At 35.5% G+C, this 144179-nt stretch overlaps 2 protein-coding genes and 1 pseudogene across 22 annotated transcripts; 1 reads left to right on the top strand and 2 right to left on the bottom strand.

Moving 5' to 3' along the window:
- The first annotated feature begins 8450 nt into the window (after positions 1-8450).
- Tmem165 (transmembrane protein 165) lies at positions 8451-33165 on the top strand. The gene is made up of 6 exons (XM_047567549.1): positions 8451-8901; positions 21276-21501; positions 27210-27385; positions 27904-28086; positions 31577-31682; positions 32376-33165. Exons 1-6 carry the CDS (start codon positions 8701-8703, stop codon positions 32450-32452), a joined length of 969 nt encoding a protein of 322 aa, XP_047423505.1. The 5' UTR covers positions 8451-8700; the 3' UTR covers positions 32453-33165.
- Positions 30533-32040, bottom strand: LOC124995091 (60S ribosomal protein L21-like; annotated as a pseudogene).
- A 3543-nt stretch (positions 33166-36708) lies between the features above and the next one.
- Clock (clock circadian regulator) lies at positions 36709-142152 on the bottom strand. Of its 21 annotated transcripts, none has more exons than XM_047565737.1 (25): positions 141903-142152; positions 140597-140675; positions 123808-124101; positions 115212-115298; positions 107798-107891; positions 94914-95003; positions 92221-92280; positions 91100-91248; positions 88174-88265; positions 82460-82549; positions 76640-76760; positions 73621-73734; positions 73365-73483; positions 71139-71221; positions 67889-67995; positions 66996-67143; positions 66337-66412; positions 59901-60042; positions 58687-58787; positions 58068-58157; positions 51388-51552; positions 50268-50477; positions 49345-49547; positions 44256-44547; positions 36709-41780 (listed from the first exon to the last, which is right to left on the bottom strand). In XM_047565737.1, exons 6-25 carry the CDS (start codon positions 94958-94960, stop codon positions 41601-41603), a joined length of 2589 nt encoding a protein of 862 aa, XP_047421693.1. In that variant the 5' UTR covers positions 94961-95003; positions 107798-107891; positions 115212-115298; positions 123808-124101; positions 140597-140675; positions 141903-142152; the 3' UTR covers positions 36709-41600. The 21 variants fall into 21 exon arrangements, with proteins under 21 accessions (XP_047421693.1, XP_047421679.1, XP_047421676.1 ...); XM_047565723.1 differs by having other exon boundaries at positions 49345-49550; positions 115167-115298; positions 141903-142151; XM_047565720.1 differs by having other exon boundaries at positions 49345-49550; positions 141903-142151.
- Between the last annotated feature and the right edge of the window lie 2027 nt (positions 142153-144179).

Here is a 144179-nt window from a genome sequence, read left to right as displayed (position 1 = left end):
GAAAGCAAGAGTTTGACAGAAACATTTATTCAAATAAGGATCAAATTCAAGATTGTCTATCAGCATTCTATGATTTTCCGGTACAAAGAGTTATTTTTTCAAAGATCAGATAAATGAGCACAAGGACATGGGCCCACTTTTTATTTTTGGTTTCTTCAAGAAATGAACTTTACAGTAGAAACAAAATCACAATAAAGTTGTCTTCCTTTTAAAAATGAGAAAGCAGGGAAAAGAAGTTAAACCAGGTAAACCAAATTTGCTTCCTATGGAAAGCTAACCAAGATCCACTGAATTATAATTGTTTTTATTTTTGTGTGATGGTAGTTGCATAAAACAAATTTATTGCAGAAATTTTTATAGAGCTAGGGCCTTCCAAGAAAGAGACAAAGATCCCATCCCTTCAAACCCCAATTCTTGTGATCAAGTTAGGAAGATTTCAGACAAGTTGCTCAGAGTTAACAGGCATGAGTTTATTAAAGAGAAAGGGAGATGAGAGAGTGGGTCCTCTCAAACAGGAGAGGGACAGGGTGCCTCTTTTGCACTCTAGTTCTATTGGGGATCCCAAAGAAGTTCCCAGAGAGTCCTACCCAGGTTTACCTCTTGACTTTTGACTGACAGCAGGGTGGCATAAGACTTGCAAGTCCCCACTGCCTTGACAACTCTAGGTCACCTTGGCCCATGCTGACCAGTTCTAACTGAATTCTTAACCATAAATTCTTATAGACTTTGTGGTTAGAAGGAATTATCCTTATCTGTGAGTTTGTGAGTTTTGGGATCTGGTCTGTGAAAAGGGTCACAAATGTCTCCCTCTTCAGGGTAACTTGGGTTCCTCTTGAAGGGTTATGGCAAATAATATTCCTGTAAGATAGCCCCCGAAGAAAAATGGAGAGAGGTGTGGCTTGGGAAGAGGGAGAGAAATTAGCCAAGGAACAATGGGCCCTGAGAAAAAGGGGCGAATACTGAATGCCGGGTCCTAAACCAGGACCTTCCCCCATGCTAATTGGTCCTAAACGGAAGCACAACAAATACCAATGGGCAAGATTTGAGTACTCATCCCTGGGATCTGGACTCTTATCTCCCCAGACAACACACAAAGGGTTTCAACCTTTTCACAACTACCTTCCTAAATTAAAGTTTTAACCTGTTGAACTAAGCCCTGACTGTCAAAACTGCATGTACGCAGCTCCCAATGATTACATCATTGTACCCTATAAAACCTAAATCCCTTCTGTAACTGGTGGCCATTTTCCCATCCGGAAAATGGACCCCAATGGCACCCAAGTCCGGGAAGGAATAAAGGCTTCTCTGAATCTGTGGAGGTCTGCCTTCCATCCTCTTGCATTTACACCTCTTATCAACATTATTTCAGGTCTATGTTTGTCCTGCAGATAATATTAGTAGTTGGCTGAGGAATGTGACATAGCCTGTCCACTTAGGCCAGGCAGAGATGCAAGTAAATTGCTTCTTGGAGAAGAAGGCATGTGGGTGTCAGCACAGTGGGCCCATTTTATAGAATTATTCCCTTAACCTTGTGTTCCCACCATTTGCACCTTTATGTTAAGAAACATAAAAAGATGCATAGTTACCCCAAACAATTTTAGTCCTATTTTCTCAACTTTTAATAAAAATTAAAATTAAGGATTCCTAAGTTATGCAGTTTATGTGCCAATGCTTACGTGGAACATTTCAGTCACATGTGTAGTACTTAAATTGCTCAAATAGACTCAGAAAATCTATGTAAACATGCAGTATTACAATGAGAGACAGCGTAAATAACGGTTTTAAAAATTAGGAAAAACAATTACAAACCATATAAGAAAAAATATTCACGATATGTAAAATTTGCTTAGGAATTAGTGACAACACAGCTTTCACAGCATGCCTCCATTTTCTAGGCTGACTGACTGTTTCAAGGTCAACTTTGAAAGAGAAACACAAGTTGAAAAGAACTGTGTGAGGAGAGCGTGGAAGAGTCTCATTCCTTTGTGGAGTGGGACAGGGTGAATGGAATGGCTGGTGATTACAGGCGGAAAAGCCAGGGGCTTTTTTCTTTGCTACAATTCATTACCCCCACCCCACCCCCATGCCCGCCTCCAGTCACTCTCTAAATCACTACCTAGCAACAGAAGTTTGGGTTTTACAGTGAAAATAATTTAATGAGTTAGAAAGTCGCCTGGGAGAAAAACGTTTTGTTTATCAAATAGCATTCCATTGGCCAAGTGGTTTAAAAAACAAAAACAAACAAACAAAACCCCCAGGGCTATCTCTTTATGAACGGTCTCCTGGGAAAGTGGGACTTTGAAACTTACTGCAGGTCTCGTCAGTGTGTATTTGTGATTCCAGTTAAATGGTGCATTAGGGTATTTTTACACTGTGGGCATATAAAGGGTTAACATCCTTGCTCCACCATGTAGAGAAAAGATTGCAAACCGGCAGGTTCTAAGTCAAACCTGGCTCAGAGTTAAGTACTATTCTACCATAGTTTTTAAAATTTTTGAATTACTATAATGGTAAACTTAACATGTCAACTTGGCTAAGCCTTTTGTTAAAATATCAATTTAGATGTTGCTGTGAAGAAATTTTGTAGATGTGACTAACATTTACAATCAGTTGACTTTAAATAAAGGAGATTACCCTCCATAATGTTTGAGCCTCATAGACTCAGTTGAATGCCTCAAGAATAAAATTTGAGGGTTTTTGTTGTTGTTGTTGTTGTTGCTGTTGTTGTTGTTGTTTGGAAAAGAAGGAATTCTGTCTCAAGAACATAACAAAAAACATTGCCTGTGTTTCCAGGCTGCTGGCCATCCTAAAGAGTTCAGATTTGTTTTCTATCTCCTATTGGTTCTGTTTCTCTGGAAGATTCTGAATGATACAGTTACTATGACATAGACTATTAATTGCTTATCCCAACACCCTTTCTCCCCTTATTCTCTATAGTAAAATCCCTGACATAAAGACTACTTTTCCCAACTTCCCTTGTAGTTTGCTGTCGCCATGTGGCTAAGATTCAGCCAATAAGATGTAAACACTGTGGCCTTATGGCAGCTCCCTTAAATCATGCCTGATGGGTACCCCATGTTCCCTTTTTTTACCCCAGTTTTCCACCCTGCTGCCTGGAACTTAGATTGCAGAACTCTTGCAGTCATACTAGGTCATGAAGATAAGCACCACACCCTTAGAATGACAGAGCACAAAACTAGCAGGAACCTAGATCCCTGACCTCTGTGGGGCTGCTGGGTTAATTCTGAACCACATTCAATGAAGGCAACATTTCTAATTGAGGCTAATTTGGTTTGGGATTTTATGTTATATTTAGTGGATATAATTCTAGTTTGATACAATTGCCAACTTCTAAAAATTAGGAAATAATTGCATAAAAATTCAGGACTCTGGTTTCCCTCTTGAAAATTTGGAATATCTGATAAATTTGGGGTCATGTTCCCTATTATAACAATTAACCAATAAAGGATAATGGATGCTTACCTCAAACAGGGCTGGAGACCTCTATTTTTTAAAAAAGACCTTTATTTAAAAAAAAAAAAAAAAAGCATGTTTCAAAAAAAAAAAGAAAGAAAGAAAGAAAGAAAAGAAAACAGTAAGAGCAAAAGTCCTGAGGTCGAAACAAGCTTGGTTGGGCATGGCAAATGGGGTGGAGAAAGCCAAGAGATGAGGTCACCCAGAGAAGCAGGGGTTGAGACAGAACTTTCATTCAGAGATAGGAACTTAGGACTCCTTTAGAAGTCATTAGAGAATTTTAAGTAGGTGAATGAAATTATTTTATTTTGAAACCTCTTTCTGAAGCTGGATAGATTGTAAATTGGCAAGAACAGAAGGAGAACAATTAGAAGGCTATTTAACAGTCCAGGTGAGAAATGACACCTGGTCTGGACAATGTGGTAATAGGGGAGACAGAAATGAACAGATTCAGGATCTATTTTAGAGGCAGAGATAACAAAACTTGCCAGAGGATTGAATGTGAGGTTTGAGGAGATGATAGGAATCCAGTAGGATGGATGCTGTTCTGTTTTCTGAGGTGAGGAACAGGTTTTTGAAGGGAAATCAAGAGACCTGTTTTTCTCTTGCTTTGAAATACCTGTGAAACATCCAGATAGAGATGACAAGCAAATAGATAGGTAAATGAAAATGGAGCATTATTTCACATTCACTTTGGAATTTTTAACCTGCTTTCCTAGGTAGGAACCTGGGAAATTCTATGAATTAGTTCTGAACTACCTTTAAGGAAGGAAACATTTTAAATTTCTGTTCTATGTTGTTTGGGACTTGCCCTGAGCCAACTGAGCTTCCCAACAAAGGTCCTCATCACTTCAAGGAGCTTAGCATGCCTATGGATATTGTTATGTTCTAGTTCATGTCTTAGATGTGCTTTAAAAAAGTCAAGAAGTTGAAGTTGCAAATCGCTATTTGTCATTAACTTATATTTCAGTTGGTCAATGCCTTTGTTTTAATTTTGAGTGGTCTTCAGCTGTCTCAGTGTGAAGTTTCTGGTTTACATTTCCTCTTCTCTCTTTTTATTTCTCCCTGCCTTGGATCTTTTCCAACCAGCCTTTTCTCCATGGACTATTGAAAGAGGAAAAAAAAAAAAGAAAAAAACCTTTTAATTCATCCTTTAATGGTTCTAGGGTGCTGAGGGTCATCTTTCAGAGAGTTCAGGAAATGGGTCACTTCTTCCCTACATCTGGAAAGTTGAGGATAAAACTGAAGAGGCCAGGTTGGAAGGAGTGGTTTTAGGTCTGGTAGTCAGGTGGGCTGGTCTCGTATTGACTTTCAGATTCAGGAGTTGTTCCACTCTGCTCCAAACAGTGTTGGGCTTGGGGCAATCACTGGAGAAAGAGAGAGAGAGTAGATAATTTTTTCCTTGTGGGCTGTCTCTTCCAAAACAAGAATGCACAGAAGTAAGCCCAAGATGCTATTATCCTCTCCACATTTATTCTGTGTCATCAGAGGTAGAATGGGTAAGGCATAGAGAGAAGCCAGGAAATAGTGTTTTATAGAAACCTGGACTGGAGAAAGGACATTCTCTAAAAACTGATGGAAATGTTCATCATGAATTAATTGACTTGTCCTATATGTCTGAATTTTCATAAATTGGATTTTCAATTCATAGGGAACCATTAAATTCAACAAACAGAAATCATGCCCAATTCTGCCACTTGCTAGTTGCATAAATTGAGGAAAATTCCTTGACCCAAATCTTGAATTTCTCATTTGTAAAAATGACAGTAATCGGGCTGGGGATGTAGCTCAGTAGGTAGAGTGCTTGCCACGCAAGCACAGGGCCCTGGGTTCAATCCCCAGTACTGCAACAACAACAACAAAAAAATGACAGTAATAATACCTACTTTATGAAATAACTGATGCAACATTCTGCTCTACCTGGGTCAGATAAGCACTTGATAAAAGTTTACTACTACTCTAATGATACTAATTACCATTACCATGTTGGATAATATGCAAGGCATAATCTTACCATCTAGAAACCTTAAGACCCAGTAAGGAGGTACTCCAGAGTTCAGTCCCTAGAAATCTATGTATTAAAGACTGGGTCCCCAGTTCAGTGCTATTGAGCTATTGGAAGGTGACAGAAACTAAGAGCTGGGGCTTAATTGGAGTCTTCCAGTCATTGGGGGTGGTCCGCAAAGGAGATAAGGGAACCCCAGTCCCTTCCTTTTTCTCATTTTCCCTTTCCAGTCATGAGGTGAAGGGCTTTGCTACACCACACTTTTCGCAACATGATGTGTTGCCTTGACCCATGGACCCAAAAGCAACAGGGCCAATTGATCATAGATTGAACCTCCAAAACTGTGAACCAAAATAACCTTTTTCTCTTTATAAGTTTATTATTTTAGGTGTTTGTTACAGTAACAGAAAGCTGACTGATACAAGGCAGGAATTAAGGAAGTTAAAATAAGCTGGGGCTGAGTGTGGTGACACACACCTATAATCCCAGCAACTTGGGAGGCTGAGGCAGGAGGATTGCAAGTTTGAGGATAGCCTTGGCAATTTAGCAAGGCCCTAGGCAACTTAGTGAAACACTGCCTCAAAATAAAAAAATAAAAGGACTGGGGAAATATCTCAGTGGTAAAGTACTCTTGGGTTCAATCCCCAGTACCAAAAAGAAAGAAAAAAAAAAAAGCTAGGGGTATAGTTCAGTGGTAGAGTATGTGCTTAGCATGCACAAGGTCCTAGGTTTGGTCCCCAGAATCAAAATCAATAAATAAAATACAATACAATACAGTGTAATGCACATATAGGAGGTTTTCTTGCCACAAGGGTACCTGCTAGTGATTACATTTTAGTGAGACTGTATTTATGTAGGATAGCCCTTAAAAACTCATCTGGAGTTGATTTTCCCACACCCTTATTGGGTAGGAGTCAAATAAGTAACTTCAATTTTTCTTCAATAAAAACATCAAAAGTTCTCCTATGTTTTAGTTTTTATTTTTATTTTTAAATTTTTTTTCTTTTATGAGAGTTAGTCCAGCAAATAATAGAAGGATAATGACTAAATTCAGGTAAAACCTGAATCCAGTCCTGATATAGCACTACTGAGCCAGGATTCAGAAGGTAGTTATGGGGGAATAGAAACAGTTAAATCACATTGGAATCTGACATTTGGAGCCTAGCTTGGCAGAGCTACAGGGCCCTGGGATCAGGGTGACACTGGAAGAGGCTGGACAAATCCCACTCTGGTTCAGACTCTGACAACTGTTCTGTTGTGTGAGTTACCCCTTTGGGACATTTGTTTATCTCTATAACTGCTTTATCTCCATCTCCTGCTAAACAGCTTTGCTGCCTTTCCTCTGAGCTACTTCGTGCTCAGCAGCCAGTGCCTCAGCATCCTGCTCTATATCCCATGAGTCCTCACTATCTTTCTGCTAAAGTGACCAGAATTTGGCCAGGAGCCCTTCCTGTAAGAGAGCCACTGGCAACTAATCCCAGAAAATAAGTCAAGCAACTTCCAGAAATCAGGGACATGACCAGTTCACATTCACAACAGGGTCTCCCTAAGTCACAGAGGCTGATTTTGAACTTGTGATCCTCCTGCCTCAGCTTCCCGAGTAGCTGGTATTATAGGTGTGCGCCATCATGCCGGGCTCATGGCCCTCTTAAGCAAGGCAAATGTTGTATGCAGTAAGGGGAGGTGGCTGAAGGAATCTGGACTTCCAACATTTTTGTTATTTCTGCATTGTAAGGGCTCAAATATTTGCACTCCAGGGATGAAACAGGAGTTGCACACCAAATGGTGTAGGAGACATCCTGTTTCTTACACAATAACAGAGGCATAAATTAAGTGATGAATTCTGTAAGGGGAAGTTCCAGGAAAGATGCAGAGTCTTTTTTTTAAACAGGTTTTGACAGTAGCAGTAGGACTTTACAAGGAAAGAATGGAGGAAGGGAATTAGGAAGAACAACATGGACAACAGTTTTACTAACACACATGACATAAAATGGTTTCTTCAATTAACTCAAAGTAAAGGTACACTCTTTGCCACAGACTGGTTTTTTTTTTTTTTTTTTGGATTAATTTTTTGTTCCATTAGTCATAAACTTTCTTACCTCTACCCTGTACAGGTTTAATATATGCAAATATATGTAAAGTACTTAGAATAGTGCCTGGTACATGGTTAAAACTATTCGTTCATTTTTTAAATCAGGGGCTGGATCTCTTATACTTTTGGTAACTAAGTAGCTGAACTCTTCTTATCATAAGATGTAAATAAATTCTCGAGCCTAACCAACTGTCCTTTCATGTCTTTTAGCCTTGCCCACCTCGACCTCCATCGTGCAAAAGTGCTCAATATTCAATTTCAAAAGCCAGACGTTTTAAAAGGACAGTCCCAAGGTGCAGCACAAAACCAGAGCATCCAAAACGGAAAGGTATTCCAGGACCAGTTAGAAGTTTTTGGTTTGGGGCTATTTATGGGCAATAATATCTTAAGACAAGGCTTGATTTTTTTTTTTAAATCTCTTTCTGAATCCCATTACAAAGCTCAAAACAATAGCATTCTGAATCCTTAAGAACATTCTCTGCAGCAGGTTGTCACGCCCAACCCGGCTAGGTGTGACAGTTCTTGCGGGAAAGTGCCACGTAACTAGCGGCGCTGGAACTAATCCGACATCTAAAAAAGGCTGAGAGTAGGAAGGACAGGTCTGGATATTAAGGCCAAAGGGGCGTGGGAAGCATAAGCGATAGCTGAGCAGTCCTGGGGCCGTGAGGCACAGAGAGGGGAACCGGGTTCCAGGTGGGGCGCGGGAAAGATGCCCACAGCGAACTACCAACCCGGACCTGGGTACCTGCCGGAGTGCCGGGTCCAATGGGAGGAGCGTGCGAACCGCACCTCAACCTGCCCGAGGACGTCACGACGCCGAGGCGGACGCCAGGCCAATGGGAGCCCGTCATGGATGGGGGGCGGGGCCTGGAGTTGGGGCAGGGCCGCACGGAGGCAGTTAGAGGAGTCGTGTGGCCGCCGCGGGTGAGGGTGCCCGCCGGTTGTGCAGCAGCGGACGCGGCCTGCGCTAACCTCTCGCCGGCCTCTCCCACCACCCGCATGGTGCGCGCTGCTCACTGAGCAGCGGCGAGGCGTGACGGACGCGCCGCCCAGGCGGCTCCGGGTCGCGGCTTCCCGTCACCGGCACTTCCTCCTGCGGCGCCCGTGCGCGGGCGGCTGGGCGGGCGGGATGGCGGCCCGGGGGAGCGGCCGCGCATCGGCGCCCCGGCTGCTTCTGCTCCTGCTGGTTCCTTTGCTGTGGTCGGTGGTCGGGGTCCGGGCGGGTCCGGACGAAGACCTGAGCCACCGGAACAAGGAACCGCCGGCAGCTGCCCAGCAGCTGCAGCCGCAGCCCGCTGGCGTGCAGGGGCCCGAGCCGGCCCGGGCCGAGGTGAGCGGGCCGGGCTGGGCAGGCGGGGGATGGGGCGCACGAGGCTGCGGAGCCGGCTGCTCAGGGTACCAGGCTCCGGGCCGGCGAGAGCGCCGCCCTCCGCCCCGGCGCCGACTGGGGGAGGGGAGCCCGCCCCGGCTCGCCAGGAGGAAGGCGATCGACTGCGTCCTTTCCCGGGTGAGGCCAGGCCTCGCCTAGCTCCTTATGGGGGAAGGGAGAGGGAGAGCCAGCCGAGTACCTTTAGTTCGGCGGACCAAGATGCAGCTCGGGAAGCAGCGTCTTGGCGATCAGATGTGTCATACTGGAAATACTGGAAATGCGGATTCCAAGTAGAAAGTTTTTAGCAGAGGGCAACTGGGAGAATTTTTTAATTCCCTAAGGATAATCGCATCGGCCATTTCATTATTAAACAGAATATTCAAACTGCTAATCAGGCCAGTGGTTTTCTGCCAAATTCAGTGTGTGTGGATTATGTATCCCGACTCAAACTTTTTGAAAACGTGCTATGGTTTGCAGAAAGTAGCCCTCAGGAACGCAGAGGAATAGTCAGTTTTGGGTGGCACTGAGTGATACAGCAGTGTGGGATGCCAAAACTAAATTTATTAGTAAACCAGAATCCTATATTTTGTTTGGCCTTCACTAAATAGATAGAAACTAACTTTTTAATCGGCTTTAAGAGAATCACTCCTTTCTCATTCACTTGGCAACATTTAAAATTTTTCGTCTTTCAGTCTTGGGCGCTCTGTCCATTGCCAATTTGAACTCTCAAGTTCTGGACCCCTTATTATCTCACCTAGTAGGGCTACTTTGGGGTCCAACTGCCCAACTTTGTCTATCCCAGGCCCCACTCAACCCATCTCCATCTAATTTTTCTCAACATTGAATTCTACCATCATATCAGCAATCTTCAGTGAATTGCCCTTCATAATAATTTCAGTTGGGCATTGTTTGTGGAATGGATATTCAGTTTTCTAAATGATCTGGCTCCAGCTAACCACCACTCCCTTGCTCATATGGTGTACTCTAAAAAACAACACATGCTTCAAGAGTACTTTCAGACATGCCAGGTGATGTTTTTCTGGTTTCTCCCAAACAAAAGACCTCTCTAAAAGAAAAACTCAGAAGTTTGAAGCCTGTGGGTCAGGATGTTTCCCACCTTCTAGAACCAGCAGATACCTACTCTCCTTAGTACCTTCCCTAAAACTTCCTGGTTAAAAGTGATTTCTCTCTTCTCTGATTAACATGAGTTTTTATTTATTCACATCATTGGGTGTTACCTTGTTTGACTTTTCCAGTTTTATGTTTTGTTTTTCTGTGTATTACCTGAGAATGGAAATTTCTGAGAGTCTGATTTTGGTTTCATACATCAAGAACTTTCTGAGAATTAGAGCAGTCCAAAATGTAGTAATCGATTTTGAGAAATAATGAAATTCTCTTCAATGGAAGTATTCAGGAAGAAGTTGAATAACTGGCCACCTCTGAGAAGATTTAAAGTTACGGGGAACTTAAGATTCTGGGAGCTGATTTCATCTTCAAAATTGCTTGTTAAGCAGGTGGAGCAGGTGCCATTTCCTGTTCATGGATGGGGAAACCTAGGTTTGGAAAGAGTGATGGTTTAATGTCCCAGAGCTAAGAAGTTCATTCTCAGCAGAACCACAATTAAAATTCAAATTGCAAAGTCTTATCAGGTACCCTTAGCATCCATTGTATCAAACCAAAGCTCTTTTAACCTATTTATTTATTAATGGATTTTAATGGTTGCTTGGATATTGTGCCAGTACAGGTCTTTGGTCCTGATGCCTGGCTTTCCTTTTCCCCTTTATGCTTTAGCCTTTTGTTTCTCTCTTTCTGTATTTACACTTAGATCCTGCTACTTGGATTCTCATAATTTGTGTACATATTTCATCTGCCCCTGCTGGCTTTTTAGAATGTCTGAGACCGTGGTTATACCTTACTCATCTTTGTCTCTTCTCTTGCCTATTCTTTGTGTTTATTAAATAATTATCTGTGAGTGAATTGAAGTATTTACCTGTCAGGTTTCTATCAGTTATTGAATGCTTTTATGGAAAAACTCTAAAATGAATTCGACCAGAAAAAAACTATTTTTAATACTATGTGTAGTCTCTCAGTTGATGAAGGATTTGCTAGATGAAATTAAGAAAAACTAAGTAATAATCATCTGCTGCCTGAAATGAGACCATATCCATTCATAGATTGGTATTGGTTTAAAATTTTTAGTTTTAGCTGGTTATATAGTTGTTAATTCTAGGATTTTTGTAAAATAAAAAAAAGTATAAGAAAAAATTAGAAGCATTGAAACTTAATAGTAATAAACATACATATCATGATAACTGATGTATTGTGTAAGTCACGTCAGAGGTATACAAGAAGTATGAATCATTTACCATCATGAGAGACCAGGGTCTCCACTGGTACAGGGGAAGTGAAGAGTGGGCTTCTCTGCCGTCTTCCTCTGCCCACCCTGCCTCCGTCTCCATGGGTCAGGAGTGGGCTGCGGGTCACACAGCTGTGCCTGTCACTCCCTGGCTCAGCTCTCCTGCCTCTCCACATCTACTTCTGACATTGAGCTGAAATGCTTATTAATGAACTTTGTCTTAGTTTTCATCATTTAGCCCACTGTCATTTAACTCAATATCAGAAGTTTATTTTATAATAATAACTATTTTGGGTTAAGTAACGGTGCATGAGAGTGAGATTTTTGAATGTGTAACTTTTAGGCATTTTGTTGAAGTTGGAATCGTGATTTTTAAGACAATTAATGGTAGATAGTAATAGTAGTTAGAGCTATTAATAACCCTTTTTAGGAATCTGGGGAAAATGTAGTCATGTAAAATACAAGTCACAGTGATAGAAACAGTGTATAGTGACCACATTTGAGTGGTCAGAAGGATCTTTGTCTTTAAAACTAGGGGTGGGGAGGTAAACGGAGGTTCAATATAATGTTATTTTTCCCTCTAATATTTTCATGTATTCTTGGTCCTTTGGAGTTAGGAATTTATTTTAAATTCCTACAGCAGAATATAATTGCCTTGTTTTAATTATATTTTCACTTAATTTTAATTTTTTATTTTCACTTTAATTTTTTGATAACTGATGCTCCACTTTTATTTACGGTACTACAGCATATTGAAAAACTTTTCTTTCACATATTTTCTAAACTCTGCAATATAAGTTTCATTTGCTTTTTTTGGTCCACCTAATGGAGATAAAAAATGATCAAAGTACAGTTTAATAGCCACATATACAAGGGTTCAGCATTGCTAAATACCAAGTTTCAGCTGAAGTGCTTTGTAACTATACATAGTATGTCTTTTAAAGGGATAGGAATTTAAGTTTAACCTCTTTTTAAATTTTTTAAATTAATTAATTAATTAATTTTTTTTGTGGTGCTGAGCATTGAACCCAGTTCCTCACACATGCTAAACAAGTGCTCTACCACTGAGCCACAAGCACCACTAAGTTTAGCCTTTTTATGCAGCTTTGTGCGTGGACTTCTAAAAATGGAGGGGAAAAAAGTCCCTTAGTGGATTTATGCATTCAGGTGGAAGATGAATTGTAAACATTAGTTGCATCTTAACAGGGTGCTTTAAAGTGAGGTGACTGAACTTCTAAACTGGACTTTCTGCATTGGATTCCTCCCCTCCCCGAGTAAGCAGTTTAAAAAGAAGTTGGAGGAGTTTACTCTGAACTTAAGTCATGAATAAACCCCAATGGACAAACCACGGGGAAAAAAGTACTCTTGGATCCTTTGTTCTATGCAGTTTATGTTTTTAGTGACCTACTTAGGTTTTTTTCCCCCTTCTTTACTTCCCTAGATAGAGTACATATATACAAAGCATAAGTCCTTTATGTTGGGAGAGATCAGCTAGATATAATAAAGGTAGTTTATCATTTGCTGAATATTCTGGATGTTCAGAGAAGTATTATTCTGGTTGTAGCCAGATCCCTGTTGATAAACCTGAAAAAATCTTATTACCTGACCCAGTATAGTTTCTCATTTTCTTGACTTTTTTTTTTTTAATTGTCTTTTAACCATGGGAACAACTTCTACAGGATCTTTTAAGCACCTCCTGCCCCATTTTTATTAAGTTGCAGTTCTACCTCATCCAGTTCAGCCTTGATTGAACTAAGAACGAGGCTAAGATCGACGCTGTCCCCTATGAGAACTCTAACGTACTCATAATTACTTTCTCTGTTATGTTACTGAATTTATTTGGTGGTATTCTATCATCAAAGCAGTTCATTAAGAAAAATTGAGCCAGCTGTGTTAGTGCACCCCTGCAATCTCAGCTACTTGGAGGCTGAGGAAGGAGGATGGCAAGTTTGTTTGAGGTCAGCTTGGGTAACCTAGCAAGCTCCTGTCTCAAAAGGAAAAGGGCTGGGGATGTAGCTCAATGATAAAACACTTGTGTAGTGTGCACCAGACCCTGATTTCAATCTTGGATACTCCAGGAAAAAAAAAAAAGAAGAAGAAGAAGATGGAGGAGGAAAATTCAGTGAAAACTACATATATTTACTAAATTTCTAATTCTTAGTTTTATGAAACATTATATAGAATAGTACCATAAAGTTACCAAGCATTAAGTATATTTTTAAAAAGTAATTTTTAAACATACTAATATCAAGTAACAGTAATAAAATAAAGTGTATTTTAAAAACAATGAGCCAAATCATCTACAAATACAAAAACAACAGAGAAAATTTAAAATGTCTTATCTTGGGCGGCCAGTTTTTAGCTCAGTGCTAGTAGTTGCCTAGCACACAAGAGGCCCTGGGTTTGAATCCCAGCACCACAAATACAGAGGTATGTCTTTAATTTGAATGCAGTCTTGAAATCAGACTTATTCATGGTGTCAGTTTAAATTAATGTGTATTTTTGTGCACATTTTTACAATTTCTGAAAAAACTTTTCAGATTCATATCAGTAAAATAGTGTTGAGGAAAGAGTTCTGAGCTAATGCTAAGCATTTTCTTCTGACTGCTCAAAATAATTCCACCTCTTTGATAACTTTTGTTGAGCAATTTTTTGTTTTTTGTTTTTTTTGCAGGGACATGAGTCTTTTTTTCTTGGTAGCAAGCTCTAGATTTTGTTTCGAAGCAAGCATCTTCTCTAGTTTCATTTTGTATAGTTGGAGATTCCAGTGCAGATGTCTGTATCCATTTCAACATTTGTGTTAATTTGAACTCTAGAGCCAGAATAGGAATTATTTTTTCTTTATTGATTGTCGCTTTCTTTCTTCTCTTGAGGATCAAGAAAGTATAAAAGAATACTTTTTAAATGAGGACTACACATACACAGTTTTCTAATTTTAAATTAAAATTTCAACTTGCTGTAGAAGAGTTTTAAGCAGCAAGTTTTTTGTAATTACAAGTGGTTCCTGTTCTTAAGGTGTTATTTTTGTTTCAGACATTAAAGTAGTGGTATTTATACCAAGAAAAACACTAGCATTTCATTACTTCCTATGGTAGAACACTGGGTAACTGAATCATGGAGTATCTAAATGGAAATTGTACTTTCTGCGTCTGACTCTCCAGTATGCATCCAAATATTTGCTTCTGTGCTCATACTTTTGCTCTTTTTTTGTGTTTTGGACAAAACTATCATCCTTGCCATACTTCCTGTGACCATGTTCCTATTCTCCTTTAATACCTTCATTAATGTGACAATGTTCCTCTTCTGTGACAATGTTCCTCTTCTTCCTTCTTCAATACCTTTATTCTCTCCATTGTTTCCTTCCTGTCTGCTTATATATAGTCACAGGTTTGGTAAATTAAAAAAGAAAAAAAAAAAAAAAAAAGCCATCCATTTAGCCCTACTTGACAGCATTAGTTTGTTTCTTCAACTTTATAAACCAAACTTCTAACTAGGGGATTAGCTGCTTTTGCACTTTGCTTTTTAATCTTTCTGTCTGGCTTCACTCCTGCCTTTTTGTTGAGATTCCATTTTTGAAGGGTACCATAACAGCAAATTGCCAAGTCTTTTTCAGTTCCCATTTTTTTTTTTTTTTTTTTTGCGGTACTGGGGATTGAACTCAGGGCCTTGTGCTTGTGAGGCAAGCACTCTACCAGCTGAGCTGTCTCCCCAGTCCTTCAGTTCCCATTTGACACTGTGAACTCATTTAAATTTTTAAGAGTCCTACACATTTAAGCCTCTTTGACATCTGTTTCTCCTCCTGTGTTAAATTGGACTAATAGCTCTTTAACTTTTTGAATAGCAAATGAAATAATACGGATGAAAATATCTGGTGTTATCTAGTTAGTGGCTCAGTAAATAATAGCTACCCCTACTGTTAGGTACAATAAATGATGTACTTGGTGGCTGGCTTTCTAAGACAATTTTTGTTTGTTTTTCTTTGTTTGTTCCTTTTCTACCCTGGCCCCTTCCCTAAATAATAAATTTTCTAAGATTGTAGAACTTTTTTTTTTTTTTTTTAAAGATTTATTGCAAGAATTTGGCAAGTTGTGAGGGATGATCAGGCAAATTAGTTATCTATAGGATAGGCCAGTCCAGCAGACAAGGTGTTACTCTCCAGCATGGCCTGAGATGATTTTAACAGTTGTTCTTTGTGCTCTGCAGAGGACCCTCAGCTTTGCTCATATGGCCTTTCAGACGATTGAATGTAGTTTACTCAGATGATCTCAAGTAATCTCCCTTACTGAAAACCAACTGATTGTGGACTATAATTTCTGCAAGAGACCTGTGTTGCCATAGCACACTTAATTGTATGATTGCATAACTGGGGGCAGTAGCCTACCATGATGGTACATAAAACTGACCATCATATGGATCACTGGCTGGAAACTGGTTCAATAAAAAATGATACATCAGAATACTTTGCAGACGTTAACACTAAGACTCTTAGGCCAGTTATACTGGAGCAGAAAGTGTCTTATATGCAAAACCAACTATAAGGGACTAGGATGTGTAGTATATATGTATTTTGTTAAATTCTACAGAATATCATTCTATATATATATAAGTACCCTGAAGTGTGCTCATCAAAATACTCGAGTGATAAGTTTCTGTTAACATCCCCTTTCCTCTTCAGGCTTTGTAGTTCTAATGTGCTTTTTAAGATGTTCAGGCATTATTTGTCTAATAGGTTCATGAATAGTTGGAATGGCAAGGTAAAGCCACAGGAATTATTTAAATATTTCTCATAGATTTGGCATGTATAGTAGAGCATTAAGTTTGCATATGATTAAGAGAAGAGACAGAAATTCAGGAAATGATTTGTTTAGATTAGAATTTCCATATTTGAAATGGGAGATATTGTGGTTTTAGATTCAGATCCCTAAATGAATATCATACGAGTATGTTGAGACAAATAATGTGGAAAGCTTCCCTCCTTTTTTGAAACACAGAAAAATGTTATAAAATTACCTCCAAGTGTTAAAATGTAACCAAGCTCAAAGTAATAGAGAAGTACCCAGGATAAGAAATGATAAGGCAACTCCAGGCCATGGTGACAGGTGGGAGCTGGGAAACAGGCTGGAAATTAATCTTAGAGTGTAGGTGGGAGTCGAATTTAAAGGCATTGTGAACTCTGAAAGACAGGACTACATAATGCTACAAATGAGACAGCTCTCTTCCTTGAGTTGACCAGTCTGAAGATGAAGGTAACTCGGGAGGGACACTGGTGAACAACAGAACTCTTGTAGGCTTAATCTGTAAGGCTCATTTTCTGAGTTATCTCTGCTTTCTGCTGTGGAAATAGCATCTACTTAAAAAGCTCCTGCTAATTGAGGTTGCAGCAACCAGATACATATTGTAAGGCTGTCCTATCCTAATAAGACCTACTTCTGAGACCTTTTAGAAAACTTCATTTGAAATGCTTCTTGTCACTTCAAATTGAACATATCTGAAACCAATCTTATTCCTCTTTCCCACCTATCTTTTAGGAGTACTAATTTTTTTCTCAGCCAACCAGACCAAAACACCTCACAGCTATTTCTGATCCTTTTAAAGGCCCATTGATTTTTTTTTTTTCCTTTCCATCATATGCATACTTTTTTTTCCTTCTCTAATTTGTCCTCAGCACTGGTGTTACACAGCTGACCTAATTAATTGGTCCAGTAGCTGGTATCTCTACTCTCTGCCCTGATTATTAGTCACAGTATCTGAATCGTGTCTGTGTCTTGTACTCAAAAACTTTTAGGGGCTTCCCTCTTGTTCTAAGTTACACCATAAACAGCATTTTCACTCTAGTCTCAATATCTTTCTCATCTTATCCAGTCACTCATCTGATGGCTTACTGCCTGGTCTCAGAACATGCCTGCATTCTTTCCCATTGCCAGTACAGGAAAGGAGGTGAATACTTATACTCTAAATGCATGTTCAAGTTAGCTGCACCAAGAGTGAGTAGTACTGTATCCCACTTGAGACCTTCAGGGAGCCTATGAAATGAATGTCACAACCGACTTCCCTAATTGACCAAAGGTTGACCCACCGTTATTAACTTCCCCATATTCCCAGCTAGCAAAACAAGTAAGTACAAAACAGTGTGCTTTCTGGTTGGACCTGCCTAAAGCCAACCATAGTCTGCAAGGCATTGCTCTCTAAGAGTTGGAGTCAGAGGTTGGGTTAAGAGGTTTTTGAAGTGATGCACTATATGTCTATAGTTGTGTGTGTGATAAAACACAATCCAGAAGGTAGTGAAGAACCTAGAGTGAGAAGTATGCCTCTTTTTCCCCTTGAATTTTGGTTCGGGCATCAGCAAACTATAGTTTATCACTAGCTGCTTATTTATGTAAATAAAGTTTTATTTCAACAGAACCACACTGCTTTCAAGTTTTAGCAGCAGTAGTTGAGTAATTACCATGGAAACTAAAAAAGTAGTCCATGAAGCTATTAAATATTTGATTAAGAAAATTTTCTAACTCCTATTCTGGTCATTCTGTTTCCTCCTTGGAAACATGCATTATTGTTTCTTGAGATTTGTTCTGTATTTACAATAGTATACATATTGTATTATATGTATCCCCCTCCCCCGTGATGACTGCAGACATAGATATTTCAAGTTAAAGTATCTTAATGATTTTTCTATATTAGTATATTTAAACATTCTTTTAGCTCCATACTGTTGTTAATGGATTTACCACTTAATAGTTTCTATTGACGGAAATTTATTTTTTTTCTTTTTATTTACAAATGATAGCATTACATTTATACATGTTTCTAATGCAAAAAGATGAGCTCCTGAGTGTTTCTGTCTTAAACTCAGTTTTGTTACTGTTCCTACCTTGACTTACTGCTTACATTATGTGTTGAGTTTTATTTTAGAGGGGCAGGATCATTAATTACTGAAGTTACTGGGGTAGGCTTTGCTCAAGAGGTTCTGTTTGAGTTGGCTCTTGAGGAATCTTGAATAGGAGGGTAATGAAAAGGAGGTCGGAGCAGATAGGACTGTGTGACTCAAGCTGTGGTTAGCAGAAGCTTGGCAGGCTCTCAGGCTGTACCACCAAATACTGTAGCCATGAGCCATGTGTGTGGTATACACTGGAGTTTAAAGACAGTTTGAAAAAAGAGAATGTTAATGTATTTCATCAGTAATTTTAAAAATATTGCTTATAATTTAAATAGTGTTTTAGTGGTATTGAGTTAAAATGCTGTTCCAAATAGTTTTAACTTCTTTTTATGTTTTAAAGTGTGGCAACATGATATCATTAGTTTTAGAAAGATAAATAAGCTGGTCATGTTGTGTGATTCTACAAAAACTGAGTGCTAGGCATCATCCTAAGGACTTCATTCATTTAGCTCACAGCAGTCCTGGGGCATAGTTACCTCATATTTTAGAGATGAACTTGAGTCACAGGAAAGTTTACTTACTGGTGCAAGGTCACAGTGAATGGTAAAGCTTTGGATGTGAACCCAGACAGTTTATTTCCAGAGCCTACAGATTTTACCACTGTGAAGGTGGATCAGACAAAGGAAATGATCCTTACACATAGTGAGCAATAAATGAATGATGAATGATCATTTTCTAACCCTTCCAATGTTTTTATATGTTTTTTATTTTTAAAAATCTATCTTCACAGTGCCGATACTTTTTGTCTTAGATGTTTTTGGTCCCCCGCCCCCTTTATTTTCTTTCTTCATTTGTCAGCACTGAGGATTGAACCCAGGGCACTCTACCACTGAACTATGTCTCAGATCTTTTTTATTTTTATGTATAGGTAGGGTCTTGCTTGGTTGTCCAGGCTGGCTTCAAACTTAGTGATCCTCCTGCCCCAGTCTCCAGTTGTCTTATGTTATTATCACCAGAATAACAGTATGATTTTGACCATCTAGGGCTTACTATGCAACAAAAGCTATAAATTGACTTTTCTTATGTCCCTCTATATATGAAGGTTTTTAAGAATATGTAGTTTTTTTGTAGTCTTAAGTTTTATTTTATCCTCCACATCTCACAGAAGAACAGAAACTAAATAATATAGTCAAGTTTTTGTGGCTAGGAATTATAAAACCTTGGAAATACATAGTTTTGATCACTATTGTGGTTTGATTTTTAAAATAAACATTTTCTTTTTGAGCTTGGTGTTAATTGATCACAGGTTGTATATATTTATCTCTTAAATTTTCCTTTGATTTCAGATTTTTATATTTTACAATGAAATTTTTTCATATATAAAGCTTATCTATCCAGCAGGAAAACATTATGTGAAGGAGAGACTAGGTGAAGTACATGTGTGTTTGGGACACTTAATTCTCCTAGGGTATTAGAGGAGACAGGAGGCTCATTTTTATTTTTGTTTTATTTATTTTTTATTTTATTTATTTATTTATTTACTTTTTTTGTGGTGCTGGGGATCAAACCCAGGGCCTTGTGCTTGCAAGGCAAGCACTCTACGAACTGAGCTATCTCCCCAGCCCCTTTTTTTTAGTTTTTGATGGACCTTTATTTTTATTTATTTATATGCGGTTCTGAGACTCAAACCCAGTGCCTCACACATGCTAGGCGAGTGTTGTACCACTGAGCCCCAACGCCAGCCCCAGGAGGTGTGGAATTCAAATGGTGATGTAGAGAACCTAGAAGCCCTTAAGATGGTACTTGCACAATCAAGAGCTGACTCAGTTTCCTTTAAGCATTGGTTCCCTTCCCTAGCACTCAAGACATTGAGAAGGGAAGGTCTTATCTTACCAGCCCATTCCAGCTTTGGGTGGCTCTTTTGAGATAGGAACCTTTTCTCTGAATTAATCTGAAACCTGCACCTATAACTTTTTAGTTCTTCCTCTTGGGACCATATAGTGGACGAACTGATACACAGACTTTCCCAATTACTGTTTTTCCTGGTCTCTTGTGATTGTCTTAAGAGTCCAAGCCAGTAAATGTTTTTGGTAATGAGCCAGATAGTAAATATTTTAGGTTTTGCTGTCTATGCTATACAATATTCTTTCTTTCCTTCCCTCTTTTCCTCATTTTCCCATCTCTCAAACTCCCTCCCTCCCTCCCTGTTTCTTACTTTTTATAACCTCTTTAACAGGTAAAAAACATCCCTTGCTCAAACAGGCTGGGTTGGCCTCCACATAGCTTGTCAAACCCTGGTTTTAGATTCTCTCTCCATCTTGGGTGATCTTCAGAGAATGGTGCCTTCAAGAGTGGGACCATCTTCATGCCAACCAAGACCATGGTTTGCCTTTTTATTAGGCCACATTACCTTCTAGAATATTTTTAGACTTAATTGTGGGACCATCCACACATCTGCCTATATTAAACCTTGTCCTAGCTAGAGCCAATTTTATTTTTTTTTGCACTGTGGATTGAACCCAAGGCATTCTAGCACTGAGCTACATCCCAGCCCTTTTAATTTTTTTAATTTTGAGACAGGGTCTTCCTAAGTCACTGGATTTGAGCTTACAGTCTTCCTGCTTCAGTCTCCCAAGTCCAAGTTGCTGGAATTATAGGCATGTGCCATGGCACCCAGCTGAGCCAACTCTTCCTGCTTTGTTAATTTTATAGTCTCAAATAAGTTTTTCTCAGCTTCATGTCACTTGAATGCTTGATAAACATACCTGGGTCTTCCACCCAAGTTACTAATAAAAATTAATAAAAAATTGACATAGCTAAGAACTAAATCTCAGATAAAAAAATACTTAGAAAAAAAAGTAATTTTAATGTTTGGATATAGTTGGTCTATATTTTCTTTAAATGATTTTGGAGACTTTTTACATAGCTCTGCAATAAAGCAGCTACAATCAAATGATTACTGTCATTACCATTGACTTTCAAAGTGATAAATAAATATGAGGACCATGACAAAAAAAAAAACCTGAATTTTATTCATATGTAAAAATAAAAGAATTTTAAACTATTTGTTTCAAAAAGTAAATGATAATATTTTTTTCCTTCCAGAAAGGATTTACACCAGCAGCCCCAGTTCACACAAATAAAGAAGAGCCAGCTATCCAAACCAATTTGGGATTTATTCATGCATTTGTCGCTGCCATATCAGTCATCATTGTGTCTGAATTAGGTGATAAGACATTTTTCATAGCAGCCATCATGGCGATGCGCTACAACCGCCTGACGGTGTTGGCTGGAGCTATGCTTGCCTTGGCCCTGATGACCTGCTTATCAGGTGAGTGTTTTCCCCCAGTGAGTGCTGAATGAAGGGGAGCATGCTGCGTGGCATTGCTGCTCAATCACTGGACCAGTTATATTGCAATTTGGTACATTCTAGGAATTAGTAAACAGTAAATGGTGTCAGCACATAAATTCTTGAAAGCCAGATCTCACTTTTAAAATGAAATGTTTTGCTGTTTATAGCCGAGATGCATAGTCCTTCATCACTTATTCAGTGATGTTTTAGCCTTACTTTTATTGTTTCAGTTTTTTTGTTCTTTTCAGTCTGGATAAGCTTGATTATATATGATATTTTAGAAAAAGGATTTAAGAAACAACAAAGAATTCCATATTTTTCTATTGAAGGACATTTGGGAGGTAATCAGTAAGTGAGAAATAGCTTCAGTTTATTGTGTTATTAAGCTGTTCTTATCCATTATGATCAGGTGCTCCCTGCATGTGTTACTGTTTGATATACTATTTTATAGGCATTCTGTAGAATATTAGATCATCAGAAGTCAGTTTAATGCCAAAATTTAGTCTCGTTATTCAAACGCTACCTCAAGCCACATTGTTTGCTGGAAAATATTAAGCTTTTCCCTTTAATATATTAGCTTCAGGAAAAGTTATTTAACCTCTTTGAGCTTTAGTTTCCCCATCTATAAAATGGAAATAATATCCATCTACCCTGTGGGCTCTGGTCTATCTTAGTGAGATATTTTATTTAGAGTCTTTACCACTCACCTCTCTTTCCTCAGAATGCTTCAGATTTATCATAATGAAACTCATTTTTTAAAGTGCAGAATAAGTTCTTTTCTGGCTATGGGATGCCTGAATACTTGTTAAAGTTTATGTCTTTATAAGCATATGAGTTTTTTAACAATTAAAACAATTTTAATACTTATCATTTTTTGGAAATTAATAAGGAAATTATTAATATTTCACAGTAAAAACAATTTTCTCCTCAGCAAATAGTGTTGATAGGAAATACAATAGGAGAGAGTTGCAAATGATGACATTACTTATTTAGGATGAGTTTAAACAGTATCAGAAAAATCTTTTGTTGAAGTTTCCTTCAAAGAGGCTAGAAGGCTGTCATCTCTGTGCCCCTTCCAATCCTGGGATGTGGCTGTGGTCCCCACGTCTTCTGTGTGTTCGGCTCTTCAGCTGTGGTGTCTGTCTTCTGTCCCATCCTTTCTCATCATCCTCTAGCTACTGGTGCTGACGGCTCTTTTCACCTTTATTTCTTGAAATAGTCTCTATCAGAAGCTGGCACACCTTTTTCCTGTGTATTCTTGCAAATAATTTTGAAAAATTATGCCCCCTCTCTCCCCACTGAATTTTCATTGCATATTTAAGGAGTAGCAAAGATCTAATTTCTGATACATTTTATAAAATACAACCGTTATGGTGTTTTAAAATATACTCAATGAAATTTAAATACCATTACAGTTTGATAGCTACCACTACCATCATTCCTTTGGAAAACAAAAAAACAAAAACAAAAAAAAAACAGAACTCTTTTCATCAGTTGGAAATTTATTTTATTTATTTAAATTTTCTTCCTATAATTTTAACTTTTTTCAGTTTTACCCTAATGATGAAGTTTTGCTTGAAAATCTTAAATGAATCCTTCTATTACATATATCTATAATAAAAATATGCCTTTAATACTGAATTTTGAAAGAAATTGAAAATTTCTTTTGTTAAGTCTCTAAATGTTTATGGTTTGAGTTATAGTTATTATTAGTTGATCAAAGCAAATATCTGTTAGATTTAAACATTCTTTTCAAAATTGAAATTATGTCTCTAAGATACATTAGGGCTTTTATTTTTATAATTGTTTATATTCTATAAGTGAATATTATTCCTAGAATGAAGTAAGGTTTAACATCAGTACTGGTCCTCTTAAAAAAATAGATGTAAGAGCTGGGCCCGGTGGCACTTATCTGTAATCCCAGCAGCTCAGGAGGCTGAGGCAGGAGGATGGCATCTTCAAAGCCAGCCTCAACAACTTAGTGAGGCACTAAGCAACTAAGTAAGACCCTGTCTCTAGATAAAATAAAAAAGATGGCTGAGGATGTGGCTCAGTGGTTAATTGCCTCTGGGTTCAATCCACGGTAAACCACCCCCCCCCAAAAAAAAAAATAGATGGAAAAGCTGAGAAATTTTATTTCACAGAAAAGTAGATAGATTGTCAGGAGTTTTGTTATAACCAGGCCACTCAGTTCAGAACTCCTGAGCTAAATGCTAAAATCAAACACATGGTCTGTCATCAGAAATTATTTTTAATGACTTATCAGCTAACAACCCACTAAGGTCTTCTGTTAGTTTTGTCGAAAGCAGAGAATTTGAAACTACTAAGTACACCAAAAAAGTTTTTCTAAAATTTATCAAATTACTATTCTTTTACATGTTCATCTTTTACTGAGAAATAGAAGTACCTTAGTTAACTGGATATAGTTAGAAATGATTGAGGAAATTGAAATATTGTGAATTTTAGTTCACTATTGCCAGAAAAGTGCTTGAGTGCCAGAGGGAAGGTTTCCAAAGAAAGGAGAGAGATGGGAGCCAGGGGAAGAAACAACAAAGTCATAATACCATCTGGTTTTTTGCTTCCAATAGAGATCATATGCCTCAGTAAGTAACAGTTTTTCTTCTTTTAAAGATTACAGTAGTTCCCATTACCTGAGGTTTCACTTTCTGTGGTTTCAGTTATCTGTGGTCAACTGTGGTCCAAGAATATTAAACAGAAAATCCCAGTATTCTGAGTAGCATAGTGGAAACATGAAGGGCAGATTAACTCTGGTACTCTGGCCATGCTGCAGGGTGTGTGGGAAAAGCAGTGTACATACGTTTGCTACTATCCAGGAAGTTTTGGAGCTTATTTTTTGTGTGGTTAAGGAGGGACTACTGTATGCAAAGATAAAGGGATAAGTAAGTTGAGATTCTTAAAGTTTACTGTTTCATTTTTAAATTTTTGAAACTTTTTTTCTGGAAATTAAATTTGCAAAGGTGTACAAATATGATAGTATAAAGAACACCTCTATATCTTTTATCAGATTCACTTATTATTAACATCTTACCCAATTTGCTTTAGCACTTGTTTGATGTATATAAATTAAATTTTGTATGTATATACACACACGTATATATCTGTAGGTATATAAATTATAGATAAATATATAATACTTGAATTACCACATACATTTTTTTTGTCAGTTGGCTTAGCATTATTCTATTGTGTGTGTGTTCTGTGGGGAGTGTTGGAGATTGAACCCAGGGCCTTGTGCATGTGAGGCAAGTGCCCTACCAGTTGAGCTACTTCCCCAGTACTTTTCACTCTGAGATAGGGTCTTACTGAGTTGCCCAGGCTGGTCTCGCTCAGCCTCTGGAGTAGCCAGGATTACAGGTGTGTACCACAAAATTCTTTACAGCAGTATTCATATTCTTCAGGACTATTCTTTGTAGCAGCGTTTCCCATCTTTTACCCAGATTCAGTCTAGGTTAGCTAGTAGATTTAGTTATTTATTATCTTTATTTAGTCTTTTCATCTGAAATGTTTCCATAGCCCTTTCTTATGTTTTATGACATCAGATTTTGAAGAGTAGTGTCCTGCTTCCTGCTTGAGAGACTTCTCTTCATTTTCTGTTTGTCTGATGTTTCCTCATGATTGAATTGAAGTTATGCATTCTTTTTGTCCTGGTGGGGGCTCAGTTCAGGGGTTACCAGGGATTGAACCCAGGGATGCTTAACCACTGAGTCACATCCCCATCCCTTTTAAATTTTTGAGGCAGGGTCTTGCTGAGTTGCTGAGGCTTGTCTTGAACTTTTAATCTTCCTGCCTTAGCCTCCCAGGTTGCTGGGATTATCCAGCTGAAGTTATGCATTCTTGACTGGAAAACTGCATAGGTGATACTGTGTCCCTCAAACAGTAGCCTAACTGGAAACACACAATGTCCATTTTCCTCTTATGCGGATGTTAATTTTGATCACCTAGTTCAAATTTCTCTGGTGTTGTCTTTGCAACCAGTACATAGTCTGTAGGGAGACACTTGAAGACAATACAAACACCCTATTGCTTGTCACAGTTTCCCCATAGATTTAGGATGACTGGGATGATCTAAACCTTCTTTCCTTCAGTGCTTGTAAATTGATGACTTTGTAATTCCAGTGTTTGATCCACATTTAACAGTGAGCTCTGGAATTCTGTAAGCAAGTGCTCTTCTCCCATTTGTTTGCCTATTCACTCAGTATAGGCTCTTTAATTCCTTTTCCTAGTGATTTAAATTAATTATTAAATTGGTTTGTTGACTACCCTGTCCCAGATTTGGCCAGTGGGAGCCACTTCAAGCTGTCCCTGGGGCCTTGTGACATCCTCCTTTGTTTTTGCTCATCCTTTCTAGTATAACAAGATGTTGCAGGTTTATCTTGTAGCTTCTCTGCTCAGTCTTGGAATAGGCCATTTTTCTGACTGAGGAACCTTGAGAAGTCATTCAGTGGCTAGATCTGAGCATAAGGTGAATTCTTTGTTTCTTGGCTTTAGTGGACAGATGTAGAAAATATGTGTCTGTATTGTGTTTGTATATGTATACACACATATCTATAAGGAATTTCTAGTTTTCTTTTAAGACATACTTATTACACCAGATAAGGGGGGTGGGGAGAGAAAGGGAAAAAAAAGGGGATTTCATCAAAATAGAGGAAAGATCAGTAGAGTAGATGAAGGGGATTGAGTGGGGAGGAAAGCAGGTCAGGAAAATGGAAGAACAATGGAATGAATCTGACTGAACTTTCTTATGTACATATATGAATACAGAATAGTGAATCTCAACATCAAGTATATCCACAAGATACTAATTAAAAAAAACTATAAATAAATTGCATAAAGAACTTTAGAGTAGGAGGAAGGAGAAGGGGGAGCACTGGGGACTGAATTAGAGCAAATTATATTCCATGCTTTTGTGATCATGTCAAAATGTATCCTAATATTTTATATAACTAAAACGAATCAGTAGAAAACTTACTTTAAAGAGTTAAAAAGGAGCAGAGTTTGAATCATGCTGTGTAAGAATCTTATTCTTCATTATCAGTTTGTAATTTGAAGATTTGTAATGAATAACACCTACATATAAAAGGGCATGGCATCCAGGTTATAAAACCTTGGAATCTTTTTTTTTCATATATATATATGATATATATATATATATGAAAAATATATATTTATATATATATATGAAAAATATATATATATTTATATATATATATATATATATATTTTTTTTTTTAGTTGTAGTTGGGCACATATTTATTTTGATGTGCTGAGGATCGAATCCAGTGCCTTCCATGTGCTAGGCTAGTGCTCTAGTGGCTGAGCCACAACCCTTGCCCCCTTGGAATCTTTATAGGGCATCTGAGTTAGCCTACTTCAAAGTCATATGCTCTACACAACATACGTGACAAGCCAGACCCTGACTGAACAGGTCTGGAGGGGAGGTCAGTATGCCATCTTCAACTGGGCCATTGCTGTGTGAGGGCCATGGTTAGACTTAAAGGTTCAGTATTGGTGGAGGGGGAAAGATGAGTTATTTAAGGTTATTACAGCAGTTTCTAATGTGAACATCTTTCCTCTAACAATGGTTGTGATTTCTTGAAGTTAACCCTGTCTGGTTGTTGTGATAGGCCAGTTAATTAACCAGATACACTGCTGGCGTTTTCTTTCAGTCTTGTTTGGCTATGCCACCACCGTCATCCCCAGGGTGTACACATACTATGTCTCAACTGCGCTATTTGCCATTTTTGGCATTAGAATGCTTCGGGAAGGCTTAAAGATGAGCCCAGATGAGGGTCAAGAGGAACTGGAAGAAGTTCAAGCAGAATTAAAGAAGAAGGATGAAGAAGTAAGTCATAGCACTGTTAAATGTTTAGGCCAAAAAGGCACTCAGGGAGAAATAAGCATGATCCAGAGGTTTTTTCAGTGGCCACATGTTATGTACGAGGCACACAAAAATATCTTGTTTCGTTCAGCTTCCCTTCTTAGAGCCTACAGGGATAGGATTCTGGGTTAGTGTGAATGTGGTAAGAAAGGAAGCAGAGATGAATACTGAACCTGGCAATCAGGTTCCTTCATTGGATTATTATAGCTCCTGAAAAGCAGGAACTGGACTTTATGATTTTTACATGTTCCTTCCATAGCATCTAGGATAGGAAGTGGTCAGTAAATGCCATTTGATTTATTTTGTTGAGGAACAAAATTGAGAATATAGTGTATTGATACATGAAATCAGTGGTTCAAAGGGGAAGTTTAGGGTCACAGAAATTTAGTTTCTTTGGAACATATTCCATAGAACTTAGCACAAAATCATTTATTATTCTTATTTTGATTCCTTCCTAGTATTGATGACATTTTTTGTTTTAGTTTCAACGAACCAAACTCTTGAATGGACCAGGAGATGTTGAAATGGGTACAAGCACAACAATACCTCAGAAAAAGTGGCTGCATTTTATCTCACCCATTTTTGTCCAAGCTCTCACACTAACATTCTTAGCAGAATGGGGAGATCGCTCTCAACTCACTACGATTGTTCTGGCAGCTAGAGAGGTGAGTGAGATTTAAGACTATGATTATATTGAAAGTAAATACAATCAGTGTGACTTTGCTCAGTGTCCATGGTCCAGGAGTTTTTCACTGTGTTGGACTCTTTGATAGCTAATCATCTTAACCACTCTCATATTAGCCTTCTAGTTCTGCTCCCAATCTAATGAAGTTCTTGTATCCAAGTTTAATTGTTCTCTCTTTTCTCTTTACTTGGTCCTTTTCCTCTGATTTATCCGAAAGTTGTGGCCAACTTGGATTGGCTTGCTTGCTTTTCTCAGAAATTTCTTCTATATGCTTGTTCAGAATATAAATTGTTATAATATTTTTGAAGGCCAGTTTGGCAATAAATATTTAAGGCTCTTTAAAGTGTGTAACTTTTGGTTTTTCTATTCCTTATCTGAAGAAATAACTGAATATTGCATAGGTTACTTGTGTTTTTATTGCAATTGAGTGATCTTAGAAACAGCCTAACTGAGCTTTCCAGTGGAGGAGAATTGATTCATTTGTTCACAAATTTATTACATAGCTCTTGGATTATGCACTGGTCAACATCATTTTAATGACAGAGAAATTTTAAAAAGTATTCAAAGAACAAAGAACACTTAAGGAAATCAGAATATTGACAGTGTTTATCTTTGGGCACTACTGTAGGCGAGTTGTTTCTGTATAGAAAATTTTTGTTGTGTCTTAGCTCTAGATTACCAAGTGCTAGGATGGTGAACTAGAAGAGACCTCAGTTCATCTCTTTCCAGCCTTTACTCAACAGATAAATATCCTGAGGCCCAGAGAGATGGGGTGACTTGGGTGAGAACTGGGGCTGGTGGGTAGCAGGACAAGGATCAGACCAAGGCCATCTGCCTTTGTAGCCCTTTCTTCTGTTTTGTTCAGTTTCTGAATGCCTCTTATTTTAAAGACACCTATTGGTTTCTTACTTAACCTTTTTCCTTTAACCTTTATTCCTTTTGAGGGGAACAGACAGAAGCGTCTTATTGTTCACACGGATTTATCAAGATTTACTGGCAAGAGGGTTATGGAATGGGAGTTGCAACTACTTTCAAGTTCTTCTTAGATCTTAACTAATATTCTTGTGTATATTTACATCCAACTGTACAATTTCAAATTAAAATAGTTTTTAAATCCTTGGAATGTCTACCATAAAAGAACTAGTTTCTTAACATAGCCTGCAGTTTAAAATATAAAGCATTTTGAGGGCCAGGACTAAGATAGCTGGGGAAAGACTATTTTTTCAGAGAAGTCTCAAAAATGCTGTATTTTGGGAAAAGGGGTTGGTAAAAAAAGAGGATCCCTATTTTTCATTTAATTCCCATAAAACAAACTATGTTTTAAAATGTCGCTTTAATGGCCGTAGCCTGTATTCTTCTTGATTTCTAGCTTTTTGTTGACTTTCGGATTGCCAGAATTGGGACTTGAAAGTAAGTGAGCCCGTGGTGGGTGTGGAAGGTTCTGCAGGGTGAGCTGCGATGGCAGAATCCCTGCATTTCTCCTATACACTCCTGGGTGGCAGTTTGGGAAGACTGGACTCCCTCTCTGTACTGGACACCTTGGTCCATGCCTCCCAGAGCATGGCACATGCTGCTGGTTTGTTGTGTGACCCTATCGCTGTATCACCTACTTCACTGGTTGATGCTGCATGTAGGCAGCAGTCCCCAGCATAGCACGCCCTTCCACACCCAGCACTGCAGTGGTGTTTAGTGAGCTGTTAAGGGGCAGATATGTTGTGTCTGTTTTGTTCCCTTAATATTCCTTTTTTTGGTATGAACCACACAGAGGTTCAAACCATTTTATTCTGCAACTGTATCTCTGCTTCTAACATTAGTGTTCCCAAATTGTGTTTCACAGAACCCTAGTATCTTTGAGATGTTAATGGGTACTAGGCAAAAAAGGGGGATGGGGAGTAAAGAAGTTTGAGTCATACTTATAAAGTAGTATATCTCAGCTTTTTCAGGGGGAGGATTCAGTGTATAAATTAACAGACTGAAAAAAATGGGTTTTATTTAGTGACTTTTCAGGTATCATTTTCAAATAGAATAATGCTATCTTTCTTCTGGGGTAGCAGTTATAGAGGTTATAATACACAAATAGAATTTTGGGGAAATGTAGTCCTACTTTCCCACCCATGCTTCAGACCATTTCACTTCCTATCTCTGCACGCATGCCGCCCACCCGAAGGCACTGGGCCTCCTCCTGCTTCCGAGAGCATAAGCCCGCCTTGCTTCATTTCCTGCCCCTCACACTGCCCTTGCTTCCTCCTATTACCTGGCTCTCAGCTCCTCACACATCTCACCTGCCCCAGCTTAAATCTTTACCTTTCTCCCAGCCCAATTTTGTGGGCCTTTTTAGCATGCACTCCTTTCTTATCTTTGTGAGGGGAAAAACCCCCTTTCTTCAAGTCTACTTCTCTGCCAAATGGCACTTTCTTGTCCTTCCCAGTCTCAATAGGCTTGGCATCATACTTTGGCTGCTTTTGAAACCACAGATCTCACCTCACCAGGAGTGGTGACTGGGTGCCTTTAAGAGCTCACTGCAGCCCCTGCAGGACCTGCTGGGCTTCTCTGGAGGCGAACTGCCTGGCTACCTTTTCAGTCTCTTTGATTCCTCTTCTCCGTCATCCTTTGATAGTTGATTTCCTCATGACTGTGTTATTACCGTCCTTCTTTTACATTCTCTCCCAGGGTTATTATATTTAGTTCCTTAGCTTATCCACCATTAGATTCATCTGATTTTTTTTAAATTTTAAAGTTCACAGGCTTTCATTTTTTTATATTTATTATGCCATGAATTCATAGGGAATAGTTTCCAGCAGCTCAGTCTCCTTTCCATTTGTTCTCACAAAATGTGCTTCTCTGGGTGGAGCAGGCTGGCGTTTCAGCTGAACCCAGGTACCTTTCTCTTTGGTTTCCTTCTTTTTCTGATCATTTTCCTTCACACGTTTCAGGAAGCTGTCTCGGCTCTTAAGAGTGCTTAATATGCTCAATACGCACATTAGTTCTCTTGGCAAGAATCTTGCCCTTCACTTGCTTATTCACAACAATGCCACAGCATGCTGGGTAACATTGTAGACTCTCCCAGTTTTGCCATGATAACATTTATGGGCATTCCTTTTTGAACGGTACCCATTCCCTTAATGTCTACAATGTCACCTTTCTTGTAGGTTCGCATATATGTGGCCAAAGGAACAACTCCATGTTTTCTAAAAGGCCTAGAGAACATACATCGGGTTCCTCTCCTCTTTCCCTTTGTGTTCGTCATTTTGGCGAATTACTGGAAGATGGCGGTTCCAGCTGAAAGGCTTCTTCTGATTCTTAACTTCATTTTAACTCCTGTCAGCAACTTTAAGCCTTTCTCTGTTCTAATCATGTTGGAGTTCATCACAATTGGAGTTTAATCATGTTGGGATTTATGTAATTCATCCAGAGAACGAAAGGAGACAAACTTGGGTGTCATGCCTGATTTTCTGGTTGTTTCCTTCCAGGATCCCTATGGTGTAGCAGTGGGTGGAACAGTGGGACACTGCGTATGCACTGGATTGGCAGTAATTGGAGGAAGAATGATAGCACAAAAAATCTCTGTCAGAACAGGTAAGTTAATTGCTTTTTAAAATTAAAGCAAACCTCATTCTTTTTTTTTTTCATTCTGAGATTAGAAATAGGGTTTTAGTTCTGTATTTAAGTTCTTCTAAAATTTACCTACTCTTTGTAATTATCTTCTTTGAAGTTCTAGGTATCACCCACTGCTGTGGACTGCTTTCCCCATGGGTGGAAGTTAGTAAAATAAAAATACATCTAAAGACACCAGTGATATCATAGTAACTATCATGTGGAAGTATGGGAAATTTTGGACCTTAAAAATATGTTAAGATTGGGAAGCATAGGTATAGACCAGGCGTACTGATTCTGTTGAAAATTTCCTATGCAGCTATAATCAGGAGACCTGATGATGAATTAGCTACTCTTTTTTAGCCAGAGGTTGTTGAACATTCTCCTTATAATTGGGTTTTATGATGAATTGTAGTTCTATTGTTGCTTATCAGCAGTGTCTTAATTTAATGATATCATTTCTCAGAATAGTGCTGGAGAAGAAACTGATTCTTACTGTTCAGAGCAGGAATGTTAATGGTTGTTCTTTGTTGTATAAATGAAATTAATGTGTTTTCAAGATTAGCTTACTAGACTGGGAAAATAGGCAACTTCATTAGCTCATAATTTTGTTTGTAGAATATCAGGGTAAAGGAAAAATTTTGCTTCATTTAACTTTTTTCTCTTCTCTTCCAGTGACGATCATAGGAGGTGTTGTGTTTTTGGCGTTTGCATTTTCTGCACTATTTATAAGTCCTGATGCTGGTTTTTAAAAAGCGATTTGTTCATCTGTATTTAGTATAAGATAGGTAACTATTGTCGTTCTGTACATAGTGTACATTACAACTAAAAGTGATGGAAAATACTGTATTTTGTAGCATTGATTTGTGAGTTTGACCCATTTAATGAAAGCATTATGTCCAAGAGAGATAATCACTGATTCTACTTGTAAAATGGATTTTTAAAGGAAATCTGACTTCTCAGTGTGGACTTTTTTTTGCAGCATTATGTCGATATAGTCCCCATTTTGGTTTGGTATGTATACAACCATTGTGCAGTGGGGTCCACCACTTGATTTTCTTTCAACATGACCCCTTTATAAGGAATATATGCTCCTTGGTCACTGAGGCGTTTCAGATGTTTACCTTAAAAATTTCCTTGTGGAAAGAATGAATTAATTTCTTTTTAAAAAAACATTTCCCTAAGCCAGTAAGCAGTAGTTTTAATCATGTCTTTTCAAAGTTAGATTGTTTTTAAAAAAGAGACAAGGTAATACTATTATATCAATAACATGATGCAACTAGAATTGTTTGCAAAGTCCATTCTTTTTTTAATTGGGTAGGACACCCAATATGAAAATAGTCAATATTTGACAATGTGGAATTACCAAATTAAAAGAGAATACTATGAATGTATTCATATTTTTTCTATGTTGAATAAACAATGTAACATAGATACAATGTAAATAAAAATGGTATGACCAGTGCTTGTTTTTCCTTGTGTGTTATACAAGTCATTAATTTTCCTAACTATTCAAGTAGTATTACTATTATCTAGGCCATTTCTAAAGTAGATATAGAAGCAAACACTGATACATAGCTAACAGGAACCAGGTATTATTCTGAAGCACTGTCTTACTTGGCCTTCACCATTTTATGAGGTAGTGGGCACCAATACAAGATTTAAAAAAAAAAGGGCAACTCACCCAAGGTGACTTTGTAGAGCAGGGAGGCAACCCAGGCAGTTCAGTGTCAGAGCCTGCAATTATTCCTTATGCTAAGGATGCCTCATTTTATCATAGCAACTTCAGTAAACCGTGTCATTTAAGTCTGTTCCAACTTATACCACTCAGGCAGTACAACAGCTGTTCTCCCAGCCTCTGTAAGGTCCACAATGTAATCTAACTTGTGAAAGAACCCAGCTAATCACATTAGCTGTGGGAAGGGCAGCTAACCCCTGAAGAAACCTACAAGTGAGCCTCTGCTAAAAAGCAGCTTTCAGATGTCTAGTTAGGCAGTAGCATAATACTGGGGAAGGAAAAGGTCATTTCTGGAAGTTCTCTGCCATAAAGTGTATACTATAAGGTAGAAAAACACAATATTCATGAATTAACACAAAGCACTTCAAAGAAATTTCAAGCTGGGGCCCCATACCATCCATACCTTTACTCTCTGTAGTTAGAGAGCCTTAATACTGCTTTAACTTATAAACAAAGAGAGTGAAGAATTATCACTAATATTTATTTCCTAAGAACAGAAAGGAAAAACTTCTGGTAGAAAGTAGCTGCTACCATCACAGACTGATGGAAGATTAGGTAGCCTGACCCCAGTAACTAGCTTGAAAGGTGAATAAAAGCATAGGGTTTTTTTTTTTGTTTTGTTTATTGTACCAGGACATAACTAATTCACATCTAAGCTACAAGGTAAAAAATGCTAGTACAGTTACCTTCTGTTGAAAAAAAGAAAGGAAAATGTCATAGATAGTGATTTTAAAATATTTAATAGTCTTTCTTTAAACTCCAAAATGTGATTTTTACAAGTTATGTGCCACATAAAGCAGATGTGACTTTTGGAGAAATGCAGATGATACTGAAAAACACAGCACTGAGGTATTTTTATTTTTAAAATTGAAGAAGGAAACAAAGTCTGGATCTAATTATTTTTACATTTCCAAAAAAGAAAAAAAAAAAAAAAAAAACCCACAATGCTACTGCTTGGCTCTTGCTATTATTTTAGGTTCTGAATACAAGTACAAGAATCTATGGGAAAGAGCACTATTTAAGAGTACATGTAGATTTGAAAAGCATATCATAACTTGGAAAAATGATCACAAAGCAAGAGGCCTGAGTGGAGGTAGGCTAGTAACACATTTTGACTTTCTTCTCAATGGATAGCTTTGAAAAACAACTGTAGCCAATTGTAACATCAAATTAAAATGGCAATATCAAATTGGTAACAAATGATCCACATAATTTTATACAATACTGTATTTCCAAACATAGCTCATAGAAATCAAAGACCCTAATATAGCACCACTGAAACCATTCATTATCCCTCATGCTTCTATGTAATTTAGGATTTTGGCAGAAGATAATACCTGAAAAATGCCAAGTCTCATTTTTGTAAATTAATTTGGATTTCATTTAAATTTTTGCTTTATGCGATAAAAGGTATTCTTATATCAAGATCAGTAGCCATTTGATAACAGCTCCACCCTTTTGGAATAAGAACGACAGGCTACATCTACTTTTTTATTTTAAAACCAAGAACCAAGCAGTAAAGACAGCAATGTCAAGAATAAAGAATAGCACACTAAGAACCACACAGAACATTAGAAAAAATTTGGTGTGTGTTTTTACAACTACCAACTTGATGTTAAACAATTAAAAATTTACAAAGATAAAACCTTTTTTTTTTTTTTTTTTTTTTTTTTTGCACTAACTGGTTTCAATACAGCACTGATTTAACTCATCTTTGGGTTTCGAACTTCACACAGAGTGAATATGTAAGTGTCAGACTGAGGCCCTTCCCCAACTTAAACTAGAGTAATAGATTTCAGAATAATTCTAGAAAGGTTTATAGTCTTTCTGTTCTGGCTGACTTCTTTTCTTTAAAAAAGGTATTTCCTACATAACTTTTTTGCTTGAAGATGATTGTCTAGGTATATAGCAATTTGAAGAAAACATCTTTTCCTACATTTTAGCTTCTTAGTACTGGTACAACCATTGCCAGCAGTGAATTTGCACCAGTACAGGTCATCTCTCTCTCTCAGTCACTCACACACATACACATACACACACACACACACACACACACACACACACACACACACACCATTTGAATGTTACTTCTTAAAGCGATGTCACAGTTTGTTTCCTCAGATTTAAAAGCATACATTGAAAACAGCATATCTGATTTAACCTTCAGAGTTAAGCATTTTTTAATATTGTTAAATCCAAAGTGTGGTTGCCATGTTTTAATTACCATTCTCTAAGGGATCCCTATGTATGCTATTCCTAGCCGAAGTAAGAAGGATCCTCAAATATCTAAGCTTTAAAATGTTCAAACACTGCTTTATTGGACAATGCTGTGTATGGAGGTTTGGTTTTGTTTTTAAAACACCAAGCAATACTACATACACTATATAACGACAGCAAACTTTTGTAGTACACGTTTTCAGGGTGTATACATTATTTCACTTTTATTTAAGGACTTTAATATGGATATGATAATGACAGCCATTAGAAGACGCTAGTTGTTTTACTAACATGTCTTGAAATGGGCAAAACAGAGGCAACGCATGCCATTAGTTGTGTCATACTGGCCTTTGGCTGTATTGGGGAAGTAATCATACAAAAAGTGCCCATAAAATAGAGAAGGCAGCAAGTGAAACTAGAAAAAGATCCAAGTTAAGTAAAGCAGAGTTGAAATGTTACTTTAAAAAATTTTTTTTGTAAATGAGTTGACAGCAGGAGGGAAGTGCAGGGGCATCTGCATCTGGGCTCTCCACTGCCATCCTGCAGTGAAACAGATCTGGATTGTTCATGGAGTCATCAAGAGGGCTAGCAACAGCCCCAAATAAGAGCCAGTTCTCCAAATACAAGATGATGCAAAACAAAACCAACCACAAATTAAATACATGACACTGAAATCACTGGTGAGAAAACAGAATGCAAAGATATCTAAAAATATAAATAAATACATTTAGCTATTTTTTTATTCAAGAAACCCAGAGAACTGCTTTCAAAGCAATTGCTTCTTTCAACCACTTTCTAAATACTTTCATAAATACTTACTATTTTGATTGTCTAATGCAGCACCTCAGTGTTTGCTGGTGGTGGTGATGGAATTTCACTTAATAGTCTCTTCAGAAACAATGTAAGTATATCCTATTACACTAAAGAACATTTCCCTAGGAAAAACCCAGTCAGTTTACAAAACATTGTTAAATACTCAAAACCTGCAAAGTATTAAGAAAAACAAGGAATGTAGTGTTATGAAAGTGGGGGAAAAAAAACTATGCAAAACAGTCACATGGAAAGAAAGTATTTTAATTTTTAAATATCCAAGTTTGCTTAATTTCTTGTGAGCTGTTCAACACTGTTTTAAATATCCTGAATTAATAACTATACCAACAAAATTTATCCCCAGTGTTTCCACAGGAGACATTAAAATAAGACCAAATTATACTTTTCTTTTTCTCAGTTCTTTTTGTGCAAAAATATTACAAGAGAATTCAAATGGAAACGCTGAAATGACATGCCAACATTTCAGGGCACATTTAAAACACTCAGAATAATTCTTGAAATTACTGTATTCTAAAATATCACTACCAATCACTTTTAGATTAGTTCTGTACATCTACTCACATGGATGCAATTTTCCTAGACCTCTGAAAATAAACAGGCTCATTGGTCTCTTTTGGTGTCCACACAATAGGCAAGATAGGTTTACAATAGTGTTTAAATGGAACTAGGCATCTACAGTCTCTTGATTCCACCACATTCAAAACAAAAGTCAGAGTTCATTTGGCTATCTTAAGATCACTCCCATAAACCTACGACGGTTCACTGGATCTAAACATTTCTCAGAAATGTGTCATTTTATAATTTCACCTAAGTGATGATTTGGGGATCCTTTAGAAATGGTTAATGCCTAAGATAAACTTTATCAAAATGAATAATTGCAATAAAGTGCTTGTTACATTTCAAAATGATGCTTTTAGACTGTGGTATGTTAAGTGTGTGCTATTCCTCCCATAAAGGATCCCCAGGCATGAGAGTCTGGTCTTCTCACCTGTCTCAAAAAGCAGCAGCACTATCTTTTGGTAGGCTGACAATAGGCACATTACCCATGCGGAAGAGGCTATACTAGGGCTATGGCAAAAAGGGGAGGAAATTAGAAAAGTGGGAAGCATGTGGAGGGTTCCTACTATACTCATAGTTATATACAAATATATTAAATATGCTATAAAAATAGTCGACTCTTTTCCTTTGCAATGACTTCAGAAGCTCCTTTTAGAAGAATGCTCATCCAATCAAGACAAACTTAAAAGATCTCTTTGTCCAAATCACTATTAAAATGGCAAGTGCCTTTGTGCTGTTTCTTCTCTACCACTGAAAAGTTCCAATTAGCTTTCTCCTGGCTAGATGCACTCAGCAACATTAATATCCAGTGTTTATACCTTCCAACAGGGACTTCCATGGGACTAAGAACAGGGCCACAGATATAGGAAAGGTTGTAGACTTGAATGAGCTTTACATAAATGTTCACCTACAAATCTTCGATCACCAAAGAAATAGAAAAAAGTAGAAAAACAAAAGTTAAATGCTATCTGTATTCCACTTGAAAGTTTGCCTCAATGTAGTGGAAACATTTTCAAACATAATATTATCCAGTTGAAAAGCATTTCTACCTACTATTTTCAGGGTCCCTTTCTAAGGCTTCTTGAACAAGGGTTCATCTCCCTTCATTCAACACAATGCCCTTTACAGAGCTGGACTGCTTCAGTGCTCCTAACTTCAAGAGACTGCTTTAAGGCAACAACCAACAACTACAGCACATCTGAAGAATTCAAACACACTCACTTCTGCACTGAGTATTCTATAACAAACTAGTCAAGACCACTGGCATCCTTTTATTACTAGTACATTCCTAAGCCACATCTAAGTGACAAAGCAGAGCACAGCACTCTAAAATTACCCCCTGAATTTAGGATATAGTTCAGAAAACTGAACTGTAGTATTTACTTTCACACTATGCCACCCCTTCCACCCCATTCACCACATTTGCTTTTCCGCCCATATTTCCCACTCAAAAACAAGTACTTTTCAAGTGTCTAGGTTCTGGTGTGACATCACTCTCAGCAGCAACTTTATTGATCCCTGCGGTTCTCATCTGTATTCGTTAGGCAATACTGGCTCACACTGTGCCACAGCAGTCCACAGAATAACTGCACGGTGGCTGGCATCTTTCCTTTACCTCCACAGTTTCTTACGTAAAAAGTGCCACCCAGAATAAAATGTTTTTAAGAGAAATTGAATCCCTGTGAGAGTAAAGCAGAGGGAAGCTGAAAAGTGTTCCCGTTTGATATAGTTTCATGATTTAGGTTTGGGATTTGAATTAACAACTTTGGTTATGGAAGTGGAATAAAAAACAAACAAGTGCTGAATCTTCATCTGAATGCTCAAGTCTCACAGGGAAGGGGACAGGACTAGCTTTGCAACCCAAATTGAAGAGAAGCACAAGGAAACCAAAGTAAAGAAAGAAGAGGCAGCTGGTGCTGACTAGTTTTTTCAACATAACTTTCCTTCCTGATGGCAAAGGAAAAGCATGGCTGCTCTTTAAATTTAGCAACTGTGAATTTCAAGCAGGAAAAAGATGAATCATGAACAACAGGAATTATGACAAATTTTTTTTTCTTTCCCAAATATTAGTTAAGATGGAAAATATTTAAAGGAGTTAAGAGTTGAATGTGAGTTAAATAAACAATCTGCAGATTTACCTTGTGGCCTTTTTTTTCTGTTAAGTACATATTACAGTTCATGATCTTTCTTTTAAGTATGGTACTCAGAGGGCAAGCCTTAACATAATAGTTCATATCTTTTGTTAGCTAAGTCCATATCACTAGGTATTGCCAATAAATAAATGAGGCACAACTCAGAGTTATATGGAATGGCATAAGGTCAAGAAAGGCAATTTGGAAGGGGAGAAAAGCAATGCTGTTGCCATCTTTTACAACACTGATTAGCCTTGTGCATGTATGCTCAGGTATACACGTTCTGACAACCATTCTTGACATCCATGGGAATGCCAGGAATCTCTTCTGGATGATCATTTAGTTAAAACTCCATGATATGTTAATCATTAACTGGTATCTAGTTGCACTTCTTTTGTAGAAGGGTAGGTACCATTTTCTTTGGTTGTTTTCTTCTACAGCATTAATTTTCTAATTTAATTATGGACAGGTATGGTTTTGTTTTGTTTTGTCACAGAAAAACATTATGTCCCTCAAGGATGATAGCAAAGCTAAGGACAGAGAACTGACCTACCATTCCCCTGAGTCTTTTATCTAGTAATTCTGCAGTAGGTTATTTTCATTGCTTAAAACCATTTCTGTTTAACAACTTCAATTCTGTTATACATTTCTTTTAAGGTCAATTTTGATTTATTATATTTGTTCTCCCCTTTCTCAGCAATAATTTTTTATACTGTAATAAGAAATTTCCACTAATCTTTAGTTGTAAATTTCAGTATTAGTACCATAAAATCTAAAAAAAATTGCTATTTTTAATATATGTAATTTGTATTGAAATTTATTACCTTTAGAACATGATATTGCCAGATGAAATCTTAGTTCATATTTAGAAAGCATGTGGGTTACAATATTCTGATGTTATAGGGAAGGTAAAGCCAATTCCTGCCCTTTTATGGTTAAAAATATCAACACATTGAGCAAATATTTATTGGCAATTCTTAAATGGCTATTTAGTTTTAATGGAAGGTGCTAATTTAGGAAACAAATTTGGGATCACATTAAACTGTTATAGTGTTAGGTTGTTATCTTTTACTTCTAAGTTATTTGTACCCTAGTCCAAGAGACTTGCAGCAGTCTTCATAGGAACATAGGAGAATTATGACACTGACACCCACATGCTGTTAAAAATGTACTAAGGTTTCAAAACTGCTACTGAAATCAGACAATAAGTTCAAGATGGTGAATTATCACCTGAATTAAAATCAAGGCACTATGGGTTTCCCCCCCCTCAAATAACCCTGAATCATTTCTGACTAAAAGAAGCATTGAAATTGTGAAGGATAATAAAAAGATTCCAACAAATCCTAAAAGTTAAAATTCCCAACACTGGGAATGTTAAAAAGTGCCTAAAATGTTTGTGTGCAAATTTTATTCCTATAACTGAAACATTCTTGAAATTACTTTCAGGCTTGTTGAAAACCATTTACATAAATATTTGCAACAATGAAATATATCAAAATATGTGATCAAACTCCCAACCATCTAAAATAAAGCAGTGCAAATCCTATTTTCAAACACCAATAATGAAGTGAGGGATATTTCTGAATAACTTGAAAATCCTGTTGTATCAATAATTTAACCTGAAAAAAAATTCATTCCCAGCAGCACATCATACCTCACTGAACAAACTGTGACATCACAGCCAAAGTATGAACAAAAAGACTTGTGCCCTGGAAAAGTGAATAGAACACTATTATGCTGTAAACAAAAGGAAAAAGAGGCTGATGTATCAGTTTGTACATGGTGTCAGAATCTAATGAAATGTACTCATACGGAAGAGAGAATGCCTTCATGCAGCTTACACAATGTTTTGCTTTCTCTCCTTCATCCAGACATATACACATTTTTACAGTATCTGTATACAGAAAATTTAAATGACAAAACATTCTGAAATTACTGTTCCATCATTATCTGAAAAAGGAAAAGGGTTTAAGGTGGGGGCTATTGACTACTGGATTATCTTCATGGCATCACTGTAAGCAAACCCCTGACATGGCAGTGGTGTGTCCTCTGTAACACTTGATAACAGGCACAGACCACTAAAAGTGACTAACAATGTTAGTGCCTTTCTGATTCACTGGAGGTCATCTCATAGCTGAGCTTCTTAACATTTGGCAATATACTCTTTTTCCATCAAAAAATATCTGGGCAACTGAAACACTGTCAGAATTGGCTATGTCCCTATGATCATCTTCTGCTGGCTGGTATTTAATGTACATCTGTAGCACTAGGCAGCATTTTCCCTACCAACTAATTCCAGGAACTAGAACATTCAATACTGTATCTCATGAAACTGCTGGAACTTTTCTTCCTATCCTCAGGTCATCTGAGCAACTGTTTATAGACCATCACCTTCCTCCTTTGGTGTTGGAGGAAGCACGTGTGCTACTGTGGTTGAACCTTAGAAGGATCAGTCAAACTGTCAGTCCTGTGCCGACTAAGTTGCTGCTGTTGCTGAGACTGGTGTTGCTGGTGATGTGACTGAGAGAAGGTGCTCTGTTGTAGTGGAAACGCAGCAGAGAGGATGAGTTGAGTTGAAGGATTCCCATGGAGCAACCTAGAAGTCTAAAAAAACCAATGTATTATCCAACATTACTTTTTCCCTATCCATCATACTGTTCACATAAAATCTGCTGAAGTTGTCCACTATCCAAGGGGCAGGATCTTTATAATTCTCATTTTTGCTCTCTAAGGTTAAAATCATATTTTTGCAAAATGCCTTAGAGGCTTTTCCTCATTTTGAAAATATAACAAAATTTCATTTTTCTTTTTTTTTTTTTAATATTTTCAGTTGTAGATGGACACGATACCTTTTTTTAAAATTTTTTAACATGGTGCTGAGAATCAAACCCTGTGCCCAACACATGCTAGCAAGTGCTCTACCACTGAGCCACAACCCCAGCCCCAAAATTTCATTTTTCGAAGGAATCTGGGCTGGAGATTTCGTGGTATAGAAAGCAACTAATGTCTTGAGAAAAGCCACACACACTCTTTTACTTTATTTCCTAAAGATCCAAATTTTATACAAAGTAATATTGGAGCACTGCTATTACCGAATGAAGCATAGTCAATCAGACAATGACTTCCAAATGTGGGTCCTTGTATGTAGAAGTAGGAAGTCACAACAAAAACAATCAAAGCCAAAAAAGGCCCAGGATGTATAGTCAGAAGCCCTGCAATTTGGGTTTTGCCTTGTCATTTATAAGCTGCCTCAACTGGGGCAAATCTCAATTCTATATGCCTCAGTTTCTTTCACCAAGTTTTTACTTCTAGCATACTATGCGTAAATGTGTAACTCCAGGATATATGTGAAACTAGCTAAGAGAAAGTTAAGTTTTTAAAGTCCTTCCCAAAGACAATACACTTGTCAGGTTCTTAATTTTAAAATGGAGCTGTTGTGGGTAAAATTTGTGAATGTGTATGAAGGAAACAAAACACACATAACAAGGACAGATCCTTAAACCTGGAAGACCATTAAGCTTTTGGCAAGTACCATGAGAGTTTTCTTCTCTCTCCGTTGGGAAAACTCTGTCAGATGAATTCAGGATATGTAGGAGACTTACAGGATTACAACGTTAAGTACATTTTGGAACAGAGGTACAATTAGAAAAACCAAATTGTACAATTATTATATTCAAATAAGTATATTTGTGAAGAACATCACTCATCTGTGTCTTTGGGATGCCTCTTTTGAGAGAAACAGGGAAAAGAAGGTTCCTTCTTTTGAGGGTCTTTCTTCCTTGATAAACTCAGAAGACTGAGATACTAAAGCAAGTCCTCTCTTTTTATTAAGCTTCTTCTTAATTATCATTGGATCTATTTCCCTTAGATAATAGTTTAGAACTTATTTTAAATTCCTATTATTTTATTTATATTCATACCAAAGCCAGTTATTATTGGCTACAGTACAGACTTAAGTCTAAGAGACTGTATGACTACCAGAGATATTTTGGCAACTAATCTGTTTTTGTCTTCTGCATCATCAAAATAAGGATTATATCTGGACCAGTATACAAAGAGTGGTAAATTAAGACTGTATTTACTTTTTAATATACAGTGTACTTTTGAATATCCTAAGTTGTATAACTGCAAAATTGATGACATGTGCCTGTTTCAGATGAGGTGGTCTCCAGAACAAATCAAGACATCCAAATTGCTCAGTCTAATCCAGAAGGGAAAGAGCTGGACTTCCAAGTGAGGATACTGAGGTCCAGAGAGTGGTTCTATTGATTTCTTTGCCGACAACCCTGCCATAGGTGACTTTCTGCTGCATCCTTTGGATAAGGAATTCCTATAAAATTTACCCACTTATCTGTCTGTTTTTTGGTTAATCTATTATATTTGTCAATATAGTGGTCATATATAACAGCCAGGTAGGTACATTATACTATAAGCAGTGACTTATATACTTTTTAAATATCTGAACTATCATCTCCAGGTAATAAGTGAGGTTTGGTCAGTTTAACTTGCCAAAGGTTACACAGTATGTGGTATAGCAGTGACTCAATCTCAGGACACTCTGACTTTAGAGCCCAAGTTCTAACTATAACATATACTGCACCTCCACTATTTCTCCTCTGACATTATTTATAAGAGAAAAATTCCAATAAAATTTAATCTAACAAAATAATTTAATATAATACCTAGGTCGATACAGAAATCCCTTTTATAATCCTGCTTACAGAGGGTAGAATTTGTTGAGTAGCAAGAAAGGAAAAAAAGAAAGGAGTCTTTGCTCGAATTCCATAAACTCTAGTTCCAGAGAGAAAATGGGCTCTACAAAAGTGCCCTCATGTAGGCTGAAAGTACTTATTCTACCCAGCAGCCATAATTGGGCATACCAATGGCAGGGCTAAAAGTCTTTCAATGACTAAAGGGAAGAAAAAAAAATGGCTACCTAGGTCAAGCTTTCTATCTTTGTAGCAATTTAAACTGTACAGAAGCTTTTAATAGGTTTTTGAAATCATTTACAAACCTTTTCATTTAACACCTAATTCCATTACTAATAGATTTAAGGTGGCTTCCCATAGGCAGAGTTACCTGTAAAAACTGCTGTGACGGTTGGGTCAGTTGAGCCTGAGATGGTTGCTGAACTGGAGGAAGCTGCTGCTCCTGGGAACTCTGCTGCTGCTGCTGTTGCTGCTGCTGCTGCTGCTGCTGCTGCTGCTGCTGCTGTGTTACTGACAGTGTCTGCGCCTGCTGCTGTTGTGCAGCAAAAGTAGGATAGGCAGTCACCACCTGACCCATGAGCATAGTACTAGGTACCATGACTGCCCCACAAGCTACAGGAGCAGTCACTAATTTGGTCACAAGTTGCTGACCTTGAGAAAATCTGTAAAGAAAGAAGTCAAAAGTACAAGGGATACATCACAAAAAGGCAGTGAGCTAAACACTTACCTAAGATTATGATACTGCCAAATTATTTTTATAAAAACTGAATGCTCCTATTTTGCTTTTGTTTTCAAAAGTTCTCTTTAGGATTTCAGAGAGAAAAAAATGTACACAGCAAAATCAACATATGACAACAAAAACAAATATGACAAACAAAACCACAACTTTTTAAAATATCCATATCCAAAAGAATTAAGCTGGACTCCTTAATTAGTTCTGATTTACAACATATGCAAAAAAATCAATTCAAAATGAAGCAAACACCCAAACATAAAAGCTAAAACTCTAAAACTCTTATTAGAAAACAGGAAAAGTTTTGTGCAAAAGCACAGGTGACAAAAAAATAAATATCTAAATAACCTGTCTAGGCATGGTGGTGCACACCTATAATCCCAGCTACTTGGCAGGTTGAGGCAGAAGGATCTCAAGTTTAAAGGCCAGCCTGGGCAATTTAGTGAGATCCTGTCTCAAAATTAGAAGGGCTGGAGATATAGTTCAGTAGGAGAGTGACTGCTTAGCAAGAACAAGGTCTGGGTTCAATCTTCAGTACCTCCTACCCCCGCCCCACACATAGACTGGACTACATCAAATTAAAAATTTTATGTATCCAAGAGCAAGATCAACAGAATGAGGCAATCCAATAATGGGACAAAATGTTTGCAAATCATATATTTGATATATCTGGTTATCTGGTTATTACAATAACCAGAATATATGAAAAATGCTAACAACTAAACAACAATCAACCCATTTAAAAAATGGACACAAGTCAAACTTGAACATGTATTTCTCCAGAAAAGATATATAAATGGCTAATAAACCCATGAAAAGTTGTTCAACATCACTAATCATTAAGGAAATGCAAAACAAAACCACAAGGAGAAGATACCTCATACCCATCAGGATAGCTATTATAGAAAACACAACAAAGATAACCACTGTTGGCAAAGATGTAGAGAAACTGGAACCTTTGTGTACTGCTGGTAGTAATGTAAAATGGTGCAGCCACTATGAAAAGCCATATGGCAGTTCCTAAAAAAATTGAATAGAATTACCATATGAAGCAATTCCACTCCTGGGTATATAATCCAAAAGAAATAAAAGTAGGGACTCAGACACTTTTACACCCATGTTCATAGCAGCATTATTCACAATAAAAAAAAGGTGGAAGCCACTCAAGTACCCACTGACAGATGGAATCAATAAAGAAAATATGGCATATAATACAATGGATATCATTTCACCTAAGAAAGGAAGGAAATTCTGACATATGCTACAATATGAATGAATCCTGAGAACATTATGCTAAATGAAATAAGCCAATAACAAAAGTTAAATGCTGTAATTTATTTGACTTACATGAAGTACTCAAAGTATTCAAATTCATACAGACAGAAAGTAGAATGGTAGTTGCCATGGATGGGAGGCAAGGTTGGGCAAGCTGGGAAGTTGTTTAATTGTTATGAAGATGAAGTTTCAGTTTGGAAAGATGAAAACAGTTCTGGAGACAGACGGTTGGGGATAGAGTAATGACTGTGTGAATATACTTAATGGCCATTCAACTATATACTTTAAAATGGTTAGTATGGTAAATTTTTATGTATATTTTACCACAATTAAAAAAAATTTAAAACTAAAAAAAATGAACTTTTTTCTTTTTACAAAGTGACTAAGTATCTGGGAGTCAGATAAAGTGGTACATAGTTCATGAACAAACTTAAAGCTACCATAAGGTAATTTTAAAAAACTCTATATTTATGGAAGAAATGTACATTTAAAAGTGCTATCTTAATAAACATAAATCAAAACAAATGACATTCTAACAATGAATGGAAGTACTTGTAATTTATAAATTTATCAACAAAGAATGATGCCCACTGTGTTAAAGTTTATTAATAGTCTTTCCTTTCTTTTTTCTTTTTTGCGGTACTAGGCATTGAACCTAGTGGAACTCTACCACTAAGCTACATTTCCAGTTCTTTTTTGGTTTTTGCTTTATTTTATTTTATTTTTTTGGTACTAGGGCATTTTACTACTGAGCTATATTATTATTTTTTTTTTTTTTGGGGGGGGTACCAGGGATTGAACTGTCACTGAGCCACATCCCCAGACACCCACCACCCCTGGCTTTCTGTATTTTATTTAGAGACAAGGTCTCACTGAGTTGCTTAGCGCCTCACTATTGCTGAGGCTGGTTTTGAACTTGTGATCCTCCTGCCTTGGTCTCCTGAGCTTTGGTGATTACAGGCATGCGCCACATGCCCAGCATCCCCAGACTATTTTTATTTTGAGACAGGGTCTTGCTAAGTTGCTTATTAGAGCCTCACTAAATTGTGAAGCTGGCCTTGAACTTGCAATTCTCCTGCCTCAAAAAATAATGCCTCTGTGGAGAACAAAACTTTTTCCATTTCTCTTTATGAGATGAAGTTTGTTTCTAACACTGGTTACCAGAGCAAGGAAACAGATAAAACCCTACTGTAGATGTAGCATGACATAACTGCATTATAAACTATTTAAAGTAGGTAAAATATTAAGCCTAGTACACATGTACTTTATTGATACATTCACAGACAAAATAAATGTACTTTTATTTATTTACTTATTTGTTTTATGGTGCTGAAAATCAAACCCAGGGCATTGTGCATGCTAGGCAAGCATTTTACCTCTGAGCTAAAATCCTATCCTATAAAATAAACTTAGTTTGTATCCATGCCAAATCTTGAAAATGAAATACTGTATTTTATATACATCAGAACCAAACAATTGAATGCAACAAAAAACAAAAAAGAAACAAAGCAAAATTAAAAAAAAAATTCTATGTAAAGAAAGCTCAAAGAAACAATATGTATGAAGTATGTTTAATCACTGAAGAGTTAAGAGCCAATTTCTCTGTATAAAAGATTAAACAAAATTAATACCTAAATTGACCAATGGCTCACTTAAAAAGGCGATAACACTTTGTCCATCTTGGCACAAGTCATTCTTTCATCTACACTCAACTCACACTTCTGTGGCTTTGTATATACCATTTCCTCCACCTAGAATTTCTCCTGGATTCCTTGTCACAGGCAAAACTCAAGGCCAAGCTCTTTTAGACTCAGGCCAACCATCTCCTCTGTGGTGAAGCTCTCCCTGACCACACTCCTCCCTTCACCTGCTTGCCTTAATTCATAAAACTGCTCATTTCTTCCCTTCTAAAAACCCACTAAGTATTATTACACCAAATAATACTGACTTCTTTACCTTTCCATTGCTTTTACTAGTCTGGTCTTTCTCAAGGGAAAGAACTGTGCCATACTTGCATATGGCAGGCTTCATATGTTTGCTGATATGTTTTTCTTTCCTCAAAAAACAGATATGTACAGAGATGCTAAACTGCACCCTCCAAAATGTATGTCAGCATTCATATTTAATGTCTTTCATCTCAGACTTTAAAATTGGTCCTCTGACTACAGGTGTAGCTCATAGTAAAGCACATGCTTAGATGTGCAATGTGCAAGGATCTGGGCTGAATCCCCAGCAATCAAAGCCAAAATCGGTTGTCTGCATTTCATTGGAGCACATTTATAAGACTTCCTTTCAGGCTGTGAGAGCTAAAAGTTGAAACTATTTTTTTAAATTAAGGGAAATAAGCTTCAAAGAGAAGTGATAAGTTCTATGTTTTCACTGTCTAATAATCCTGCAGCTTCTTTACTATGGAGATTATTAACATGATTTTAATAAAATTATGCTTAATACTAGAGAAAAACTGCATATAAAAGGAGTATATTTGAAATAAAAATAAAAGCATTTAAAATTGCAGAGATCTTATAGTTTTTAATAAGACAGCTTCCCAATATACAAAGGATATTTCTTTTAAAAATTTGTTTCTAAGCTATTTGAACTTCTCATTAAAATAAGTCACAGATGGCCGTTTGTCTAGAACGGTACACAAAAACTTACTGTAGTATATATTTATGCACTGGAACTTTGAAACCAGACACCCAGGTCCAAAGTCTTCTCACTGATTTAACCAGGCACAGGCCATGGCCAAATTATTAAAAATCCACTTTTCTGGGAAAGAAGATCCTAACACACATTTAAAAAAAAATGAAATAATATATTTTGAGTACTTAACAAATTTAAGAAGGTATGCTACTCTAACCACTATTCCTACATGAAAAAGCTCTAACATCTGTATTTTAAAAAGATTAGTGTCACAGTGACAAAAAGACTGTCATATGAGCTGTAGAATTTGGATTCTGTAATATAGGGTAACTCTTTTTTTTTTTTTTTAATTCTTTTGGTATTGGGAATTGAACCCAGGGGCACTTAATCACTGAGCCACATCCCCAGACCTTTTTTGTATTTTATTTTGAGACAGGGTCTTACTGAATTACTTAAGGCCTCACTAAGCTGCTGAGGCTAGCTCACAATTCTCCTGCCTCAGCCTCCTGAGCTGCTGAGAGTATAAGTGTGTGCCACTTAATAAATAAAATTTATTACTCTTATTATAAAATCTTTAAACAATGAATGTATTTTTTAAATTTCAAACTTAAGAGCCATGGTTGCAGTGAGCAACAAATTAGAATCATGTTTTCAAAAAGCAAATTATTAGGTATTTCTGGGACTGAACTCTGGGCCTTGGGTATGTTAGGCAAAAGTGCTCTACCACTGAGCTATGTCCTTAGTTCCAAATTACTGCTTTTAATCAACCAATTTACAACTTTGAAAATGACAAATGAGGTATGACAACTACCTTATCTGTCTGTCCTGAGTAAATGTAGTTACTGCAGCACTCTGGGTACTGTTCTGTGGCATACTGGATGGAATCTGGACCATGCTTCCAGCTGCAGGCTGAGAAATCACCATAGTGTTATACAGTGGGGTTGTAAGAGTGCTCTGCGTCTGACTGGGAAGAGACGTTTGCTGACTGTGCCCACTCAGTACACTTTGTTGACTCTGCTAGAAAAGAGAAGGTTTTACAGAGAGATTAACCGAGCAAAGTTATTTGGGAAGTATACTTTTACTAGTAATTGCTTTAACAACTAACCTAACAGAGTGTGGCAGGATATATTACTCTGAAAGAAATCTAATCACAAAGAAGTGACTAGTGGTAATGAGAATGAATTAGTCTTCAATTTCCTGCTGGAAGGTAAGCTATGACTTTAAAAGGAGTGTGATCCTAACATTGATGACAGAAAACATACATGAAGGATTTCTGTTAAATTTCCAGAATGAGTGACTGATGATATTTTATTCAATTTTCATTTTATAGTTTTCATCTATGATCACAAATATATACTCTAGTTACTAGAATTTTATGGAATGTTAAACCATCACTGACCCCCAATAGTCTATTCTGTACATGTGGTAACATGTTTCCTGATCAGTTTCCTTTGTAAATTTTTAAAATACAGAAGTAATCTGTAAGTTACAAGAAAATGGTATAATTAGGCTAGATCCTTAAATAGATCATAAACTTTTTAAAATGTCAAAATAGTGAAAATATTTAATATGAACATAATTTTGTACAAAATATTTTGATGATCATTCTCAGTATTTTGTGTTTAATTACTATTACATTTTAAAAGATGACATAAGATAGGGCTTTTTGCTTTAGCATTAGTACATACTTCAGTCCCTGAACACTTCATGGCCCATTGTACTTGATGATATTACCTGGGTCGATGTACTCTGTAAAGTCTGTTGTTGTATCATGTGTGAACTTGTGCCAATATGTCCAGTATTCATTCCACTTTGAATCTGGTTAGCAGAAACAACTTGGCCTTGCATATTTACAGGTGTGAGTTGCTGGATATTAGATGAATTTCCAGAAGTAAGTTGAACAGAACCAAAATTCAACCCAGGGTTTGACTGTTGCAAAAACATCTGTGAAAATAAAAGATTACATTTAAATGAGCTTTTTTTTCTTTTTCTTTTTTTTTTGCGGGGGCAAGGCAGTGGTGATGCTAGAGATCAAAGACAAATGATACCATTAAAAGACAGCAAACAAAACGAAGTTTCAAACTAAGTTTAAAAGACAATAACAACACCATAAGTCATTCTGACTGATCAGAAACAAGTAATTACTGAATAAAATATGAAACTTCACATTCATTATTCCAGTCATCCTAACCTATCATGTTTCCAGTTGTTAGAAAATGTGTAACTCAGTGCCACTCAAACATCTGCAGACTAGTGGCTTTATATCACCCATCATTTATAATTTATGAAATTAGACAGAAGTAATTCATTTAAAGTTTTTCTTTACCAAAGTTCTAGTCACCTAGAGTGGTCCTGTTGGTTGGCTGAGTAAGACAAATACAAATCATACCTATTGGTATTTTATTAAAACTATTACTTATAAATTCTGCATCTTAAAGCTTTTTTAAAATACAACTTTTTAAAAAAAATTTTTTAGATGTTGATGAACCTTTATTTTATTTACTTATTTATATGTGGTGCTGAGAATTGAACTCAGGGCCTCACACATGCCAGGCAAGTGCTCTGCCATTGAGCCACAACCCCAGTTCCATAGCTTTTCTATTAAGCATTTGAACTTATGAAAATTTGGATTTCAGTTATCTGGAAAGACAAGGATGCTGGTGGAAATACTCTTAGGAATGAGTATCTTTGGAAACTGTAAATATAATCATATTGAGCATGTAACGAATGGTTTATGAAATGGAACCTGGGAAATGCATCACTTGTATCTTGCTTTTCATTAAGAAAGGCCAAATTCCTATCAAACCAAAATATGAACAGCATACTTCCTTTGCCCTCAAATACATGAACTTGCCTGCAGTCCTTGACCATGGACCATTTGAAGTTGTTCTTGAATTTTCCTTAGTTCTTCTTGTTGCCGATGAATATTTGCCTCTATCATCCGTGTTCGTTGCTCCAACTGGTCTTTCAGATGCTGCATGGCTCCTAGCTGTGCTGAAAACTGAAACTGAAGTACCACATGTGGGAAAAAAGCATAAAATATTTTAGAAGTGCTTGCTCCTTTTAATTGTGCAATGTGAAAAGTAAGTAGTATATCATGAGTTAAGAATGTTATGCCAGTTATCATATATTGCCTCTCAACTCCTAATCTGTCATCTTTACTTTGTGACACTGGCGATGGGACTTTAAAAATACTTCTCCTTTGCTGGCAGGCACAAATTAGCCACGTCAGCAGATGGTCCTGGACGGCACTGCAAAGAAAGGTGCTTATTTTCCTGCTTCCGGTGCTTTTCCTTCTTGTTCTTATGTCAGTGAGTCTCATAAGCACCTCAGCAGGCAGCTATCCAGTAGTTTCAAGGATATCTTAGTGGGCTGCAAAGTTTCCACAGCAGGTGACTTCCTGCTCTCCAGACCTTCTTTGTGGAAGCTACTTGAACTTTTCTGTCATCCAATGGCTATAGCCATGCTTCCCCACAAAGAGAGAGGACTCCCAGTATGGCATAGGGGAAGAGATGTTTACTAGGTTGCGGGGAATCTTTCAAGTCTGTCTTCCTTGGGTGCTCTCCCTGACTTCTAGTTAGTGGCTGCTGTCTACATTTCCAATTTCTGTATTCTTTAGATTCTCTTTTCTTAGTTACTACTTTTTTAATATTATCCTTGTTCAAATTTCTGGTTTGCTTCTGAATTCTGAGTAGATCTTGAATGTTTATAAGTATGCCTGGAGTTAGAAGACCTGAGTTCATTATTGTGGCTCAGTCACTTACTAGAACAAGTTTCTTCTTATGTCTATTCTTCACCATGTGGAAATGGAGCCTATACCTAGAATTCATTCATATGAAATTCTGTCATATCTACAATGTCCTTTTACTTGCATTCAGTAGAAGTACCCAGAGCTACAAAAATCTGACAGAAAACTAACATTACTGTTTCACTCATATTTTAAACTAACATCATCACCAGACAAGTTTAAAACAAGCTTTTAAAGACTAAGAAATTATGAATGAATGCATGCATTATGCAGGAAAACAAAGTTACTCTACTTCCAGGGTTTTCAATTTACTTATTTCTCTATGTTTTCAACCCAAGTAATAAATAGCTCCTATCTTCTACTGCTTATAATTTAGCCACATTTGGTAATTCACCCCTTAAGTCACAACAAGCTCATTTGATTGTTTCCATGAATATTCAGTACATGATATAGTGTAAGGGCAGAAAAATTCAACTTATTGAAAATCTATTTTAAAATATTCTCCTATAGTGAACTGCATCTAAAAGGGAGAAATGGTGCATCCCATGCCTTTTTACCCTATCTTCAAAAGTTTGCTATTAAGGATACTGAATACTAATTTCCAAAGTATACAAACTTGACTTCCATAGGTGACAAACACCAGACCATAATATATAATAGATTTTACTAGGTTTGAGAAAATATTACAAATTTAGTACCTTAACTGCAACTGCCTCATGTCTTTTTCATATTAGTTGGAATATGTTATGTTATACAATATATTTTAACTAAAGTTATTTGAACCTGTAGGTAACATTATGTTTTCACCATTTTATGGACTTCTATTAAGTACACAGAAACAAACACAAAACTTAGGATAATGGGAAATAAAACTGCAAAATGAAAAGACCAAGTATATTAGTGAATGAAAGTGAAATTTGAATGTTTGCTAGTATGTTTGACATAATGTATTATTTATTTCATGAAAATATTCCTGTGTTAAGGAATGCTGGGCTGGTTGCTCAGTGGTAGAGCACTTGCCTAGCACATGAGAGGCACTGGGTTTGATCCTCAGCACCACATAAAAATAAATAAATATATAAATAAAATAAATAAAATAAAGATATTATGCCCATCTACAACTAAAAATATTTTTAAAAAAGAAATGCTTAATCAGAATCTTGAGATTAAAGAATTTATAATATTGAAAGTATAGCTAAATATTTGCACAAAAAATCTGTTAGTACTTGAAGACAAATAGCATTTAAAAAAATTTTTTTGTTCTTTTTAGTTATACATGACAGTGCAATCTATTTTGATACATTTATATAAACATGGACTATACCTTATTCTAACTAGGATCAAAGTCTTGTGAATGTATACAATGTTAAGATTCACTGTGATATATTTATATGTAGATAGGAAACTTATGTCAGATTATTCCTATTCCTATCCTCCCTCCCCTTCTCTTCATTTCTCCTTGTCTAATCTACTGAACTTCTATTCTTCCCACACCACCCCTCTTGTAGGTTAGCATCCACATATCAAAAAGAACATTTGACCTTTGGTTTTTTTGGTGTTGGCTAATTTCACTTAGCTGATAGCCTGCAGTTCCATCCACTGGTGGGCAAATGTCATAAAGTTATTCTTTATGGCTGGGTAACTTCCATTGTGTATAGACACCACATTTTCTTTATCCATTCATCTACCAAAGGGCACCTAGGCTGGTTCCATAGTGTAGCTACTGGGAATTGAGCTGCTATAAACATTGATGTAGTTGTGTCACTGTAGTATGCAGATCTTAAATCCTTTGGATATATACTAAGAAGGGGGGTAACTGAGTCAAATGGTGGTTCCATTCCTAGTTTTTTGAGGAATCTCTATATTGCTTTCCAGAGTGGCTGCACCAATTTGCAGTCCCACCAGCAATGTATGAGTGTACCCTTTTTCCCCACATTTATTGTTGTTTGTATTCTTGATAATTGCCATTCTGTTTTGAATGAGGTGAAACATCAGTGTAGTTTTAATTTACATTTCTCTGTTAGAGATGTCGAACATTTATTTTTTCATGTATTTGTTGACTATTCATATTTATTGACTATTCATATTTGTTCTTTGAGAAGTGTCTGTTTAGTTCCTTTTCCCATTTATTGACTGGACTATTTGCTTCTTTTTTGGTGTAAGTTTTTTGAGTTCTTTGTATATTCTGGAAATTAACATCTTATCTGAGGTGCTCGTGGCAAAGATGTTCTCCTGTTCTGTATGCTGTCTCTTCATGCTCTTGACAGTACCTTTGCTGTGAAGAAGCTCTTTAGTTTGATACCATCCTATTTACTGATTTTTTATTTTACTTCTTGCATTTTAGTAGTCTTGTTGAGGAAGCTGGTTCCTAAGCTGACAAGTTGGAGTGTTAGGCCTACATTTTCTTCTAGCAGATGGGAGGGTTTCTGGTCTAATATATAGTCTTTAATCCACTTGGAGTTGAGTTTTATGCAGGGTGAGAAGGGTTGAATTTCCTTCTACTATATAAAAATTTCCAGTTTTCCCAGCACCACTTGTTAAAGAGCTTATCTTTTCTCCAATGTATTTTTTCTGGCGCCTTTGTCTAGTATTACTATATTTATGTGGGTTTCTCTGTGTCTTCTATTCTATTCCACTGGTCTTCATGCCTGTTTTGGTGCCATGTTATTTTGGTTACTCTAACTCTGCAGTATAATTTAAGGTCTGGTATTGTATGCCTCCTGCTTCACTTTTCTTGCTAAGGATTGCTATGGCTATTCTGGGCCTCTTATTTTTCCAAATGAATTTCCTGACTGCTTTTTCTATTTCTATGAAAAATGTCATTGAGATTTTAATAGGAATTGCACTAAATCTTTACAGTGCTTTGGGTCATATGGCCATTTTGACAATATTAATTCTATCAAGAATATGGGAGGTCTTTTCACCTTCTAACGTCTTCTTTAATTTCTTTCGTTAGTGCTCTATAGTTTTCATTGTAGAGGTCTTTCACCTCTTTTGTTAAGACTGATTCCAGATATTTTATTTTTTTGGAGGATTATGAATGGGATAGCTTTCCTAATTTCTCTTTTAGTTGATTCATCATTGGTATATAGGAATGTGACTTATGGGTGTTAATTTTGTATAGTGCTACTTTGCTGAATCCATTTATGAGTTCTAGAAGTTTTTTGGGTCTTCTAAATATAGGATCATGTTGTCAGCAAATAGGGATAGTTTGAGTTCTTCTTTTCCTATCTATAGCTCTTTAATTTCTTTTGCCTGTTTAGCTAGAGTTTCCAGGATTATGTTGAATACAAGTGGTGAAACGGCATCCCTGCCTTGTTCCAGTTTTTAGAGGGAATGTTCTTTTCCTTTAAATGGAGTTTTCTCCATTTAAAATGACACTAGCCTTGAGTTTGTTGTACATAGCTTTTACAATGTTGAGGTATGTTCCTACTATTCCTAGTTTTTCTAGTATTTTGGACATGAATGGATGCTGTATTGTTTCAAATGTTTTTTTCTGCATCTATTGAGATAACCATGCGGTTCTTGTCTTTAAGTCTATTTATGTGGTGAATTACATTTATTCATTTCTGTATGTTGAACCAACCTTGTATTCCTGGGATGACACCCAGTTTGATCCTGGTGCAGTATCTTTTTAATGTTTTGTATGAGATTTGCCAATATTTTATTAAGAATTTTTGCATCTATGTTCATCAGTGATATAGGCCTAAAGTTTTCTTTCCTTGATGAGTCTTTTTGTCTGGTTTTGGCATCAGTGTGATACTAGCTTCACAGAATGATTTTGGAAGTGTTCCCTCCTTTTCTATTTCATGGAACAATTTGAGGAAGATTGATGTTGGCTCTTCTTTCAAGGTCTGGTAGAACTTGGCTGAGAATACATCCAGTACTGGGCTTCTCTTTGTTGGTAGGCTTTTGGTGCAATCTTCAATTCCATTACTTGAAGTTTAAATTTTCGATGTCTTCCTGGTTCTACATGGGTAGGTCATATGTCTCTAAAAATCTGTTGATATATTCAAGATTTTCTAATTGACTGGAGTATAAATTTTCAAAATAGTATCTGATTATCCTCTGTATTTCAGTAGTGTCTGTGGTGATATTTCCTTTTTCATCACATACTTTTAAAAAAATTTTTTTAGATGTTGATAGACCTTTATTTTATTTATTTCTTTATATGTGGTGCTGCGAATTGAACCCAGTGCCTCAAACATGCTAGGCAAGTGCTCTACCACTGAGCCACAACCCCAGTCCCACAGATTTTTTTTTTTTTTTTTTTTTTTTTTGTGGTGCTAGTATCCCAGGGTCTTGGGCATGTGAGGCAAGCACTCTACTAACTGAGCTATATCTCCAGTCCTGGTCCTACAAATTTTAATACTGAGTTTTTCCCTCTTTCTTTTGGTTAGCTTGGCTAAAGGGTTTATCAATTTTATTATTTCAAAGAACCAACTTTTTACTTTGTTGATTTTTTGATTTGTTTTTATTTCAATTTCATTGATTTCAGCTCTAATTTCCTGTTTTCTACCGATTTTGGTGTTGATTTGATTTTCTTTTTCCAGGGTCTTAGACATAATATTAGGTTATTTATTTTGTGTCTTTCTATTCTTTTAATGAATGAACTCAATGCTATGAACTTTCCTCTTAGAACCATCTTCATAGTATCCCAGAGATTTGATATGTTATATCACAACTCTCATTTACCTCTTAAGTACTTTTTCATTTCACCCTTGATTTCTTCTGCTATCCATTCATCATTCAGTAGTGTGTTATTTAATCTCAGGTGCTAAAATAGCTTCTGACAAATAGAATTTAAGGACTAAATATTTGCTGATTAAAAACTGTTGTGACTAAAGGTAATACCTATCAATAGATGTTATAATGTCCTTATATGATAATGTAGAGCTAGGAATCAGAATTATAAAAAATATTTAATGCCAAAACAGTCATATATTTTATATTTATTACTACAGTAATATTCTTAATGTATCTGAGGCACTGAACAAATGATAAATCACAAGTTAAAACGTTATGATCAAGATAACAGCATCACTTTTGGAATCACCTTTGTTTTGCTTATTTATATACGTAGTTAGACTTTCTTTGGGTTGTGGGCCAGACAACAATTCTAGAAAGTTTTTTTTTTCACTTCCTTAGGCTGCATTAGGGTCTACATGATGTACACAGACTATACAATAGTATCATAGTTAACATTTTTTCCCTTTAGATGTAATAGCCTTTTAGTATAGACAATATAAATGTTATAAACACCTTGCTACACCCAGGAAAACAATAAATATCCTATATATGAATGAATAAATTAATATATAACTAAAGTTACTCAATTCTTCCAACATCCAAAGGAAGAACAAAATAAACTGTTACATTTCACCATTATGTCTTCATATCTATAGTTTTTCAATAGAGGGAGAGGTGTTATGGTATATTAAACAGTATACTTCTTTGTTATACAAAACTGTCCTAATCCCAAAAGACATTTAGCACCTCTGGTCCATGTCCACTAAGGGCCAGCAGTACTCCATAATCATTATATCAAACAAAAATGTCCTCAGATATTCTAAATGCCCCTAGTTAAGATTCATTGCATCTGTAAGTGTAAATAAATATGCACGTGTACTTACATATATATGTATATATATACACACTTATAATAGTTATATTTATTTTAAATATATAGGTAAAACTTTACAAATTTAATCATATTCACTTAAAACCAATTTATCATTGTAAATACTCAATTAAAACAAACAAACAAACAAAAGAACAAAAAATACCTGGGACATGCCTTGTGGAATTGGTAAATTTGCAGTTTGAGACATCACTGGCTGTGTTAATGATGGACCAACAGACTGGGAATTTATGGACTAGAAGAAAATAAAAAATATCACTGAAGTGATACTCATTCCCAAACATGAGTACTTCCACCAGCAATATACAGACAATATATTGATCACTGAACTTACAATGTGCCTCATACTTTGTAACTGAGTACAGGTATGTCTCCCTCTCTACACTGGAAAGGTCTTTTCCCTATTTATCCTTTATCTTCCAAGGCACCTGCCACAGTACCTTGTGTGAGGTCTCAGAAGCTGGCTGGAGTTAACAAAAGGTGATTAATATCTGAATGTAGATATAAATGGTTCTCTCAATTATCAGTTGTTCACAATTGAAAACAAACAACAAAAAAACCCCTAATACTTCATCTGAAAAATAACAAAAATGATTTAGATGTATAACCACTTTGAAAATAAGAGAAAAATCTTGAGTGTCATATACCAACAACTATTTTGATCTTGACAGAAAGACATAATGAATTGATGAATTTATGAACACTTAGGTAATTTTTCCTTTTAATCAATCTTTATTCGAAAGAATATTAACTATGGAGCTTACCTGGCTACTAAATGATGATCTCCTTTGTGCCATCTTTTCATGAGCTGGTAAATGCTGTCTGGGAGGAGTGCTAGTATCTGTCGGGATCTTTGTTGGTGTTGCTGAAGTTAGTCAATAAAAATATAATAGCATTAATATTTAAAAATACAGTTTTCAAAGATCAATCTCAAAATGTACTTCAGTGAATAAAAATGGTTTGTAGTTGGTTTTCTAAATCAATCAATAAAAGAAAAGCCCATGACTATGAGATTCATTTCAACTACTTCTATCTTCTTTAAAGATAAAGAAAATACATAAAAACAGGAAAAATTTCAACCTAAAAATAGTTACTAGTCATTCCCTGAGTATTCACAAAGGATTGGTTCCAGAACTCCCTGTGGATACCAAAATCTGTGATGCTGAAAAACCCCATATATAAAATGATGTCGTATTTGCACATAACCTATGTACATCCTTGTAAGTTCTTTAAATCACCTCTAATTACTTATAGTACCTAAAACAATGGAAAACTATGTAAATATTTGATGTATTCTATTATTTAGGAATAATGACAATAAAAAGAAGTCTGTTCATGTTCAATACAGATATAATTTTTTAAAAATATTTTTAGTGTAGATGGACACAATACCTTTATTTTATTTTTTTATTTTTTTTATGTGGTGCTGAGGATCAAACCCAGTGCCTCACACATGTAAGGCAAGCTACTCTACCACTGAGTCACAACCCAGCCCAGATACAATTTTTTTTTTTTTTTTTTTTACCATTTTCTATGTTCAGTTGGTTGACTCTACAGACAGAACCACTGATGTAGAGGGCCAACCCTCTTAATGTAATGTCCTTAATGTCCTTAATGTAAGGACAATTAAGCATGTCTTCATAAAGGTAAAACACTACAAAATTTTTTTTAAAAAACAAACTTAAAGAATACTTGCTAGCTTTACAGTAAAAAAAAAATAGTTTTGTTTTCTTTTTGAGGGATGATTTTAACAATAACAACATTATAACCTACATTATTTTACAGGTCACTTAATGATCTTAGTTCTTTGCTACAGTGAGCACTGCACCTCTTAACTCACTGGAAAGGTTAATATACTCCAAAATTATGAAAATAAATTATAATTTTAAAGAAGCATTTGACAAATAAAGCTGATAACTATTAACACAAACAATTTAGTAGTACTCCCTTTAATGTCAGTTTAAGCTAAGGTACTCACAGGAAGGGTCTGAGACGGCTGTGTGAGATGATTTTCTTGAACTCCGAGAGGAGGCAGAAGGGGTTGGACTGTGATCAAATCTTTCCAATGCTTCCTTGAGACTGACCGTGTTTATGCGATTATCAGACCCAGAATCTTGGCTCTAAGGAGACAAATGTTTTCTTGAGGTTCAGTATAGAAATCTCAAATTAGAAATATTACTTGCTAACAAAAAAATTAAAATAAGGCAAAACTATCTATGTATATAGTACGTAAAGAAGTAAGAAATTTTCAACTCAGGAGACTAAGGTAGGAGAATCACAAGTTCAAGGCCAGCCAGTCTCAGCAAATTAGGAGACCCTAAGTGACCTTTGTGAGACCCTGTCTCAAAATAAAAAATAAAAAGGACTGGGGATGTAGCTCAGTGGTAGAGGGTCCCTGAGTTCAATCGCCAGTACCAAAAACAATCTTTTTTTTTTTTATTGTAAACAAATGGGATACATGTTGTTTCTCTGTTTGTACATGGCGTAAAGGCATACCATTTGTGTAATCATAAATTTACATAGGGTAATATTGTTTGATTCATTCTGTTATTTTTTCTCCTTCCCCCCACTCCTCCCACCCCTCTTTTCCCTCTATACAGTCCTTCCTTCCTCCATTCTTGCCCCCCTCCCTAACCCTAACTCTAACCCTAACTAACCCCTCCCACCCCCCATTATGTGTCATCATCCACTTATTAGCGATATCATTCGTCCTTTGGTTTTTTGAGATTGGCTTATCTCACTTAGCATGATATTCTCCAGTTTCATCCATTTGCCTGCAAATGCCATAATTTTATCATTCTTTATGGCTGAGTAATATTCCATTGTATATATATACCACAGTTTCTTTATTCATTCATCAATTGAAGGACATCTAGGTTGGTTCCACAATCTGGCTATTGTGAACTGAGCAGCTATGAACACTGATGTGGCTGTATCTCTGTAATATGCTGATTTTAAGTCCTTTGGGTATAGGCCAAGGAGTGGGATAGCTGGGTCAAATGGTGGTTCCATTCCAAGTTTTCTAAGGAGTCTCCACACTGCTTTCCAGAGTGGCTGCACTAATTTGCAGCCCCACCAGCAATGTATGAGTGTACCTTTCTCCCCACATCCTCGCCAACACCTGTTGTTGCTTGTATTCTTGATAATCGCCATTCTAATTGGGGTGAGATGGAATTTTAGGGTGGTTTTGATTTGCATTTCTCTTATTACTAGAGATGTTGAACATTTTTCCATATGTTTGTTGATTGCTTATAGATCTTCTTCTGTGAAGTGTCTATTCATTTCCTTAGCCCATTTGTCAATTGGATTATTTGCATTCTTGGTGTAGAGTTTTTTGAGTTCTTTATAGATTCTGGAGATTAGTGCTCTATCTGAAGTATGATTGGCAAAGATTTTCTCCTACTCTGTAGGCTCTTTCTTCGCATTGCTGATAGTTTCCTTTGCTGAGAGAAAGCTTTTTAGTTTGAATCTATCCCAGTTATTAATTCTTGCTTTTATTTCTTGTGCTATGGGAGTCCTGTTGAGGAAGTCTGGTCCTAAGCCGACATGTTGAAGCTCTGGACCTACTTTTTCTTCTATAAGATGCAAGGTCTCTGGTCTGATTCCGAGATCCTTAATCCATTTTGAGTTTAGTTTCGTGCATGGTGAGAGATATGGGTTTAGTTTCATTCTGTTGCATATGGATTTCCAATTCTCCCAGCACCATTTGTTGAAGAGGCTATCTTTTCTCCATTGCATATTTTTGGCCCCTTTGTCTAGTATGAGAAAATCGTATTTATTTGGGTTTGTATCCGTGTCCTCTATTCTGTACCATTGATCCACCTTTCTATTTTGGTACCAATACCATGCCGTTTTTGTTACTATTGCTTTGTAGTAGAGTTGAAGATCCAAAAACAATTTTTTTAAAAAAATTTTTAGTGGGGACAAATGGAATTAAACCCAGGGGCCTTTTACCACTGAGTTATATACCTAACCCTTTTAATTTTTCTATTTTAAGGTCTAGTTTGCTCAAGGGGCCTAGAATTTGTATTCCTCTGCCTCCTCTTCCCCAGTGGCTGGGATTATAGGTATGTGTCATCACACGTGGCTTGAGAACTTATTTTGTAAAGAATGAGTTTGGGTTTCATTCTCTATTCAAAGAAACAGCAAAATGATTGAAGTTGGACTCCACCTTATCTTACATCATACACAAAAATTAAATTCAAAATGGATCAAAGACCTAAGCATTGAGAGCTAAAATGATAAAACTCTTGAAGAAAACATTGGGAAAAGATTTCATGATATAGGATTTGCCAATAAACTGACTTTAACCACGATGAAATACATCACTATGACACTATGAACAGAGTAAAAAAATAATCCAGAGTAGGAGGAGATACTTTCAAATTATAATCTGATAAGGAGTTGATACACAGAATGTATAAAGAACTCCTGTAACTAAACAATGAAAAATAAATGACTCAATTAAAAAATGGGCAAAGCACAAAATAAATACTTCTCCAAAGAAGATGTACAAATAAATGGTTAATAAGCACAGGAGAAGGTATTTAGCCTCACTAATCAGGGAAATGCAAATTAAAACCACAGTGAGATAATACCTCATACCCATTAGAATGGCCACTATCAAAAAATAAAATAATCAGTGTGAGCAAGAATGTGAAAAAATTAAATTCCTGTGCCTTGATGGCAGAAACGTAAAACTGGCACAGTCACTATGGAAAACAGCATGGCACTTCCTCCAAAATTTAAATGTAGAATTATCATATGATCCAGCAATTCTACTTCTGGGCACATATCCAAAAGAGATGAAAGCACGAACTCAAATAGCTATTTGCACATCTATGCTCACGGCAACATTAATCACGACGACTAAAAGGTAATAGCAACCTTTAGCAAAACATGCTATGTGCATACCATGAAACATTACCCAGCTTTAAAAAGGAAGGGGATTCTGACACATGCTACAACATAATCAACTCAGAGAACAGTATGCCAAATGAAAAAGGTCAGCACGAAAGGACAAACATTGTATGATTCTACTCATATGAAGTACTTAGAGTAGGCAAATTAAAAAACACAAAGTAAAATGGTGGCTGCCAAGAGCTGGGTGTAGAGGAAAATGAGAAGTTGTTTAATGGGTATGGAGTTTCAGTTTGAGAAGATAAAGAAATTGTGGGCATGGATGGCAGTGATAACTGTACAACAGTGGGAATATACTTAATTACACCAAACCGTACCCTTTCAATGTTGTTTCTTACCACATTAAGAAAGAAAATGTACCAAAAGATAACATATACTTTATATACATAGTACAGTAAAGATCTTTGGAACTTAGCATTTAATGGCTCAAAATCTTTACTCCAATTCTGACTTTTCTCTAAAATTTCAATATCCATAAGGAGAATCATCCAATATCCTCTCTTATACTGTCTCTAGTAACCTTTTTCCCTACCCCTACACTTTCATCACTCAATCTCTGCCTTGGCATCAACAAACATTGTAGCACCTCTAAGAAAACAAATTAAAATACCACTTTAAGTCATACTCTTTTATTCTTCTAATTCAACTGCTCAAAGGTTCCTCTAGGAACAACTGCAGTCTGACCAAAACTATCATGAACTTCAAACAGACACACAATACTAGATAACAGCATTATTTATGGTGGGCTCACTTTCCTACCCTTCGCAATTATCCCATGCGTTTTCAATGTTCTTAAATCTCTGTCTCCCTATCTCAGCCCTGACTTATATAAGTGAGAACACTTATCTTGCCACCATCAAAAATATAACCTTAAAAATATATAACCTTATCTACTAATATAGTATGCATACTAGTATACTCATCTTCTATTCCTCCTGAATATAATAGAGCAAATTGTCCTATCAAAAATGCTCATATGCAGCAATAAAAAAGGATAAGTACCTATTCTTACTGTAGGAGAGCTACTTAAAAGGGGCACAATATATGTATGTATACATATATGTAAATCTGTATATACTCAGACACACACAGAAATAATATGATCTTAAAGTTACTTGTGCTTAGGAGAACAAACGAGGAGTGATATCACCCAAAGCTTTGTTTTCTCTACCCTAACTACTATTCATTCAGTTCTTCATATCCTCTATTTTGTCTCCCACTTCCACTGTTTCCTAGCCTTTGAAACCTCCTGCCTGCATTCAGTGTCTACAATTTAAAAAATGCTCTGTATTCTCAACCTCAGCTCTGAACACTCCTTCCCAGGCTTGCTCTAACTAAAATCCAAATTGTGCCAGTGGCTATTTTCTCTTACAACTCTCAGATCACAGCTCCTCTATTGATGGTTCCAGACCACTTCCCGTTTCTCCTTTCCCCAAATTCACTCCTCTGAAACTAACATTATATCACATGCTCCATCTCTCACAGTTATATACTAACCTTGTGGTCACTTTCCAGCAATTAAATTTTACATTCTGGCTCAGTTATTTCCCTCATTAACTATTAATCCCAAGGTTATTTATAGGAACATATTCAATATTACCACCTTTCTCTTCCTTATTGTATTCTCCTCCAAAGATCTCCGCTTCCTCCAGGCCTCGGCTACTGATTCTTAGTCATATACTAGAGTCGTTACCAATAAGAATAAACCTTCCATAATCTCAGTTGCAATCACCTTATTCTCTGACCACAATTGTCATATTTCCTACTTATTCCCTTTAGTATCTCAATTCCAATAATCCTTTGTCTTAAATGAACCTATAATACCTGTATTCTACCATATTTCCACAATCACATTCTCCCTTTGTGTCTTCCCTCCTCTCTTTATCCAGCTTAAATTAATGGCTAATTTTTATAACTATGTATGCATCTTGAATTCCCTAGCTCCTATGTCCCTTTATCACACTTCCTTGGCAAAAATTCTCAGTGTTGGTTAAACCCAATTTTTTTTACTTCTCCCATAACTGCTCCTATAAAGCAGAACATGGCAGAAAAAACACAATCTGGCATTGTTTTCATTTCAATGTGATACTTACATATCTATCCTTCTTCATGTTGCTATAAATCAGGGATCAGTCAATCCTTTCTGTAACATTTATTGGTTCTTTCAGAGAGTCAAACTCTTAGGTTCTGTGGGCCATACAGTCTCTGTCACAACTATTCAATGCTGCTATTGCAGTACAAACACAGCCACAGACAATATATAAGTGGATGTGTGTGGTTATATCATTTATGAACAATAGAATTTGAATTTGATATACTTTTCATATGTCATAAAGCATTATTCTTTTGATTTTGTTTTCAACCACTTAAATATAAAAACATTTGTAGTTTGTGGGCATTAGAAAACCAATCAGAGGGTCAGATTTGGCCTACAGGCCATAGGTTACCAACTCCTGCCAGGGGCAAATAATCTGTCCCCCTAGCTAAACCTGATTTTTCCACTTGTGTTCTAGATCCCATCTTCTCCCACCAACTCGAAACACCGCTCTAGCATTTCTATATCTCTTTCTCTCTCATCAACTTTTCTTACTCTATCAGATCATTGTTAGTATACAAACATGCTATTATTTCTCTCATCTTAAAGAGCAAAAACTTTTAAGTTCATCTTCCTGGTATTTCTCTCCCTGTATTTTCTTGCATGCTTGCTCAGATGGAAAGGGTCACCTGTAAAGAAAATGAGAGTGGAGTGTGGCCAGCAACTAACCAAGGCCGTCAGTCCAACTGCCCATAAGGAACAATCATGAAAATAATCACTGAATGAAGTGGAAATAAATGGTGCCTTAGTGGAACTTGAGAGGACTGTAGCCTTCTGATGGATCCTCAAGTGGAAGACCCAGCTAAACTGTGACTGGATTCCTGACTCCTATGAACTAAGAGATAGTAAATGTGTGTTATTTTATATCACTAAGTTCTGCAGAAATCTGTTATATAGAAATAAAAAATTAATACACTATACTTCAACATGATCAAAAGTAAGAAACCAGAGTTCAAATTCTGACTAAAATTTCTGTCATGAATCATGAAGGGCAGGTTCACCCCTCCCCTTGAAATCTGAGTTTCAGAAGTTTCATAATGGGGATATTACTTATGAGATTAAGGATGTCTAAAGAGTGACGTATATTTCATAATTCATATGAAGAATCAAACCAGAGTCTAGCACATCGAAGGTAACAAATAACAGTAGTTTAATCTGAGATATTAGATGTCTCTCGCCTTATTATTGCTAAATGGTAAGCCCTTCAATTCTTATTTAGAAGAAAATGAAATTTTAAAATGTTAAATGAAAAATGAAAGTAAACAGTAAAGTATAAACATATTGTCATAATTGAGAAAAGGAAGTACTTGAGAAACAATTTCTTACTAATTATTGAGTTAGGTGTTTCACTGACAAGAAATTAAGTAATTACATTTTTAAAAGACTATAAGAAACATACTTTGTCAGCAGCTGTCTCAGGAAGAGACTCTTCAATGCCAAGTTCTCGTCGTCTTTCAGCCCTAACTTCTGCATAACTACAAACGGAAAAAAAAAATCAAATTTTAGTGTTTGTTCATTCACTAAGATACTGAAGAGTTGCAACCATTCAGTGTTTGTTATGTTTCACTTACTCTTCACTAATTCTAGACCATTTTCTAAGTACTACACAAACCTGAAACATGCCTACAATGTACTCTTAACTCAATTTGCATTTTTCTAGGTATATCAAAATTTTATATGCTACTATGAATGACTGTAACAACACAGTATGTAAATAAATTAAGAGGAACTAAAAAATGGAAGAGTATGCTCTTCCCAGTTTTCCCTTTGCATAACTGACTTTGGTACATACATGGCAGTATGAATTCTGCTGTAAAGCACAGAACTTATGTCAAGCATTATATATCTACTACCCATCTGACATTTCTATATAATGCCTAAGGAAATTTAATAATATACTGAAAGAAAAAGATTACTTTGTAGTTCACTGACACATTAAAAAAATGAACGTTAACTGTGATTTAGAAACTTTAATACTATGCCATGCATAAAAATTATATTGCCACAATCATTAAAGAATATTACTATAATTCAGAATTTCTCTGAAAGAATTATTACCTTACTACAGTGTGAGTACAAACAATAAACTCTGGCCTTGAATTCCACTGATGATAAGTGATATAATAATGAGTTTGAAGCCAAATCCACTGTTGCCCTTTGGTCAGGAACCTATAATAACATGATTTGCCTTTTCCATATTGCATTACTGAAAAGAAAAAAAAATTTTTTCCTTGATTCATAATTAGTTATAAAGAATTTGTTTTTTTTAAATCAAAAACTTTCATTTACATTTAAATTTCTACATGTAGTTATTTTCTTGATTTTTCAAAAAATACATACACCAATGGTAAGAAAATGCAATTTGTTAGAGCTGGTTTAAGGTCTCAAGTAATTAATCACATCTTCCACAGTGTCAAACTCTGAAGCCAGTTATTGCTAATCTTATATACTTTTCACATACAATAAAGTTCCAAATATTCAAGCATTCCATTCAACTGCTGATTTATTCCTGTATTTTACTCAGGGTAGCAACAGGAAATAATCACATCAGAGGTATTTTTCCCCATATACACTGTCAGGTACAGTATCTTTGAGGCATTTGATTTTTAACCCTTAACTAACCAAAAGCAAAATAACTTCACTGTTTGAAATAACTCTTATTCCCAGCACATGCTCCGCAGGTTTTGAGTTCTGAAGTCTTTTAACAGATAGTAAGCAACTTACAGTTAACTGGAAAAATGTTTTGTATTTTTTAAATATGGAAGATTTTGCTTTATGTGTATAATCAATCTAGTGGGAATCAGATCAAGTTAAAATTAAACCTTTTCCTATTTTATATTTTTACAAAAATTGTAATAAATCTACATTTTACTACCTTTCAGTAATGGGACAGGATTTGTTTATATGATTTTAAAAATTTAATCTTACCAGAAATATTAAAATTTACTTACAGTGTTCATGACATTTTGCCAGATTTTCTAGGTCATCCACATGATAGTAATCATAGCCTGATGTTCCCAGAACTTCAAATGGCAGATATCCAATTATTGGTGGTGCCCTAAGTTGAAAAACAATCAACATTGTAAGTATCCCACAAGAAACATTTTAACTAGAAATTAATTTGGGGAGCTTTATTTTTTTTAAATGGATAATGGACTTGAAAATCTTGATTAGAAAAAACGTTTGTCCTTAAAATCCAATAGTGAAGAATAATGTACTAGTACTTCTATATACTCTTTTCTTATCCCATTAACATTTACATTCTACCCCCCTCCCCATCCTCTTTGTCCACCACTAGAAATTGTAGACTTCATTGCAAATCTATCTGTTAAACTGTAGATAATAATTCAACTCATCCTCTCTGCTTATTATGACAATATTGTTAATGTCTTCACAGGGGCTATGTGGTCGGGCTGCATATTGTCTTTACTGGGTGCTGCTAATATTGATCTCCCCCTTAAAGGAGAGATTTTGGAAACCTGTAGGGTCACTATAAGCCTATAAGGGGGGAAACTGCAATACCCCAGATCTGCACGGCTAGAGGAGAAGATACATAAACAACATGAAAAAACAAGGGAAAAAAGTGTTCCAAACAAACCAAGATTCCATATTAATAGAATCCAATGACAGCATGGTAGAAGAAATGTCAAAAAGGAGTTCAGAACATACTTAATTAAAATGATTCGTGAAGCAAAGGATGAGATAAGAGAACAAATGCAGGCAGTGAATGATCACTCCAATAAACAGTTAAAAGAGCAACTGCAGGAAGCAAAAGATCATTTTAACAAAGAGACAGAGATTCTAAAAAAAAAAAAAAAAAACCAGAAATCCTTGAAATGAAGGAAACAATAAACCAAATAGAAAACACAATGGAAAACATCACCAGCAGACTAGGATCAACTGGAAAACAGAACCTCATACAATGAAGACAAAATATTTAATCTTGAAAATAAAGTTGATCAAACAGAGAAGATGGTAAGAAATCATGAATGGAATCTCCAAGAACTATGGGACATCATGAAAAGACCAAATTTAAGAATTATTGGGATTGAGGAAGGCACAGAGATACAAACCAAAGGAATGAACAACCTATTCAATGAAATAATATCAGGAAATTTCCCAAACATGAAAAATGAAATGGAAAATCAACTACAAGAGGCTTACAGAACACCAAATGCACAAAATTACAACAGATCCACACCAAGATACATTATAATGAAAATGCCTAACATCCAAAATAAAGATAGGATTTTAAAGGCTTTGAGAGAAAAGCACAAGATTACATATAGAGGGAAACCAATACGGATATCAGCAGATTTCTCAGTCCCAACCCTAAAAGCTAGAAGGGCCTGCAACAACACATTTCAAGATCTGAAAGAACATGGTTGCCAACCAAGAATCCTATACCCAGCAAAACTAACCTTCAGATTTGAGGATGAAATAAAATCCTTCCATTATAAACAAAAGTTAAAAGAATTTACAACAGAAGGCCTATGCTACAGAACATTCTCAGCAAAATATTCCATGAGGAGGAAATGAAAAACAACAATGTAGGTCAGCAAAGGGAGGAACTACCCTAAAGGAAAAGCTAATCAAAGGAGAAACCAAATCAAGTTAAAAACCAAAAAAAAAAAAAAAAAAAAAGCCCAAATGACCAGGAATACAAATCATATCTCAATAATAATCTTGAATGTTAATGGTCTAAACTTATTAATCAAAAGACATAGACTGGCAGACTGGATTAAAAAGAAAGATCTAACAATATGCTGCCTTCAAGAGACTTATCTCATACAATAAGACATTCACAGACTAAAGGTGAAAGGATGAGAAAAAACATACCACACACAGACTCAGTAAAAAAGCAGGGGTTTCCATCCTTATATCAGATAAAGTGGACTTCAAGCCAAAGTAGGTTAGAAGGGATAAAGAAGGACATTTCATACTGCTTAAGGGAACCATAAATCAGGAAGACATAACAATCATAAATATTTATGCCCCAAACGATGGCACATCCATGTACATCAAACTAATCCTTCTCAATTCCAGGAATCCAATAGACTATAACACAATTATTCTGGGTGACTTTAACACACTGCTGTAAGAATGTATGAGAAAATGCTTTCTCCTCCAGAGTCCTATCAATAGAGTATGTTAGCTAACTTTGGATTTTTGCCAATGGAGAGAGAGAAAACAGTCTTTCATCTGCAGTTTTAATTAATTTACATTTCTCTTTTTTAATGAGTGAAGTTAACTATCTTGTTGTTTATTAATAGCAAATTTTATGTTCTTTTTCTATGATTCAAAAGGGTTATGATTTTGTCAATTTATGTTAGGAAGGATAGTTCTTTGTGATATGACCTGTAAATAACTCCCTTAATGGTCTGTTTTTAAAAATTTGTTTATGATGTTTCTTTCCATAAAAAATTGATTTTTATGTAACAAAAAATACCGCTGAAATAATTTATGATTTGGGGATTTTGAGTCATGAAAGGTTAGATAGTTCTTGCTAACTTCAGGTTTGTAAAGAAAAAATTTTCAAGTTTTCTTATTATTTAATGGTTGTATTATTTAAAAAATATCTTTGGTACATATGGAATTTATCATGGTATATAAGGTAAGGCAGGGATATTATTTTACTTATCCCTATAACATTTATTGACTACTTTTTTTCCCCAGTGATTTGAGATGATGTCCTCTTTATGCATTCAATTTCTGTTTAAGTATCTGAGCATACTTACATCTGGGTAGTGCTGGTCCCACTTCTGTTTTTTTTTTTTTTTCCCCACTAAATTTAGCATCAGGTGACACATCTTAAAACTGTTAAGTTTTCATGGAGATTTTGTTAGATTTACAAATTAATTTACACAATAATATGGTCCTCCTATTTATAGAAAGGCTATTTTTTTGGCTTCAGTGATATTTTTAATTTCTATTTTCAACAGGACTCACATTTTTATTGACATATTAATATATTTTTGTTACTGTTATATATGAAAACTTCCATTAAATCTTCCAAAAGATTGTTTGAATATATGTAAACTACTGATTTTTGTATGTTGATTTTGTACTTGGTAATGTAATTGAGTTATCTTACTGTTTGTAGTAGCTATTAATAAAATACGTTGAATCTAAAAATAAAAAAAAAAATACATACCTCCAAAAAGAAAATAATAAAAAACAAATAAAAATGAAGTTAATTACCTGTGATCTAGAAATAGAAACTTCCATTCTAAACTGTGTCTAGATGTAAACTCTTCATTGGGTTCTTCAACAGTACACATTTCCTACAAATAAATCAATAATTAAAATTCAGAAATACTTCCCTGTGTTCTTAGAAGAATCCTAAATATTATTAGATATAAAACTCATTGTTAGATAACTTTTACCTAAATAAATTTTTAACAAATTTAATTTTTTAGTACTAAAAACGTGACAAGCTGAAGATGTAGCTCAGTGATCAAGAATGTGGGAAGGTCAGTGTTCACTTCAAACTTGAACACTTTTGCCAAAAACAAAACAAAACAAAACAAAACAAAAACCTTTAAAAAAAAAACAAAATTTTTTTTTCTTTTGGTATGAGATTGAACCCAGACGTACTTTACCACTGAGCCACATCCCCAGTCCTTTTTATTTTTATTTTGAGACAAGGTCCTCTAAGTTGCTTAGGGCTTCATTAAGTTGCTGAAGCTGGCCTCTAACTTGCAATCCTCTTGCCTCACTCAGCCTCCCAAATCACTGGAATTACAGGTATGTCACCACACCCTGCTTAAATAAAAATCTTAAAAGTAGCAATAAATGATATTAAAATGCAGACTTCAGAGTTAGTGCTTCAGACTTCTCTCCTGAATTACTGTTCTATATTTCTGTCCAGATACTCCCATACATCTCAAACTCAGTATGCCCTAAAATTAACTGTCTTACTCCTCATACCCAGTTGTACAATTTTCCAACTCTTTAATGAACACCCACCTACACCATGGCAGAGTCTAGAAATCTGATATTCATAACATACTTTCATTTTTACCTTTTACCATCCAAGTGGTCACTACTAATCTTTTCAAATTCACCTTCTAAAGTTATTTAAAAAAAAAAAAAAAAAAAAAAAAAAAACCTATTCCAGCCCATCCATTTCCTATGGCTTAGTTTAGATCTCCACCATCAGTGACAACTTACTGTGGTATCATCTACCCAAACAGCCTCCATGGCCTTCAATTTGTCTTCAATTCTGGGGCCACAATTATTCTACTAATACTCAAATATGTTTATGTAACTTTCTTGCCTAAAAACCTTCTGTGGATCCTCATACTGAAATTTCTTCAGCATGGAAAAAAACAGAAATAAATTTCATTTCTTGTGTTTGCTTACTTTTCTAACCATATTTCCTACTATCCTATTTTCTCCACATACATGAACTCTAGACTCTAGTATCCTCTTGCTGCGCAATGCAATAGTCGAGGACTAGGGCTCTGAAAGAAAAAGAATTACTCCAGTTCTGACATTTAATAGAGACTTTGGGGAAGAAACTTGTCTAAGCCTCATTTTCCTTATATACAAAATGGGTTTCATAATAGCATCTATCTCATAGGGCTGTTATAAGAATTAAATGAGATAATGCATGTAAAAATGTATAGCATGCAATAAGTGTTCAAATGTTAGCTACTATTATTACTTCCTAAGATCAAAACTTGCAGAGCAAGACTGGTTTCAGATCTTCTATCTGCTAACTCAATACTTTGTCCTAGCCCATGGTGTCTCCCAAATCATGGCTGGTTTCTTCATTTTAGCCACTTCTAAGTTGTTGAGCTATTTCTTTTTCTTTTTTTAATTTTTTATTTTGTTTTATTTTATTTTAATTTATTTATTTATTTATTTATTTATTTATTTATTTATTTATTTATTTATTTAGTTGTAGGTGGACACAATACCTTTTGAACCCAGGGCCTCATGCATACTAGGTGAGTGTGCTACCACTAAGCCACAACCCCAGCCCACTTCATTTTCTCACTTCCTTAATTACTGTCTGCTTTTTGGGCCCAGGAAATAAAAACAAATTACTTATATTTTAAAAAGTAAAAGGTAAATTATATGCAGTAAAAGGCACTTATACATTTCAAAAGAAAATTTCAAAAACAATCTTTCAAAAATTACCTAGATTTTGAAGATAGTGAATTAAATACCAAGCACCCCAAAATTTTGTACAAAAGCAGGGCAATGGTGACACATATCCACTGGCTAACTGCAATATATGCTAAAAAATTAGTTAATTTAGCAAGTGTTTTCATAACTGTTTCAGAAATATCATCAATCATAATCATGCATATTTAATAGCCTCTACTATTTCAATGCTTGCAGGAAAATTCAGTCATTCTAGAGAAAAAATATTATATAAAAACAGTTCCTCTTTGAGTAATTAAATTGGAAACATACCTTGATGAACTGTGGTGTAGCTAGCCTGACAGTAGCTACAAAACAAACTCTATCTTCATAAGAAGGCCTATGTGTGCGTTGTATAGTTCCTTCAAAACCATTATGTGCTGCAGTAGATACTAAAATAGTAAGGAAACATGTATTATTAGTTATTCCAATAAACCCAGATGTTACTGTATTCAAGTATCTAAGTATTCTAAGAGCACAGAAAAATATCAAGTTTTAAAATACATTCTAAGAGAAGCATTTAACTCACCACTGTTTAAAGATTTGAAATTTCCTATAAATCTCACATATTCATAGGTAGATGGCTCCTTTGGATCTATTGTTCCTCGAAGCATGTGACAACAGAACTCTAACTGATTTTTTGCTGAAATAAATGATTAAAAAAGTCATGTATCTGTGATATATCACATGAAATAAGATTACAAAGTTGAATAAGTTCACATTTTCAACAGAAGTCTTCAATGACATATTATTTAGTCCATAAAAGTAAAGTGCCTTTAGGAGATGATCTCACCTTGCACAAACAACTTACTGTTCTCTGTTTTTATCTGTCTTTTCTCATTTTTCACTCAATTTCAAAGAAAGATTTTGCTTCCCAGTCTAAAGCTAATGTTTCTACTTCTTCCTTGAACAGCTGTTCCTATCTTCTAAAGACCAGGTCTACACCACATGTTATTTTTGAATAGTTGTTAATACATTAGAGAATTTAAGGATTCAAACACGAAGAAGCTCGAAGATGACTGATGTCACTATTACCAAATAAGGCAACATTTAAAAATCATGAAAAAATGATTAAAGAAGATATCTAATAACCAAAGGTCATGGGTCCTTAATTTCTATAATTTTAAATATAATCAGGTCTTCCATTTCAAAGAGTTTTTCATCTTTTTAGTGTCACAGATCTCCTTTCCTTTCAGTAAGGAATCCTGTTTTCACACATTCACTTCCCTTTACCTCATGCACCATGGCTTGCACCCATATACCTCTACTCTTCTAAAGCTTACCAACATTTGTATTGTCAACTTCAATAGATTTTCCTCATTTCACACTTCCTCATTCTTGTAACTTGAACCTGCCTTCCTCCCTTATCAACTATTCCTCTGTTTTCTGTTAAACAAACCATATCCCTACTTCCTCTACGTATCAATTTGGTCTCTTCTCTACCTATACATATCCCAAAGCTAATGCTTCACCAGGCCCTGCTCTTCATTTCACCAAGGAAACTCTCATAAATCACTTTTTCCAACTAACACTTAGGACCATCAACCCAGTAGTCACAAATTGCCCTGCACCTAGGTAGGTGAAACATTTATTCATTGTGCCTTCACTCTCGTGCCTTTGATACACCTTTTCCTACTATACTTGGACTAATACTACTTTCATCACATTGCTTCAACACTCGAGGACTAGTAACACTTTCCTTCACTTACCTCATCAAACTTATGCTCTTTTGTTATCAAATTAGATGGTTTTACCATCTAACTCAAGAGGTTTAAAAACTTAAGTATCACCATCTTCCCAAAACCCTCCCCAGCTTGGTCACCAGTGCATAACACTGAGCCCACCAAGTTTGCCTACTTAACACTCCTATACTTCCTTCTTCATCCTTACTTCAATTACAACAATAATACGGTTTTCTTTTTTTGTCCTGAGTATGGTCCTTTTCAAAATTTTCTATCCAAGTGACTTCCCTCCTACCCTCGATTATAAAACCACCCAAATCTCCTTCACTTGCTCTCCACTGTGTAAAAAATAAAAACTCTATAGAATAAAATATCAGGCTTTTTATAATTCTGTCCTTATTTCCCTTTCTAGATATAAATCACATCATTTGTACCATCTTCATTATGACCAAAAATGACCTACTGAACTTTCCAAGTAATGTCCCCTGTGTTTTAACTTGTGTTAAACACTTTTTTCCCCCTGGGGAAGAACTTGCATATTTGATGCTTAACAGGGGATTAACAAGCCACTTAATTAAGACTTTACTATACTAAAAAGTAGTACTGCTGTCCTTATCTCTGATCTTAGAAACAGGAGCCTATCATCTCTACCTTTATGCCAGAGATTTTGATTCAGTTCTCTGGCTAATTCTGTCCTTGTGAGGGTCTCTGAAGCCAACTCCTTCTCCTTTGTCTCTTTGATAAAGATAACCCTCTTTATCTCTCTCAGGGTCCCTTTCTAATTCTTCTACCCTTGTTTTATGTATTTACCTCAAGCAATATTGTTCATTTCATTACCTCAAATACTATTTATAGGAACATAATTAGCTTCTACATCTATTAGATCCAGTCCAAATCTTTCTCCTAAATATTAGATTATAATGACCTATTGGTCATTGTCAGGCAAACTTGATCATAAACAATTACAGTTAGGCTTCAAATGAATTCTCCCCTGAAAAGCTATCCATGCTTATCAAAAGATACACAGAAATATATTTTAATTTTTAGACAATCACTAATATATAGAATTTTAGGATTTAAATACAAAGAAGATCTAAGATGATTGAGGTCACAATTACCAAATAAGGCAACATTTAAAAATCATGAAAAATAATTAAAGAAGATATCTAATATCTTCTGGCCAGATACAGTGATACAACAATTTTGAATTTTATACTGGGTAACAGTGGAAAAAATGCTGTGAACTGGTCAAGCTTATTTCCCTAATGAATCTAGTAGAAATGTCTGATTATACCAAAATATTTTGTGGTTTTTGATGGCAAGAACTGTTTTTCACTATTTTGGTTCTTTTTGATAAAGCACAAATGCATAGCACATTACATACACCCAATAAAAGGTTAGTTAATTTGGTTTAATTTAAAAAGTAAATAATTTTTCTTTTAATTTAATAATCTTAACAAATTTGCAGATTTTGCCCCCCACAGTGTGATTGCCTAATTAACGATGAAGAAAACAAGGTTTAATTATCTACCAATAAATACCAACATGATTTTATTCAAAAATTAAAAAGATATTGTCAGATTTCCATTACTGTATAAAACAGTTTTATGGCATAGTTGTGGTCAGATTTATTATGACAAACAAGATGAAATTTCAGTATACTTTGGAATAAATTTCAGATTTAAATATGAACACAATTCTATTATACATATATATACATATTATTTAAAAAGCATTCAATAGGGTATATGGAATAATACTGTATTTTAAATTATTAAACATGTCTATTTTTCACGAACTTGCAAAAGTAAAGGATAAGGCTATCAAATATAATATTTGAGTTTGTTCTTAACAGTTACTACTTACTTTTTAAGTATTCAGGAGTTAATGAATCACTTTCCAGCAGATGGGTAGAGAGTATTTTATAAAACTCTGAATGTTCCCCCTCTGGGATAAAATTAAATATACTTTGATCCACAAGATCAGACTGAAAAATAAATTTTAAAAAATAAAATAGTTTAATGACTCAAGAAGCATTTGTTTTGAAAATGTAAAATCACTATCAAACAAAAGAGGAGTATGAATGATTAACTTTCAATTATCTAAGAAAACCAACAAATGTCAAGTAACAGAATATACCTTAAAAAAAAACAAGATTGAAAAGTTGGAAGAAAGTTAACACTATAATCATGACTCTGACATCAGTGTCATCAGATCTATGATTAATATGACCTAAAAGCCTGGTGTATTATTTGCAAAGCTGAGTTTCGCTAAGTTTGAACATTTTAAAATACGATAGGACTAAGAAAGGTAATCAAAAATTCTGGCTACAAAATATAGCCTTACCATCTATTCAAACCTATGCTAAATGATGGTGGTAGACATGACTACAAAGGACCAGTGTCTGGTTAAATGAAAGATCTGATTCGGGTGTCATTTCAGATGTTCAATGTGCCCTTTTGTTTTTATTCCATCTTTTCTGGGAATCTGTCAAAAAGTCCTGCCCTAAAAGAGCAACTAATATGTTAAACATTTTAATTCTTGCTAATATATGGCTTTAATTATGATTCCTTAATCAACAATAATTTGAGAAACAACAGGGTGCCTACAGTATGGGATGGCTATGGAATTAAAGATGAATATGATAATATGAATAGGATAATTCTATCATTAAGTACCAATGACAACCAAACTCCAGTGACTTCACATTTTCTACTAAATCTAGTCCATTCTATTTGATTTCTCTGTATTTTCAATTGCCCTGAAGAATCCTAGGGATACTGAGGTGGGTATCTCAAGGACTGAGGAGGCAGGGATGGAGAGATGAGGAGGAAGAAAACATGAAGGCAGGTCTGTATTCAATCAAAGTCATTATGCATTTATTTTGTTTGTAATTTTATACATCTATAAACACTTTTTTTGAAGAGCTCTGTTGCTTAAAAATAAAATCAACAATAACAACAACCAAAAAAGAGCAAAAGAGCCACTGGAAATGATGGTAGGCTGGGGAGGAGTGCTTTACTATTCACCACATGAGCCATACATCCACATTCCTTCTCTTTTCTCTAGCCCTCAAAGTTCACACCGTAAAGTGAAATGGCCTTTCCCTACCGCCATATATCTGTAATCCTCCATTTTTCAAAGATCAGTTCAAATTATTTCTTTCAAAAAAGCACCCCCTTAATACCAAAATCCACAATAAAAAGAATAAAATTTCTTTAGTACTTATTACATAGGATTTCCTACTTGCCATTAATGAATGATGTTAATTAGTCATTTCTCATTACAAGTATTTGTTATTTCAATGTTTATGTCCTGTTGCCCCATAAAGAACAAAAGGGCCCCCTATCTTATACCTTTCTCTTTCTCCTGTCCAGTCAAGGAACATTAAACCCTGTCCCTTGCATTTAACAGCTATTAGCATAATAAGTTATTTGGGGTTTAACAGGTTTCTTAATAATGGTTTAATGGGTAACCACACCTAAATGGTTACCTATATTTTAATAAGGAATTATTCTACAGAACTGAAAAGTCCTAGAACTGAAGGAATAAACTAAAAATACATGCTTGAATAACAGAAATGCTAGAAATATGTCTTGTATTGACAATAACATATCAAAGATATCAGCATTGATATGAATTTTTTAAAGTCTTGATAGAAAAATAAGATCAATTTGGAATAAAATTTTTCATTTTGAGAATGATTACAGTTTTCTACTGTTGTTTATTCTTCTTATATCTTCTATAGTTGAGTAAATTGTGATTCAATCTATTTTTACCCTTGCTTTTCTATCTATAAATTCATAGGATGCTTCTATTCACAGAGAAATAATTATGAATGGCTAGAATTGAGTAGGGTCACAAGCAATGCTTCTCTCCCACTCTGCCTCTCCTGCCAATTTATGAAGAGTGTCAAATTTCTATTAACTGCTGTAGCTCAAGTTTCAACATGAGGTTAATCACTTGATGTTACCATGAAATCTACTAGGTTTCCAAATACCATGCCAAGGGAAGAAAAGGAAACAGTAGCTAACTGGATCCTTCCATATTCCTAAACCATCTTAATAAATAGTAAATGTATTGATGATTTAGTTATATGACATGTTTCTACCTTAGGTCAATGCTACCATTTAGTGGAAATTATAAGCACTGCCAATTATATTTTCCCTTTGGTAGATAAGGGCCACTTAGATGACTCCCATACACAACAGCTGCTTAGGAGGGAGAGAAAGCTCCTTTGAAAAAATGTAAAATGTATTTTGTATATAACCAATTTTTAAACATTTATGTTTCTCACAAGCATAAATGTCAAAAATTTCAACCCTCTCAAATTAGCCTTTGCAACCACCACATAATTATTGAAAGAATATGAAATTATATTTCTGCATACTATATCTTACTAAAGACTGTATTAACTTTCCTAAAACACACTGTTTTTTTTCTAAACTACTGAGTATGGCCAGGCATGGTGGCACACGCCTGTAATCCCAACAATTCAAGAGACAGAATCAGGAAGGTCACAGATTGGAGTCCAGACTCAGCAACTTGTCAAGACCCTGTCTTAAAATAAAAAATAAAAAAAGGACTAGGAATATAGTTTAGTAGTAAAGAACACTTGGGTTCAATCCCCAATATTACAAGAAATAAAAATTTAAAAAAATAAACTACTGAGTTATGGAAAGTAGCTAATGAGAGGAATATCAGTTTCTTAATAGTGGAATTTTTAGTCCTGGATTCTATTTGATTACAGTGTGGGTAATCAGCTTCTATGTTACATGGCTAAAAATCTAATAAATTCTTTCTCAGGAACACATTTCAGCAAGCATGAGAATATCACCCTTAAATAGTAAATTTTATAAATTTTAAGTATATAGTAGAGTAAGACACTAGACCTGGTATTTCTGGCACTTCCACTATATTACTGTACAATTAAGTCCAGTTTTCCTGGGTTTCATGTTTTTTACCAATAAAGGACTGGGGGTTAATGATCTCTAAAATCCCTCTGGCACTGAAGTGTGTGACTCTACCATCTTGTTAACAGAAAGAGCAGGAAAAAATATTTCTTATATTTTGTTTCTAACCTCAAAATGAATAAAAGCATTTATGCCTGATTATTAGTCATAACAGGTTAAGTGCACCTAATTATTATGAAATTACTTATTTTCTAAGTATGAGATAAAGAAAACAAGTTTTTGGTAGGACCTCTACATAGAATCTTATAACTTTAAATCAGATTTAAAATTTAAATTGAAAAATTTTAAGTCATACTGTCCACTCATTAAAGTGGAAAGTTTTAATTTTTCAATAGTACTGAATAATAAATGCTAAAGCCAAATTTAGGGATTTGCTAAAGTTTCTCCTCTGCTGGGCAAAAGCCAAAATTCCCCTTTAGACAAAACAGGTATGCATATTAAAATACAAAGAAAGGATAAAATTTTAAAACTTCTGTTTGGCACCTGTTATAGTTTAATTATTAATGACAATGCAAAACAGAAAATCATTTTCTTGTGTTGATCTTAAACAAATATTAGTTTTCTCAAAATAAGCTATGTCTATGCTTTCAAACCATCAAGAAACTTTTTTTTTTTTAAACAACAATCACTTTTATTTTTTATTTTATTTATTTATTTTTTTTGCGGTGCTGGGGATTGAACCCAGGGTCTTGTGCTTGCAAGGCAAGCACTCTACCAACTGAGCTATATCCCCAGCCCCATCAAGAAACTTAATTCAGCAATATCAGTGATACAAGGGAAAATATTCACAGTAATTAGGAAGTAGCAAAAAAACTGTAATAAAGTATATTACAATTCAGTATGGAAAGAATTGGGTTCACTGGATCAGCAACAATCTCCCTTATCTAAAAATTCATCTGTCAATCTACATTTTTTGGATAACACAAACAAAAGCAAAATCCAGAAGATATTAACAGCAAAAGAACCTGAGTGTGGGACAGACGGGAACTCTCTATTAACTTCTCAATTTTTCTGTAAACCTAAAAATGATTCTAAAATTAAAAAGTTAACATTCCATGAGGAAATTGGAAGGGTTTTTATTGAAATGTGGGATGTTGAAGATCAAACTCTTGATTCTAATTAGATCTGTCACATGTTGCTTATTTCAAAATGTAATTAAACTTTCCCTCAGAAAAGACCCACCACCAATGAGTCATTAAGAAGAGGTTTTTTTCAAAAACAGGCACATCAAGTGGCCTACTCATTTTCATCCACTTGGTAAATAATCACCAAGTGTCTCTTTGAAAAACCAACTAGAACTTCTATGAATCTTACAACTACCCTAACAATCCAAGTAAAGAAAATGAGAGTTTACTTAAGTATGTAGAAAGTGACAAGACAGAGACCAGAGGCCTCTAATTCTGAATGGAGTACAAGGACACCACTGAGAAGCAGGTTTTTGTTAAAGATGCTCTCATGACTAAATAAAAGGTTATTATATAGTTACACAAATGAAGGAAAAATCAATACAATTCTACATGGCTTAAAAGTATATACTTACATGTACTATTTATTATGTAAAATATATAATTATACTTATTCTCAATTACTTACATCATAGCTTATTCATACAAGGGGATTCTTTCCCTGGGTTTTCTTGCTATGCAAATTTAAAAAAAAAATTGCCCATAATATCCACATGGTCTACCTTTCTCTATGTCCATGCTAGTTGACTCACATGCTGTTATCTCATGCTTTGCTCAGACCATTTTTTAGATGTTGGGTTCATTGCCTACTATTTGAGCTTATTGGAAAGAAAGTCCCTAGAAAAGCAGTAAAAATCTAGTCATTTTCTATGTGAACCAAAGATATCAGTACATCACTCAGTGCCTGGCTGTAAGTGTAGAGTCCATTCTCTTTATGAAGTATGAAGCAGTACAGTCATCAAAGGGAAAGAAATACTGCTTTTAGATATCTCTTAAAAGAGATATTTGCAGAGCAGTTTATATGCATTGTTAAAAATTTTCAAAAGAAAGACATTTTAAGAGTAATTTATTAATAATGTTAGAATATTTATATCTCAGACTCATCTTAGATAACAACTATTGAATAAAAACTGCAAATTCATTTTAAATACCATCAACTTCAATAGAACACTTAACAAGTGTTTGGCACAGAAGAGATGTATAAAAAATACATGCTGAATGAAAAAGCAAACACAATTTAGGTATTTACTTCCCTTATCACAATTATACACTTTTTTTGAATTCTTTATACCTTTGGTTATATTGATAATGAATTGAGTATGGTCACTTATTAATTTGTCACAGCAAAAAGTTCTATACCCACTATTTTCAGTATGTTTTTATAAGTCATTCTTTTGAGAAAATCATTTATAAGTTTGCCTAACTGTAACATCTCAGCAGAAAACTGATTATTCTAAAAATATTCTCAGTGCTTTATCACCTTCATCAGACTGACCAAAAATGAAATACTGAAAAATTAGCATTAGAATAAGGAAGGGAAAAACAACAGAGGTTCAAATGCAGTTGATATTAAGTTACCACAGATTAGTCAAGACTGATTTGATAGAACACAGCAAAGATATACTCAGAACTTTTATCCCCACCCCTTAATCACTGTTCAACACTGCTCTCAAGTCTACTTCCGGGTGCTTTAGGGTATTTAAAATTGACATGAAATAAGAAAGAGACTGTAGGATTTTTATACTCACTGGCAAATGCTCAAGTAATGAAGTTACACTCTCTGACACATATATTATACTTCCATCTGTCATGATTGCTAAAAAAAAACCATCAAGAGCCTGAAATTAAACATAATGGTCAGTTAAATGAAAAAAGTATTTTATAGGACAGAAATAAGATAAATGATTAGGAACATATTATGGAAATAGCCATAGTACTGTCCTACCCTTTCCCCTTTATAGTACCTTAAAACTTATTTTTTATATATCTTTAAATGTTTCAGGAGGGGAAATCACTCTACCTACTGAACAGCTGATTTCTACACATAAGGACTATGTTCTGCCTTTATCACTGCATACATTACACAATCCAACTGTATATACAATATGGCTTAAAATGTTAACATCTCCGAAGTGTACATACCACCAATAACACATCTTTAGCACAAAAGAGAACATATCATTATTATTTTGGATATGTATGTTAACAGAGAAAAATGTATGACTGAAATGTAGGGAGATACATAGGTAATAAAATGAAGGGAGTAGTAGGAAATTAAACTGAAAAACTAGGTTGAAGCCAACTCATCAAAGGCCTTGAATACCAGATTAAGACACAAAGACTTAATTCTATACACAATGGGAAATCAACACATTTTAGGGAATTGTGCTTTGAAGAGAGTAGTCTAGAAGTACATAAATTGGATTTAGAGGGAACAGAGAAGTGAGTCAGTGGCTTTTAGAATAATTAGGGAAAATATTCATGAGACTATGAAAGAAATTCTAACAAGAGGAAAAGAGAAGAAAAGATTAGGTGAACAATGAGAAATGTAAACTTCTTTTGGAGAGATGTTAGACCAGGGGGTACAAGACTTAACAACAAAGCAATCCTACATTTCCTATTTTCCAAAGTATTTTCATTTGAGAATTCTAGGAACAGAAATGAGATCTTCAAAAGACAGAAGCGTGCCAAAAACAAATTATTAGGAAGAATGACCTGCATATAGGGATGAGAAGATGAGAATACACTGTCATTAAAGAAGTAGATAAAAGCCAGACACAGTGGCATATCATGTAACCCCAGTTACTTGGGATGCTAAGATAGGAGGATGTCAAATTCAAGGCCAGTCTGGACAACTTAGCAAGATTCTGTCTCAAGATAAAAAATAAAAAGCTAGAGACAGCTTAGTGATAAGAGTGCTTGCCCAGCATGCACAAACCCCTAGGTTCAGTCTCTAGGACAACTAGAAAAAAAAAGTTGACCAAGGATAAATGGGTGATATCAAACAGGGCAAGGAATAGGGAAATGAATTTTGGTGATAGTCAAAAGTTATGTCAATAGGAAAATAAGTTAGACAATGATGAGTTTAGAAGGAGTGGGTAATGAGAAGCTAACAAAACACGCTCATTCGTGAACTTGAGAGGGGAAGAAAGGAAGAAAGAACAATAGTTTTAAGAGGATTATGTATCAGGGAATGCATTTAAACAACAAAACAGTAACCAGGATATCTGTAGGCTAAGGAAAAGAGAGGTCCAGTGGAGAAGTTAAAAATAATTTCTTTTTAATTAAAGAGTGTTCTCACAGGATAGTAACCTTTGGTAGGAATGATGAATATCTTAGTCATCTTTCATATTTGAAGCACCTAACATATAGTACAAGTAAAAACTACTGATAGTATATAACTTATGACCTGGGAATGAAAGCAACCTCTAGTTCTAAGTAACTGCTGAGTATACAGAAACAGACACACTCCTCCACCTCCTCTGCTCTTGGGAGAGAAATCTGGACAACAGAGAACACTTATTTTGAGTAGATCCCTATTTTCTAGAATGGCTAAGGCAAACCCATATTTAGTTAATTGGAAAGGGGGATAGAAATCTTGTAATTTAAGCCAATTTATAAATTATTTTAAAAATTTTAATAAAATAATACAATATTATTCCACTATTAGTAATCACCTTATTATTGTTACTTTTAGTAAGGGCCAAAATGATGTTAAGAAGAAAACTGTGCTTTTTCTCATGTGAAGACAGACTGTGTTACCTTTGAGAACAAATCAACATTTACTATGATATATGTATTTGCTATTAGGTCATTTGCTAGAAATTGAAGTATAGCTCTCTTCTGTGAAGAGAATGAATTGAAATCAGAGCTCCTAATAACTTAATCCCACTTCTAGATCTAAAGCCTGAATTTTTCCTCTTTCGAAGTAGGCAGAGACTAAGAAAAGAAAAGCCTCTAATGGCACCTTGCCAAAGTCTTGACACACAGGACTCTGGGTCCACATACCTTTTAAGTAAGGGACAAAACTTCCCACGAGGTACATGTATACCAAAAACTAAAGGGTCCCTGAGAATGATCAGAGAGATGTAAGACAATAAGGCAGAGAACATGCTCATCTCCAGAATGAAGACTATGAAGGCTCCCCCACATTGTACGAAAAAAGGGTCAGAGCTCATACTTAAAACCATTTGTTTTCCTATTTGATATCTACTTGACCCCAACAGAGACTGTTTAGTTGTGGGAAGACTAGAATGCAAATTCTAGGGAAGTGAACAGAAGATCCTTGTGGATCTACAGCAAAGATGAAGCTGACAGGGAGCACTAGCCCTTTCCTTGTAGATTACTGGAGAGACCTGACAGTTGCCAAGAGACAAGAAATATATACTGGGAGATTACTTCACAGAGTTGATTTTGCAGAGAACTGATCAGGTTAAACTGTCCTGATTGCCTTGCCTACTCCCAGTCCTCCAAGGGCAACAGGAAATAATTCTCAGTCAACAGACAAAAGGGAGAGGGGAAGAGGGGCAATGAGGGATGGGAGAGAGACAGACAGAAAGCATGTACGTTTTAAGTGAATTTTAAGACCTTAGTTACAGTTCTTCCATTAATTAACTATCTGACTGTGGACAAGCTGCGATATCTCAGAGCATCTTTAAAAATGAAAAGGTTGAACTAAATGATCTAATCTCTTCTTCTACAAGCTCTGACATTCCAAGATAAAGCCTACATCTGAAATTCTGCTGAAAATAGTATGTGACCTGCTTATCTGTAATCTGATCAACATTACTGGCCAAGAAGATAATAAAACTAGGTTATATTCTGGCCAAATGAACTTCACCCCAACAGAGCCAGTTCTATTTAAGTTATGAATCAAAATTTTTCATAGTTAATCAACAAATCTGGAAAGACTTTGGACATGTAAAATTAACTATCTGGAGTCAGTGAAATACATATATATACACATATCCTTCATTTTGTCATATTAATATTAGAATGTATATTTACTTAATAGTTATACATATTAAAAATAAAAATGCTTGACATTAAAAATAAATAACATTTTTTAGGAATGTATACTAAAATCTAGGAGGATAATCATGAGAGAATTATATTATATTTTCAAAATTCTTAATATATATGTTTGCTACTGTAACAAATGTTAATTATCTCTAGAATCTTGGGTTTATTTTTTCTTTAATGCTTACTTATTGACAACTGATAAATCTTTCCATTATGAAGAAATATTTGAAGATAATCTTTTAATTTAGCTTACTGGTAAACATTAAGAATGTTAATAAATGAGAGTAGATATTAAATGAATTTTTTAACTTATAAGAAATTTTTTGTGCCAACAAAGCAAGGTAAGTAAACAGTTTATGATTAACACTACTAACTAACACATTAAACGCTTGCACTGAGGATATTATCATAAAATTTAAAAAGTTATTTCTTTTTCAGTTGTAGACATTAGCATGTATATACCCACATTACATTAGCATGTATGACATTATTTTTGGACAATATCAAAGTCCTTTTCAGAGTAAAAACATAAACAATATTGGGAACTATGGTTTGTAAGTTAAGTGTATACTAACTTAAAGAACTAATTGCTGGTTACACAGTTACAAGTTCTTTGCCATGGTTGACTTTCACTAAAAAGAAAAATTTGGTGGCAATGTCCACAGTGACGGTGCAATGAATCTCATCTGAGTCAGCTACTAGTTGTGTGATTTTAGGCACATTTCATAATGCCTTTGTACTTGATTTCCTTATCTGGAAGTGAAAAAGATATTAACATCTACTTCATAATATTATTTATTATGACACATAAATATTACAGTCTACTTTATAGGATTGTGAGGATTCAATTAGTTAACGTGCAAAGTGCTTGGCTATTTTTCGGTTTCAAAGAACAGGTTTAAGTGTTTGCAATATATTTATATTCCAACGAATTTTCATAAGACAATATTCATAAGACAATACACAAAGACTTAGTCTAGAAATTAATTGTTCCACCTAAAGTATAAGCAGAAAAAATCTCTAGTTCGCAAAATACCTTGCTTCAGACTTTAGTAAATAAATGAAGATATTTGAGATACAGACATTACATACACATATGTTATAAAGATAAATGCTTAATATCTAAAATAATAAACCCAAAGGAGGCGAGTACATTATTTAACAACCTCTATATTCTCACCTCAACTGCTTTTTTGCATTCTGTATCTACTTCATGTAGTTTTCTTGTCCTTAACTTTTTCTTCAAAGTAAACCAACTCTTTCCTATTATAAATTTTCATAGAAATTTGATACTAATCTCTGTATACTTTGTGTACCCAGATGACACCTACCTATGTTATTATCCATGGGGAAGGATTAAAAAGTAGAAAAGTAAAATTGATAAATGTAAGTAATTCAAAATTCTGTGGTATTATCACTGGTTGTATGAGGTATGAAGTTCTGTTATTATAAGCAAAAGTGCTCTGAATTGTTCTTCAAATAACTGTCACAGAAGAACATCTGTTCATTTCCTTTTAAGTTTCTACTTAAATTTTACTTTTATTTTTTCTATTTATATTTTCCAAAATTCTTCTTTTATTATTATTTTGTGTTATTTTAGGCAAATTTTAATTTAGGGTTTAAAAAAATAGCCTACTGCCCAGTAGGACACTGCTATAGACCGAATGTTTGGGTCCCTCTGAAAAATTCCTATGTGGAAACCTAATTTACAATATGAGTATATTTGAAGGTTGGGCTTGATTAGTGTCCTTATAAAAGAGGCCCTAGAGAGATTCTTTGCCCCTGCCATCACATAAAGTCACAGGAAAAAAGACAACAAGCCAGGCATGGTGGCACATGCATATAATCCCAGCAGCTCCAGAGGCTGCGGCAGGAGAATCCCAAGTTCAAAATCGGCCTCAGCGACTTGGTGGGGATCTGTCTCAAAATAAAAAATAAAAAGGGCTGGGGATGGGATTGGGATGTTGCTCAGTGGTTAGGCACCCCTGGGTTCAATCCCCAGTACCAAAAAATAAATAGATAGATATATAAGAAAAAGAAAAAAGAACCATCTATGAATAAGGAATCAAGAGCTCATCAGACTTCAAGTCTGAGAGTGCCTTGATCTTGAATTACCAGTCTTTAAAACTGTGAAAAATAAATTTCTGTTGTTCACAAGCTACCCAGTTTATAGTATTTTGGCACAGCAATTCAAATGGATTAAAACAAACACATTCCATATAATATCTAACACGATGAATAATAATCCTATTCTTTTTTAGATGTAGTTGGTGAGAACTCAGTACAGACTTTTTAATTGAATACATAGCTTATTATATTTACACCAAATTAGGATCTTCCAATATTAACAACACTTCTAAAACTATGTAACAATTAACTACTCCCTATAATTTCTTTGTTGAGGAAAACAAAACTTTTCAAAAATTAAATCTGGACATACCTCTAACATTAATTGTGTAAACTCTTCATTACTAAGGAATGTAGGTTTCCAGTCCTGTCGAATTTCACTAGCATCTGACTGTGCAGTGATTTCTGTGAACAGATTGACACATTAGTGGCATCCTCCAATCACTTGGTGGAGTACAAAAATCCTACCAGTTGCATTCTCTCCTCCTACTATAATAAAAGATGAGAATGACAGGTAATAACATTTATTGGTCTTTACATCAAGAGGCCTAGTTCTGGTGTGATGAAATATTTGCATTAATGTGGGAAGTTATCTCCTTGGATTTGGTCTTTTGGTAATATCAGTAAACTTTTTTTTTTTTTTTTTTCCTAAGGAGCGCTGATAGCCTTTATGGATAATAGACAGGCCTGAGATTACATCCTGTTTAACACAATGACCAAACAAGTATAAGAACAAGCAGCACAGTGGTGCAGGCTTATAATTCCAGCTACTCACTTGGGAGGCATATACTAGAATATGAAAAGTAATTAAGAAGCATAACTACTAATCCTATGGAATACAGTCATGCCTTTAAAATTCACATCAACTACATACATTTAGCAAAAAGGTCATAAATTTATAAGTAAATCCAGTGAAGTTTAACAACCAATCAATTTCACAGGGCTAAGTATTTAAGAATTCCCCCTTAATGTAAATTTTATTTTTTGAGAATTACATATTAAATTTTGGAGGGAAAAAAACTGATTTACTTAATGCTCAAATTAATTCTCTACTATCAGAGGGAAAGGCATCCATTTTGAGTCATTTCATTTAGTAACTATCGATTAAAATCCTACAGTATCTAAGGAACTGATTTTATGAGGGTGCCATCTATGAAGGGGTGCTGAGTTTAGTAAGAATACTGTTTATAAAAGTAAAATGTAATGACAGTGGTGGCAATAAAAATGAAGGTAAGCAATTCTAACACATTTATACACAAATCAACAAAATGTGGCAACTCTGATACCATGCTGAGGTATATTAAAAAAAAAAATCCAAAAGCATTTTCAAGTTTGAGTCCTGGTTGACTAAAAACAAATGGTGGGATAGAAATGGAAAAGGCAAGTTAAGAGAAAGAAGCAACTTGACAAAAGGAAAAAGAATTCAGTTTTAGATGCACTGAGTTTGAGTAGTCTATGCAAAAGAAGTATCTAGAAGTTATCTGAAAATACAAGGTTGAATATTTTGTATCTAAAGATAAAGATATGGTAATTTAACCCATTAAGTCTCAAGTTTTCAATTCTGTAAATATTTCAGTGAAACTGACATGGGTTAAATTAGGTTGGAAATCATAATTCAGAACTTAAACATATTATTATTAGTAAATATTATATTATTATATAATAAGAGTATAATTGTATGTAATATGTAAGACTATATTTAAGCATTTATAGATATTCCACATCTGGGACAATAGGACAAAAATGGGTTAATAGAGATGCTATAGTTAAACCTATAGAATGAAACAACCAAGGAAAAATGTAGAGATATTAAGAGCAGAAGGATAGCCTTTGAGAAACATCCCATTTAAAGAAAAAGAAATAGGGAAGTAGTTTTAATTTAGAAAGGGAAGAAGCAGCACAATTTAATGAAGCCAAGGGAAAAGAAAGTCATATTTAGATCCAAATTTAGGTTTACAGACATATAAGAGAATGAGGTATAAGAAAAAACTTTTGACATATTGGGGATGGGTGGGTAACATCATTAGTGAAATTAACAAAAATAATTTCAAAGAGTGGTAAAGTATAAACCAGTCTAGTAACCAGTCCAAGTGAACTAGGGAGAAGTAAAAAGAGACACTACTTATTATCTCTCCTAAAGTTCTGCAGTTTCATTTCAATCTGAAAAAGGAAATATCCTTTTATCATTTTTTTAAATTTAGTATATCTGCTACCAAAGCACTTGACATTCTCAAATTCCCTGCGCCCCCACTTTGGTGCCAGGGTTGTAATCCCAGGTCCTGCACATGCTAGGCAAAGTGAAGTGTTCAAATGCTGAGCTGCAAACCCCAGACCCCTTCAAATTTTCTTTTCATGAATTGTTTAGTCAAGGTGATTTTCTTTAATTAAGAAATAGTGACTTTATTTTAAAATATAGTATTTATTTCCCAGTTATAAATTGAAATTACCTTTTAAAATAACTTATAAGGCCCTTATTTGATCTAACCCTTTCTCTTCTTTCAAATCACCCATAACATTCCAACACAATCAAGCTCCAGTTACAATGAAGTCTCCTTGCTTCTCTTTCCAGTGCTATCTTCTTTTGTGTGAAATGCATTTTCTTTACTTAACCTAAAAGGCTCAGTTGAAAATTAATTAAAGTTTTCCCTGATATATTCTTTCCTTTGTGCTATCATTATGTATTTACAGTTGTTAAGCATTATGCATATTATAGTCATTTGTATTATAATTATCTACTTAATGTTTGTCTCCCCTGGCTTCAGTTAATTGAGGGCCAAGAATGTTACTCTGCATCATAAGGATTTAGGATATTGTATGCCCTAAATAATTGTTTATTGGGGGAAAGAAAGAACACACCAGGAAATCTGTCTTTAACGATGATTGGTTTCTTTCTCTTAAAATGAAAACAAAAAAAACAAAAAAAAAAAAAAAAAAAAAAAAACAAGAACCAATGAGGGAGAGGCCAGTCATGGCGGCGCATATCTATAATCCAAGCTACTCCAGAGGCTAAGCAGGAGGATTGCTAGTTTGAAGTTAGTCTGGGCAACTCTACAAGATCTCTTCTCAAAAAACAGTAACAACAACAACAACAAAACAACAAAAAACTCTTTGAAAAAAGCTGAGGGAGGATCCAATCTTACTTGTCTGTGCCAAGATTCTAACTCATTACACTTTAAGGGAGAGTCTTATTTAAAAAACAAAACAAAACAAAAAACCTGTTTTACAAATTAAAATTTTACCTTTATGTTTTCGTAAAAAATCAATGCTCTTCTGCAGAACAGTAGATTTGTCCATCTTTCTAGCATTACCGGGAAGCATGGATCCCAACTCTTTAATAAGAACATTAAATTGATCTCTTCGTTTCTTTTCAGATTTGTTTCTAGATACTCTGATGAGAAAAGAAATAAGCAGTTTTTTAAAAACAATCTATTACACAATTTAAACACTCAATCTGCATGCAACATAGCATGTATTTCTGTAAATATAAACAATAATAAATATTTCCTAGGTTACCAACAACATAGGTTAATTTATGCAACAATTTTTTATTGCTGTTTACCACTAAAGAAGCTTTGATATATCTAACATTTGACAAACATGTTTTGTATGAAAATACCAATAAGAAAACTGCAGTCACATTGCAAGTTTGAGTTGCTCTAATATTCCAAAGGATTGTAAACTTACAAAATTATAAATATTTAATGAGATATATTTTATGGAAGTACATGGAATATGTAAATATAAATTATTACAAACTACTGAATAGGAAAAAATTACCCACCTAATGTCAGTTTTAAACTATACACACAAGTCTAAAAATGAAACTTTCTCTAATCCCAGGCTTACCCACAATGGTGAGTAATCTATACTTCAAAGTTTCAGCCTCCAATATAAAGTTGTAAACATTTTGTATTTGTCTCTCCATTAGGATGTAAGCCCAAATTTTTCACCTAAACATTAAGATATGTCTAACAAACAGTAAGCATTCAAAATATATGTGCTTAATGAATAATTATTGTTATTCAATGCGAAGCAGCACCCAATAAACAAAAGCGTTCCTGAGACAAATAAACCCAATTATTTATAAACCAATTAATCATTTTATAAGTACTACAATTATCTGCTCTGTGAAATCAGATTTTCTTTCAGTTTTTAAGTAAAGCATGAATATTTTTCCAAAAGGTCAAAGGATAATTTCACTTAATTATAAACTGTACTGATGTTCTAAACTCTTCTCCTTTGCTAAATATGTGAATTCTCAAAGCAGATAACTTTTGGAAATCATTAATTTCCTATTTACTTACAATTACATTTATGTGTAATTCATTTATTTCCCATTTCACATCTCACATCAAACTACCTTTTTGCTTTGTCCTTGTCATCTTCTTCCACCAACCCATCAAAAATACTACTGTCATCTCTAAAAGAAAGACAAAAGTAGATAAAGTAAGAGCAGACTAAGTAACAGCAACATTAAAGTGACAGATGAATTCATTTGGTTATATCTTAGGATTTTTGTAAACTCAGAGGATTGCACAAATTCAAGCTCAACTACTAATCTATTTTCTAATAATGTTTAGCTATGTTTAATTTTTAAAGTTTTTTACATATATAAATTTTAGAAGTATTTATCTTAGCTCTACTATAGACATATAGCAACATGCTAAGCAGGAAATTAACCATTTTAAATACCTTGTTTCAAACTTTTAATGACCAGTGAAAACCTACAGAAAGTTCATTTGGCACTGTATAAATCATTCACTTGAAATTATTTTTATTAACTATAATAGCATAATTTAACATTTTTCAGACAGTCACTTCATAAAATCACAAATTATTCACAAACATCACAATATCTAACACATTAACAATACATTTTCACTCATGTACTGATCCATTTGACAAATATTTATTAGCACTCATGTGCTAGAGTCTATTTTGGATGTGGTTACAAAGCAGTGAATAAGACAAGTAGCTGCTCTCTTACAGCTTATTTTTTAGTAGAAATAAACATGATTTGTGATAAGGAAGGACCAGTCAGCTCCCTTTTAGGGAAAGATATGCTGAAGTGGAGAGCAGAGATCTAAGTGACAAGACAGAGTTAGCTATGGTAGGAACTGAGAGAAAAACATTCTAGAGCATTAAATCAAGCGCACTGGTGGCTAACTGCTTAAGCTAAGGAAAAATATTAAACCGTTTCCAGTGGCTTATGAGCTTTTATGTGGATTCTCTATTTACTACTTTAGCCACAGCTTTCTGGGACTTATAAAGGCTTGTAGCCCATGAAGGGCCAGTTGGATTCACTATTGAGGTCAGCAGTAAATCGTGTCTCAGGGAAGTCTGTGAATAGGCTTTGAGGATTCTATTTATGCCCGGAAGTTTATTAAAAATTCTGTAGCTATATGTATTACTCTGAGGAGAGAAACAATAACTTTCATAATATTCAGAGATATAAGGAACCCATATTAATAACAACTGCTTTATGTATCAACATACACGTATCATGCCTAAATGTCATATTTTCTAGAATGGGAAGAAGCCTAAGAGCAATATCATACTTAAACCCTTTGGGGCAGTGAAGAAATATCCTTTCTGAGGGAAGAGTTCCCAGAGATTCCATCTGCAACTATGGCAGGGTCCAAAGTTATAGTCATTGTGCAGGCAACTTCTCTAAGGAAATTCCTTGCCCCTCACGCCTTACATTCTGGTAGAACACAAATTTTCACTATTTAGTTCCCAGAAAGGGAAGAGGGCTACCTTCAGATGTTAACAGTCACTTTTGTGTGCAACTCTTGTGTGAAACTCTTAAAAGAGTCCTCCATGGGCAAATCACAGTGTGCAATATAATAAAGGCACGTAACTTTAGTGCCAGACACATCGACACGGGTTAAGATTCCAGTTCATAGCTTACTGGCTATGTGACCTCAAACAAGTTATTCAACCTCCCTGACCAACATCTATAAAACCTTATGAAATTATTGTGAGGTTAAATAAAATGATATATAAAAGTATTCTGTACATTAGCTGTTGAAGGGTAGGTATTTAAAAATATAACTCTATTTCATTAAGTTTAAGGCATTATTTAGCTATGAGATTCACCATTATTTTATGTATCCTAAAAAAAATTCTACCAATTAAATTATAAGTCAATCCTAAGATTCATCAAATGTTAGAAGTTAAAATGCTAAAAAAAAAAAAAAAAAAAAAAAAGCCTTAGAATCAAAGAAATAAGATTTGTCCTTTTCCAAGAGTGAAATTTAAAGATTACAATTCAACTAATTGAAAGAGACTCCCTTTGAAACTGAAAGCGCCAAACTGTTTTAACTTCTGAATTTCCTCATACTAAGAATAGAAGCTGAGGACCTGAACCCTGGACTGAATGGGCACGAGGGAACCAGGACAGTTGTTTCCTAGTTAAACCTACGTTATGTAGATTTATGTATATAACATAAGTATATTTTCTACCTTTTGTCACACTATGACTCCTCACCTATTATAAAAGTTTCCCTTTTACACAAGTTCCCAAAAATGGAAATCTGAGGAAGAAAAAGAGCTCTAATATCCTCAGAGCTGGCTTTGAATAAAATCTTTTCCCTTACCAACCTGTCTTCTGAGTTTTAGTGGAGCACGATAAAAGATATTCTCTCTCCCCAGTTTCATAATAATCCGATTACAGTTACCTCTGATCAGTCACAAATGCTAAGATGCTTGAAGGGATGGAGTTATTAGCACCAAAAGATGCTAGAATGTGCCAAGGAAACATGTGCAATTGTTACAATTTCCTTCAGAGCAGCTGTTGACCAAATTATTCAAAATTACAATTCAAGACCTATTTAAAACACAAGCCATATGCTGCTGACTTTGGCTCTTGTAAAATACTGATGTACCTTGCTTACTTTTATAACATGTTTGTCATGTTTGTTCAATATAGAAATTAAACATAATAACATTTAAACACAAAACTTCTATCAATGTGATACAGACCATTATTCCAACAGTGAATTTTAAAGTAGTCTTATATAATTCAAAACAAAGGAGTTTCTAAAAACATACCTGTCAACAATTGAGCTCATTTTACTACAGCTTACGGTAAACAACATAACATATTACGTTTTCGTCTTGTGGTAGACATTTGTACTTCTCCTTGGATGAAAAGAAAAATAACGATCATTAGTTTTCTAAAAAACTTCCTTCTACAAAGTTATCTTGAAAAATTCTGTATGTTATCATATATACTATATGCTATATATGTTAATTCACTAATGTGGATTAACTGGGCAGCAACCAGAGGCAGGTATGTTATGGTTGGAGGAGGTAGATTAATGGAGGTTTGTATTTTGTCCTTGGTGAGTGGAGCCTTCTCTCTGCTTCCTGGTTGCCATGTCTTGAGCTGCTTTGCTCCACCAGCCCCTTTGGCCATGATGTTCTGCCTCAGACCCAGAACTATGGATTTGCCTACGGACTGAAAGTCTGAAAATGTGAGCCAAAATACACTCTTCCTCTCTAAGCTGTTTTCTTCTGGTCTTTTGGTCACAGCAACAAAAACCTAATAAACAACTGGCAATAAAAATGTGTTGAAACCCTATTTTCTGCTAACCAGTAGGGCATGCTTTGGGTATAAAAGGATGAAAGACATAGTCTCTGTAAGCAAAACTTTGCAATGAACATAGAAAGATTAATAAGTAATCATATTAAGAAATATAATGAGGCAAATATTGGCAAATGGTATCCCTGGGAAGGGATTAATTGGGTATGCCCATGGAAATAAGAGAGCAAAGTCTGAGGAAATATTTTGAGGACAATAAGTCTCATCAGGAGTCAAGATTCTTGTTACTGAAAATATGTTCCAGATGCCAGCAGCATCAGCATCCTCTGAGAATTTGTTAAATGGCAAAATCTTGGGTTTAATCACAGTCATAATGAATCACAATCTACATGTTCACAATATCTCCTTATGATTTATATAACTATTTATGTTTGAGAAGTAAATTAATAGACTAAAAGACAGGAAGGGGTAACAGCTGAAAAAATTCTAAGTCAAAGGAATGGAAATTTGCAAAGTATAGGATTTCATGATGAGATAACTTACTTGAGAAACTCAAGAGATCTAGTTTCTTCTTCATAGAAAAACCAGGCATATTACAATTTAAAGTTTTAATTACTAGAGCATAAAGTGAAAAGAGGAGTTGGCAGAGGGGTGAAGGCAAATCAGTAGAGAAAAGCCTTATAAAAAAAGGGCCTCAAACCTTTTATACATAGATGTAATTAAAACTCACTGCTTTTAAACCAAATCACAAGTTTAAAATTTGTCTTTCTAAATTCTATGTAAACTTCCTGAAAATATAAGGCATATTTATCTTATGTCTATGGTCATGAATTAAATATTCAATAACCATTTTGATTCTATGAAACATACAGTTCTGAGGCATAAGAAATTCTACTTTAAATATAATCATCTTTATTTAAAAGTTAGAATTTGTAACTCCAACTAAACCAAAGAAATTTAAGGTACTATTAAGAATAGGAGATTCTAAAATATTCTGCTGATAGTTGACAGGAGTGGTAGGGATGTGAAGTTACAGGGATAATTCTACAGATTGGACTGTGCAGTGGCCCTCCACTTTTAAAAGTAATTACCAAAGACCAGTCTGTCACTGCTCTGGCTTAAGTCAATAGGATGTTACATTCCTTGAAAAACAACCTGTTATCCTCACAGCTATTCTCTGGATCAAGGCTATTCCCTGATCTGGCTATTCCCTGCTAAGGAGGAGGACACATTCCCCCTGAAAGGGAACTTTCTGTGACCTTTACACAGGCCAAAGATTCAAAGATTCAGGAAGACAAGATAATTAGAAGCAAAACTCAATTATCTGTAGAATCTGCAAAACATGTTCCAGTTAGAACTGGTCATCATGAGCCAAAGGGACCAGGAGTTGCCTTCAGATTTTAACATACCATTTTAATATCACTGTAATAGTAAAATCTACCCCACCCCCCACAGATTTTGCCTGGGTACCTGTGAGTAAAATCATGTCTAGCAGAGACTTAAAAATCTGATGTTACCCTACTGTCAATCAGGAGTTAAGAGGTGGAACCTAGGTGGGACTTTCTAGGAACTTCCATAAAACCCCAATTTAAAAAACTAAGGAACAAAGGGGTGAGTTGTTCCTGTCCTTTGAGACAACCCACCCTTTCCCTGAGGGCATCTTTCCTTTCTCCTCTATTAAACTTTGCTATACTTCTACTACATTTGGTGTCCTGCTTGAAATTTTCTCCTGTGGTAACACAAGAGTTGAATAACAGAATATGACCCTCTGGACCACTGCTGGTAACTCTGTCACTGTTTTCTAATGTACCTTCACAAGAAGAGAGAATAATGCTTGATAAATGACACTGCACTGCCTGCAACAGTTATGCTGCAGAAGTGGCACTGTGAAGGGCTAAGAATTCTCAAAAGAAAATGGAGGACTCAGAAGAAAGAATAAAAAGAACTAATACATTATAAAATACTATGATTTTAAGTGTCTGGGTTAACATGAGCAAATGGAACATATAATTACAGAAATTTAGAGCTGGAAGAGAATTTAATGATCACTTAAGTACACCCCTCTGATCCAAGAGAAGAAATACTTATCATGGTAATGACAGAGGCTGGCTCTATCACTAGACAAAAAGAACAGGGCAAAGGCAACAGTTACCTTTTAAAAGGCCAGATCTGAGCCTTACAAAACACCTAGTAAGCCATCAGGATGCCTGTTTAATTTATCAAAAGGTAGGAAGATCAAGATGGTAGATTAGAGGAAAGCTAAAATTCCAGTTACTCCATGGTTGAGATTCACGCAGCAGGATTACTGCTTCTCAGTGAGTGCTGTAAAGCTATTGGGGCACTACAATTTAAGAGGGTAGAGACTGCCGCTGAGCCAACAAATGCTGTCCCTTTCTCCACTCACAAACTACCATGCTCAAACTTTGTGATATTTTGATACAACCAATTGAAGTAACAAAACTCCAAACTAATGACCATGCCCCAAGTAAGAACGACTAGGGAATGGCTCTCAGGTTCCACTCATGGAAATCCACTCCTACAATAAAAAGAGAATCAAAACGAAGACTGTGGGCCAGGTGCAGTAGCGCAGGCCTATAATCCCAGCAGTTTGGGAGGCTGAGCCAGGAGGTTCACAAGTTCAAAGCCAGCCTCAACAACTTAGCGAGACCTTGTCCCAAAATATAAAATAAAAAGGGCTGGGGGTGTGGCTTAGTGGCAAAGCACCCCTGGGTTTAATCCCTGGTACTCCCCACTAAAAAAAGAAAAAAAAAAAAAAAAAAAAAAAAAAGACTGTGATTGTGGACACCACACCTACAAGGGGGACTCAAATCTAGACCTCTCCCACACCCTTTAAGAATGTCTAGAGTACTACAAAGAAAGTAGAATTTCCAAGCTCTAACACAATGTACACTGTATCAAAATATGCTAATCATCACCAAAGAACTAGCAGGGAAACTATATTGCAAAACTCACTTGGAAATATACTGAAAAACTCACAACTTGATATTCCAAAACACAGAGGCAAGAGAAGGCTGGGCCCTAAGGAGGACTACACATCAGGATGAAAGGGAAATGGATAAAACCCAACAAAGAAATACAAGAAATAAGAAAAAATATGGTAACATGATGCTTACTTTAGTACATAATTCATTAGCAATTGACTCTAAAGATATTGAAGTGGATGAAATACCACAGAAAGAATTCAAAATAGTGACTCTAAAACTGATTGACAAATTCCAAGAGAATACAGAAAAACAACTGAATGAATTCAGGAAGTCAGTACAGGATAAGAATGAGAAATTCAATAAGGAGAAAGAAATACTAAAAAAGAACCAAACAAATCTTGAAAATGAAAGACGCAGTAAATCAAATAACACATTCAACTGAAAGTCTCTCTAAAAGTAAAGCAGGAATCAGAACCAGACCTTAAATTGTACTACAGAGCTACAGTAATAAAAACAGCATGGTGTTGGCAACCAAACAGGCACTAAGACCAATGGAATAGAAGAGAAGACACAGAGACAAAACCACATAAATATAGCTATGTCATACTCACAAAGGTACCAAAAAAATACTTAGAAAAAAGATAGCACATGCAACTAGTGGTGCTGGGAAAACTGGAAATCCATATGTAGTAGAATGAAATTTAACCCCTAATTCTCACCCTGCACAAAACTCAACTCAAAGTGCATCAAAGACCTAGATGTTAGAGCAGAATTCCTGCATCTACTAGAAGAAAATGTAGGCCCAACACTCCAACATGTCAGCTTAGGGACTCACTTCCTCAACAAGACTACTACAAATCAATAAATGGAATGATATCAAACTAAAAAGCTTCTTCATAGCAAAGGAAACAAAGCAATCAAGAGCGTGAAGTGAGCACCTACAGAACGGGAGAAACTCTTTGCAACCTGCACCTCAGATAAGGTGTCAATTTCCAGGACACACAAAGAACTCAAAAAACTCAACACCAAAAAAAACAAATAGCCCAATCAATATATGGGAAAAGGAACTAAATGGACACTTCTCAAAAGAACAAATGTGAACAATCAACAAATACATGAAAAAATGTTCAATATCTCTAACAATTAGAGAAATGCAAATTAAAACCACACTAAGATTTCACCTCACTATAGCCAGAGTGGTAATTATCAAGATTAAATGCTGGCGAGGATGTGGGAGGAAAGGTTCACTCATACATTGATGGTGGGAATGAAAATTGGTGTAACCACTCTTGAAAGTTTTTTGGAGATTCCTCAAAAAACTAGGAATGGAACCAGCATTTGATGCAATTATCCCACTCCACATTCTATACCCAGGACTTAAAATCAGCATAGTACAGTGATGCTGCCATATCAATGTTTATAGCAGCTCAATTCACAATAGCTAAGCTATGGAGCCAACCTAGGTGTCCTTCAACAGATGAATGGACAAAGAAAATGTGGCATATATACACAATGGAGTATTACTCAGTTATTAAGAAGAATGACTTTATGACATTGCCGGTAAATGGATGGATCTGGAGACTATCATGGTAAGTGAAATAAACCAATCCCACAAAACCAAAAGTCAAATGTTTTCTCTGATAAATGGAAGCTAACCCACAATAAAGGGGGGGGGGCAGCATTTATGTGGATTAGACGAAGGGGAATGAGAGAAGAGAAGGGGTAGAGGAACAGGAAAGACAGTGAAATTAATATGACATAACTTTCCTATGTACATATATGAATACACCACAGTGAATCTCAGCATAGTGTACATCCACAAGAATGGGATACTAATTAGAAAAAGATATACCCGTGCTTGTATAATTATATCAAAATGGATTCTACTGTCATGTACAACTATTAAAAAGAACCAATAAAATAAAATAAATAAATAAAAAATAAAGGGACAAACATCTCAAAAAAAAAAAAGAAAGAAAGAAAAAGAAAACCTAACAGAGTAGACCACACTGAAGACAAAATTTCACAGCTGAAAGACAAAGCCATCACCAGAATATAAAAGAACTCTGGAACCTTAAGAGACTAAATTAAAGAGGGTTGTGAGATGTAAGCTATTAGCATAGATTATCTCTTTAGAGAAATAACAGAAAATTTCTATATCTTGAGTACGGCAGTTATCAAGAATATAAACAATAATAAATGCTGGAGTGGATGTACAGAAAAAGAAACACTTTTACATTGTTGGCAGGACTGTAAATCAGTATGGCATGCAACTGTGGAAATCAGTATGAAGGATCTCCAAAAGAATAGTAATGCAACCACCATATGACCCAGTTATACCACTCTCTGGTACATATCCAAAAGAACTACAGGCAGCACACAATAGCAACACATGTACACCCATGGTTAAAGCAGTACAATTCACAACAGTTAAACTATGGAACCAGCTTAAGTGTCCATGAAAAGATCAATGAATAAAGTACATATGGTATATATACACAATGGAGTTTTCTTCAGCTGTAAGGAAGAACGGAATTACGTCATTTGTAGGAAAACGGAGGGAACCTGAAAACATTATCTTAAACAAAATAAACCAGGGGTAATGATGGCATATGTCTCTCATAAACACTATTTTTAAAATTAACTTAAAAAACATTCATCAAATGGAGACATTAGCAACTAGGAAACTGAACAGCTCAAATCTGGCAAATACAGAAGCAGATTTTTAAATTCAGCATGCAACTTTACACATAATTACAGAAAACCTCAGTGTCTGTCAGTTCCTCTTTGGAACAGAAGCCTGACACATAAAACAACACATCCTGTATTAAAAATAAACTCTGCAGTTTATTATTAATGACATGATACTACTTGTCTTCTTGAATCCTATGTTGTTACATCTGAAGACTTTTCAGTCCTAAAGCACTAATTTCTCCCTTTGTATTTATTCTGATCAACATATTAACATATCTTAGTATATCTTATCTTAAAACTACACTAAACAAACAAAACGAAACAACATTATCAACCCCTTTTATCTACTATCTCACTTATTTTGCTCCCTTTCCCAGGAAAACTACTCATACACATGCACACCTCCCCAACTTTCCAAATCATAATTTTGATTAATTGGTTGTTTTGGAATTAACATTATGACAACTCTTGTAAATGCAATTTACAGCATAGCCATATAGTCATACTGTATTTACTTTCCCCTTCTATAGTTTGTGTTGTTTTATTGTTTAACTAGCTTTGTGCATACTTATTACCAGTTTAGTCACAAATTTTACCCTGATTCTACTCTCTATAGCCTCAAACACATTATATTCTAACAATCTTACCTTCTCACAACTCTTTCTCATGGAACCTTCTACTCCATTCACACTAGGACTAGGTGTTATCTACTTCACCTGTAGATCAGCTGTCATCTTGGCATCACTAGTAAGCATCATCCTGGTAATTCCCTAGGTCTCTAGTTAAGGTGCATGCCCTGTTTCTTGTAACTCATGCCTTCACCTTTTAAGTTTATTTTTTATTTTTGTTGAGTAACTCCTTTAATAATGACCTGAAAAAGGGGGCACGGCAGTAAATTTTTTAAGACCTTACAAGTTTGAAGCTGTCAATAGTGCATCTGTAATCAAGAGTTCTGTTAGACCTGTAATCCCAGTGGCTCTAGGAAGCTGAGGCAGGAGATCACAAGTTCAAGGCCAACCCTCAGCAAATTATCGAGGCACTAAGCAAGTAAGAAAGACCCATCTTAAAATAAAAAAGAATGGGGATGTAGCTCAGTGGGAAAGCATCCCTGGATTCAATCCCCAGTACTCCCTATCCACCAAAAAAGAGTTTAGCTGGATACTACATACTGGGTTAAGAAATAATTTTTCCTTCAGCATTTTGAAGATTCCAGTATGGTGTCAAGAAGTCTAAAGTCATTCTGAGAACTAATTCTTTATGTGACCTATTAGTTCTTTCACAGGGAAGCCACCCTGTGTTCTAAAATTTAATAGTATGTGTCCCATTTTGAATTTATTTTTATATTTCAATAGGTACTTTATAATGGGAAATTCCTCTTGTTTTGGAGTTTTCTTGAACCATTTTCTATTCTTTGCTTTTCCCCTTAATTTCCTCTATTCTGTCATTCTGGAAATCCTATTATTTGAATGTTGGAGATCCTAGATAGTTATTCTAATTTTATCACCTTTTCTCTCCCACTTTTAACTCTTTTTCTCTTTGCTTCAGCATACCAGTTTCATTTCTCAGTCATTCAACTAAGTTTTTTTTAAATTTCTAATTTGTTTCTATTTCATGTTTCCTAGAATCTACTCCTACCTTTCTGAAATTATTAAATAATAGGTTTGTTTCTCTTAATTTCTACTTTCCTATCTGGTCTCCATTTCCCCCAACTTGGTATTCTCTCTTTTGGTTTGACCTTTGTCTCTCACTTAAGAGGTTTTCCTCAGATATCCAGTGAACTCTGGCCACAGGCTTGAAATTGGGGGAGAGAGCACCAGAAAGATCATGACAAATTCTTTGTCTTAGGGATTACTGACTATGAACTTCACTTCAGAGATAGAAGTGGGAATACTTCTTTGGGGGAATTCTCAATGTAATAATCTGCAGATCTTTTCTCTCAGGCCAGTTACAATGCACAGAAAAGAATCTTCTCCACTCTTGCCTGAAGGGTATAAAAACCTAGTAGCCTGGGTTCTTAAATTCCCTATTTTCAAAATGTTATCCCCATTCTCAGCTATTTTTGTTACTTATTTTTATCCTTGCTGGAGCATAAATCTCCATACTTCTGCTAAAACACAGAAGGGGCACTTGTCTGTTTCAAAAATAGGAAAAAGAGCTATGGAATACAATGGCCTGTTAAAAAGATTCACGACCAATCACTTTGTTTTAGTACTACCCTCACTCTTCTTTCCAGAACACTGTTTTCAATTCACAAAAAGTTTTGAGGTTCTATTCTGCCAGGAAGTTCCTTTCTCAGCTTTCCCACAGTGGCTTAGGACTTCAAGTTCTGCAGGAAAATAACTACACTTCCTTTTGCTTTTCAGGTTTTGACATTTTGTTGCCATTGTTTCCTCTCCTATTCTCCTTATCCTTGAGACTGAATTATTTGGAAAATCCTTGTACCTTATTTACCTTGAAAGAAGTTTTCAAAAATAGGTGAAATTGGGCTAGCGATATAGCTCAGTTGGTAGAGTGCTTGCCTTGCAAGCACAAAAGCCCTGGGTTCGATACCCAGCACCAAAAATAAATAAATTAGACATATTGTCTGCCATCTCAAATCGAAGTTCCTCAACTTCTCGCTCCTCATTACACTTTCATTCCTACCACGCTGCTGAGATTGCTCACTCTTAATCACAAACATTCATTCCAAACATCTTTCCTCATAGAAATAGAGAAAGCAATTATGAAATGCATTTGGAAAAATAAGAGACTTAGAATAGTCAGAGCAAACCTTGGCAAGAAAAGTGAAGCAGGAGGCACTGCAATACTAGACCTTAAATTGTACTACAAAGCTATAGTAAAAAAAAAAAAAAAAAAAAAAAAAAAAAAAAAAAAAAAATGGCATTGTAATGGCACCAAAAGAGAGAGGTAGACCAATGGTTCAGAATAGAAGACACAGAGACAAACCCACATAAGTACAGTTACCTCATACTAGACAAAGGTGCCAAAAACATATAATGGAGAAAAGATAGACTACTTAACAAATGGTGTTGGGAAAACTGGAAATTCATATGCAGCAAAATGAAATTTAACCCCTATCTCTCACCTGCACAAAAATCAACTCAAAGACCAGGAGATCCTGCACCTTCTATTAGGCAACAGAAGAAAAAGTAGGCCCAGATTTTCATCATGTTGCCTTAGGACCTGACTTCCTTAACAAGACTTTTAAAGTGCAAGAAATAAAATCTAGAATCAATAAGTGGGATGTATTCAAACTAAAAAGCTTCTTCTCAGCAAAGGAAACAATCAATAATGTGAAGAGAGAGCCTATAGAGTGGGAGAAAATCTTTACCAGACACACATCAGATATAGCACAAATCTCTAGGATATATAAAGAACTCAAAAAACTCAACACCAAAAACAAACAAACAAACAAACCCAATCAATAAATGGGCTAAGGAACTAAACAGACACTTCACAGAAGAGGATATAAATGGGCTAAGGAACTAAACAGACACTTTACAGAAGAGGATATTGTATATCCTCTGTTTTACAGTGCCACACGTGCACTGTTCCTTAAGCATCTCACAGTCACTGTAGTTCCCACTGCCAGTAAAGTTCTTATCTCAGATCTGCACATGCTATCTTCTTGTTATTGTATATCCTCTTTATATTTTACAAATATATAAAATATATGTATATATTTTACAAATATATAAAAAAATGTTCAATATGTCTAGGAATTAGAGAAAGGCAAATCAAAACTACTCTAAGATTTCATCTCACTCCAGTCGGAATGGCAATTATCAAGGGTTGGCAAGGATGTGGGGGAAAAGGTACACTCACACATTGCTGGTGGGACTGCAAACTGGTGCAACCAATTTCTACGGAGATTCCTTAGAAAACTTGGGATGGATCCACCAGTTGACCCAGCTATCCCACGCCATGGTCTATGCTCAAAGGACTTAAAAATCAGTGTACTACAGTGATTGCTGCCACATCAAAGTTTATAGCAGTTCAATTCACAGTAGCTAAACTGTGGAACCAACCTAGATGCCATTCAATAGATGAATGTATAAAGAAACTGTGGTATATATACGCAATGGAATATTACTCAGTCTTAAAGGAGAATAAAATTATGGCATTTGCAGATAAATGGATGGAGTTGGACAATATCATGCTAAGCAAAATAAGCCAATCCCAAAAGACCAAAGCCAAATGTTTTCTCTGATATGTGGATGCTGATTCATAATGGGGTAGGGGGGGTGAGGGGACAATGGAGGAACTTCAGATTGGGCAGAGGGAAATAGGGGAGGGAAGGAGGTATGGGGATGGGAAAGATGGTAGAATAAGACAGACATTATTACCCTAGGTACATGTAAGAATGGTATGACTGTGCATCGTGTATAACCGGAGAAATGAAAAGTTGTGCTCCATTCTTATACAATGAACCAAAACACATTCTGCTGTCATGTATAACTAATTAGAACAATTTTTTAAAAAGTCAACGAAAAAAAAGAAAGACATTCATATTGTCAAATTAATAGCTGTTTTACTGTACTACTTGACCTCTTGGTAGATGTGATTTAGTAAATATTTTATTTTCTTGGTTTCTGGGACAAAACATTTTCCTGCTTTCCCATTCACTTTACTGGTTGATCCTTCTCCTACAATTAATATTGGCATAAACCAGGGTTAAATCTTTCTCAATCTATATATACTTTCTAGATAATTTAATCTAGTCATTTGATTTTGAGTACTTCTATATGCAAATGATTTCCAAATCCATGATCTTAGACCAGATTTTCAACTGCAAAATCACATACACACACTGTTCTGAAACGTCTACAGAAATGTCAAGGCATTCAAAAACATCATATAGCCAAATCAGAAATTTTGACTCTCTGCTGTAAATCTGCTTCTCTCCCAATTTTCTTTTCCATCTTGATCTCCATTTATTCTCCCCATGACTTAACTACACTGCAGCCACACGTGCACTGTTCCTTAAGCATCTCACAGTCACTGTAGTTCCCACTGCCAGTAAAGTTCTTATCTCAGATCTGCACATGCTACCTTCTTGTTATTCCGATCTCTACTAAAACAACTCCTTTCAGTAAGTCCTTCTCTGACTACCTAAAGGAAGTAGTCATCAGTTTCTACATTATTCATTTTAATTATCCCCACAGTACTAATCATAATTTCGTGTTTATATTTGTCTATCTCTAGAAAGCAATCTTCATGAAAGCAGAGATGGCTTCTGGGGTATTCACCATTGTATTTCCATTATTTAAAATAATATCTGAATACAAGTAACAATGGATGCTGGCAAGGATGTGGGGGAAAAGGTTCACTCATACACTGGTGGTGGGAATGAAAATTGGTGCAACTACTCTGGAAAGTTTTTTGGAGATTCCTCAAAAAACTTGGAATGAAACCACCATTTGATGCAGTTATCCCATTCCTCAGTATATATCCAAAGGACTTTAAATCAGCATACCTCAGTGTCACAGCCACATCAATGTTTATAGCAGCTCAATTCCCAATAGCTAAACTATGGAACCAACCTAAGTATCCTTCAACAGATGACTGGATAAAGAAAATGTGATGTATATATATATATATATATACAATGGAATATTACTCAGCCAAAGAGAAGAGAGAAATTGTGGCATCCAGTAAATGGATGGATCTGGAGAACATGATGCGAAGTGAAATAAGCCAATCCCAAAACACCAAAGGCCAAATGTTCTCTCACTGATGTGTGGATGTTAAACACACAATAAGGGGCAAGAGGGAAGAATAGAAGTTCATTGGATTAGACAAAGGGGAATGAAGGGAAGGGAGGGGGAATAGGAAAGATAGTAGAATGAATCAGACTTAACTTTCTTATGTTCATATGTGAATACACAACCAGTATAACTCCACATCATGTACAACCACAAGAATGGGATAGTGATTAGAATAAGCTATACATCATGTTATGGTTTGGATGTAAGGTATCCCCCAAAGCTCATGTGTGAGACAATGCAAGAAGGTTAAGAGGAGAAATGACTGGGCTGTAAGCGCTTTAATCCAATCAGTGAATTAATCCTGACTGGATTAACTGGTGGTTGAAGGCAGATAGAGTGAGGTGGGGCACTAGGGACACAGCTTTGGGGTATATATTTTTATTTGGCAAGTAGAGATCTCACTTTGCTTCCTGAACAACATGTGTGCTGCTTCCCTCCGCCTCACTCTTCTGCCATGAAGTTCAGCCTTACCTCAAGTCCCAAGGAATAGCCAGCCTCCTATGAACTGAGACCTCTGAAACCATGAGGCCTCAAATAAATTTTTCTTCCTCTACAATTGTTCTGGTCGGCTTTTTAATCACAGCAGCAAACAAGCTGACTAAAACACTTCATGTATGTATAATGTGTCAAAATATACTCTACTGTCATGTATTTTCTTCTTCTTCTTCTTTTTTTTTTTTTTTTTTTTGTGGTGCTGGGGATCGAACCTAGGGCCTTGTGCTTGCCTTGCACAAGACTGAGCTACCGATTGAGCTATCTCCCCAGCCCGTCATATATTTCTAAAAAGAACAAATAAAAATAAATAATATCTGAACACAGCTACTGCACAATAAATGTTTTTGATAAATTAATATAAAAGGACAAATTTTTAAATAAAAACTTCCTCAAAATAGTGTGCCAAGATATTCATGGGTTCTTTTATTATATTTTTTTTCCTGGAAAAATGTCATTTGGTGGTGCATTATAAGATGCACCTTCCTTTACCTTTTGTACTTTGGGGATCTTTTGAACTGATTCTTCAGAAAACTATAAGAGTTCAAGGATTTCTTCTATATGACCAACCATCAGTCTCAAAATTCTGTTTAAACAAGAAAAAAAGGTCAGATTTTTCCAAATTATATACTGTTATGAAAAGGGTTTTCAATAGTTTTAAATATAACAAAATTAAAACTATTACAAAAATGCACAAAATTTTTCAAATTCTACAAATTGTTTCTAAAAGGAAAAAAAACTTTAAAAGCATGAGTAAATACATCATTTTAAATTCTGGAATAGAAGTTAAAAGACAAAAGTATGAAACTTAACTAATTACAAAATTTTGTTAAAGAATAGACAATATAAATGGACACAATCTGTGACATCCATAACATAAAATACGGTGAAGACTAAAAGAGTTTTTGTGTGCAATTGAAGTTATCAGCTTAAGACAGACTGTTATGTTTTTAAAAGTCCCATGATAACCATAAATACATATTTATAGTATACACAAAAGATAAGAATGAAAATATAACAATACCAAAAAGAATCAACAAAATACAAAGGAAGACAGCAATAAAGGAAAAGAGGGACAACACTGTCCCTATCAGTAATAAGCTCTTCCCTATCAGTAACCACTTTAGATTTGACACACACAGACTGAAAGAGAAAGGATGAAAAGAGATATTCCAGTCAAATGGAAACCAAAAGAGAGCATAAACAACTTAAATAACACAAAACAGACTTCGGTCAAAAGCTTTCACAGCACACATATTACATGACAAGGAAATTCATTAGGGTGGACACAGTGACAAACTCCAGTACCAGCTACTTGAGAGGCTCAGGCAGGAGGATGGCAAGTCCAAGGCCAATCTGGACAACTTAGTGAGACCCTGGCTCAAAATAAAATAAAAAAAGAGCTAGGGATATGGGCTCTCTGTGACTCTGGTTCAGTGATAAGAGTGCCCCTAATTTCAATCCCTGGTACCACAAACAAATTTTAAAAAATAATGCCAATGTTACTCAAAGTATTCCATAAACTAGAAAGAGAGGGCACTTTCAACTTCATTTTATGAAGCCAGCATCATCCTGATACCAAAAACAGAAGAGGTCCTGCCAAGGAAAGCAAACTAATGAATAATATCCTGGTGAACACAGATGCAAACAATCCTTATTAAAATATTAGTAAATTGCCAAAAATACATTAAGAAGATTGTACATCATGATCAAGTTGGATTTATTCTGGGGATGCAAGGATGGTTCAACATATGCCAATCAATAAATATAATTCATCACATAAAATCATGAGGAAAAAAAATCACATGACCATCCTGAAAGATGCAGAAAAGGCCTTTCAGAAAAATCAGCATCCAATCCTGAGAAAAATGCTGAAGAAACTAGGGACAGAAGGAACTTATCTCAACATCATAAAGACTTACACACAACAAACCCAAAGCCAATACCATACTAAATGGGGAAAAATTGAAATAATGTCCTCCAAACAAGGATATCCACTCTCCCCACTACTATTCAATGTAGTTCCTGAAATTTTAGAGCAATTAGGCAAAAGAAGGCAATAAAAGGGATACGAATAGGAAAGAAAGCCAAATTGTCACCATTTGCAGATGGTATGATCCTATTCTTAGAAGTTCCCAAAAGCTCCACCAGAAGACTTCTAGAACTGATTAACAAATTTAGCAAAAACAAGATACAAGATCTACATACAAAAACTCAATAGGTTTTCTACACACTAATAAAGAATCCACATTGAAAAAGAAATCAAGAAAACAATTCCTATCATAATAGGCTAAAAATAATATGTAGGAGTATATCTAACCAAGGAGGTGAAGATTTCTACAATGAAAACTACAGAACATTAAAGAAAGAAATTGAAGAAGACCTTAGAAGATGGAAAGATCTCCCATGTTCTTGGATAGGCAGAATTAATATTATCAAAATGGTCATACTTCCAAAGGTTAAAGTCCCAATGACATTTCTCATAGAAATAGTGAAAGCAATCATGAAATTCATCTGGAAGAACAAAAGACCCAGAATAGCCAAAGCAATCCTGGGCAGAAAGAGTGATACAGGAAGTATCACAACACCAGAACCTAAACTCTATTATAGAGCAATAGTAACAAAAATGGCATGGTACTGGCACCAAAATAGACAGGTAGACCAATGGTACAGGATAGAAAACAAAGAGACATACCCACATAAGTATAGTTATCTCATACTAGACAAAGATGCCAAAAACATACACTGGAGGAAAGCTAGCTTCTTCAACAATTGGTGCTGGCAAAACTGGGAATTCCTTAACCTCTTGTGCAACAAGTTTAACTCCTCCTATCTCCCACTCACTCCACTGCTGTTATCCTAGAAGTCACCATTACCAATAATGATCCACCCTGCGCCGTATATTTTCTATTGCAAGCACCGTATCCTTTCTTTCTCTTGTAAGCTGGGATAACATGTGATTCACTTGATGCAAGTAGACAAAATCATACAATTTTTTAAAAAACTGGCAACATAGCTCTAATTTGTTTGCGAAAGTGGAGGCAGTGAAGAAGGAAGGAAAGGAGGAAGAGAAGAGCAGGAGGAAGAGGGGGAGGAGGAGATTACAGAAGGAGGAGGAAGAGAAGGGGGTAGGAGGAGAAAGAGGAGGAGAGGGAGGAGGAAAAGGAAGAAGAAAGAAAAGAAAGAAGAAAACTGTACCAGTTCACTCATCTTTGTGGGGTCTTCAGTTTCACATCATAGTAAAGGCACAAAGGAGCAAGGAAAGTTTCTATGAGATTGTCAAGAATATCAAATACAGTGGACGTCTATGATTGGTCAAGTTGTTCAATAGCCTCTATCAGCAATGTTTCATTCTTTTTCATGTTTATCTAAGCTCTGGTCTTCGTTTTTGCCAGAGTCCTTTCCACATTTATTATATAGACCAGATGTTCCAGGAGCTATTCCATGGGCAAAATATAATGATTATTTATGACTCTTAGCTCAAGTAGTGCTAACAATAAAAACTTAGGAATTCAATTTATAGTATTTACAACATGGGCAAACAATAAAAAATGAGAAACTTGTTGAATTGAAACCAAGGTTTCTGAAGACTGTTTTGTCACATCACAGGATACCAAAATTCCTTTCTAACTTTAATCTATTTCTCCCCCATTCTACTCTCATCACACATATTTCCTATTCTCTAGTTACACTAGACTTCTTACCATTTCTTGGAAGTAGAAAGCAAAGATCCTTGGGTAATTAAAGATCTGCCCATTTTTCCCAAGATACTATCAGCACAAATGTCTTTTTCATATAATAAACTAGAACTGATTTTCACAGAAAATCAGTCATGTAAACCAGGATTCAATTAATTACTATATAAACTTCATGCTGTTTGTAAAAAACTAAACAGAGCTACGATCTATTTGTCTCCTATGGCTGCTGTGACAGATTTCCACAAACTTAAAAAAAATTGTACCCATTATTTCACAGTTCTATGAACTAGAGTCACTGGGCTAAAATTAGGGTATGAGCAGGGTTGCATTCTTTTCTGGAAGCTCTAACACAGGAACAGTTTACTCGCCTTTTCCAGCTTCAAGAGACTGCCCACGTATCCTTCTGCCTCACTCTTGCCTTATGACTTAAGACCCTTGTGACTACACTGAGACAACACACATGATTCAGGACAATCTCACTCAGTTTAAGGTTAGTTGATTAGCAATCTTACTTATTTCATGCAATGTAACCTATCACAGTCACAGATTCTGGGAATTAGAGACATCTTTGAAGGGTCCTTATTCTGCCTACTATGTACCAAGAATCAAGAAGTCTTTCTTTGGGCTGGGGAGATAGCTCAGCTGGTAGAGTGCTTGCCTCAGAAGCACAAGGCCCTGAGTTCGATCCCCAGTACCGCAAAAAAAAAAAAAAAAAAAAAGTCTTTCTTTGAAAGAGAGTAGAATTAATCAGACATAATTTTCCTATGCTCATATATGAATACACAACCATTGTAACTCCACATCATGTAAAACCACAAGAAAATGGGATCAAAATTGTAATGGGTTGCACTCCATGTATGCATAAAATGTCAAAATAAATCCTGTCATATATAAAAACAACAACAACAAAAAAAAAAAGCAGGCTTTCTTTGGTTAAAAACAAAATCAAATACTTTGCAGAAAAGAAGCATTAAAAGAATAACTTGATCTATTAATAGTTAAAAGGCTCCTTAACTTCTCAACTATTCCTTTCATGTTTCTTCAAGGAAATTATAAAAAAATGTGGATGATGATTTGGGCTGCTGAGTTCAACTGCAATAAAGTCTAACTTTATTGTTATTATATGGCAGTAACAAGTTCTATGAATGTTCTTCCAAATGGCAAAATTTGTTAATATCCAAATGAAAATAAGAACGTATTTTTCCTTTTGGAAAAATATTTAACTGCTATACCATGTTAAAAAAATGACATGATTTCTACATCTCAAAAATACTTCCAAACAAGATGAAATAAACTCCAGAATTTGTGGAATAGTCTATTGTTTTAAAAAGCCAAATGTGTGTAAATTTCCAAAATGGGTCTCCAGAAAAAGGAAAAAGAAAACTATCAACCTGAAAGAAGCACAGAATTTCATTAGTGCCATAAATCTTCTTCCAGGAACCTATCAGAAAATTTGAGCAAATATTATTATAAAAATACTGGGCTTAGAGCTTGCTCATGAGATATTTAATAACACGCAACTAATAAGCACAATTTAATAACAACATGCTGACATATATACTCTACCAATGAGATCACTAGAGTCACTTAAAATGCTGCCAAAAATATATCTGTTATTAAGGTCAAGAGTATTCCTCAAACTTTTTGCAGTGTAAGCACCTCACAAAAAGTCAGTTCTTTTGACCTATTAAAACATATGTAAACTGCCAAGGCATTTTTGTGCAGCTGAGTGGGCCAGGCAAGTTTACAACCTTCTGAAAAGGAGTTTAAGAAAGCATCCTGAACCACACATTCAAAAAACAACCACCATAAAGCATTTCTTCTTCACTAAAATGATCCTTATATCTAAGCTGCATTAAAGATAAACTTGCTCTTTAAACTGAAAGATTTTCCAATCTGATTTACATGTTATCCATTTCTACTTATCTTTATCCCTATTTACTTCCAAAGCTTTCAAAGAAAAACACATAAATGGGTATTATTTAGTCCCAAGGATGATTATTTTAATCCACTGGTTGTTCACCTGGTCTCTACCCTGAAAGGTCTGGGATAAGGGCAGGTCAAGATGCTTTCTGAATCTGTGAAGTGGCAAGGTAGATGGGGCTCCAACTGCACAGACAGACCTCTGCAGCACATAAGGAATATGAGGCTGTATAGATGGAGGATGTTAATTCACCAGATGGAATGCTAGGGACCACGTTTCACAGAGTGCAGTGTGGACCCAGAAACATGCTCTTTCTTTATACAGAAGACACAAGTCTTGATGATACTTCTACTGAATTGTCTTCAGTTACTGTGTTTTTCCTCTGTTTATTTTCTATTTTTTTTTTTCCCTTAAAAAATGGTCAGATTTTCCTGCTTGTATGTCAAGCAATTTTGGATTATATCCTAGACATTCTCAATATTAGGCTATAAGATTCTAGGTTCTAATAACATCCTCTGGAGAATTTTTTTAAGTTTACACCACAAGTTCTGTCTTGCCTTCTGTCAGTAGTGGAACCAAAGTTAGTAAGTTTCAAAGCCTGTGCCTTACCATTTAGATTCATCCTCTGCCTGCATCACTCAGGGACAAGTATGCAATATGAGCAGGGGCTCATATCACAGTTCAGTGGTTATGTTTCTCTGGATCTGTTCTGTGCATGTATAGCTTGGATGAGGTGGGACCTTTGAGGGTTCAGACACACAATTAGAGTTCACTTCTCTTTGAAATTTCCAAATCATGCCCCACCTGGCCAAAGCAATTGAGAAGATGCCCCTGGAAGGTGGGGCATGATTTTTATGGGAAATCTCAAAATACACAGAGTAAAAAGAATAATATGATTAATCCCACACATCCATCATTCAGTTTCAACTGTCATAAACTCATGGCTAACCTTGTTTCCTCTATTCTGTCCCTTTCCTTTCCTTGCCACTCCTTTGGATTATTAGAAGCAAATTATGAAAACACTACCCTTTCATTTGTAATTGGTATAGCATGTATCTATAAATTACAAATATTTTAAAAAACATAACCACAGTATCATTATCATACCTTAAAAAGGTAACAAAAGATGTTTAATACATAGATACATAAACAATAAAAAGTATTCTGAATTACTGAAAGTCCTAAATAAACAGAAATATACAATCTGCTTAGTGTAATGGAAGCATCAATATCAAAAGATGTTCAATATATCCAAATTGATTCACTACAATAGTCAAAATTCCAGCAAGCTATTTTTTTTTTTTTTTTGAGAGGGTGCTACAGGGATAACAGGTGGAGAGATACTGAGGCTAATGCAAAATTTTTATTGAAATTCAAGGTCCTAGGAGAACTAAGGTGAGTTTCAAGAACAAAACTAGATGATTTAAACTACCAGATATTGAGATTTATTAGAAGCTACAATAATGAAAAGAGCATGGCACTTGTACAACAACAAAGACACCAATGGAACAGAAGTTCAAAAATAAATCCAGGAATAAAAACCCATGTGAATTATAACAAACATGTTATTGTATTTCATTAGGAAAAGGCTGGTCTTCAATAAAGATCACTGGAAGTAAGCCAATCATACCCAATACAGAGAAAACAAGAGTGTCTTTAATCTAACACAACTTTGTTCACAAACACTAAAATCAGAATCTCACCTGACTTTCATGTGACACAAATTAGTACTGAGATTTTTTCCAACCATTTAAAAATGTAAACATTACTCTTAACTCATGCATCATTCAAAAATAAGTAGCAGGTTGAATATGATAGTGTATGGACCCCTGATGGAGACTCACTTGTACACTTGGAGCTACAGCAGATAACTGGCCCTTCTTTACCTCAGTTACCTGATACTTAATCTCTACATCACTTAAACAATTTTTAGTTAGCTTTTCAGCCATTTGCAAATCACCTTCTTTTATCTCAGTTTTCTGACAAACTATAATTTTTCATTTTTGAGTAATAACTAAGAAATTTCAGAAATTACTAAAATGAAGATACTTTCCATCTGGATTTTAATTAATTTGCCAATGAATAACTTTTTCTCTCCTCAAAATAATTAAGATTCTAAAAATAAATAAAAGCTACCAAAGTAAGTTTTATAATTCCTTGGTTTATGAAATTACCAGGATACTGCAAATCACACTCTACCATGATTAAGAAGGGAAGTGGGAAGAAAAAGATCGCATACCTCTGAGCTCAAAATGAAGATTGAATGTTATCTAGTGAAACTCACCAACTTCTAAAGATTGATCTAGAAGAACTGCAGAATTTTCCAAAGTCATCTTACAATGTGACAGAATCAGCTTCTGAGTTTCAGCAGCTTTACAGAAAAAAATAAAATAACAACTCCATAAACAAGGGTGGTTGCTGAAATCATGTTAACCAACTTGTAAGTTACATTTTCTTCAGTATTTTTTTTCATCCAGGTAAAGAACATTTATGGGGAATCTCCTGTGTGCCAAGAATTGGGTACGTATCAATGAACACATCAGATCCCATCAACCACTAGGGGAACTCAGTCTGTAAGGCAACTGGAAATGGGATGAAAAGCTTGATGGACCAAATAATACAACCAGAGACCATAATAAAAATACAAATCAGTCTTCTAGGAAAAAGTTAGGAATGATCTCCTAAAGGAGAGGTATTTAATTCTAGTATGAATATGATCTACTCAAAAAGCACAGGGGTGGGGGAGAAATGTTTTGTCCAAAGAGAACAGCATATTCAAAGGGCCAGGCACAGGAGAGAATATGCTATCTGTATGAAAACCAAAGAAGTCCAATCCAGGTGTTGTGGCATACACCTGTCATCCCAGCAGCTCAGGAGGCTAAGGCAAGAGAATCACAAGTTCAAATCCAGCCTCAGCAATTTAGAGGGGTCCTCACAACTCAGCAAGACCCTATCTCAAACAAAAAATAAAAAATAAAAAGGATGTGGCTCAGTGGTTAAGCACACCTGGATTCAATCTCTGGCACACCCGCGCGCGTGCACACACACACACACACAATCCAGCACTGCCGCTTAGAGAAGAAAAAAGGGATGTGAAAGGCAAGAAAAGAAAGTAAAGGGCAAAGCAATTTTCCATGAATCACAAAGGACTAAAAGGCAGAGCCCATTTCAAATCCTCACTACTTGATGACAATATATTAGCCATTCTGATGCACTGGAAAGGAAGCTGAAAGTTCCTAGAGAGGAATTTCAGAGGGTTTGTGCACAGGCCTGAGGGAGGACTTCATTGGGCCAATAGTCAGCCTTTCTATAGATAGAGGAAAGGATCAACCAACCATCAGAGATTCATCATGCAGCATTCTCAATTACTAACTGATAATTACCAAGTATTTCACTATACATAAAGCCCTGTTTTAAGTGTTACATATATTAATTCAATCTTCACAGCATCCCAATGAGGTATGCACTTTTACTGTCCTATTTATCCAATATATTTTAATAAGTCTAATTGGGGCTATTAATTTTCTTTAACAATTAATGTTAAAATTATCAGAAATAACACCTCTGTCAAATACTAAATGCATTTAAATTACTCGTATCAATAAAGTACTATTTTAAGTATCAATTATTTACAACAATTATTTGATTTTTAACATTTTCTAACTTAATGGAGTTATTGTAGGTTCATAGCAAAATTGGGTGCAAGACAGAGATTTTCCATATGCCCCTAGCTGCCACACATGTACAGCCTTTCAGATAAATAATACATCACAACCAGAGTGGTACATTTGTTACAACTGATGAACTACATTGACACGTCTGTATCACCCCAAATCCAGTTTATATCAGAGTTCACTCTTGATGTACATTTTAAGTGTTTGAACAAAATGATAATGACATTCACCATTATAAAATACAGATTAAATTCATTGGCCTAAAAAACTCTGTGCTTCCTACTCTCAACCCCTGGAACCACTCATCTTTTTATTGTCCCTGAAATTTTGCCTCTTCCAGAATATAACAGATTCATAAAATATGTGGCATTTTCATATTGACTTCTTTAACTTAGGTTACTGCATGTCTTTTTATGACATGATAGCTCATTTCTATTTGTCACTGAATAAAATTCCCTTGTTTTTCTATCAAAGCTTGCCTTTGGTGCTGTGAATTGAAAAATCACTGCCAAACTCAAGGTCATGCACATTTTCTTTTATGTTACCTTCTAGGATTTTCATGCAGCTGTATTGTACATTTACAACCATGCCCCATTTTGTCTGTTTCTACAATTTTTTCCCTTTGGCATAGGGATACCCAGTTTTTCTATCTTTTCTCCTTTATAATGCCTTCACTCCTTTGTCAAACATCACTTAACTACATTTATGCAGGACTGTTTCTATGGTCTCTATTCCACTGATCTATTTTTTTATTTTTTTCACCAATACTATAATCTTGTTTACTATGATTTTACAGTAAGCCCTGAAGGCAGGCAGTGTAAAACCTCTTTGTATAAAACATCTTTGTTCATTTCCTTCAATTATGAGTTGGCAATTCTGGACCCTTTGCCTCTCCATATAAATTTTAGAATCAGTCTGTTAATATGTACAAAATAAATCACTGGGATTTTGATTGGAATTTCATTGAATGTGTAAATCTATTGGGAGAAATGACATTTTCAAAACACTGAGTCTCTTCTATGAACATGAAATATCTATCTAGGTTTTCTTTCACTTTTTTCATCAGTTTTGAAATTTTTATCATATAAATCTTGTACATAATGATATCAATTTATACCTAAGTATACATATTTGAAAATGTTAACAGAAATGGGTATTGGTTTCTTTAACTTTCAAATCCCCTTGTCCCTTGCTTGTGTATAAGAACATATACTCTTGTATATTAACCTGAATATTCTGCTACCTTGTTATAATTGCTTATTGGTTCCAAGAGTGATTTTTTTGTCCACTTAAATTTCTATACAGATAATTATGTCTTCTGCAAAGAAGGAAAATTTTATTTTTCATTCTCAGTGATTGTACCTTTTATTTCATTTTCTTGCATCATTGCATCAGTTAGGACTTCCAGTATGATGTTGAAAAGGATGGTAAAAGGGGACATCATTAACTTGCTCCTGATCTTAGTGGGAATCTTCACCTCTAGATCCTTACCATTAAGTTTGCTTACAGTAAGCTATACAGTTGCATTTTTTTCCACATTCAAGCAATACATACATTTAATCTTCCATCCACATTCCAACACTGACAGATAACCCAGTTACTAGGTTTCTTCCCCACCCCCATCCTAACAACTCTAAGATACAGTTCACATACTGTATAACTCACATATTGAAAACCTACAGTTCAGTGTTTTTCAGTATCTTTACAGAGTTCTGCAACCATTAAGACAATCCAATTTTAGAAAACTTTTGTCCTTTGTAGAGATAAGGTTTTTTTCCTTCTTTTTCTTCCCTTGTGTGTGTGTGTGTACATGTGAGAGAGTGAGAGAGAGAGAGAGAGAGAGAGAGAGAGAGAGAGAGAGAACATACACCAAATATCAAACCCAGAGCCTTGAGCATGCTAGGCAAGTACTCTGCCACTGAGCTGCCTCCCCAATCCCTGCATGTTCTTTATCTAAAGTTGAAGAAATTCCCTTCTATTCCTAGTTTCTCAAGGTTTTTTTTAATCATGAATGTGTGTTGGAATCTGTCAAATGTTTTTTCTGCATATACTGACATGATCATATATAATTTTTCCTCCTTACCCTATTGATATGATGGATTAAATCAATTTTTATATGCTGAATTAGGTGTGCATGCCTGGGATAAATCCTACTTCATTTTAGCGTATCATTATTTTTATACACTGTTGAGTGTGATTCACTGTTATTTCTCATCTATGTTCATGAGAGATGTTGGTCAGTAGGTGTTTCACCTACATCACCTTTGGTTTAAGTCTTAAGGTACTGCTGGTCTCACCAAGATTTAGAAAATACTCCCTCTGCTTCTATCTTGCAAAACAAGAGACTACAGGAAATGTGATTTCTTCCTCAAATGTTTGGTAAAATTCATGGTGATCCATCTGAGCCTAATACTCTCTATTTAATTGATTCGATCTTTAAATAGATATAGGTGCACTCAGATTGAGTTCTTCAAGGAATTGGTTCATTTCACCTAGGTTATCAAATGTGTGGACACAGTTTACATATTAGTCCTTTATAATCCTTTTAATATCTTTGAGACCTACAGTGATGTCCCTTCTTTCAGGTCTATTTCTATTTCTGTCTTTTTCTTTTAGTTAGCCTACCTAGAGGTCTATAAACTTTACTAATATTTCCAAAGAACATGATTTTGGTTTTGTTGGTTTTCTCTGTTGATGTCCTGTTTTCCCGTATTGGTTTCTGATCTAAATTTTATTTTTCTTTCTTCTGCTTCAATTTAATGTGCTCTTCTTTTTCTAATCTCCTAAGGTAGAAACTTCAATTTTTAGATCTTTATTATTTTCTATTATAAAAATCCCTAACCATACCTCTTGTAGTATTCCATAGTTAGAGCAAATACCTTACAAAGTGCAAGAAATTCTAATTCTTCTCTCCTATTCCTTGTATCATTTCTGTCATTCATTTCACTTATGCTTAAGTATATGTACATTATGTGTACATAAACACAGGCAATTGAATATCTTGTGGGTAATACTGAACAAATCATTTTCTGTTAGATAAATTAAGAATAAAAGGTTTCTATTTCGTCTTCCCTTATTCCTTCTGACAGACTTATAGATCTGAGTTTCTGACCTATACAATTTTCATTCTTTCTAAACAACTTCCTTTTAAACTTAGCATGGTGGTGCATGACAAATAATTCCAGCTATCTAGGTGACTGAGGAAGAGGATCACAAGGAGGATCACAAGTTCAATGTCAGTCTAGACTACTTAGAGAGACTGTATCTCAAAATAAAAATATAAAGGGCTAGGAATGTAGCTCAGTGGTACAGCACCACTGTTTCAATTCCCAGTACCAAAAAAAAAAAGAGAAAAACTTCCTTTAACATTTCTTACAATGTAGGCCTACTGACAACAAATTCATTCAACCTCTATTTGTCCAAGAAAATCTCTGCTTTTCCTTCATACTTAAGGAATAATTTTACAGGGTACAAAGTTACAGGTTAATAGAATTTTCCCTCAACACTTGAAACATTTCAGTCTATTCTTGTCTGAATGGTACCTGAGAAAATGACAAGTGTAATTCTTATCTTTACTCTTTATAGGTAAGGTGTTTTTGCCCTCTGTCTTCTCTCAGAATTTTCTTTCTTTTTCTTTTTGGTACTAGAGATTGAACCCATGGGTGTTTAACCACTGAGCCACATGCCCAGTCCTTATTTTTTATTTTGAGACAGTCTCACTAAGTTGCTTAAGGCCTTGCTCAATTACCCAGGTTGGCCTCGAACATGCAATCCTACTTTAGCCTCCTGGGTAGTTGGAATTATAGGTGAATGCCACCAGGCCTGGCCTGCTGGGGTTTTTATCAAAGCCAACTTAACAAGACCTGGTTTCAAAATAAAATTTTTAAAATGGGCTGGGGATGCAGCTCAATGGTGTAGCATGCTTACCTGGGATGTGTAAGGCCATGGGTTTTATCCCCAGTACCATTAAATACACACAGTTTAAGGTTTGCTTAAATAGTTTCTCCTGAGGGCAGATTTTAAGAACATACTACTCTGAAATATTTCAAAATGTTATTTTTCCTTTCTCCTTGCCAGACCTGTGAGGGGCCTCTAGCAATTATCAAAGACTGCCTAGGTTTTCCTAGCATGGCACTGATTCCCATAGAGGTTTTGTTCAAGAGTTCCTGTTTTGATAAGCTGTGATTTCCTGTATGTGCCTTTTTGTCTCTCCAATTTTGGGAACAGCAGTTTGCCATGTGACTTCAATTTTCTTAGAGTTCTAAGATTAGTTGATATCTTAGTTGGTTCAGCTTTTTACATGTTAGGATGAAGGAGTAATTTCTAAATTCTTTAACATGTCTGACTGGAAACCAGATACCAGTTATTACTTTATTAACTATCAGTTCTACTAAACATGAAGCTGTGGAAATTCTGTTCCTTACTCTTTCATTCATTCATTCACTATGACAGTTCTACACAGGCTATGGTGAGGAACATACATCCCATTCTTGCTGTCCTTAAGTTTTAGTCGTTAAAAGTACAATGAAGATCACTCAGCCATAAAGAATGAAATAATGGCATTTTCCAGTTAATAGATGGATCTGGAGACTATCATGCTAAGTGAAATAAGCCAATCCCAAAACACCAAAGGCCAAATGTTCTCTATGATATAAGAATGCTAACCCAAAACAAGAGATGGTGGAGAGGGGAAGAACAGAAATCCACTGGATTAGGTGAAGGAAAAGGAGGGGAGGGGAATAGGAAGGACAGTTGAATGAATCAGACATAACTTTCCCAGTCTTGTATTTGAATACATGACCAGGGTAACTCTGCATCAAGAACAACCACAAGAACAGGATCCTAAAAAGAATAAATTATACTCGATGTATATATAATTTGCTAAAATACATTCTGCTGTCACAAAAAGAACAAATTTTTAAAATAAATTTTAAATTTTTTTAAAAATACAATGAAGACTCTTCCACTTGACAATTACATTTTTGCAATATGTCTAAGTTTTCTGAATGAAGGAAGAGCCAGCCACCACATAGGACAAAATCTGATGCAACAGAAGAAAATAACCTGAAGGGGAATGGATCATGAATTAAAAATATATATATACACACTTGTTAAAGGAGGAGGAAGTTCCACTGAAAATATTAAGAATGGAAAAGAGCAGACATAAAATCAACAAGGATATAGAAGAATTTAACAATTCTACCAGCAAAAAAATCTAACCAGCACTTATAAAACACTTAAAATAATCATAAAATAGCAGAATATACTTTCCTTTCAACTTACATCATATATGCAAGTATATTGTATGGAACATATACCATCATAAATCATATCCTGGACTGTAAGACAAAACCTCAAACAATTTTTAAAAACTGAAAACATAGAGTTATGTTCTCCACAAAAATTCAACACAATGGAATTACAATAGGAATCACTTAACAAAGATAACAGGAAAATCTAACAGCACATTTCTAAACAATCCATAGATCAAGGAGGAAGTCTCAAGGGAAAATAAAAATAAAAAAACATCATATCAAAATGTGTGGGACAAGCAACACTGAAAGAAATTTATATCACTAAGTTTATATTAGAATTATAGGAAAATTATCAAAAAAATCTAAGCTCCCAACACAAAGAAACTAAAAAACAGTAACTAAACCCAAAACAAGAAAGAGACAATAACAAAGAAGAGAAAACATTAAATATGAAATGGAAAAGCAACAGAGAAAAATCAATGAAAAATTATCTAGGTTTTTGTTTTTGGGTTTGGTGGGGGTCAAGAAAATTAACACATTTCTAATAAAACTATCAAGACAATAAAGGAGAAGATATAAACTATCAATATGAGCAATTAAGTAGGAACGATCAATAGGAGCAATTAAATAGGGACTATCAATATAGACCCTGTAGATACACAAAGAAGGAAAAGGGAAAACAATGAACAACTGTATACATAAAATTGACATGTTAGATTTAACTGACCAAGGCCTTCATATATATAAACACATATTACTACCATTTAACCAATATAAAATAGATCACTTGAATGGCCCCATAATCATTAACCTATTAAAGTCCTGAGATTTCAATTCTGCCAATATTTCAATGAAATTGACACAGGTGCATTAAAATAACTGAAAATCGTAATCTAGAGGTTACAATAATAAAATGATAATACAGATTGTTCTATAAATAGAGCACTGGAACAATATGGTATCTTTTACTGCATATAGAAGCCATTCTATAAATAGAACATTGGGCAAATATAATATTCTTTCACACTTTATGCAATATACAAATAAGTCACTCTCATAATTTGTTCAACAATTAATTTTGGTGGGAAGGAGCAAATTACTTCAAACATAGGGTTACATTTTTGACAATATGTTGGCGGTTTTGCATGACATAATTTGTTAGCCCATTTGAAATTATGGCTGCTGTGTCAAGTCTGATATCACTGTGGAAGTAGTAGGTCCAGGAGTATTGTTTTCTTCCTCCTGATGGTTCCTGTCTGCATCATTTTAGGCATACTAACCCAACCTCTTCTGAAATCCAACAAACTTATGAGATCTTGCCTTTGTTCACAAATGTGTGACTAATCCATCAACTTATATGATACACACACCAATTATGCAAGTGAACAAAGTGAACCAGTTTTTAGCTTTCATAAAAGGGGAATATTAGAAACCAACCAAATGTATTCATTTTTGCCACCACTGAAACTGTTACAGGTACCCACTACCTCTGGTTAAGGTACACTGGCTTTATTCTATTTCTCTTTTCTACCATTAAACTCTGCCAAACGGTTCCACTATACTGTAGTTCAATCCAACAAGTATATATTTTAACATAAGAATTTCGTTATTTGTATGAAATCTGTAATCCTAAGGACCTCAGACCTGTTTTTTTAATGTTGTTTGTTTCAGCAGCTAATTGTTTAGTCTGCTTTCCTTCGTGGTGCCTGTAGCCTAGAATTCAATATTTCACAGGTTTAACAAGTCATAACCAGTGAATAGATTGTTGAAAAAACACAGAGTGTGATTGTGGATTTTCTACTTCAAGCATATGTAGAACTATCTTACTCCCAAGCAAAAAATTATCAATGGTCTTTCTCGAGCACTTCTTCCACAATATAAGTCAAAGTTAAGCAATATTCTGATACTTTACACAGTGCCCAGAATTTATAACCACATCTTATAGGCTTACCTCTTATAAATTGTTTCAGCAAACTGTGTCCATGATATCTGATAATCATTTCATCCACTGTCAAACATTCTTCAAAGATACCAAATTTCATTCATGACTTTTGGATCTTATTTATTAGAAGATGAATTTTAAAACCTTTATCTTCAACATTCTCTTGCCATTCATTATTGTCGCAAAAATGTATGGTACTTTTCAGCTCCTGGAAATGATTTCTCGACATTGCATTTTTGATGCATATACCCAAATCTTCATCATTTGACCAGTACTTTCTTATGGAGGGTAGCTTATGATAACCTGAAAACATAAGAATTCCTAAAAATGTTTTTAACATCTATACTAAGTACTTCAAATTTATTCTTACTTTCTGAACAGTGTACATTGACTATTGCAGGTATCAATATTTCTTCAAAAATCTCCATCAGCTGTAATGCTCCAATGAGTTCCTCATTTTCCTAAAGCAGTCAAAAATAAGTGCTTTCTCTAAAATATTCTTTTTGTTTCTCTCTCTCTCTCTCTCTCTCTCTCTCTCTCTCTCTCTTTTGTCCTAAGGATTGAACCAGGGGTGCTCTATCACTGAAGTATATCCCCAATCCTCTTTATTTTGAGGCAGGGTCTCACTAAGTTTCCAAGCTAATTTTGAATTGGAGATCCTCCTGGCTCAGTCTTCAGAGTTGGAATTATAGTCTTGAATCAACACACCCAACTCTAATAAATTCTTCAGAGTACGAAAACACAGGTTACATTTGTCAATAAAAAAACCATAAGTAGTAACCTATTACAGATTGTCAGGCAGCAGTATGGCATATTACACATTACTGTATTTTCACTGTCCCAGTGTACTATGTATAGGCCAGCTATGTTTGAACATTGATCATTTGAAACAGAGTGCATTCCTCAAAATAAAAATGACAAACCTAGTTCTAGAAAATATTTTCATAAGTGCAATTCTTATATTACGTATCGGTTATGGTTATGTACATAATATTTTGTTAAACTGAACATTTAGTTTAAGTAACTTTTGCAGTAAAGTTTATGCAATTTCACAATGAATTTTAAAAATATTCTCAAACACTCTAATCATTTACTTTTCTCAAAACAGAAATCTAAAAACATAATTCAGTATTTCACAGGTTTAACAAGTTACTAAAAGTGGTATATTTGTTGTTCAATTTAAGTTTTTAATAGGTGTTGCACACCTGGGACAATGGAACAAAATAGAATAAAGAAATTGATTTTGTAATTTTAAAACCCCCAAAAGGAAATCTCTCACCCCAATTGGTTATCAAACATTTAAGAAATAATACTGGTGCTACAAAATACTTCTAGAAAATACAAGAGAAGGGAATATATCAATTAGCCTAAAATTCACACGCAGAAAAAGGCAGAATCAAAAACCAAAACAAAACCCGAACAATATCCTTCATGAATATAAACAACAAAAAAAGCAACATATAAAAAGAATTTTAAACCATAACCATATGAGGTTTATTCTAGGAATACAAGGTGGATTCAATATTCAAAAATCAACTATGAGTTTAAAACATACAAAAATCAATTAGTAGTCAATACACATTAACAGCTTAACATCTATCAACTGATACAGAAAAAGTATTTGACAAAAGTCAACACCCACTCATTATCAAAACTATCAAAAACCGTGGAAGAGAGGGGAACTTCCTCAACTAGATAAAGAAGATGTATGGAAAAAACTATATAGCTAATATCAAACAATGATAAAACGTTAAATGCTTTCCCTCTAAGACTGAAAACAAGGCAGAGATGTCTGCTCTCACCACTGCTATTTAACAAAGCACTGGAAGTTCTATTCAGGGCAATCCGAATAAAAGGCACACAGAAAGGAAAAGAAGAAATAAATCTGCCACTTTTTGTGGATGTCAAGTTAGTCTACATAATGACTCTCAAGGAATCAATAAAAAAAAAAAAAAGGCAAAAGAACAAAATAATACCTAGCTAAAACAAATAAGGTTCAGCAAGGTAACAGTATATAATATCACCATATAAAAATCAATAGTATTTCTGTATATTAGAAATGAACATACACAAACAAAATTTAAAACGGGACACCGAATACTTGGCTACCATCTCTCAAAAACACCAAATAGTTAACAATAAACCTAATAAAACATGTGCCGGACTTGTAGATTGAAAGATTTTACAAAACAGGTAAGAGAAAAAAAGGACCTAAATTCTATGCAAGTTTAATACAGTATCTGTAGACAGGATTATTCTAAAGTTTATATGGAAAGACAAAGAAATTAGAAATAAATCCAATTTTGAAAAAGAAGACTCAAGCATCAGGAACTCACTTTACCTGATTTAATGATTACAGTTATGGTTAGACTCCATGGGACTGGCAGAGGGATATGCAAATAGATCATTCAAACAGAATGAGCCCAATACAAGTACAGCCAACAATTTTTACAAATGTGCAAAAGTAATCAAATGGAGAAAGGATAGCCTTTTCAACAAATGGTACTAAAGCAAATAAAGGAATCTGACCTAAACTTTAAACCTTATACAAAAATCAACTCATCATGGATTTAAATGCATAAAGTCTGGGAGGAAAAAAGATCAAAGTCTTCAGGACCTAAGACTTGGTGAAGAGTTCTCAGGCATGACTTCAAAAACATGAGCTACAAAAGAACAAAAATTGATAAATTGAACTTCATCAAAATTTAAAAATTTTATGTACTCTAACAGGATGCAAGAAACAGTTACAGATTGGAAGAAAATATCTTAAAATCACATATTTGACAAAGGAGTCACCTTTAGAATATATTAAGAACTCTCAAAGCTCAACAGTAACAAACCAAATAATCCAATTAGAAAATGGGCAAAAGACATGAAGAAACCTTTTACAGAACAGGATGGCATATAAGAATTTGAAAAGATGTTCAACATCAGCAACCATAAGGGATGTGCAAAATAAGACTACATGAACTCAAATTACACACTTACTAGAAGAGAAAACAAAATTCTAAATGTTGATGAAGATGCAAAGAAACTGGATGGCTCCTTCTCTGCTGGAAATTAAAATGGTTCAGGCATTCTGGAATATCTTTTAACAGTATCTTGAAAATCTAAATATATACTTGCCAGATAATCCAACAATTACACTTCTGGCATTTGTCCCACTGATGTGAAAACTGTGTTCAAACAAAAATCTATATATGGTTATCCACAGAGGATTTAGATGTAATACAAAAAACTAGGAAGAACAAATGTATCCTACAATAGATGATTAAACAAATTGTGATACATCCATACCACTCAAAACTACTCTGCCATAAAAAAGGAACTTAGATTACTGGGAACAATATAGATGGTTCTCCAGGTCACTCTGGTGAGTGAAAAAACAAAACAAAATAAAACAAAAAACCCACTCTCAAAAGGTCATATACTATATGACTCCATTTATAAACAATTCTTGAATGACAATATATATAGAGAAAACAAATTAGTGACTGATAGCAGTTAGGGATTTGGGGGAAAGAAAATGTGGAGGTAGTCTGGTTCTGTACTTGGCTGCAGCAGTGGTTACACAAACCTACACGTGATGAAACAGAACTGCAGTAGGAGCACACTTGTTACACCAATGATAATTTCCTGGTTTTAATATTATACTATAGGTACATAACACATAAGTAATGATAAAATCAAGTAAGGGATATACAGGATCTTTGCAAATTCTTGTGAATCTACAATTACATAAGGAAGTACACAAATTTTTCAAATTTTGCAGGAGGCACATTAAGGAAAAAAAACAATGAAAATAGGGAAAGCTGAAAGCTTCTAGACTTCTTTCTCACTGTCTTACTATTACTTAAAAAAAAAGTTAAAGCAAAAGATACTCTAATCATAAAAAGGTTAGATATTGCTTAAGTCTGAAGATATTGATAAGTCCCACACTCTAGGTATAGACTTCTCAAAGCACTTACAGGGTCCGCTTTGGGATTACTTTAACAGGTTGCCAGTGGGAGTATAAACTGGTACAAACTATATGGACAACAATGTATCAATACCCTAACAAAGTTGCAAATGTTTTTACCTTCTGGTCCAGCAATATAGTTATAACCAGCATTTTTAAAATGAAAGAATAGGAAAAGGGAGCAATTGAGTAAAGGACACCTAGTAATGTTAAGAGTATTTTCTAAATCTATTGCTTCAGGGGTTTATGAGTGTATATGTGTATACTGGATAAGAATATAATACACACGCGCACACAGAGTTTTTTGGTGGAACTAGCAACTGAACTCAGGGCCCCCACATGCTAGGTAACCTATCACTAAGTTACTTTCCCAGCCCAAATAAAATACATTTCTTACTATGGGTTGCCATCAAAGAAGTTTAAAAGTTACCATTTTAGCTTCAAAAAGAAAACCTGAGGCAAAGGTGAAATGCTGATACTGAGAAGGGAGCATATAATGCCAGGCTATGAAGAGAGAGTGAACTGGGCACGGTGGCACACACCTATAATCCCAGTCACTTGAGAGGCTGATGAAGCAAGGTCACAAGAATAAGTCTGCCTGAGCAACTTAGCCAGACTCTCTCAAAAGAAAATAAAAAGAGTTGGGGTTGTGGCTCAGGGGTAGAAAGCTTGCCTAGAATGCATGAGGACCTGGGTTTGATCCCTAGCACTGTCCACCCACTAAAAAGAGAGGTAACTGGCACACTTAGCACATTTATTCAAATTCTCATCATCTTTCCCCTTTTTCTCCTGAAATTATTAGATGTTTCTAATGGTCAATGAAGACTTTTCTGTCACCTTAATTTAAAATTGTAACCCTGCTCTAATGAAATGAATGCCTGTGTCACCCCAAAGTATATATGGTGAAATCTTAACCCCCAAAGCCATAGTATTAGGAGATGGTTGGTGGGAGGTAATTAAAATAAGGGTGGGGTCCTTGTGAATGGGATTGTGCCCTTATATAAGAGGTCCCAGAGAGTTCTTTAGCCCCATTTTGGTCATGTTGTGAACACAAAGATGGCCGTCTATGAATCAGAAAGCAGGTTTTTACCTAACATCAACTCCATTATCATCTTATCTTGCAATTTCCAGCCTCCAGAACTGTATGAAATGTTTGTTTAAGCCATGTAGTCTGTTGGTATTTTTGTCACAGCAACTCAGAGTGATTAAGACACCAGTCCTCTCCCCGACACACTCATAAATATATTCCAATCCCAGACACCTTGATTTGGTTTTCTCCTCAGTACTAAGCCCACAGAGCATATATTTAACTTGGCTTCTCAGTGCCTGGCACTTAGCAGATGCTCAATAAGTACTTATCGAATGAAAATAATAAAACTCCACTATTCAAAGTGTACTCAAAAACCATAAAGCACAGTTGAGAGAAAATAAAGGGCTAAATGAATAGAGAAGTATATTGTATTCATGGATCAAGAATGGAGCAAATGAAACTTTCATACATTGCTGAAGGGAATGTAAAGTAGTATGCCACTTCAGAAAACAGTGTGTCAGTGTTTTATAAAGTTAGACATACAATTATTAAGCAAATCAGTAATTCCATTTGCCCAAATGAAATGAAAATACCGTCTACAAATGTTTGGCAGTTTTGTTCATAATAGTCAAAAACTAGAAAGCAATCCAAATATCTACTAACTGATAATAAACAAATTATGCCATATTCCATATAATAGAAAGGTGTACAGCAATAAAGAGAGACAACTATTAACATAAGATCATTAAGTGAAAACCAGATCCAGAAGGTCATATACCACATTTCATTTATGTTATAGTGCAGAAAAGTCAAAACTACACTAATAGGAAAGAGGTTAGTAGTTGATAGGGAAGAGAGAACTTTTCCAGGTGATAAGAATTTTCTGTTTCATGGTCATGGCTGTAGTTATAAGAAGGTATACAGTTATCAAACTCAACCAATACACTTTAATTTGGTACATTTTAAGATAAAAAAAAAAAAAAAAAACTAAAATCCAAGAATATAGTACCTAAGTAACACTACATAAAACAAAACACTTCATAACAACTGAATATTCTGTGCATTTTTTAAAAATAGGAAGTTATTCATATTCAGGTAAGAAGGATAGCTTGCAGCAGACTATTCTTTCTAGAAACAACTTGAAAAGCAAAATGAATTATTCTTTTTTAAAAAAAATCACACTTTGGAAGATAGATAGTTACAGAAGTCATGGGGACAGGAAAGTTTAAAACTCAAGAAGGGGGTATCTTTTTTAAATGTTTGGATAGTCAGTACTTATCTTTTTTTAATTGTGGGTATTTTCTGATTGTGGGATGTTAAGTTTAGATATGAGGTGTCCCCCAAAGCTCATGGTGAGAAAATGCAAGAATTTGCAGAGGTAAAATAATTTGACCTTCAGAGGTATAACCAACCAGTGTATTAATCCATTGATATGGATTAACTAGGCACTAACTAGGTAGGATGTGACTGGAGGAAATAGGTCACTGGGGGTGTGCCTTTGGGGTTTATATTTTGTCCTGGTGAGTTAAGCTCTTTCTTTACTTCCTGGTTGTCATGTCCTGAACTGCTTTCCTCCACCATGCCCTTTTCCATGATATTCTGCCCCTTCGGGCCCAGAGCTATGGAGTCAACTGACCATAGACTGAATCTTGGAAATCGTGAACCAAAATAAACTCTTCCTCCTTTAAGTTATTCTTGTCAGGTGTTTCGGTCACAGTGAGACAAAACTGACTAAAACATGCGCTCAGGTCAGAGGCTGATAGTTTAGTATTAGCCTGTGCAGAATATTTCTGTTGAGGAAAAGAGAAGCTAGGAGAGCTTCTAGTATTCATGCAGGGCTGGAGTACTAGAATTGGGAGACTGCAAGAATCTTAAGTTCTTGGCCAGTATTCCTCAGGACATTTGTTTATTTTAAAACTGTACAAGGGCTAGCATGGTGATGAGCACCTATATTCCCAGCTACTTGGGAGGCTAAGGCAAGAGAATTATGAGTTCAAGATCAGCCTAGGCAACCTGGTAAGACCCTGTCTCTTATCTCTAAGGGAGACTGGGGGTGCAGCTCAGTTATAGAGCTTGTTTGTTTGATCCCCAGCAGTGGGAAGGGAAAAAAAAAAAAATTATACAAGAGACCAAATAGTTAACTGAAAAACTCTGAAAAGCACAGTGAAATTTACCAACTTTGTATTGTTAAAGGCATAAAGACCATCAGATTTTAAATTGAAAGCCCTGGAAGGTAACATGTTAAACAAGCACAAATAAAAGGCCAAGTAACACTAAACTACTAAAGTAGTAACACAGCCTCCTTGTAATTTAAGGTGATCAGCTTCCCTATTCCCTCTGCCTAAAAGAAAAGGTAAACATCCTCTAGTAGAAATATCAAGTCTGGCATGCATTCAAAAAGAATAAAGCATAAACAAAATAACCAACCAACTTGGCCTAACAGACATTTTATAAAACATTCCACCCAACAAGAACAGAATACATGTTCTTTCTAACAGCGTACGAAATATTTACCAAGATGGGACATATTCTGGGCTATAAAATAAATGTCAATAAATTTAAAAGGATCTTAAAGCAATGGAATTAAAGTAGCAGATCTCTGGAAAGTCCTCAAATATTCATAAACGAAATAATACACTGATAAATAATCCACAGATCTAAGAAAATATCAAAAGAAATCAGAAGCAGCACAGCAGCACAGTGGTGTGTACCTGTAGACATAGCTATTGGGGAGGTGAGCGGGGTATAAGGGCAGGATCTCTGAGTCCAGTGGTTGGAGGCCAACCTTGGAAACAGAGACCGACCCCGTCTCAAAAGAATAGTGGGGGGAGTGGGGTCCCTAAATATCTTAAACTGAATGAAAATGAAAACAATATATCAAAACTTGTGAGCAGTTGGAATGAGGATTAAAGCATGTTTATATTAAGAAGGAAAAGTTAGTCACAATGAACTCAGTTTCTGTCTTAAGAAACTGGGGCGGGGGGGGATAAATTAAACCCCAAAAAAGCTGAAGAAAGCAAATAATAAAAGATCAGAATAGCCAGGCATTGTAAGGCACTCCTGTAATATGAACCACACATGAGGTTGAGGTAGGATGATCTCAAGTTTGAGAGCAGCCTGGGCACTCAGCATGACCCTATCTCAAAATAAAAGACAAAAAGTGCTGGGGATGTAGCTCAGTGGTAGAGCACCCTTGGGTTCAATCCCCAATACCACAAAAAATAATAATAATAACAATTTTAAAATAAATAAATTTAAAAACTAGAGGAAGTCAGTTAAACTAAAAGCTTACTCTGAGAATTTCAATGAAATAAACCTCCAGCCAGACTGATAAAGACAAAAGACCTAAATCACCTGTAACAAGAGTAATATTAAATCTCTACAGGTTATACAGATATGAGACTATTTCCTATAGATATTAAAAGAAAAACAACAGAATATTAAAAACAACTTTGTGCAAGTAAATTCAATGACTTCAATGAAATGGACAAGTTCCTTAAAAACCGTGGCAAGCTTGTGAGACAGAAGCATACAACCACGTGACCAATAACCAGTAGACAGACAATAGAAGTGACCAATGCATGATATGGATAATAAAATTAATAGGCAAGTTTTTAAATAACGATAATTAATATGTTCAAGGGAATTTAAAAATCTATAAAATATAATCAAGTGAATTTTCCATAACTCAAAATTACATTGTAAAGTTAAGAGCACAATATATTGGTTTAAACAAGAGAAGACAGTTTTGGTATACTGGAAAATAGACCAATAGAAGATATCCAAACTGAAATAAAGAGATTTAAAAAAAAAATGTTTGGGGACATGTAGAATATGGTCACTAGATAAAATGTATGTATTATTAAATCAAAAAAAGAAGAGAGGCAACATTTAAAAAGATAACAGAGAACTTTCCAAAGCTAGAAGGCATTAAGCTACAGATTTTTAAAACTAAGATATTGCAACACACTTATAAAGAAAACCACACCTCAATACATAATAGCCAAGGTGCAATAAAACTAAGAAACTTTCAAAAGTAGCCAAAGAAAAACAGACATACTATTCTCCACAGGAATACTGCTTACACATTACTCTCAACGAGATAGGAAGGTAACTTCAAGGGAAATAAGGAAACCAGAATGAGATATTTTTAAAATGCCAAAAGTTAATTGCCAGTTTAGAAACTCATACCTAGTGAAAATATCCTTCAAATAAGGAGCGCTGGAAAAGGTAAGTATGAGTAAAAACTGTCCAAAACCCACACTAAAAATATCTGGGAGTTTAATATATGTATAAATAAAATCCAGAAAAATAATAATGCAAAAAAGCTGGAACAGGAATCAAAGAAGAACTGGAATCACTGGGGAAGTGTAAGGGTAGTAATTTGCATTACATTATTAAGGATTCTTGACTTTAATCTCTGAAATTATCACTAAATATAACTAAAAATTTATAACAAGTTAATAAAACAAAAAAACTGAATAAAATAATCTGATTAACACAAAAGGAAGCAAAAAAGAGGGATAAAAATTCAAAACAGATGACTCAAAGGGAAAAGCTGTTTTCAAGAGAAAATAGATATGTTAAAGTTGATAGAAGGGGTGCTGGGGTCGCAGCACAGTGGTAGAGGGCTCTCTTGCTTAGCATGTGTAAGGCACTGGGTTGGATTCTCAGCACTTATGAATAAATTTAAAAAAAAATAAAGATCCACTGACAACTAAAAAAAAATATTTAAAAAAAGTTGATGGTAGGTAGGTACAAAATCTACAACTACTAGCAAAAATTTAAGTGAACAAAATCTCAAAGTCAAAGATTAAAGCTCGGTTAAAATAATGAAAATCTGTATTTTCCAGCAGGCATTCAAAAATATTTGACAGAATTTACAAATCTGCACAAATTCCACTTGCTTATTATATTCTAAAGTTTACACACATGCCCCATAGAAATAATGAAAAATATAAACAGGGCTTATCCTTCGAATATTGTGATTTTTTTTTCCCATCATTGATTTTCTTTGTAGTTTTTGGTAATACTTTAATTTTTTTCCAATGTGCAAAACTCGCTTTTATAAAAATCACAAAACTATATTGTAAATTTTAAAATGATCAATTCCAACAAAGTAGTAAGATAGAAAAACAATGTGATCAAGCCTAAAAAGCTAAATATAAACTCTATTAGTGAAACTCCAGAGTTCTACTAACAGAATTCATTATCATCTTTTCCAACGTAGACAAAAATTTTCAATAAGTTAGTAATAACTTTCTAATTTTGTCAGACAGCTGTCACTGTAACAAATATCTGAGATTAAAAAAAAACTTATAAAGTGAAAAAAGGTTTTTGGCTTACAATTTTAGAGGTGCTAGCTAATGATCAGGCAGATCCACTGCTTTTTAGGCCACAGATTGGGGTGTCAGATGGCACTGACAGGGAATGAATGGCTAAGCAAAACTGCTCTTCATGATCAGGGAAGTGAGAAGGAGGAAGACTGAGGACCCATAATATGCTTTACAGGCACACCCACAATAACCCAAAGACCTTCCACTAAAGTCCCACCAACTCCCAAGACCACGGCCCTGGGGAGTACATCTGTACCACACAGACCTTTAGGTAACACTTAGAAGCCAAACAATTACACTAATAGTTCTTTCATTTCTCTTCTTCTTTACATAATCTGTGCATTTCTAGTAAACTATCTGATAAATTGAAAAAAAAAATTTAAGTCATAGTTTTTTTTTTTTCATTTTAATTTGTACGGATATTTTTCCTAAATAACTTCTAATATTATTTCAACAAATTTTAGTTTTAGACATAGGAGAAAACCAGTCATCAGTTTTGTGAATTGAAACTTTACTTGCCAAAGCTTTTTTAAAGAAATATACAATACTATTTACCTTGGAAACATATTTGAGTGACTTTTTTATTATTCTTAATTACATAAAAAGATCAAGTTCCCCCAAGCTCACTATGTAAAAATAAAACTCTAAACAACTTATTGGAGAGAAAAAGAAAAGAGCTGTTTGGTACATACTATGAAAATAACAGAAATAATGTTTAAATATTTGGTTTTTAAGTTTTTTGCATGTGTTATTTTATTTAATCCAATAACACCATGAACTTCACAATATATCATGAACTAGTATTACCTCCACCTTTTTTTTTTTTTTGAAGGTAGGGTCTCATTATGTGCCGGGGCTGGTCTCAACACATGAACTCAAGTTATCTTCCCACCTCAGATTCTTAAGTGCTAGGACTACAGATGCTCACTATTGTGATCAGCTACTCTACTTTCAGATGAGAAACAGAGGTACAAGAGGTGACATAATTTGGGGATGGTCATACAGCCAATAATTGGTAGAAACAATATCTGAATGCCAAACAGGTTAGCTATAGAACCCCACACTCTTAAACCCCTACACCATGCTGTAAACATAAGTGAAACACTTTGCTAAAGTAGTTTGCAGTCTTTGCTATCAAGTTTCAGGTACTAAAGAAGCAGCAGCTCTATTCAGAATAAAACCCAAGTATTTTAACAATTTGGTTATGTCACTTAGAAAAAAAAGAAAAAACAGTAAACATCTAAAAACTTTTCCAGTTTCTTGATAAAAGCTTTAAAAACATCAGTGACTATCAAAAATAACATTTATTAAAACATGAGAAAATGTTCAATTCCCAAAATTAGACAACCCATTAAAACTAGTGTATTTAACTTTAAGAACATATCTATGGTCTCTTGAAAAACAGTTTAAGAAAACATCTTCTTAATTTAAACTGTAAGATGTAGTACACACTAATATTTTAAGTCTTGGAGTTGAATGAAATGTCACAGATCTCCTATGGAAAGCTAATGTCATCTATGTGGACAAAAAAGAACTATTGGTATTTAGATTTTTCATTTAAGGAAGTGTTCTTGGACCAATAAAATTCTTCACTGAACTCAGTCTACTGTAAGAAATGTTACAGCTCAAATTTTAATTGGGCAGACTGCTTCACAGATTGCTATTCTACTTAGAAGGCTTGTATAAGAACATTACTACCCAAATGATTTATGGTGATGAATGTAAGTTAGTTTAATGCATTCAAAGCAAAACTTGTTTTAGACAGAAAACAGATCACAAAAATCCTGGATTAGGGACGGAGATGTGGCTCAATGGTAAAGCACATGCCTAGCACGCTCCAGGTTCTGGGTTCAATTCCCTGTAACTAACACACACATATACACACACACACACAATCATTTCATTTTTGTGGGTCATTAGGAGATAATTTGTTATATACTTAAGGCATTTCCCCCCACCAACACACAAAATTTCAGCTGGGCAAACCTGTCCAGCAACTCAGGAGGTTGAGGAATAAGAGTACAGCCTGGGTAATTTAAGATCATGTCGAAAAACAAAATAAGGGGCTGGGGATGTAGCTCATTGACAGAGCACCACTGGAATCAATCCCTAGTACCACAAAGGAAAAAAAAAAAAAAAAAAAAAAATCAACAAAATTTCTGTTTAATCTGGTTATCAATACAAATTTTGTATCATTCGTTTGATTTCTAGTTCTTCTGAAGACTATCCCACTGAAATTTTTCAAGTATTAATTCTATCTGATTCAATGTTACCAAAGCATTGATAATTATTACAAAACATAGGTGAGAATACAAGGTAGGAATTAAAATATTTAAAAACTATATAGAAAAATAGTGACATGAAAATATGTTGATTCACAGTTAAGTGGATAGAACAATTTGCATTGTAGTGGATGCACTGTAGGCCTGTACCATCCTACATCGGTAACTGTACATATACTTACACAATGGCTCAACAAAATGAAATAAGATACTCCAGAAGACTAACAATGGCTTTTCTTGATGATAAGATTTCCAACAATAATTTTAAAATTTAATCTCTGCTTTTTTAGTGTTTCCCAAGTTTTCTATTGGGATATGCTATTTTTATAACTAATGGGGGACATTAAGAAAGTCAACCACTTGCATAAAATCATATGGCAAACAGTTTAATCTTCACTGGTATAATTGCCATTTATGTGTGTGTTTTCTTTTTAATACAAAAACCTTTGAACATGAATCAACCTGCATTTTCATTTTCCACTATCTGTGGTGAGAACTAAAATATAAATTACCTGATTAAGTGTAAACTCTTTGAAAAAGTTGAAATTTAAAAAAAAAAAATTTAGTTGTAGATGGACGCAATACCTTTATTTTATTTCTTTATTTTTATGTGGTGCTGAGGATCAAACCCAGTGTCTCACACATACAAGGCAAGCGCTCTACCACTGCACCACAACCACAGCCCAATATGAAACATTTTGCCTTAATATTTGACCTTCTTAATGTAAAAATAAAAATAAAATGTTGAAAAGCAAAAAAGTAAATCATATCCAAATCATATCCAAAAGTGCATACTTTAAAAATCAAAGGCAATTCATAAAAATTCACTTTTTATATGTGATTTTTCTCTGGAAACTTCTAAGTTTTAAAATAATAAGCAGAACTGGTGATGTAATTCAGTTTGTAGAGTGCTTGCCTAACATGCAGGAAGTCCTGGATTCAAATCCTAGAACCACAAAAATAATAATAATAAGCAAAATTACTTCTTTGTGAAATACACGACTTAAATAATAATTCAGTTAAACTATATCAGAATGAATTTAGGTAATTTAACATTTGCATAATAAAACACACAGGGAAAAACAGGAATCTCTTCACTTAATTAATGGAAAATACACAAGGGTTATTAAGAAACTGTGGTAAAAGAACCTCTAAATATAAATGTAATAATTAAACAGTCAATCAGTAAGGATAAATTTCCCTGACACTTAAAAGCATTCTACAAATAATTTATGTAACTCCGTCCAGAATTTTAGACTCAGAAGAGGAGAAAATATAAAGTCCACTGGAGTAATGCCAACAAGAAACACTTCAAAAAATATTTTCACTTTATGTGTCCACAAAGAACTAGAAGGAAACAGACACACACACTAAAAGGTTTTGCTACAGTGTGAAACAGTGATTTTCTCCCCATAATGATGTTTTTATTAACATACTGACAGCAAATAAGCATCTCATTTGACACAGCACCAGAAGTAAAAATGTGAAAGAGAGGTTACTTTACATATGTGGTTTAAGGATAAAATGAGACAGGAAAAAACAACTTTCTTTTAATACTAACCTTGCCTGATACATTTGATGATAAGACAAATAGTTAACAGCATTAGATTTCCCAATTTAATAATTCTAACAATCCTGAAATCTAAAGATTGTAATATAATTACCAAATAAAACAGCAAGTGTCTCTTTCCAGTGGGAATGCTTTCAAAAAAAAAAAAATACTATTAAAATAGCCACCAGTCTCACAGACACCTGCTATAACACTGCAACTTAACTCCTTAACATTAAGAGTTAAGATCTGAGCTTTTAAGTTTGTTCTAACCTTTCTTACCTATATGAAAAGTTGAGATAGAATATTTTCCCTCAAAACCCACACTCACTAAACATAAACAAATCAAAAAGTTGGCAATAACCTCAGCCTTAAAATTTTATTTTTTCTTCTAAAATGTTACTTCAAATCTTGTTTTACTATGAATGTGCATGTTCTTTAACCTTATTAGAATTAATCACTGAACTCAACTGCAAGAGTCGATTGTAGTACATTTTTCTATGTACCTTACATAGTGGTAAATAATAGTCTTAATACTTTGAATTTTCTGCAATCTCTATCACCTAAAAAGTTTCAAATGACTTGGATCTTCTTTGTAACTTGGCTTAAAACAAACAAACAACAAAGTAGTGTTCTCTGAGAGTTGAAAGATGGGTACTATTTTCTGTTGTAAGTTAAGCATAAACCAGACTAAAGAACTCCCTAAAAGTTGAGCTCTAAAGAGTCCTATAAATATTAAAAAAGAAAAAAAAAATCATGAAATCTAAGTTCTAATGCTGAGTTCAATTATGAGTTCAATCTGTAAAAGATAAACCTCACATCAGTTTGATTTCCCTGCAAATTGCAACTGCCTCCAAACCAACTGGCCCCTCACAAGTGAAAAGATGAGTATGCAGTAAGGGCTTTATCACATACTAAACTTTCTGACATACTCCAGGTCACTTCTTTGTCCTGTGGGTAGTAAAAAAAATCCAGAATAGAGACAAAGTGGCAGAACAGACCATCATTAAAGAACACAATTCCATTTTTATAACTAAATAGGACATATTTGTAAATAAAGAGAAAAAGAACTAGAAGGCTATATACCAAAAAAATTAACAGTGGTTGTTTCCAAAGAGAGATGTAAGACAGAAGCAGAAATATATAAGGAGGGTTTTTCCTTTTTACGAATAAACATTATATTGTTTTAACTTTTCATTAGTGTCACTTACGTAATTTAAAAATACAATTTAAAATGTGATTCCATTTGTTAAAAAGATTGAAAAGATCTACATACATGGAGTTCAAATGAATAATAAATGTCATTTTGCACTAGTTTGGTACTAACCTAGCCAACAAAATAAAGAGAATTATTACTAAAAATGTGCACAGCAACTATTACCCACTTCTGTTAACTACTTTGACTATACAATATCAGTCACCGCAGTGAGTTTGGCTATGCCCTCCCTAAAATTATATCCATTGTTATATTAACCTCTTTTTTCAGTCTTAACTTCATTAAAAAGGTGAGACTGGCAAAACTAAAAAATCATTAATACAATGCTTAGAATAATTCATATCCATAAAAAACATTAGGTTCTTGCACTAACATGACACTGCATCTGTTTTATTTTTCATAAGAAATAAATACATGTGCATATGTCTGTGCACACACATACTCTCACACATAAATTTATATTTTACTGCAATTCTTGACTGATCTCCTTAATGTAAAGTTTCCCAACATGAAAAGCACCCTAACTTAGACAATTTAGTTTATTATCATTTTATTATCATTACAATGGAGTATTCAAACTTTGAGATCAATAAAAGCAAAACTTTATACAACTGTAACTCCTGATGAAAGGAGGAACACAAACTATATCCTGAAAGCATAATAACCCAAATGTTGTGCCCAAGGTAAACTTCATTATCATGTTAGTAAGGCAAATTAACATGCTTAAAACTTGTTTTGTCTCAGTTTATTTATTATTAAGAGAAACCATATGGAAAATGGCCCAAATCACCATCAATTAGACAATGAAAACCACATAAATTATTTCAAGGTGTAGTTCTGTTTAACCTAGTTTATTAATCCATAATATAGTCCTGAAATTTTAAAAATATAGACATACACGAGGTACATCTGTATCCCACCCTTCCCATCATTATTAATTTTCTGTTATACCCCTAGTTACCCTATTAATAGAGCAAACTCAAGTTTAGGCAGTTATTACAACTCCCCTCAACACATAAAATAGCACACTATTAACACTATTCTACATGTTGTGTTTTTTTTTTTTTTCTTTTTTTTTTTCTTTATTACAAAGTTTTGAGATCTTTCCACGTCAGTACACAGAAAGTTTCCTCATTCTTTTTTCATAGTTGATTGTGACTAGTTCTACCACATTTTCAGTCTATCTTCTTCAGGTTAACCTTTAATGACATTCTGTTCAACTACATAACACAGGAATTAGTTTCCTTCCTCAAATGAGATTTTAAAACCAGAATTGAGGTGTCCCAAGTGATACATTTTAGAAAAAGCAACTCACTCTATAAATTACATGTTTTTTAAGAATGTTAGTTTCCAAACAGGTAGTAGGGGAGAAATAATTCCAGAAGTTTCTCCTCTGATCACCTAAAGCAATCTTAAAATGAAATTACCTTTACTTTGATTTGGGGGTTCAGCGTACTAGTCAAATCAACAATGACTGTAAAAGTTTCTTCTTGTGCTTTTCTTTCACTGTAAGAGAAAGAAAACGTTTTTTAAAAAGGCTAGAAAGCCTTATAGCATGACATTCTAATAGCAAAATACCACAGCCCGATTTGATCTGTCATCTGCCAGGTCAGAGGCCAAGGCTTTTATCTTCCAGGATTCTGCTGACTATTCTCAACAGAACCTCCTCTACACCAAAGAAAAACACCCTCCAGAAAATAAACTGTGGCTCTACGTTAGAGATTACACACCAGCGGCCGGAGAGCCAGGACCATCTCCAGCGAAGACAGCTTCGCGGGCGGAAAGGGATCCAGAAACGCCAGCTGCCGCGGCGAATGGGAGCGCGAGGAGCCCGTCAGGGGAGAAGGGAAGCCCGGCACCGCGCCCTCCAAACGCGCGCAGCTTAAGTCCGACGCCCCGAGCCGCGCGCTCCCCAGGGACCGAGCCCCGGAACCACGACCACTAACGGAACCAGCCCACTGGCAGCGGCGGCGGCCGCTCGGACTGCGGACGGCGACGCGCGGCCGGGGTGCCGGGAGGGCGGGGGTTCCCCGGAGGAGCTGGCCGCCCCAGCGCCCCATTGGGCGCCGCTCCAAACGTGCCCGAGTGGTGACAGGAATAAAAGTGGGTCACAAGGCCTAGCGGGTCCCGGACGAAAGCCCTCTCTGCACCGAGTCTAGCTTTCCCGGTCGCTGAGCCGCTGAAATCGGCTGCAACCCTGGCACCCTCCGGCCACCCGGCCCCGCCACGCACCCCAATCCCGCCCCTGCCCCGCAGGTAACCCCAGCTGCCCCCGAGGGCCCCTTAGCCCCCGAGGGCCTCCGCCCCAACTCCCGGGAAGAGCCACGCTAAGCAAGACGCAAAACTTGGGCTCCAGCTCCCGCCTTCCCCTCCTTGGCCGCCGCCCCCCGGCCCCACACACCGCCCCCCGCTCCCTCCCCTTGCCCGCGCCCTCACCGTGTGGCTTGCGGCGGCTCCGGCTGCTTCCCTCCCCCACCCAAGACTCAGGCTGCGGCTACTTGGAACCGCCAACTGGCTGAGTCCTGGAGACACCGTGGCTCCCAGCGCCAGCAGCACCTGGGGCTGCCAGTGGCGCCCCCACCCACCCCCAAAAATTCACCGCTACTGCCGCCCGCTCCTCCTCCCCCTCCCTCCCTTCCCCTCCTCCACCGGCACCGGCAGCACGCATGCGCCACCGGGACAAGCCAACCGGTGGACGTCAGGCCGGGGCCCACCCGGTGGGGCGCCACTCACCGGGTGCGCGCACGCGGCGGCGGCCAGATTTCCCTCGCGCTCTCGCAGGCCGGGGTTTCCTTTTTCAAAGCGGGAGCCGCAAGAGGAGTCCGTGATTGCGCTCCCTTCCGGCGCATGCGTTCTCAGTGACCCCCCGGGTTCCGCGGTCGGCAGAGGCTCTGCGTTCGCCCCACCCCTCGCGCTCGCTTTCCCGGCGCGTCTCGGTGCGCATGCGACTTGCTCCGTTAGCGCGGAGCCGCGCCAGGGAATCCCGGGCGCCTGAGACTCCCGCTCCCTCGGGCCGCGCGTGTACGTGCTCTTCGGCCGCCGAAGTAAACCGGGATCTCCCGGCGCCTCCTTCCCCGAGTCGGCCAGGAGGTCACGGGTTACTGGAAAGCCCGGGAGGCGGGACCGGGGAGCTTTAGCGGTAGGTCCGGGAAGCTTTGACTTTCTCCCTGGATGCCGGGCGTGAGGAGGTGAGGAAAGAGCTTCCTGACGAGTGAGAGATCCGGAGGTCAGAGAGGGGACCTCTCTTCCTCGAAAAGCAGAGCACTTCGCTGACGCCAGGTTAGACTTTCCGAGTGTTGGATGGACACTCCTCAACACTCTCATTTCCTCTCCTGGAAGGTTGCGAAGGTGCTTGGACCACCAATCACCCTGGAGGAGCGCGTCTGGAATGCTTCCTACTGGTGGGTGGACCTGGAGACCTGACGGGCACCTTCGGCTGGAGGAGTGAGGCAAAAGGTCCGGATGTATTTGCTCAGTTGCAGTTTTCCCCCTGGCCTTTTTCTGAAAACCAAGTGACCGCGTAATGGAAGATGTGGTCGCAGGGATGGGGAGGTGGACACGCAACGAGTATGAACCAGGATCGTAATTTACTCTGGTTTCTTGGTTAGAACAGCGTGTGAATATTTACAGTTTACCTGGGGAGAGAGGTGGAATTACTTCCCCTGATGCTTAAAATACACTTGTTCCTCGTGAAGAAAGAACATCAGAGTTGAGGAACGTAATTCAGATACCTGATCCTTCCTGAGCGTTTTTCTTTGGGAAGTGGGAGAGCATGATTTATGAATTACTCCATATAGTAGAAGGGATTTTAATAGACGTTTCTGCTTGTTCTGCATTCACTTCCATTCTGATAATTTGGAGAACTGTCCTCCCTCTACTCAGTCCATATGGTTTGGGAAGGACATCGGGGGGAGGTATATTTGAGTTCATCTTGGATGTTACCTCTTTTCCAATGGATTTGAATCTGGAAGAATGGAGAACTGGAGCCATGTTTTCTTGCATGAATAATGATGAAGTACCCTGGAGTCGGGGGAGAGAGGAGCACAGATTCAAAGATGGATATTTGGCCTAAATTCATGTTTGATGTCACCAAACCAATGTGAACTACATTCCCTTTGGAAATATCAGTTAAAATAATCAATAAATTATTGGATGTGTTTTATTGGTTAAACCAGTGAGAAGTATTCTGAAGCCAGCAATTAAGAATCCTAATATTGTTAGGTAGCAAGATAGGAGGCAAGGTGAATAACATTGCTGAAATAGGTTGCAGCCAGACAAGAGGGTTTGAATGTTTCTAGGGTTTGATGAAGATAGTGAAGATAGTGATCACTCTTCATATTTCACTTCCTCTCCTACACATATCTTCAAAAGTACCTTTGCCCTTTTGAATGGCTTCATTGTCTTCTTAGTCACCAGAATCAAACTATGTTCATCTGACTCCTCCCTCTTACACATTCTGTTTAATTATTTACAAGACCTGTTGATAATTACATTTTTCTGCTCAGTCCTCTGCTGCTGCTTAAGTATTTCCCATAGTTCAGTTCAAAACTTCTTTCTCCCCATTTTCTCTCCCAGAAAAAAACTATTCCTAATAGTTTTTCCAACTTCCACACTCATGTTTCCATTAAACAAAAATACTGTCTCTTGGTTTCATAGATCCTAAGTTAATGTCCGCCAACCAAAATCCTCTTTTTAAACAGAATTTTTGTGTAATTCAGATATTCTGTTCACTCTTTGTATGCCTTGCTATCATTTAAACTAAACATTTTCAACTCTTCAACTTATTTCCCCCATTATTCTTTAATTTCTTCATCTGTAAAATGGGAATAATAAGTCCATCTCATGAGGTAATTAAGAGAAGATTGTATGTGTGTGTGTATATGTGTGTGTGTAATAGTACCTAGTACATAAGATATCCATTAAAGTGTTGATCATTTTTTATCAATGACATTTTTTTCCTATAATTTCCTTACCGCCTTTGCTCAGATTCTTCCTCTAGCTGCCTATGTT

This window comes from Sciurus carolinensis, chromosome 10 (genome assembly GCF_902686445.1).
Source record: "Sciurus carolinensis chromosome 10, mSciCar1.2, whole genome shotgun sequence".
Taxonomy (NCBI): domain Eukaryota; kingdom Metazoa; phylum Chordata; class Mammalia; order Rodentia; family Sciuridae; genus Sciurus; species Sciurus carolinensis.
The sequence above is the reverse complement of the archived record's forward strand: the minus strand, read 5'-3'. Positions and strand labels throughout refer to the sequence as shown.

What these genes read in the sequence shown, in the direction of transcription:
- Tmem165 (XM_047567549.1), top strand. Translation starts at nt 8,701, where the DNA reads ATGGCGGCCCGGGGGAGCGGCCGCGCATCGGCGCCCCGGCTGCTTCTG. An exon ending in CCTGATGACCTGCTTATCAG is followed by an intron (nt 21,502 to 27,209) that starts GTGAGTGTTTTC and finishes GTTTTCTTTCAG; the next exon opens with TCTTGTTTGGCTATGCCACC. An exon ending in TAAAGAAGAAGGATGAAGAA is followed by an intron (nt 27,386 to 27,903) that starts GTAAGTCATAGC and finishes TTTTTGTTTTAG; the next exon opens with TTTCAACGAACCAAACTCTT.
- Clock (XM_047565723.1), bottom strand. Translation starts at nt 94,960, where the DNA reads ATGTTGTTTACCGTAAGCTGTAGTAAAATGAGCTCAATTGTTGACAG. An exon ending in AGCCGTCTCAGACCCTTCCT is followed by an intron (nt 58,788 to 59,900) that starts GTGAGTACCTTA and finishes GACTAACTTCAG; the next exon opens with CAACACCAACAAAGATCCCG. An exon ending in CGTCACAGCAGTTTTTACAG is followed by an intron (nt 41,781 to 44,255) that starts GTAACTCTGCCT and finishes TGGTTTTTTTAG; the next exon opens with ACTTCTAGGTTGCTCCATGG.